Raw genomic sequence first — 119,163 nt, 5'->3', positions numbered from 1 at the left:
CAAGAGAGAGTAATTGTCATGGCTGAAACTTACCTGTTACCTCGTCAATCTCATTGTCAATAGTCTTCATCATTCTCTTATGTATCTTTATGTCCTAACAAAGTCCACAAAATTAACAACAATTTCATAGTTTTATGCGATGTATACATATATACAAGCATATATTCAAAGATGTGAGTTGTCAAACTTTTTCCTGGAAAAAAGGCTCACCAGTATAATTTCAAGATATTTTCTGTGATGGTGGTGGATTGACCGGAACCATACCAAGATCGTAGATCTAAAATCTTAGATCTTGTCAAAAACTCTAACGTACAACTAGTCCCAAGATCCTAGATTTTGTTTGAAAAACCAGATCTACGATTTGTTTGGGGAAAAAGAGAGGATGAAAACGGAAAAACTCTCTGTTCTACCGGTAAATGTCCAACAGCGGAGGAAGATGCGGTGGTGGTGAGAGTTGATTTGTAAACACTTTAATTTTTAGGGATCCAAATTTTAGATAGAAAATGATATCTTGTTTTTACTTTATACAATAGTAATTGTATAGAAACTATTTGTATATAAAATAACTGGTCTCTAAATTTTTGTGTTTTCAAGACCAGTTAACCAGTTGTATAAGTTTAAAGACCATATTTTTAAAAAACCACCGGTCTCTATACATTTAACCGGTCTCTATTTTCGAAAATTTGTAGTAGTGATTATTATTTCTACTAATTATTATTAATTACACTTTATGGCGCAATGGTTTTTCTAACTTGTGTCTTCATGCATGAAGCTAAAGGTTTTGTATATAAACCATAAAATTAGGAAAAAAAAACATAGAGCCCAATCATTTATTCATTATACAAAAAATATTTAAAAAATTAGTATGTGTTTTATATTTAAGTTTAGGTACATGACAATCATATATTCACTTTTCTCATATATTATCTAAGAAAAAAAATAGCATAACAGTTTGTTGCTTATCGCTTTTCTAAGATTTTTAATTTTATATTATTTTGAACATATTGAAATTTTATTTATATTTTAGATTTTATTTATTTAAGCATAATCTTAAATTGTTAATTTTAAAATTCAAATTTAATTATTAAATTATTAAACGTCTCACAGATTAATTTTTGATTGTTAATTTATTTAATATCATTTGTTACAGTTAGCTTAGAAGTCTTTTTTTTGTTCGGACTAGGTACATAAATCCTCAAAAACGACACTGTCAACTAATATAACTATTGAAGTTATAAATCAAAATGACACATAATAATAGTAAGAAGAAATCACAACGGGCTCGCCCGCCCGGTGTTCCACCGTTTACCGAAAGTATGGGGTTGTATGAAGGGTCGGCCGACCGCCCAACCCCTACTCTAATTAAAAGACTAGAGTTCCCCACCGAAGGTTTAAAGTGGGAGACATTGAAATTAGAAAGGCTTGTAGACTCAAATTAAAGATTGATGATATGAGGTATAAATCATATATATAAAAGGAAGGAAAGTAATAAGATCTGTGAATATTTGTTAAAGGAAAAAGTGATGCGGCTGTGGAAAGAAAAGGGAAAAGGTTTTGTATGGTTTTGTAAAATACAATCCCAGCCGAATCGGAGCCGATCTCCAACCAGGATCCGAGCCGATCCCGCAGCCGATTCCTAGCCAAATGCAGCCGAGTTTGCCAAGCCAAACTAAGCCGATTCCCAGCCAACATTCCTAGCTAAACTGAGCCGATACCCAGCCAAAGGATGGAGCTACTTCTCACGTGAATTCCTATCTGAAGTGATTGGGATGGGAACTATGGCTTCTTTCCTTATTGCTTAGGAATTAGCTACATGGATGAAAGAACTTAACAAAGTTACTTTCCATTTTTTATGCTTGGCAACACAAATATATATATTCATGTAATATATATATATATATATATATAATATGAACATAAAGTAGATAAAAAAGCAAGGATTGGAAAACATTAACCTAACCTTCCTAGACAGGGAGATAAGACGTCCATTATTCTCGATTCTCGAAAGTTCCATTCTTTGTACTGACATTTTGGATTCCATACTTGAGAAGGCCCAAAATGAAAGGTGCCTAATTGTCAGCCTATAAATACCTCAATCATTATCTGTGGCAGAGGCAGACAACATTCATTCCATTCAATATTCATTCATCATATACACACACACACATTTATATCACACACTCTCTCAATTAATTATCATCATCATCGAAATCATCAGAATCATTACATATTCAATATCCTCCAAAGATCGATACATCTCTTTGGGAAAACCATTATTTACCTTAGATTCGTGAAGAATTTAGTAGGTTTGTACTACGTAGTAGGAGATTATAATGGTTTTCGTGGTTAAATCTCATTTGTGATTGAGTTTTATATTTCATGTTCAAACATTGGCGCCATCCGTAATTTACTGATTATTGGACGGTCTTTTGTTGTTTCAAAGCAAAAATCATTTTTGTTCTTGTGTATTTGTTGTTTGTTCCTTAATAGGTGACGAATTTACTCCTATTTCTCAAATGATACCTTCTGGGTTGGGGAAGGGTGTTGATGGAGATGGTTCTCCAGTAATAAATCTGGAAATTTCTGATGATGACACTAAAAGAAATTCAAGTGAAAAGTTTTCAGAATCCGATCCTAGATCTGATGAAATCTTAAAAAGTTCAACAAATGTTGTTTTAGGATGTGGATCTGGATTGCCACCCAGGGTGAACTCGGGGTCTGGACTAAGTTCTGGTAGTGTTGGTTCACTTTTTTCCATACCTTCATCTTCTGCTCCACCTCTTATCTCATTGTTCTCAACACCCCCAACTTACTCATCTCCCATCAATACACTCTCTTCACTCTCTTTCGGACGGAGTATGATGGACTCACTGAAGGGCATAATAACTTCCACCATGGCTAGCATGGCTAGTTCTTCCTTGGTGGGAGGTCAAGCAAGTTCATCTCAATCTGTAACCATCCCAGTAAGTCATTTATTAGAATTCATAAAGCTAGTTTCCAAGGGTACTCAGCAAGTTCAAACACCACCCCCTCTTTCAACGGATTGGTTTTCTCAACTCTCTGCTGCATTAAGGCCAGCTCCACCCCAGCCAGCCCCGCAACCCGCTCCACAGCCTACAGGCATGGAATCCATAATGAAGCTGTTGGTGGACGAGATGAAAAAGCAAAAACCAGTCGAGCCTACTCCTGAGCCGGTCAAACCAACAAAAGAGTTATTAAAAATGCTAAAGATTACTGCAGGTAAGTGTACCCATTGTTGTCAAACTCGTACGAGACACGAGTCGAGTCAAAATCAAGTAAAAACGAGGCGAATTAGTGGATGACTCGGTTTTACTTCAGACTCGTAGCATGACTCGTACTTTGTTGTGCTAGTCGGTTAGAGTCATGTTCCGAGTCACAAAATATTTTTTTTTACTTATATTTTTTTAACATAACTCTATATGTTTTGAAATCTGATTTTATTTTAATAATTTTTGTTATATTTATTAATATATCAATACAGTATTATATTTCTACGATAAAACGTTAGAGTTTGATGTATAGCTTAACAAAAGTAGTAACATGAAGAAACCATCTTGTTGTAGTTAAATAATAGATATCGGTTAATCGATCAATCTGTGTTATCATTTTATAAGAGTGATTTTTGTGGCAATTTTCTGAATTACATATATTATTTCAATTTGAACTCATATTGACCCGTCACCCTCCAGTACGTGCCCAAGCTCCCTTGTTAAAAATATTGCTGAATCCAGCATTGCTAGCAGTCAACTAATAAGATTTATACCAGTCAATTGGATTAAAGACTGGTCCAATGCGTTTGCTAGCTGGAATATTAGAATTCCACCTAAACAAATATTTACTTCGCTGCCAGTTCAGGTTCATGTTGGCCACAAGTCCCACATATATATTGTTCAAGTTATTATTCCTTTTCAGTTTATTCAAAGTATTATATATTCACTTGTATCATTACTAGCAAAAAATTATGGATCACACAGCGGGTATAACATGCAACAGTACAATTTACTACTGTTAGACAAAACGCGTGAATAACACAATACCTTAAGCTGATTTATCCCAGCCTAAGCCTAAGACTACCCACTGGAACCTTACAAGTATTCCAATAGAATAAAAACAGAGTAGCAATATTATTTGAATAAGAAACAGAACAGCAGCAACAATTGACTATAATGAAAAACTAACACACTTATTGTAATAAAAGACGGAGAGAAATCGAAAAGAAACGGAAGAGATATATGGCCGAATAAAACTCTTTTATTGAACAAGTATTATTCGGTTTGGGATAGCTAATACATGGCATCACATCCTCTATTTATACTAATGGAAAATCCCTAACAATTGTTTTCGCCGACTTAACAACCGACCCATGTGATGACATTTAGGAAACTAAAAAACCTTGACTAACAAGTAATTCCTAAGTTATAATTATTTAATATAATATTACTAATTATTAAATTTACTAATATAGTCAATAATCTCCACCATATTAGTAAATTCCCAAACTTAGTATATTCCATGTTGGACTCACGTAGTTGTGACCTTCACCGATCATATATCAGTCCGATATGATAATTGACGAACAGTTGAAATCCTTATGTCGGTAAATATACGATGGGCGTATTTACCATTAATGACATAATATAGGGTTTCCCATTAGGTGATTAGAATTAAAAGAGACTTATAATACACATTACACAAAACACCAAGGGGGCTAAGTATAAATGTTATATATATAAATATAACATAATCAAGTCATTAGTGACTAATCCTCACTAATAATTTCGGCCCCCTCTCTAATTGTGTGTGTATTTTCTCTCTAATCTTCTTCCCCATCTAACCTATAATCACCTTAATTTGGGAACCAATCTCAATGGCAAGAATGCTGAATCAACTAACAGGTTCCTCAGGATCTTCAGGTTAGTAATCTTAATCATGTTCTCATTATATTTATAATACGAATCATTATTTTTCCAACATCTGGCATCAGAGCCAAGGTTTATGTTTTCTTCATTCGTATTATTATTAAAACCGAAAATGATTTATAAAATTAAAAACGTGATTTTAATAAATGATAATAAGGTTTTGGTTATAATTTTGATCATAAAAAGCCTTGTTTTCTTAGAAAAATTGAAGAATCTTAATTATGTTCTTCGTGTTCTTGATAAAACTCATCTAATTTTCTTGAGTTTGATCCTAATTTCACTTAATTCGATGTCTAATTCATGTTTTGGCTCGGCCTTGACCTAAGTCAAGTCGATCTCGACCTAAATCAAGTCGACCTCGACCTAAGCCAAGTCGACCTCGACCTAGGCATCAAGTCAATCTCGACCTAAATCAAGTCGACCTCGACCTAAGCCAGCTCGACCTCGACCTGTTGCTTGTCTAAGCTCGACCTCCTTAGCTCGACCTCCTAAGCTCGACCTCGAGCTCGACCTCCTAAGCTCGACCTCGAGCTCGACCTCGACCTCGACCTCCTTAGCTCGACCTCGAGCTCGACCTCAAAGCTTAGCTCGACCTTGACCTCAACTTGTCAAGCTCGACCTCAACTTGTCAAGCTCGACCTCAACTTGTCTAGCTCGACTTCAACTTGTCTAGCTCGACTTCGACCTAAGCTTACTACTCGAGCTCGACCTAAGCTTCGCTTGGTGCTAATCTCAACCTTAATTAATTTGCTCGAAAGAAGAGGAAAGAAATGAGGTAATTTTGAAAATTAATATGTCAAATTGAGAATAAACAATTGATGAGCCTCAACCTAAACAAAATTGGTAACTTCGACCTCATTACATTGTTAAATTCGACCGTATATTAATTTTTTGATTTAGACTTTATTCAATTCGACGTTAACTTAAGTCGTCTTTTTGATTTAGTCTCTATTAAAATCGACATTAATTTTAGTCGATTTTGATTTAGTCTTTATTGAATTTGAGCTTGAGTTAACTTAAGTCGTTTTTTGATTTAGTCTTTATCGAAATCTGAAATTATACGGCCTTAAAATAACCCCATAATTTTTTGGTCAAATTTATCTCTAATTTTTCAAAAATAATTTTTTCTGAGACGTTTTTGCCATAACAAGTTAATGGGAATAAAAAATTTCAGCTCGACCCCAGCCAGGGACTCTGCCCCTTGGACCCCGCTTCCAAGGGCGCTGCCCCGGACCCCCGTAATGCTTGGGGGCTTCTCACTAACACATGGTTTCATTGTTTGTGCCCAAAGGTCAAATATGATTCTCGTGTTGCGTTTTTTCTTTTCCCTTTTGCATAATAAACACTTGACATTTTAATTCTGCCCAAAGGTGATTTAATATGTTATGTGTAGCAAAAGGAACTACTTTTCATGCATAATATACACGATGCTTAATTTTGTGTCCAAAGGTCAAAAGATAAGTTTTGTGTTGCATGAACCTAAAGCTCATGTTTTTCGCTTAGATATTAGTTACTTCTGCCCAAAGGTGATGTAACATCTAAGTGGAGCCTAATTTTAGCTTATGGTTTTGGTGTTTACTATAAGCATACTTATCACTTGCTTCATTAATATAATGGTCACAGTCTCATAACTTTAGGAACATTAGGCATACTTAATTTAGTTCCATTACTCTAAGAGACCTCACTTAGTCCGCTTTACACAGCTAATCACGTCACTATAAATAACCTTCTTTAACTCGTATCGTAAATTCATATCCTCTTTATCTCCACTGTTAGTACCTAACTTTGGCATTGAGCCACTCACTGGCGTGAACTATGCTTCTTGGAAGGATCAACTAATGCTGACTCTAGGCATGTTAGATTATGACCTTGCCATTCGTCAGGATGAACCTGCTGCCATTACCGAGCAATCCACTAGGGAGCAGAAGGCGGCTTATGATAGATGGGAAAAGGCGAATCGCTTATCACTTATGCTGGTCAAGAATACAATCCACCTCAGCATCCGAGGAGAAATTCCTGATTCTGACAAGGTGAAGGAATACCTCAAATCTGTAGAGGATCATTTCAAGGGATCATCGAAGGCGCTGGCAAGTAATTTGATGCTGCAAATGCTTACTCTGAAATATGATGGTAGCAGTGGTGTTTGTGAACACATCATGAAGATGACTGACATGGCTAATAAGCTTAAGAGCCTTGAAATGGAAGTGTCGGATAACTTTCTTGTGCACTTCATCATGACATCCTTACCTGCTCGTTTTGACACCTTCAAAGTGAATTACAATGCTATGAAGGATAAGTGGTCAACGAGTGATCTAATTTCGATGTGTGTGCAAGAGGAGGAACGCCTCAAACTGGCACAGCCTGAGTCTGTTCATCTTACCACCACTGCTAATTCTAAGAAAAGGAAGGGTAGATCTGGTAATTCTGGTAATAAGAATGCAAATAAAGTCCCTAAGACCAATCCTGGTGCAGTTGCTTCTAGCTCTAATCCCTTGAGTGGCAAACTTCATTGTAAATTCTGTCGTGCAAATGGGCACACTCAGAAAAATTGCCCTAAATTCAAGGAATGGCTAGCTAAGAAAGGTAACGTACTTTATGCAATATTTGATTCTTTTATGACTGATGTACCTATTAATGCATGGTGGGGTGACTCTGGTTCTATGGTTCATGTGACCAACTCAATGCAGGGATTCCTTACAATCCGGAAGCTACCAAAGGGCCAAAGAAAGCTTAGAGTTGGAAGTGGTGATCTCTTAGATGTCGAAGCCATGGGAACTTTAATTTTACATATGAGTACCGGAAAGACTATTAGACTAGTAGATACCTTATATGTACCGAGAATTACTCGGAATCTTGTATCTATTGGTAAACTTGATCTTGAAGGTTATGTAATGATTCATGGTAGCGGCAAGATTGCTATTACTTTAAATAATGAATTGCTTGGTCGTGGTTTTTTGGATGGATTACTGTATAAATTAGAACTAGATCATAAATTTTCCCAGTCTTTGTTGTCTCTTAATGTTGATGATGTAACTAAAACAAAGACAAAATCACCCAAGAAATTGGAGAATTCCTCTATGTTGTGGCATAAACGTCTTGGCCACATCTCACAAGATCGCATGAAACGACTCGTGAAAGATGGAATCTTACCTTCTCTTGATTTCAGTGATTAAGTGCGTATTAAGTGCCTTAAAGGCAAAATGGCTAAAGGTAACAAGAAAGGAGCCACTAGGAGTTCCAACTTGTTGGAAATAATTCATACTGACATTAGTGGCCCTTATTCCACATCAATTACTGGTCATACATCATTTATTACATTCATTGATGATTATTCGCGTTACATGCACCTGTATTTAATTAAGGAAAAATCTGAGTCCTTGCAAACTTTTATTGATTATAAAACTATGGTTGAAAACCAACTTGATTGTAAGATAAAAGTTGTAAGATCAGATAGGGGAGGTGAATATTATGGCAGACATACTGACATTGGTCAAGCTCCTGGTCCTTTCCATAATTATTGCAAAGACCATGGCATTATTAACCAATACACCATGTCTGGTTCTCCTCAACAAAATGGTGTTGCTGAAAGGAGAAACCGAACCTTAATGGACATGGTAAGAAGTATGCTTGCCAACACCAACTTACCTAATTTCCTTTGGACTGAGGCCTTAAAAACAGCCGTTCATATACTCAATAGGGTTCCATCCAAATCTGTCCCTAAAACTCCTCATGAGATTTGGACAGGTAAGAAACCAAGTCTAGCATATATGAAAGTATGGGGCTGTCCTGCCGAAGCTAAAATCTATAACCCAAACCTAAAGAAACTGGATCCTAAAACCATTACATGTTTCTTTGTTGGTTATCCAGATAATTCAAAAGGTTATCGGTTTTACTGTCCTACCCATACTACTTCCATCACTGACACGCAGCATGCCACTTTTCTAGAGAACTCAGAGATCAGTGGGAGCACGACAAATCATAACTTGGATTTGCATGATGTACAAGATGCGGGGGGAAACCACTCGTCGGTTATTAGTCCTCCTATAATTCCTCTTGTACCCAACGCTGCTCAAACCACTGATCAACCTTCTCCTAATCACAACGCTGCTAATATCAATGATCATCCTTCTCCTAATCAGAATCCTCCTCCTAATCATAATGCTGATGCTGCGAATGATGAAGGACCTTCCGTTACAGAACCCGAAATTCAGCTTAGAAGATCATCCAGGCAACGAAGGGCCACAAATTTTGATGATTATGTCACCTTCTTAGCTGAAGATGAGGACATTGGAAAGCTTACTGATCCTACCTCTTATCAAGAAGCCATTAATAGTAACCAAGCCTCTAAATGGAATGACGCCATGATTGAGGAGCTTAATTCCATGAAACATAACGACGTTTGGGATTTGGTTGAACTTCCTGAAGGATCCAAACCAACAGGTTGTAAATGGGTTTTCAAAACCAAACTAGACCCGAATGGAAATGTTGAACGCTATAAGGCTAGACTGGTTGCAAAAGGCTATACTCAAAAGGCTGGAATTGATTATCAAGAGACCTTTTCTCCTGTGTCTCGTAAAGATTCCCTAAGGATCGTCATGGCACTAGTAGCTCATTTTGATCTTGAGTTACATCAAATGGATGTCAAGACCGCTTTTCTTAATGGAGACTTGGAAGAAGACGTATACATGTGGCAGCCTGAAGGATTTATTCCAAAAGGTAAAGAGCACATGGTCTGCAAGTTGAAGAAGTCCATATATGGGTTGAAACAAGCGTTACGTCAATGGTACCTTAAGTTCGATGAAGTCATGAAAGGACAAGATTTCTTAAAGAATCCAGTGGATCAATGCACCTATCTCAAGATCAGTGGGAGTAACTTCATAATCCTCGTTTTGTACGTAGATGACATCCTACTTGCAAGTAACAACTTGGATATGCTGCATGAAACGAAGCGCATGCTTTCACAGAATTTTGACATGAAAGATCTCGGTGAGGCCTCTTATGTCATAGGTATCGAAATACACCGGGATAGGCGTAATGGTGTTCTGGGTCTTTCTCAAAGGGCCTATATTGACCGTATTCTGGAACGCTATAAAATGCAGGACTGCTCGCCCACTGTAGCTCCAGTAGTTAAAGGAGACGTATTCAGTTCTTTCCAAACCCCGAGTACTGAGATTGAAAAGGAGCAGATGAGGGTGATACCTTATGCATCAGTAGTTGGGAGCATTATGTATGCTCAAGTCTGTACTCGACCAGATATCGCTTACATCACCGGTATGCTAGGACGTTATCTGTCTAATCCTGGATTGGCACACTGGAAAGCGGCTAAAAAGGTTCTACGATATCTGCAAGGGACCAAAGACTACAAACTAACTTTTAGAAGGAGTGATGACTTAGAAGTAGTAGGATATTCTGATTTCGATTTTGCTAAAAGCAAGGAAGATAAGAAATCTACTTCTGGATATATTTTCATGTTAGCTGACGGACCTATCTCTTGGCGGAGTCATAAACAGAAACTGACTGCAACATCCACCATGATGGCTGAATATATTGTCGTTTACAATGCCACTTGTCATGGAATGTTGTTAAGGAACCTTGTCAGTGGACTTAAAATCGTCAATTCTATTTCTAGACCATTGAAGCTTTACTGTGATAACTCAGCTGCCGTAACTTTCTCGAACAGTAATAGTTCGACTGGCGCTGGACTATACCTCGATACAAAGTATCTGTTTGTACGCGAACGGGTTGAGGAAAATGTTCTTTGTATTGAGTACATAAGTACAAATGATATGCTAGCGGATCCGATGACCAAAGGTCTTCCTCCTAATATCTTCGTAGGATACGTGTCGAAGATGGGGCTTACAATAGATTTAATTTGATAGCATATTGTACTTGTTAGGTCATTATTATTAAATGTAATAAAGTTTTCCTCTGTATTCAGATTTTGTTTGTGTATTATTTACATTTAGCATGCATAATGATGTATAGACATTATTGTAACAAAATTTGTCTTAGTCAATTGATCATTGCTAATTTAGTTTTAAATTTGAGTCATAGTTTGACTAGTGGGGGTCCTGAGTTGATGTTCTTCTCTACGACTGTACTTATTGGCTATGATTTCGGTTTAAAACAAAATGAGTATTATCCCGGTAGGATTAACTGTGATACTCATAGATAAATGATCGCTTGGTCAAGTGGGAGAATGTTGGACTCACGTAGTTGTGACCTTCACCGATCATATATCAGTCCGATATGATAATTGACGAATAATTGAAATCCTTATGTCGGTAAATATACGATGGGCGTATTTACCATTAATGACATAATATAGGGTTTCCCATTAGGTGATTAGAATTAAAAGAGACTTATAATACACATTACACAAAACACCAAGGGGGCTAAGTATAAATGTTATATATATAAATATAACATAATCAAGTCATTAGTGACTAATCCTCACTAATAATTTCGGCCCCCTCTCTAATTGTGTGTGTATTTTCTCTCTTATCTTCTTCCCCATCTAACCTATAATCACCTTAATTTGGGAACCAATCTCAATGGCAAGAATGCTGAATCAACTAACAGGTTCCTCAGGATCTTCAGGTTAGTAATCTTAATCATGTTCTCATTATATTTATAATACGAATCATTATTTTTCCAACATTCCAATGCCAAGCATCTTCAAACAATGCAAAAACTTGGACCCTGGCACAACTTTAGTCAAGTAATCAGCAGCGTTATCTTCTGTAGCAACTTTCACCACCTCCACTTCTTTAGACTCTATGATCTCTCTAATGAAATGTAGTCTTACATTGATATGCTTTGTCCTCTCATGAAACACTTGATTTTTCAAGAGTTGAATTGCACCTTGGTTATCACAATTCACTGCTACTAATCTCAGCTCCACCCCAAATTCCAACAAAAAACCTTTCAACCATAAACTCTCCTTTAGTAAGTGCCATGTACTCAGCTTCCGTTGTTGACAACGCCACTATGTGCTGTAGTGTGGCTCTCGAACTAACCACACACCCTTGAATCATGAACACGTACCCGGTTATTGACTTCCCTTTATCAAGATCTTTTGCATAATCCGCATCCACATAACCGATCACATCTACGTGTTTCCCTTGATCTCCACCATACACTAGACCCACTTCAGTAGTCCCTTTCAAGTATCTCAAAATCCACTTCACCGCCTCCCAGTGACGTTTACCTGGATTTGCCAAATACCTGCTGACCATACTAACCGCATATGCTATATCCGGTCTAGTGCATACCATCAAATACATCAAGCTTCCTACAGCATTCGCGTAAGGTACCTTACTCATTTTCTCCACTTCAACATCATTATTTGGGCAGTCTCTGGCTGATAACTTGAAGTGTGGACCTAAAGGTGTCATAACCGACTTTCCATTAGCAATTTCAAAATTATTCAGTATGTTAGTAACATACCCGCTTTGTGACAACTTTAGTATTCTTTTGCCTCTATCTCTGATGATTTCCATACCCAAGATTTTCTTAGCAGCCCCGAGTTCTTTCATATCAAACTCTGCCTTCAGCAAACTCTTGGTTCCATCAATTTCAGCCTTGTCCCGACATGCAATTAACATATCGTCTACATACAACAATAGATATATGTGCTCCCCTGGCTTGTACTCCCTGTAGTATACACAATTATCATAATTGCTCCTACAAAACCCATTACTAACCATGTACTCATCAAATCGTTTGTACCACTGCCTCGGAGACTGCTTTAGACCATATAAGGATCTTTTTAACAAGCACACCTTGTTGATGTCTTCTTCAAACCCAGGAGGTTGCTTCATGTATATAGCCTCATCAAGACTTCCATGAAGAAATGCTGTCTTAACATCCAACTGCTCCAACTCATAATCTCTACAAGCCGTTAATGAGAGTATAACCCTAATAGAACAATGTCGAACAACAGGAGAAAATACCTCATTATAGTCGATCCCGGCACGTTGAGTGAATCCTTGAGCTACCAACCTTGCTTTATACCTTGGTTTTTCAACACCTTCAATCCCCTCTTTGATCTTGTACAGCCACTTGCAACCCACCAACCTTTGACCACATGGTGGTGTAACTAATTTCCAAGTGTGATTCTCGCGTAGAGAATTCATCTCCTCTTCCATAGCTTTAATCCATTTGTCTTTTTCAACTGAAGTGACCGCATCATGGAATCTTAGAGGCTCATGAGTATCAAGTTCTTCTGCAGCAGCGAAAGCATAAGCAGCAATGTTACTTTGAGTTCTAAATCTGATTGGTTTAACTTGCTGCCTTCTTTCTCTATCTCTAGCAATACTGTAACCCGGAACTGGTGGATTATCTGGAATCTCATTGTCAACAGCATCATCATCATCATCATTATCATTGCCCCCGTGAACTTCAACCTCACTCTCAGCAACTCTATGATTGTCTCTGCCCAGCTCCACCTCAATTTGAACACCATCTGGAGTACCCTCTACTGCCTTTTCTTTCAAGGTATCCTTGTACATCATACCTTCATTAAAGACCACGTTTCGTCTGTTTATTACCTTGGGCTTAACATCTGCACACCTCCATAGACGATAACACTTGATACCTTCAGTATAACCCAGAAAAATACACTTTTCTGCCCGGGGTTCAAGCTTCCCTTCATCAATGTGTGAATAAGCAACACAACCGAACACCTTCAACACATTATAGTCTGGTGCACTCCCAGACCAAATATCCATAGGCGTAAGTAGATCAATGGCTGAAGATGGCGACATATTAATCAAATATGCTGCCGTTGTAACTGCCTCTGCCCAAAACATCTTCGGTAATCCAGACTCAATCAACATACATCTCACCTTGTTCATAAGAGTGCGGTTCATCCGCTCAGCTAACCCATTCTGTTGTGGAGTACCTACAACAGTCAAATGCCGAGCAATCCCACTCTTTTTGCACAAGTCATTTAATTCTCTATTACAAAATTCAAGACCATTATCCGTCTTGAGCTTTTTTATCTTCCGGCTTGTTTGATTCTCCACCAATGTCTTCCAATCGCAGAATTTTTCAAAGGCCTCATGCTTATGTTTCAGAATTGTGATCCAAACCCTCCTGTTATAATCATCAACAATGGACAGAAAATACCTTGCACCACCTTTTGATTCAACTTTAGCAGGCCCCCATAGATCTGCATGAAGATAATCTAAACTCCCTTCTGTAGTGTGTTGGCCTCGACCAAATCTTACCCTAGTCGACTTTCCCAATACACAATTTTCGTAGAAATCCAGCTTCCCTAGACTCTTCTTGCCCAACAGTTCTCTTTTGCTCAGCTCTATCAACCCTGCTTCACTAATATGTCCTAGTCGTTTATGCCATAAAACTGCAGAATTGTTGATCTCCTGAACTCCAACATTAGCATCATTAATAACCACCTTCCCATCCAGCGTGTACACATTATTATCTTGCCTTGTTCCCGTAAGAACAACCAAGGAACCTTGAATCAACTTCAACTTGTCGTTTTGTAATTTAATAGAGTAACCACTCTTTTCAAGAGTGCCAAGAGAAATCAAATTACGTTTCAGTTTCGGAATATACCTGACCTTATCCAGAATACAGGTTTTGCCATCCTCCATCTCCACTCGAACCTTACAAAACCCTAAGATAGGGCATGGTCGATCATCACCTAGCATAACTGAGCCGCTATTAGAAGCCTCCTCGAAGTCAAATAGATAATCTCTCTGAGGCGTCATATGATACGAACACCCTGAATCCAAAATCCAGTCAACTCTCGCACCATTATCGATAACCATCAAGACATCAGCACTGTCATAATCCCCTGAACCGGAACTAGAACTTTGTCCGTGTTCAGTCTTCTTTCCAGCACCATCTGACTTCTTCTTCCTCTGTGGACAGTCTCGCTTTAGGTGACCTTCTGAGTGGCATATGAAACACTTCAACACAAACTTCTTTTTTGACCTTGATCTTGAGTTGCTTCTAGATTGATTCCTATCACGTTGCTCTGACCTGCCTCGAACAAATAGTCCTTCACCACTATCCTCCTTGGAATCGGCTCTCTTTTTCAGCTCCCTTGAATTTAAAGCCGCAAGAACATCCTCCATAGATAGCTCCTCCCGCCCATATAAGAGCGTGTCAACAAAGTGGTCGTAGGATTGAGGCAAAGAGGTGAGTAGGATAAGAGCTTGGTCCTTCTCCTCAATCTTACTCTCAATATTTTCCAAGTCAAGAATCAGCTTGTTGAACTCGTCTATATGATCACTCAACTTTTTACTCGAGCTCATATAGAACGTGTACAACCTTTTCTTCAGATAAAGACGGTTTGCCAAGGACTTCGTCATATACAAGCTTTCCAACTTCGCCCATATACCTGCAGCCGTCGTCTCCTTTGTGACCTCGCGACCAAGACAAAGAATAATTGTACTGTGAGCTTTCACCATCATGTCTGACTTCTCCTTGGCTGACAAACCCTCTGGTAATTTATTCTCTCCTTCCAGGGCATCTGCGACACCTTGTTGAACAAGCATAGCTCGCATCTTCACCCTCCATAGCCCAAAATCATTCTTCCCATCAAACTTTTCAACCTCGAACCGTGTGTTTCCCATTGACGATAACCTGGCTCTGATGCCACTTGTTAGACAAAACGCGTGAATAACACAATACCTTAAGCTGATTTATCCCAGCCTAAGGCTAAGACTACCCACTGGAACCTTACTAATATTCGAATAGAATAAAAACAGAGCAGCAATATTATTTGAATAAGAAACAGAACAGCAACAACAATTGACTATAATGAAAAATTAACACACTTATTGTAATAAAAGACGGAGAGAAATCGAAAAGAAACGGAAGAGATATATGGTCGAATAAAACTCTTTTATTGAACAAGTATTATTCGTTTTGAGATAGCTATACATGGCATCACATCCTCTATTTATACTAATGGAAAATCCCTAACAATTGTTTTCGTCGACTTAACAACCGACCCATGTGATGACATTTAGGAAACTAAAAAACCTTGACTAACAAGTAATTCCTAAGTTATAATTATTTAATATAATATTACTAATTATTAAATTTACTAATATAGTCAATAACTACTTTTCACTCGATAAAAAGTAACATATTGCATTTAATATATCGATTGTTTATTAACAGGTCAATCCGACCCTTTTTAACCACGATCACATTTTTGACACCTCTGTTTTTGTGAGTCCCTCGATAGCTACAGATCGCTCTCGAGATCGTCTATTGTTATGTCGTGAGTGCGGAATCCTCACGAGATAACTAGTTTGATTAGTTATCGTGTATATCGCTAATTATCAAGTAAATAATCAGCCGTATGATGCTATATTCGTTTCTATAAGCTATAGAACGAACTTAGCCACCTGGTGTATGTGTATGTCGAATGTGATACTCATTTTAGGGTATTCATTCGTATATATATGTTTCAGATCGAAACTGGGCTTGCTGGGCTTTGTTCTTACGAACTTAGCAATCCAGCCCATGTAACGAAGTTAATCTTCGTTTGTACCAAACGAGGTTTATCTTCGTTTGCCTCTAACGAAGATATTCCTTATCTTCGTTAGATGTAAGACTTGGTTATATTCCTAAATGTTTCATCAACAAGGAATCCTAACACATATTATGTTTGTACTTGTATAACACACAACAAACATCATACATAACACACATATATATAACACCAAAACATGTAATCGATCATTACCAAAACATAAAGTCCATAATCTATCAATTACATATATATAGATACGACATAAAGTAACATAATGTCTTAATCTAAAAGACAGATCAAATCTAAGTTGCTGTTGTCACATCAACGTGCATCAACAAACTCCCCCTTGACAGCAGCACCTTCGATTTCTTCAGTCTTCAAAATCTGGTCATCCATCAAATAACAATCTTCTGCTATTTGCATGGATATCTTCATGTAAGCAAAGTTGAAGAATCTTACGATAACGGCTTTCTTCATGCTTCCAAAATGGCAAGAATGAACATTCTGTATCGTATAACTTCCTTAAATCATTTCTTGAGAAGTTCACCAACTGCATCGGATCATATACTCTTCTCAACAAAATCTTCTTCTTCGAGTCTGCATACATCTTTGCTTCACCAGAGTTTCGATCAATTTCCCAATTATCCATCTTTTCCAAGACGTCTTGTGCCCATTTCTTGGCAGGGACTTTGATCATACACTTGACGTCATGTTGAACATACTCAACAGTTTTATCTGGCTTGACCACTCTTTTCTTCGGTCTTGGTTCAATCTTAAACTGTGGTTTGTCTGAATCTTTCATGTTCTTTCTCAACCAAAAATCATTACGAAGATACTTACCGACAACATCAGCTAAACCATCATCACTTGGATTGATAATCCAATTATTTCCAAGTTCATGTAAGTCTTCTTTACATAAACTCCTGAAATGTCTCTTACACCAAGCTAAGTACTGACAACCTTCTAGTCTTTTAAGAACAAACAGCTTCAGTTCATCATCATAAAACCAACTCCAGATGATTGTCTTGTACTTTGCAGCATCTTTGTCTGAGATATGAGTCCAATACAAATTTGGTTTCCAAGTTTCCCTATCGACTATCCATTCATTAATTCTTCTTTCGGGCACATGTCAATCAACCACATGTAATGGATCATCATCTCTGAGAGGAACTGGAAAATCATTTTGACTGAATGGTCTTGTCAAGTTAATCTCATAATCAGAAGGAATCAATGCATCACCATTCTTAGCATATACAACAAAGTGTAAAACTTGAGTTTGGCTACTGAATGGAACTTGAACCATTCTTTCCCGAACATCTGATCTCTTCAGATCTAACACCCTACTTTCTTCAATCGATGGATCTTCAGGAATTGAGTCCCAAACTTCATCAAACCCATAAGGCTTCTTGAATATGTTTAGGTTTGGTTCAGGAACAAATTCACCTTCCTCGAGCTCATCACCATCAAAGAATAAATCTGTATAATCTGGATCATCTATTAAGATTTACACAAAATGAACACCAGAATACAAAGAATAAACATGATAATTATAATAAAGATGAAATGTAATTGTATTGAAATAAGATAGATTACATTTACATGTCATAACTTATTACATACAATCGAATATACATTCTATCTAAATAATCTTTATCATAATCAAAATCAGAAACCTAAATCACGAGGAACACCAGAAGAACCAGCACCAACACCAGAAGGACCAGCATGAGAAGTATCACCTCCTGTCTCCCCCTCAATCTCTACACCTTTTCCTTTGTCTTCAACTGGGCGAGAATCATTCCTATCACCAGCATTATCAGCATCATCATCGTCATTCTGACGTCTTGGTTGAACCGCTGACAATCTACAAATCTCTTCAGGAACTTCTCCCCCTTGATTCTTGACCCAGTTGATCAAAAAAATCAAGGCTGCTCGGGTATCGGTGAGATCAGACTCCAAAGTACGAACCTGAGTCTCCAGAAGATCAACACGACGAACAAGCGAAGAACCTTTATTCATGTTGGAAAACGTGTTTAAGCACGTTCCCGGATCAATTAACACGAGATCTATACAATCATAGATGTGCGGAATCCGTCTATGATCGTCTTTAGGGTTAATTAATGATTATCATGATAAACACACACAAAGATAATAAAAACAGGAGATAAACACGAAAATACTATCATTAATCATATGATTACAAGGTGAATCCGTATGAAAAACATCTACAATGATTACGGATTACAATCATTGAGACGAATCGTGATAGTTTGGGCGGTATCTCGAGGTATAGATCTCTACCTCCAGAACCTAGTGAATGACTCTATGTTGCAACTAAAATCATCAACCTAAATTCGTGACCTAAGACTTATATTTATAGGCTGAACAAACGGACTGGGCTGTCAAATTCGTACAAACGGGCTGGGCCTTACTAATTTAATAGTTCTTACGAACTTAATCTTCGTAAGGCATATATGTACGAAGTTAATAGTTCTTACGAACTTAAACTTCGTAAGCATAATTGTACAAATTTCTCAGCCTTTTAGAATTATTGCATCGGACAACAAATTGTGCACTTTATGTGCTCTAACAGTTTTGACACAAACCCGTTTTGGACTTATTACCGAATCTAACTGCTTATTTTAGATAGCCGGTCAAGTGACACTAATGTGATCTTTAAGCCATTTGACACCTGAAGTTTTTTTCTCATTTCAGAACAGGTTATTATTAATGGTCTTATTTACCTTTTCTTTCATGTGGATGTTTGGGTATCATATTTAAGCATTCTCGGTCAGTCACCTGATACATGACATCAATTAATGCAAATAGGAAGGGTATGTTGGTTTAGCTGTTGGATTGATTGATACCATAGCACTCTTACTCTCTTAGTCAGATGTTCTTTATGTTAGAATATGAACACATAAACATACAAGATCACGAATAAGCGCAACGGAAGAAATCGAAACATATATGCAATCACATTAATTAACAAAGAGAGAATTGAGACGTGTACCTTATATGCAAAGATCCAATTGAAATAATAATAATAAGATTATTATTAATGCTTAGGGTTTAAAGCAAAACCCCTCCATGATCGCACACTAGACACCCCGAATAATGTATGCTAGTACCCGGATCACGAACCTAAACAACCATTTGTTTAAAACCCTAAACTTAAAGTCAAAAACCGAAAACCCTTTTGGGGAGGGGGTTTCGGCCGAAACAAGAGAAGAGGGAGAGAGGAGAATTTGTTTGTGAATGAATGAATAAACCTTGAATTAACCCTTGTATTTATAGGGTAATTTTAGGTTATCAATAACTTGGAAACTAAGCAACCATCAAGGCTTTGGAAAGCCTTGAAGTAGCCGTCCCCCATATATGGACTTAGGTCCAAGCCCACTTTCCAATTTTCACATTTTAATCCTCCTTTTTAATTAATTAAATATAATTAATCCTTTAACTATGTTTAATTAATTATTTCGTGATCAAACTAATTAATATATTACTTTAATATATCAATTGTTATTATCGAGTTACCGTGTCATTTCGTGTGACCCCGTAGGCTTAAATTATTCCCGGACATGCGACTTATAATAATATGATCATATGCCAACAGCTCCCACTTGAGCATGTTATTATAAACGCAATAACATTGGTTGGCGTCTAGCAACACTCCAATGCTCCCGGAAATATTTAAGAATAGATTCTTAAATTGCCAAGTTGAAATGATTTAGTCTTTAATATCCCTTTGTTTTGATACCCTTGTTAATTATAAATATGGATCAATGTCATTTCATAATTTAACGATTATGTTTCTCATTTCTATAATTAATCAAGATTACCAAATTAGTCAAGACTCCTCTTGAGTTCATTTGGGTACGGCCATACAAACATCTTAATTAATTAATGAGGGGCCCAAATGGTATCATACTTCAGTTGCAAATTGAAGGAACAAATCCTGTATTGACTACAAGTGTCTGGCCATGTCGTTTCTTAACATTTCTGAAAATAGCCTTTTATTACTGCCTTGTTCAGGACAGTTAGGAACTATATCAAGAAATGCAATCCACACATGCATAACTCACTTGTATCTCAAGTCAAAGGATAAATAAAGTAACCATTTCACGAATTTAATTTAAGGACGCCGATCCATAAAATGATAATTCGTTCTGTGGGGTAAGTCCAATATTCACCTTTTGAATATCATGTGAGTTTGGTATGATCCATCATCTTCAAAATATTCCCTTAAATATTTTCACCAATCTCTCACAATTGTCTTACTTTAATCATATTTCCATATAATTAATCGACAATAGACATTTTAGAATATCGAACTAATATTCATGGATTTAAACATGCAAATATATGACACAATTATTATAAAAATGAAACCACTTATACCGCGTATAAAAATTCATTTATTGAAAATAACAATTCTTTAACATCCCATTATCCAAATACTAATCACAGATTTACATGAAATAACTTAGCAATATCTAAGACCAAGCCTTTTGCATGCTTGTTGAGCTTTCCCTTCGACAATGCCTTTGTAAAAGGATCCGCCAAGTTATTATCTGTGTGAACTTTGAGTAAATTGATTTCACGTGATTCGATTTGTCTCGAACATAGTGATATCTTCTTTGGTAATGTCTAGCACCCTTTTGAACCCCAGGTTCATTGGCAATGACAATTGCTCCAGAATTATCACAGTACAGATCCATAGGTGTATTATTTGATGGCATCACATCAAGCCCAGAAATAAACTTTCTGATCCAGACAGCTTCCATTGCTGCATCCGAAGCAGCTATATACTCAGACTCTGTAGCAGACATAGCAACGGTAGATTGCTTCTTGCTCTTCCAATCTAATGCTCCTCCATTTAAAATGAAGACATACCCTGACTGAGACTTGGTATCATCCTTATCAGTCTGAAATCCAGCATCACAGTATCCAGTGACTTTAAGCTCTTGATCCGGATTTCCTCCATACACCAAAAACAATTCTTTAGTAGCACGCATGTACTTAAGAATGTTTTTCACAGCAGGCCAATGATCCTCTCCAGGATTTTGCTGATATCGGCTTACAATATTTTGCGCGAACGCAATGTCAGGTCTAGTGCATCTAACCGCATACATGATAGAACCCACCGCCGAAGCATAAGGAACTCTCTTCATACGCTTCACCTCTTCAGGTGTAGAAGCACCATTCTTGTTGGATAAATTAAGTCCTTCTTGCATAGGCAAGTTCCCGCGCTTAGAATTTTCCATCTTGAATCTCTTCAAGATCTTGTCTATATACGCACTTTGACTTAATCCGATCAACCGTTTACTTCTATCTCTATAGATTTTGATTCCATGTATGAATGCTGCTTCACCCAAGTCTTTCATAGCAAAACACTTTCCAAGATAAGATTTAACGTCTTTCAACATTGGAATGTGATTTCCTATTATCAATATGTCATCGACATACAAGACAAGGAAAGTAACATTACTCCCACTAGCTCTGTGATATACACATGGCTCATCAGGATTCTGAATAAAATCAAACTTTTTGATCTCTTCATCAAACCTTTTATTCCAACTCCTTGATGCTTGCATACTTTGTTTGGATGTTTTGGATCGACAAAACCTTCAGGTTGGTCCATATAGACTTCCTCGTCTAGAAAACCATTCAAGAAAGCGGTTTTGACATCCATTTGTCATATCTCAAAGTCATAGTACGCCGCTATGGCTAAGATGATCCTAATAGCTCTAATGTCTGCAACCGAAGAAAAGGTTTCCTCATAATCAACTCCAAAGAGTTGAGTATAACCTTTCGCCACAAGACGAGCTTTATAGGTGTGTATATTTCCATCCATGTCGGTCTTCTTCTTAAAGATCCATTTACACCCAACGGTTCTACCATTTGGTGGAAGATCAACCAAGCTCCAAACTTGATTGTCTTTCATGGATTTCATTTCCACATTTGCAGCTTCAAGCCATTTTTCAGATTCCGGATCTGATAATGCAGCATTGAAATTAGGAGGTTCATTCAAATATCCTACCACGTGTTGTTCAGACTCAATCATAAGATTTAATCTTTCACGAGCACGTATAGTCCTTGAGGACTTACGAAGTCGAATCGCTTCATCTTCAACTTGAAGTTCATCTTGAGATTCATCTCTTTGAACATTTCCCCCCCCCCCCCCAAGTTGAAGATTGCTAGTATCTTTAGAAGTTGACACATCTTCTTGGTGCTCATCAAGTTCAACAATCCTCCCACTGTCTTCTTGAGATATGAGTTTCTTTTCAAAGAACTCAGCATATCGATGAACCTTGACAGTGTTTTTCGTAGGATAGTAGAAGTAGTAACCCATCGTTTCCTTTGGGTATCCTACAAAGATGCACTTGACAGATCTAGGAGCAAGCTTGTCAGGCGTATCTCGTTTCACGAGAGCCTCACATCCCCAGACCTTTAAGTAAGACAATTGAGGAACACTCCCATGCCACAATTCATGCGGTGTCTTGTCAACTTTCTTAGTTGGAACCATATTGAGAATGCGAACAGCAGTCTCAAGGGCATAATCCCAAAACGAAAAAGGAAGAGTCGTATGAATCATCATTGATCGAACCATTTCCAACAAGGTTCGATTCCTCCTCTCCAAAACACCATTGTGTTGAGGAGTATATGGAGGAGTAAGCTGTTGAACTATTCCACAAGCTTTAAGATAATCCTTAAACTCTTGACTCAAGTATTCACCACCTCGATCTGAACGGAGGATCTTGATGGTTTTACCGAGTTGATTCTCCACTTCACTTTTAAATTCCTTGAATGTTTCAAAGACTTCATGTTTATGCTTAATCAAGTAAACATAACCATAACGACTGAAATCATCCGTAAAAGTGACGAAATAGCTAGCACCTTTCCTTGACACATGTCTAAATGGGCCACATACATCCGAATGTATTAGTCCAAGTAGATCTTTAGCCCTTTCCGGTTTATTTGGAAAAGGTTTCCTTGTCATTTTGCCAGAAACACAAGACACGCATTTTTCAAATGATTCATCATTTGATTGCAAGACACCGTCCCTTTGAAGTCTTTCAATGCGTTTCTTGCCAACATGAGCAAGCCGACAATGCCAAAGATAAGTCGAGTCCAAGGTGGACTTGACTCGTTTGCTAACTTGATACATTGAATTATCCTTTGAATCACAACCACGCATATCAATTTCATAAACACCATCACAAGCAATAGCATCAAAGTAATGAACATTATTTCGAGAAACTGAAATTCCAATATCATTAAAGACATTAACGTAACCGTTGTTTTTCAACAAAGAAACTGAAATAACACCTCTAGTAATAGAAGGTGCATAATGACAATCGTTCAAGACAATTATTAAACCACTAGGTAAAACTAAATGATAATCGCCGACCTCTTCCACAGCTGCAAGTAGGCCATTTCCCACGAACAGTTGTAAAGATCCCGGCTTCAGTTTCTTTCCTCTTCTAAGCCCCTGTAAAGAATTACAGATATGAGTACCACACCCAGTGTCATAAACCCATGAATTCCGCTTAGAAAATGAATATAATTCAATGGTGAAGAATATACCTGAAGTCCCGGACGTACCGGGCTGCTTCTTCTTCAACTCAGCAAGATACTTGGGACAATTCCGCTTCCAATGACCCACTTCATTACAATGGTAACAAGGTAGGTTCTTAGCGGGATGTTCCTTCTTTGTCGGAGGGGTCTTCTTAGGTTTAGGAGCAGCAACTTGCTTTCCTTTACCGTCAGCCTTGCCCTTTTCCCTTCGGTTGTTTGCCTTTTTGGACCTTACCCCCCTTTATCATGAGACAATTGGGAGTAGCAGTTTTCTTTGGTAACTTCTTTTCAAATTCAACAGCCATTGCAAGAAGTTCCGGAACGGTTTTATCCATGCTATGCATAGTATAATTGCGTCCAAATTCTTCAAAATCCTTAGACAAGGACTTGAGAATCAAACCAATTTGTACTTGCTTTGCATAATGAAATTTCAACCTTTCCAACTGCTCAAAGTATCCTTTCATCTTAAGGATATGAGCGCTCACCGGTGTTCCTTGTTCATGTCGCAAGTCATGGAGTACATCGATAAGATCGTATAACTCCACGCCAGCTTGCTTCTCGAACATAGACTTGAGTTCAGTAAGCATATCACACGGAAATGAATGCTCAAATTGCCTTTGTAGGTCAGCATTCATGTTTCCCAACATCAGACAAGCGACCTCATTATGTCTATCATATGCGGCCACATATTCCGCTAATACTTCAGTAGAAGCATTAGCAGCAGGAGCAACGGGTCTTGGCTCTTCAAGGACTTGGTATTTCCTCTTAGCTCTCAAAACAATCCGGAGCTAACGATACCAATCATTGAAATTCGGTGCAGAAAGCTTTTCCCTTTCCAACATCAGCCTGAACGCCGATTGATATATGTTTTGAGTGGTATTGGTTGTTGCCATCTACAAAACAGACAAAAAAGTTCAATTATCAGTATTCCGATAATTATCCTTAAGAAATGTAATTTTACCCTTGTTAAATTCATCTAACAAATTACTTTCACTAAGGCTAGGATCCAACTTGACATACAATCATTTCATCAGTTGATCTGCTAGAAATGACGGCATTTAAAAGGTAATCAAGAATCGATAATTGCATTCATGCAACTCCTAGGTTTATGGGACTTACAATAACACTGTAAAGGGGTATTAAGTGTTTTGTAAACATGTTTTGTCCCATCTTATGCCACGGGTTAAGGTCTCACCTCTTAACTCGTTTTAAGTCGCCCAATTAAGAACATGTAGATAGTCCACCGCTGTCTCACAACGAGTGGTAATCCACCTTGAAGAGATACAATTTACCTACGTCTCACGTAGAGCAAAAAGCACTAGCAAGTGTTCTTAGCAAAGTGGGTGGCATTTACGTAACTTTAAATGGGTAATGCATTTTATGTGAATCAAAAGTTTATGTTTTGAAGACTCATGCATAATCTTCGAAACATAATATTTAATAAAATCATTTATATAGTCTTACAACACAAGAGAGCTCGGTAGCTCCATTTGAAAGCACAAAGAAGCGCAAGGGCAAAGGTATGCGATAAACGCGATTTAAAAACCCGCCCTTTTAGAAGGCTAGCGCACTCCGACTTATACCTCTCTTAGAGTTTGTTCAAATGGGTGAGCCGGTGTATCTCAAGGTTGCAAGACTCCAATTTTATTAATGAAATCTCTATTTCGATGGTTCTTAGTCAAGTTTATTTTCAAAACCAATTTTTGCATCACCTTTATACAACTTATAAACAAAATACAAAAATTAATAAACTTACTAATTACCGAACTATTTAATCAAATAACAAGTTAATGTGGGCCACCTAAACATGGTCACTATGGTTCATGAAAAAGTTCAATCACGGCTCCCCCTTCCGAAGAAGAGGACCACATGCATCAAGTTACCTTGATTGCGTAAGCCTTTAAACAAATCAAGTTGCAAATAAAACACATATACTTGCTGTCTGGAAATTTCCAGCAGCTTGATGACCAGTTTACACCTGTTTCTGGTCCGATTCAGCTTTCGACCAAAACTACAAAGTTGTAGCCCTATGTGTTGGGCTTTTACAGTCCAAAGCACAACTCCTAACTCATTACAGATTATTTTATATGATTTTTCTAGTAAACTGTCGCACATCAGAAAATTTACACGCAAAAATCACATTGTCACATAATTATCTAATAATTAACCCTAATTATTGGATCAACATGATTTGCATAATATAACTCTTTATATATCCAGTAAAATCACAATAAAATTTTGCATGAATTTCATGTGATTTTACTATTTATTTAACAATAAATAAAACGATACACATAATCATGCAATTCATCACATAATTTATATCAATTTACAATTCAAAACTTGTTTGAGGGTTTCAATCTCCATTGAACAAGGTTAAAACTTTAATTAAACAAAACCCTCATTTTTATTTAATTAAAATAAGAAAACCACTTTAATTAATTAATAAAAATTCAACCAACCCTTAAACCCCCCTTCAAGTTTTGATCTTTGTAATTAATAGATCACATATGTGGCTCGTGATACCACTGTTAGAATATGAACACATAAACATACAAGATCACGAATAAGCGCAACGGAAGAAATCGAAACATATATGCAATCACATTAATTAACAAAGAGAGAATTGAGACGTGTACCTTATATGCAAAGATCCAATTGAAATAATAATAATAAGATTATTATTAATGCTTAGGGTTTAAAGCAAAACTCCTCCACGATCGCACACTAGACACCCCGAATAATGTATGCTAGTACCCGGATCACGAACCTAAACAACCATTTGTTTAAAACCCTAAACTTAAAGTCGAAAACCGAAAACCCTTTTGGGGAGGGGGTTTCGGCCGAAACAAGAGAAGAGGGAGAGAGGAGAATTTGTTTGTGAATGAATGAATAAACCTTGAATTAACCCTTGTATTTATAGGGTAATTTTAGGTTATCAATAACTTGGAAACTAAGCAACCATCAAGGCTTTGGAAAGCCTTGAAGTAGCCGTCCCCCATATATGGACTTAGGTCCAAGCCCACTTTCCAATTTTCACATTTTAATCCTCCTTTTTAATTAATTAAATATAATTAATCCTTTAACTATGTTTAATTAATTATTTCGTGATCAAACTAATTAATATATTACTTTAATATATCAATTGTTATTATCGAGTTACCGTGTCATTTCGTGTGACCCCGTAGGCTTAAATTATTCCCGGACATGCGACTTATAATAATATGATCATATGCCAACACTTTATTTAGAATTTCTTGGCCTGAACCAATGTTTTACTTACAGTACTAATGTGTTATAGATCAAAAGGAATTGCTCAACGGAAGTCAAGCCATCAACAAGATATAAGCATAGTCAAATTAGTTAAAGCTCTAGTCTACTTACTCTTATGACATTCGTCTGCGCAAGTATGTCACAAGAAGTCAGGACTCAGGACAGAATATTAGGTGCCAAGAAGTCTATGACCAAAATCATTCACACAATTCTTAATCAGTTATATCATATATAGTTAGTTAGTTGGTCTCAAGTTGTTATTGAGAAAACAGTTGAGGTTGTTACTCGACTGATTGAGAAGGTGATACATGCAGCTGTTCTGTATGTATACATCATATAACTGCCATAGCTGATAGATCGATCGCTAGCTAATAATCACAAGTAATGGATCGAGTAAAAACTACAAGGTGCAGTAGTTACTTTTCAGTTTAACCCTTTAGGGATTTTGAATTATAACAAAGTACTAAAAATCTTACACACCAGTAGACATTAATTAGGACTAATTACAGGCTATATATAGTCTGAAAATATATTGAAAAAAGATTTGATCGCTTCATAAATTTTCACTAGATTTTGAAGTATTGGAGAAAATTCAGTAAGTAGCCTATGATGAAGATTGATGAGAACAACCCAATCGGAAAACCAGTCCATGTTGCCTCCCAACAAATCCATGATTCTTTCTCGTCATCCTTGTCCGTTGGCGTTGATGGCGGGATATCCTCAGGACATGTGACCCTAATCTGCATCCCGCATAAACCGCTGTTGTTTTGAAAAGAAGTCATAGTGTCCATTTGCCCACCATCAGGAATCTTACCAGTTAGCCTGTTGTTGCTCAAATCTAAAGTTCCAAGTTGGTGAAGCTTCACTAGCGATTGAGGTATAACACCCGCGATTTCGTTATGTGACAAGTCCAAGCTTTCTATGGCTTCCAGATCACCAAAAGACGCGGGAATGTGGCCAGAAATCCTGTTGTGTGATACGTTGAGCAACTTTAGACCTTTGAGATTGCCCAAGGATGGTGGGATTTCACCGGATATTTTGTTGTCTGACAAATCTAACAAAGTGTATATTTCGAGGATGCGATACGGTAGACCTTGAAAGGACTTCTTCCAACTCACAATCAAGTCCTCATTGTTGTAAGGAATGAAAGAGATGGAAATATCATGACCTATAGTTCTAGTGGATGTTGAAAGCTTTTCGATCATTCTTGGAAGGTTTCCAATCTCTCGCGGAATACTTCCATTTATGTTGTTGTGGGAGAGATCGAGAATTCGAAGGGAGGTGAGGTTGGAGATATTGTTGGGGATCATTCCTTCAAAGGAATTGTTTCTTAGAACTAGAACTTGAAGAGTTGGGATTTGAGGCAGAATATACTGTAAATTACCGATAAGATCATTGTCATGGAGATCGAGATATACGAGGTTGACCAATTTACTCAAATTCCAAGGAAGCTGACCAGAGAATTTATTTCCAGCCAAAAATATAGTTTCAGTTGCTTCTGGAAAATTGGTTGGGACATTACCAGAAAAATTGTTGTAGGACAAGTCTATCCTAAAATAACTAGAATTGTGTCCAAAATCAGGCAATTTATCACCGGAAAACCTATTTTTGGACAAGTCCAATATGCATAGCTTGTCAATCTTGGAGATGGATGTTGGTACGTGTCCACAAAAATTATTTTCCGCCAACTTGAGGAATGCAATCCTTTGGGCATTCCCTATATTTTCTGGCAAGCCCCCAGAAAAATTGTTCCTGGACAAATCAAGTCGTAATAGCATCGTAGATTCAAACAACCTAGACGGTATTGATCCGCTGAAGTTGTTATCTGAAAGAACCAATACTTCCATATATTTCATCTCGGCTAGCCAATATGGGAATCTTCCCTCCAATTGATTCGCTCTCAAAATAAGAAGATGCAGCTTTTTCTGAGATGATATCCATTCAGGGACGGGGTCTGAAATTTGACTAAAAGAAATAGAAAGGAAGATAAGACTAAATCTTGGAACAATTTTGGCTTTGTCATTCCAAACTAAGTTGTCTCTTCCTCCGCCGATGAACAATACCTCTAGAGTTCTCATATTGAATAACCAAGTTGGGATTTCCCCAGAGAACATGTTGTCATGGAGCCGAAGGGTATGCAACTTGCTCAAGTTTTGTATTGCTGATGGGATTGGGCCCGTAAGTTGGTTGCCGCTCAGGTCAAGTGCGGTCATGTTGGGTAGTCTTCCTATATCTGCTGGAATTTGCATTGATAAAGCATTTCCAGACAAATCCAATGTTTCCAGCTTCTTCAGGTTTACAATCGAAGACGGGATTCTACCATAAAATTGGTTTTTTTGCAAGGAAAATTCCCTTAGATTTGTTAAATTCCCAATCTCTTCTGGGATGTTTCCCAAAAGAGAATTTGCATACAACATCATTTCTTCAAGATTTTGAAGCTTTTCAATTTCAGGGCTTAAAACCCCCTCGAGCAAATTGCCGCGGAGATAAAGAAACCGGAGAGATTTGAGTTCAAAAAGTTGAGTAGGAAGCGGCCCTTCGAAATAGTTTGCACTCAACCTTAGGTAAGTCAAATTTCGAAAAGCCCCTAGTTCAGGCCTTAGTTTCCCAACGAGAAAATTGTTGCCCAAATCCAAGTAACGTAAGTTCGTTAACTTGAAAATTTGGGTGGGAACAGAGCCGTTGAATCTGTTAGACGCCATGTCAAGATGGACGAGTTTGGTTAGATTACCAATCTCTTCTGGGATGTTTCCTGAAAGAGAATTTGCATACAACAACAATTCTTCAAGATTTTGAAGCTTCCCAATTTCAGGGCTTAAAACCCCTTCGAGAAAATTGTCTTGGAGATAAAGAAATCGAAGCGATTTGAGTTTGAAAAGTTGAGTAGGAAGCGGACCTTCAAAATAGTTTGCACTTAACCCTAGGTAAGTCAACTTTTGAAAAGACCCTAGTTCATGCCTTAGTTTCCCAACGAGTGAATTGTTGCCCAAATCCAAGTAACGTAAGTTCGTTAACTTGAAAATTTGGGTGGGAACAGAGCCGTTGAATCTGTTAGACGCCATGTCAAGGTGGACGAGTTTGGTTAGATTACCAAACCCGTCTCCCGGGATCTCTCCTAACAAGGAATTCCACGAGATATTAAGTGTCTCCAACGAACAGATATGAAAAAGAGGAGTTAGGATGCTGGAAAATACCGGAACCGGATTGACATCGGGAGGAGGGACAAGGTTATACAGGTGGAGCTCTGTAACGTCTCTGGTTGTAGTGCTGCAATTGACATAGTCCCAGGAACAACAGTCGGAATGGGGATTCCATGAGTTTAGCTTAACGTTCAGACCGAACTTGGAGTCGATGATGGTTCTGTTGGTGAGAGTGGATTTGAAGTGGAGAAGTGCTTGTTTTTGATAAAGAGGACAAGAGAAGGATGGGTTTGGAATGACATTGATGATGAGTATTATGAAGAACATTGTTAACAATAACTTCAACACGGGTGTGTTTGCCATTATTATTGCTATTATCAGTTTTAGCTTAACTTTAATTCATTTGTGCGGGCATTTGTGGGCACTATATAAAGAGAAACAAATGTGGAATTAATTTCGTTGGAAAAAGATTTGTGGTGGAGTAGCATTTGAAGGCAAGTCTACGCTAGCTTTTGCAAAAATCATAATTCATCACTATAACTATAGTCAACTAGTCATATATGTCTCAACTGCATGCATGTTACTCAATCTGGATTGATATATATATTAATCTAGAATATAAATTATATATTCATGTTAATTTTTACTACACATGTCTATATACATAATGCCAAATTCTAGTGTAAATGTTAACTAGATAGACAAGAAAATAAACTATCAATTAACCATAACATAAAAATACCTTATTTAATTTTATTGCTAGATTTTTGCTTAAACAGCTTTATGAAATTGCATAAGTTTTTAGTAATTTTTATTCGCCTAATCACCTCTTTCATCATATACATAAAAATGTGAACGACTATTTAAGCTCATAGCAGATTTTAAAAAACTGTTATATGTACACAAAAATTATACAAGTACTTCATATCTTTATATATATTTGAAAAATTATAATAAAATTATAAAAAATAATAATATGAAATTTAGTAATTATTTTCCATATTATTATATCATTAAAGTTAGTAGAAATTACTTTTCATTATTAATTACCATATTTGAATTTATTAGATCAAAATTAAATCCAATAAAGTTTTAAAAAAAGTATATGATATTATTATTTTAATCTTAGTCTTTAACTAAAACTTGAAACTAATATAAGGGTCTAAACTTCTCCAAACTAATATAAGGGTCTAAACTTCTCCAAAGTTAAGGTTTCACTTTCATTATACATTATTATATTATTGTTATAAATATAAATAATTGCATAGATCCACAATTATCATGTATTGCGTGAATAATTAAACTTATCTTTTCGCACCTTAAATACGAAAATTGGGTATTTGTTTGTATTTCTTAATGTAAACATTTGTACACACATTTAAAAGTTAAAACTATTACATATTCTTAAAAAGTTAATTAATATTGTTATTATCAAAATTCGTAACTATAATGGAAAGAAAAAATATTGTTTTATCGTCATACATATGTATACTAGTACTAATACACGTGTGTGTTGCACAGCTGACTTATAATTATATACATTTATATTTTATTTTATTTATAAAAAACTTTATATATCTATTTAATGCATAGATAATTGAATGCTAATTTAAACATAATTATATTATTGATCGACTTATAATTCTATATGATCTAAAAATAAATAATAAGATTTTAGCATTTATTATATGTTAATGTGAAAGTGTAAAAAGTTATATAGTTGTAAACGGTTTACATATATGATTGCTGATAGGGGCTATAATTTTGTTTTAGTTTATTGGTAGGTAGTTAGTTACATTGTGGATTTGTAATTGGGTATTTGTATAAAAATGTAATTGTATTAAAAGAATAAAAGGTTTGAATGACTACTTAATGTCGTATTAGGATTCTCTAACTTCTTTTAAGAAGAAAAACCATTCATTGCAACTCTATTTTATATTAACGTTCAACATTTGTATTTGCATCGGATTTAGAGGTCGTGCAAATATGGTATCATATAATTAGAGAATACTAACGAAACATTGTCTTATTCAAAGACTTAAAGGTTGACCTAATTTTTTAATTTATAATTTAATTTATTTGATCAAAAAGACACTTGTCGCTTCAAGACAATGCCACATGTCATTAAATAAGGGTCACAATCCTGTTTTAGTTTATTAGTAGATGTTTAATAAAGAACTTATTTTTCGTACTAATTATTTAAGATGCATGAAAGAACCGTCCAAAACGATAATATGAAGGGAAAAAAAAGATAAAAATAAAATAGTACAGTATCATATATATATATATATATATATCATACTAGTATTAATACCCGTTCGTGTTGCACGGTTGACTTATAGTTATATACATTTATATTTCATTTTATTTATAATAAACTTTATATATGTATGTAATCCATAAGCAATTAAATAAAAGTTAAAACGTTTTCAAATGCTAATTATATTAAAAGCATTCACAATGGTAAGTTTTTTAAATAATTATGTTAAAAAAAAGTGTAAAAGTGTATAAGAGTGTTTTTTGAAAAAAGTTTTATACTTTAATTAATGGTAAAAAGTTTTCAAAAGCTCAAAGTTGGATGTAAAATAATTTTTTAAATGAGAGCAAAAATGAAACTTATTCTTGATCATACTTTCTTAATTTTATTTAATTTTAAGCTTATAAAAGATTCCACGTTATAGTAATTCCTCAATCGATATTCGTATCCAGAAGTTCATGTATTGCTTAGTTATTTAATCAGGTGTATAAACACATAGATAACCTGAAGACAATATAACAACTTCAGAAATTTTATGCGAATTGATACTTTAGAGCTATTTTAATATGGGATAAAGGCATGGAAATGTACCCAACTATAACAAAAATGCTATGTAATGTACCTTACTACTCGACTTGCTATTTAGTGTAACCAACTACGTTTTTTGGGTTATTCAACGCAAGCAACCTGCTACAATAGGTTTCCATCCGGTTATATGAATGTACTCGTATCTACATCATCATCATCCTTACTAAAATCGTCGGAAAAATTAAAATCGTGATAACTTTGTTGTTTCTTCGAATTAAGATTTGAAACTACCACCAATGAACTCAAAATTTGATCCCGCACAAACTCTGACCAAAATTTTTCGAATCCAACACTCGCCGGAAAAATTAAAATCGCGATAACTTTGTTGTTTCTTCGAACTAAGACTTGAAACTACCACCAATCGACTCAAAATTTGATCCCGCACAAACCCTAACCAAAAGTTTTCGAAACTCGCCGGAAAAAATGGTGATTCGCCGGAAAGTTGCTGGGTTACCGTTTTAGGAGCTGATGATATCATTTTTGGATGAATACATCTATTTGATTAAGCAAATACTCATATCTATTACTGAATCTAAACATCTATATTTCATCTTAAAAGTAAAAGCGTGAATCTTTTTGTTTCTTAGATAAATGAATACTGACTATTTAAGGAGGCTCTGAGTGTTCCATTTGGGACAAATTCAAAAACGAGAAATACACCATGGATGATTGATGACTCGTTTGGCTGGCGGTCAAAGCAGTGACCAATGGGGTTGACCAAGTTGGGGTGCTTGAGTTTAGAAATGAGCTCAATGTAGCGGGTACAGCTCAATGTTAGTCTAAAAGTCAGGTGACAATTCTCAAGTCAAACTGTGTTTATGGTTTCTTTTTTTTTTATTATTTTAGCAGATTCATGGGTAAATAAAAAACCACAGTTAACATTGATTTGAAATATAATCATAATAGATAGAATTGTAAATTTGATAAGAACTTAGTTTAAAGTAGAATCAAAACTAAGCTTTGTTATGATAAAATCTAGATTGGATACTAATACCAATACTAATACTATTCAAAATAGTTAAAAGAGTCTTCAGCCTCTTCGTTTTAGCGATTAATTCTTCTCAATCTTTACTTTAACATGCATAGGAGTGAACGATGCCAAATTCACATCTTCTGGTGCCTCAACATCAAAACGTACGGTACGTTTGCATCCCAATTTGCTACTTTTAGTCAACAAATTCTTTATGAGTATATCATCATGTTCATCCGGAGTAACTAAGTCCTTGACAAATTAAATAATGAAAACCTGATGATCAACAAAGATAATTTCAAGTGTTTAGGGCAACAACGGATTTTAAAAAAAAGGTGTTGCCCGCGTTGAAATTATGCTTAAACAAATAGAAGGATCAATTGCTTCGGAAGAGATACGAATATGTCGGTAATAACCATGATGTTTTCGGTAATAGCCATTATGTTTGGTGGTAACAAATATTATAACATGTAATCAACAAAACTCTAAAAACAACAATTCCAATCATAATCATATGAATGAATAAATACTGTACGCATATCGACATATACAACAATTTTTTCGAAAGCATAGAAGTGGTAATGATCAACAATTATTAACTTTGGTTCAATATAGTATACTTATACGCATATGCATCAACTTTTTCAAAAGAACATAAAAGTGGTAATGATCATCAGTAACTTTGGTTCAATTTAATATACTAAAAATAAATCTCCTTGTAATCATATGCATATATACTATACTACACACATATAATTTAACATCAAACATATACATATATTGAACAATAGTATCAAAAACAATGAAACAACATAATTCAATTAGTTTACCTTCTAAAGCAGCGATGATTATTTTACCCCTTTAAAACCCTAGAAAGCAGTGATTCGAAATTGATCGTAAATCAATCCTCTTGAAAGTATATATTGTCATTGGAAGAATCCGTATATATGTTATTAATATAATTATTATTCATTAATCAAAATAAGGGAAGTGTTGGAGAATAATAAGGAAAATAACTTAAGAATTGGAGAATGGCACATATAAGGAAACGTGATTGTTTATTTACGGATATGTATATTTTTAATTTTTATTTATGGATAGAATAATTTATTTTTAATAATCACGGTTATATACTAATTTGTATATCTTTAATTATTATTTAAAAGGTGTTTTAAATCTATATGACTAAAAGGACACTTGTCGTTTTGATACAGTGCCCACGTGTCGTTAAATGGAGGCTACAATCATGTTTTAGTTTATTGGTAAATTTTATCTTTGACGATTTTATTACAGTACTGTGTTTTAAATATTTGTAGATTAAGCACAAAATTACGAGGCCCAAATCAAACGAGCGTAAATAACTCTTACGTATTTTCAGTACAGCTGGTTTCTTTTTTATGTGATGGGCGTTATGTTGGCCCCGATACACACGTACGTTGTTGCGTTCTGAGAAACAGGAAATATCAACATTCGACAATTTAAGGTAGCTATTTGTTTGATTGACTATTTGACTTACAAGTTAGAATAGGGTACTTTCGTTGTTGTATATTTGATTTGATTGATTGACTACATATATGACTTAGACATGTATGGCTTATAGACGTAGAAGATTGTATGCACTAACTTCCGAATGAATGAATGGTTGTTGTGAACTAATAAAGATAAGTGTTTTCCTGCAAAGAGAATATGGTTTTATCCCAATTAAATATCCTGTATACGGATAGTTTTGTATACAGATGGTTAAATCATTAAATTTTGTTTTAGTTTATTGGTAGTTAGGTAGTTACATTGTGGATTTGTAATTGGGTATTTGTATAAAAATGTAATTGTATTAAAAGAATAAAAGGTTTGAATGACTACTTAATGTCTTATTAGACTTCTTTTAGAAAGAAAGACCATTCATTGTAACTCTATTTTATATTAACTTTTAGCATTTGTATTTGCATCGGATTTAGAGGTCGTGCAAATATTGTATCATATAATTAGATAATACCAAGGAAACATTGTCTCATTCAAAGACTTAAAGGTCAACCTAATTTTTTAATTTATAATTTAATTTATTTGATCAAAAAGACACTTGTCGCTACAAGACAATGCCACATGTCGTTAAATAAGGGTCACAATCTTGTTTTAGTTTATTAGTAGATGTTTAATAAAGAACTTATTTTTTTCGTACTAATTATTTAAGATGCATGAAAGAACCGTCCAAAACGATAATATGAAAGGAAAAAAAAAGATAAAGATAAAATAGTACAGTATCATATATATATATATATATATATCATATATTATCTTTGACGATTCCATTACAGTACTGGGTCTTAAATATTTGTAGATTAAGCACAAAATTATGAGGCCCAAATCAAACGAGCGTAAATAACTCTTACGTATTTTCAGTACAGCTGGTTTCCTTTTGATGTGATGGGCGTTATGTTGGCCCCGATACACACGTACGTCGTTGCTGAGAAACAGGAAATATCAACATTCGACAATTTAAGGTAAATATTTGTTTGATTGACTATTTGACTTACAAGTTAGAATAGGGTACTATCGTTGTTGTTGTATATTTGATTGATTGACTACATATATGACTTAGACATGTATGGCTTATAGACGTAGAAGATTGCATGCACTAACTTCCGAATGAATGAATGGTTGTTGTGAACTAATAAGATAAGTGTTTTCCTGAAAAGAGAATATGGTTTTATGATTTTTATCCCAATTAAATGTCCTGTATACGGGTGGTTTTGTATACGGATGGTTTAGTTGGAGTTTTTCCTTTTACAAGGTATTGGAGGTGAGAGCCCTCCGCTGCGAGTAATCTTTAAAAAATAAAAAATTATCATAATATTTCTTTATTAACACTTTATGGCGCAATTTGTAGTTAAGGTTTTCTGACTTGTGTCTTCATGAAAAAAGGAAAATTCTTAGTTTGTTCTCAAGTAAATCACAATCACACTAGCCAATAACACTAAAATCCCCAACAGGCGGCTAACAGTAGTAGTATCAAAGTTCGAAAAGACCTGAGTGCATGTCCTAGATCGCCCTTAATTAAGCAAATTGGTTCTTAATCGCCCTCAATTAAGCTAATTGCCATGGTGGATTTTGGTTAGATGTTCAAACCAGCTAAAACCATCCATTTACATATATGTGTTAACGAGTAAAATATGGAACCAAATTAAATGGACTTCCTTCAAAATATTTTTGAAGAAAAAAAAAAAACTCTCTATTTTGCACTTTCACCCCTCAAGCAAGCTCCTTCCCAAAACATGCTTTTAAAGAAACTAATAATCTTGATGTTGGTAGTGGCGACGAAGACATCCTTGGCACTACGTCCCGGGTCGGATGATGCAGAAAAGATTACTAAACAAGAAGAGGAGAGAATGGCTAGGATGTTAGACTTATCGAAAACTGCATCGCCACCCTCGGATACCATGGCTCCATCACCAGGAGGTCCAATCACATGCACCGCCGCATGTATGGATATCTGCATGGTGTTAAAACCTCCAACGGAACGTTCTTGTGAAATAGGATGTCAATTTGGGTGCACACAAATACGAGGAAGAGGAAAAATTAAATTCCGCCGCCACCACAAAGACGAACACCACCACGCTGACCATCACCACCGTGATCATTAAATTTTTTGTTAGTTAGGATAAGTATTTGTAGATAATATAGTTTTTGGTTGTAATCATTAGATAATTAGTATTTTTATATAACTAAAATATATAGAATATATGGTAATTACAAGAATAAAACCTTGCATATATTTGATTCCGATATACGAGTAATTATTACTATTTTTTTAGGTTAAATTAAGTATATAGGGAACAAAATTATAAAAGAATATCACAAAATTTTCATAAACATCAGGCCGACAATTAAACAAAGAACACGAAGCGGAAAGAAAACCATTGCAATTTCATAGATGGTATTCAACAGCGTGTTAGTCGTATCAACGGCGATTGTGTCCACGGATGTATGGCAATCAATTGCAGGTTTCTCGGACCGAATTACCATCCAAGAATTATTGAATTTTGTGATTTGTTTTCCGCTTGAAGAATTAGGTCAATTTGCGCATTCTGTTTGGAATTTCTTTTGCCTACCTACATTGCCTGCTAATTCGTATTTTTACTCCCATTATTATAATGATAGTGAAGATGGTGAAGATTCCGATTCGTTTATGAGTTCAACAGATTTTTGTTTTTCTGGTTATGATCCGTATTCCGATAATCATTCTGACTGATTCTGGTAACTGATCATATACCCTCCCTTTTTCACTCTTTATACTTAGGTTGCTAATTGCACATTTTTTTGGTTTTGGTTCATGTACGTTAATATTGGATGTCTATATGAAAACCGTGTTAGTTATTGGATCAAGTTCTCAGGAATTCACATTAATTACTGTTTCATTGGATATCTAATAATTATTAGTTTTGCGGTATAATACTTGTAGTTTGGTCGCAATTTGACCCTGGCTAATTTTCGCTTTGCTTGTATTGTCTTTGTTATGGTATCTACAACACTCCCTACGTTATACACTGACCAAGGATGATAATTATCTGAAGCGGACAACCACCTCATCCAATCCAGATTTCAAACATACAGATTAACTAAGTCAAATATAGGTATGGATGAGCCTAGGATATAGGCGTACTTTTCTAATATCAAGCATATCTAAGTATATACAAACACATAGCACATTAACATATAATCTTGAAAAACTTAGTACCATTAATCATCTTGTTTAGTTTGTAGTTTGTACTGCATTGTTATTCATAGCAAACTTTGAATATTTGTTGGATACCCGATTTGCATGTTTGTGACCGCAAGGTGGCTAGTTTACACAACACAAATTTCAACTAAAACCAACCACAATGGAGATTCAACACAAGCAATTCTACAAACACAACTGGCAAATCAAATCCACCAACTGATTTTAATATTAACAGAACAAACCTGCCATAGAAAATAACATTCACCAGATTTTGATTATGAATAGAAGTATGTAAGCCTCAGGAGATTCAAAAGGCTGATTCTAATTGCTTTGATTAATGTAACTATCTGTATCATGATTTTAACGAATTGTAGTAGTCAAACAAGCCAAACTTGATTAATTAAATGACTTACATGAAAAGAGACGTAAGCTAATATCTGATTTCATTGATTGATAACCACTGATTTCCACATACACATCATCTAAATTAAAAAAACTACTCGTTAAACACATATATAGAAATACTAAAACTTAAACCACCACAGATCTACCACTAATTTCATAAGACCATTACTAACCAATAAACCAAATATCTAAGCCCTTTCGCCACGGATACGACGAGCAAGTTGCATGTCCTTGGGCATGATAGTGACTCGCTTAGCATGAATCGCACACAAATTAGTATCTTCAAACAAACCAACAAGGTACGCCTCTGAAGCTTCCTGAAGAGCGGCAACGGCAGAGCTCTGGAATCGAAGATCGGTTTTGAAATCCTGAGCGATTTCCCTCACGAGCCTCTGGAATGGGAGTTTCCTGATCAAAAGCTCAGTGCTCTTCTGGTACTTCCTGATCTCTCTCAACGCAACTGTTCCTGGCCTGAATCTGTGCGGCTTCTTCACTCCTCCAGTTGCCGGTGCCGACTTCCTTGCCGCCTTGGTGGCCAGTTGCTTACGTGGAGCCTTTCCTCCGGTGGATTTCCTGGCGGTTTGTTTGGTTCGTGCCATATGGAATTTTGAAATGGATTTGATAATTTGAGAGAGAATTTGATTTGAATTAATTTGATGATTTGTGAATTGTGGTGTGAATTGGTGGGGTTTTTATAAGGGAAAATGAGGTTTGAATTTGGGGGGCGCGAAATAATGAAATTTTTTGGAGGTTCAAATTTGAGTGTTTAGAAATGAGATCAGCCGTTGGATTAAAGTCTCATCCGATGGTCAGAGAAACTAATGACGCGGATCGGTATCCGGATGCGATGCTTCCCACTACCAATGTGTTTTTTCAGCTTTTTACTTTTTTTTTTATATACTGTATAATTATATTTTTTCAAATTCTGTTTTTATTTTTATGCTCATTATATCATTAAATTTTATAATCATTTTCATAGTTTTTCACTCATCACTTTGATTCGATTCGAAGACCTATATTTTTTTAAAAAACTTAAAATGTAACTCGACTCGTAAGAGTAAACGTATCTTATATGTAACATAATATCAGATAATATATTAGGATTATACATATCTAAAGCATTTACGAATAAAATATAAGTTAATTATATTAATACATTTATTAAAGTGTTACATGTTCGATACTTTTGACTAAAAAATTTATAATTTATCTCTAAATTAACACTAATACAATCAAAGATAAATAAATATATATATATATATTATACAAGTTGATATAACCATAAATACAAATGTATATCATATTAAAAGTTAAAGTTAAAATTTAAACTGTTAAAGTCAAAAAGTTATATAGCTTTTTGGTGATTGAACAAATTAGGAAATATCTTGGTGAGTATTTAAACAAACATAAAAAAAATTGGTTTGATTTGCATTTGAGTGTAAACACAAATCAAATTATGGGTAAGGTTACAAGAATTTATTTTAAAGGATACTGGATAAGTGGATGTCTGAAAGATGTTTTATTTTGCTAGAGACATAATATCATTTCACCATAATGGGGGGAGGAGTCATTTGGCTCAAGTTTTCATGTTTCACAAATTCTATCAATCAAAATATCTTTAACTCAATTTTCTTTTTTAACTCTCTCAACCAACCCTCGCAACCAATTTCAATGGCATTCATGACCTTTCAACCCTCCCAATTTTTTTTCTTTTTCATTTAATTTAACCAAACAATGTTTAAACAAAACAATATAAATTAAACATAAACCATACATATTAAAATTAAACAAGGTTCATTACACAGGGGTGTTTGGTTCATGGATTTTCCAGGAATTCCTTGGAATTGGAATTTACATTCCATTCCTTTCCTATGTTTGGTTGGCAATAAGGTTGAAATTGGAATTAAAAAAATTCCTCCAAATTTTCCAAAACACCGAATGTTAAATTCCTTCCATTTTAAGATGGAATCTCAAACTTTCTATTGGAATTTATATTTATGACATAAAAACTCCACCCATAAATAAAACCTACCATTTTCTTCTCTAACCTAACATGCCATCTTTTTCTTTGCTATGGCTGCTCATGTTCCTCTACCAGATATTCATCCCAAAAATCATTCTTCCCCATAATTATTCTTCAAGATCTTTAACTAAAAATACATCGACAGATTTTCGATTTCTCTCGAATAGGGATCTCCTCTGTTTCTTTTATCTTCAAAAATCTTTGATTAACTCTAATTTTTTATTTTCTCTTGTCGTGCAAAAATTCAATCTATGTTCTTGTTTTGCGTTTTTTTTTACATATTTTATTATAATAGAGTTTCTAAGTTACGGTTTATATTTATTATGTGTTACGTTGGTACCATCAGTATATATATAACATATATATAACTAATAAAGTGGTATATGAAATAAGTACTTGGTTTTCAAGTGTAATATATGAAAATTTTATGGACAGGATATGGCTCGACTTAGTTTAACAGTCCGAAAACATAAGCAGAGAAGACGAACATTGATTTTAGCTTGGTGGAACAAAGTGAATATTATTATTTATTGGTTTATTGTATGTCTTTACATGTTGGTTAACTCATACCAAATTGATAAACCACGTATTCGATATACTTTGTCAAAAATAAGTCGACGTTCAATATTGAATAGATATGTTTATGAGAGCGATACTATGGTAATAACAAATATTAGGATGACCCGAAGGTGTTTTGACAAGTTGTGTGTCATGCTTGTAGCGTTTGGTGGTTTAAAAGAGAGTAGAAATATGGATATAAAAGAGCAGGTTACCATTTTTCTTAATATGATAGCTCATAATATTAAGAATCGTACCATGATAACCAATTTTCATCGTTCGGGAGAAACAATAAGTAGAACTTTTTCTCGAGTTTGCAATGCGGTTATCAGATTGCATTCACGTTTGCTCAAGAAACCCGAACCTGTTCCCGAGAACTCTACCGACAATAGATGGAAATGGTTCAAGGTATATGTATTCACCATATGAACTGTTTTTATGTTAGTAACTTCAATTGTATAATAAGTTGTTTATTTTTTGCTTATAGAATTGTCTAGGAGCTTTAGATGGAACATACATACAATGTCTAGTACCACTTGGGGAGAGGCCTAGATATAGAACAAGAAAGGGAGATATCGTCACAAACGTGTTAGGCGTGTGTTCACAAGATATGCACTTTATCTTTGTATTATCGGGTTGGGAAGGTTCCGCAACCGATGGTAGAGTGTTACGAGATGCTCTTGATCGACCTCATGGATTAAAAGTTGCAAGATCGGGTTACTATTTGGTAGATGCTGGGTATACGAATGGTGAGGGGTTTTTGGCCCCTTATACAGGGCAAAGATATCATTTAAATGATTGGCGTGATGGACACCAGCCGACTACACCAAAAGAATTCTATAACATGAAACATTCATCTGCTAGAAATGTAATAGAAAGATGTTTTGGTCTTTTGAAGGGAAGGTGGAAAATTTTGAAGGACAACTCATTTTATCCTATTGATACAAATATTAGGATCATAATGGCATGTTGTTTCCTCCACAATTATATTAGACAAGAAATAGAAGATGATCCGCAAGAAATGGAAGATGATGTGGATGAAGGAACCGGAGATGGAGATGGAGATGGAGTTGGATATGGAGAAGAGGATAACATAAGCTCTGTTGAAACTTCAAATAAGTGGACAACATTTAGAAATAATTTAGCAAATACTATGTTTGAGTCTTGGAATGCTAGCCGTATTTGAACCATTTATGTAGGCAACCATTTGCGATGTTTTAATATTGTTGCTTGTCATTAATTCTGCTTGAACCTTGGGTCTATGCTATTATTATGTATTTTAAACACAATTTACAATGTTTTGTTGTTGTTCTTGTCTTTTGTGATGTTATATTATTGTTCTCGGGGCTGCAGTTTAGTGCAGGCTTTAACTAATGTTTGTACAATAGTTTAGCGTAGTTTTTAGGACTGTTTTTAGTGTAGTTTAAGTGATCTTTCAAGGCTGTTTTATTGCAGTTTTAGGACTATATTGCCCAGATTATGTCGAAGTTTTTAGGACTGTTTTAAGGTTGTTTTTAGTGCATTATAAGGGTTGTTTTTGCTGCAGATTTTGCTGATTTTGTTCCAGTTTATCTGTTTTTTTATAGTGCAGTTTTAGGACTGTGTTGCCCAGATTTTGTTGCAGTTTGTAGGAGTGTTTTAAGGCTGTTTTTAGTGCAGTATAAGGGCTGTTTTTATTGCTGTTTTAGTGCAGTTTTTGCTGATTTATTGCAGTTTATCCGTCTGTTTTTAGTGCAATTTTAGGATTGTGTTGCCCTGATTTTGTTGCAGTTTTTAGGACTGTTTTAAGACTGTTTTTAATGCAGTTGAAGGGCTATTTTTGCTGCTGCTTAGGGCTGTTTCAGGCTGCTATTGATGCAGTTAATTGTTGCTCTGCTATTTTTAGTTTACTTCTGTTTCTAATTCAGTTTTCTATGACCTGGTTTTGTTATTTTTTGGGACTATTTTGTCGTTTATTACAGAAATGACAAGTCAAAGTAGAAACTATCGGGGGTGGACAATTGAAGAAGATGCAAAGCTGGTGGAAGCTTTATTAAACATGGTAAACACAGGAGGATATAAAGCTGATAATGGATTTAGATCCGGGTATCTAACTCATCTTGAAGCAGCCTTGAAAGTTTCGCTTCCTGAATCGGGTCTTTTGGGTAAACCTCACATTGAATCAAGAATAAAAACAATGAAAAAGGATTGGCAAGCCGTCTTTGATATGTTGAATAGTACAAGTGGATTTGGTTATGATAAGGAAAATAATTGTGTGACCACAACGTCTCCAGGAGTATGGGATGCTTACCTTGAGGTATAACTATTTTTTATTGTTGTTTACCATATGTTAGTTCCTGTTTTCATGTATATAACTTTATTGTTACAATGTCATACAGAGTCATAAATCAGCAGCAAAGTGGAAAAATAAAAAGCTTCCACACTATGAAGATTTGTGTGTAGTTTTTGGAAAAGATCGAGCTCAAGGAAATAGAGCCAAGGTTGCTACCGAGATGGAAGAGCAAGTGAATATTGAGGAACAACAAGAAGACTCACATGATAGTTTTGATGAATCAATGGAAGGCAGCCACACGGCACGTACCACTACTAGTTTTCAAGTTGGAGAAGTCTCAAGTGTTCCTAGTAAGAAAAGAAAGAGCACAAGTCAAACAAGTTCTTTGGTTGAAAGTTTCAACGATGCGGTAATGTTTTTTGGTGAACGTCTCAAGGAATCATCAGCTGAACTGAGTGAAGGTATAAAACTTGAAGTTGATCTAAGCAAGAAAACCGCTATGCTACCTTTGGCACTTGAAAAAATGACCTCTTTGTCTCAACGTGAAAGGTTCAAGGCAATTCGAAAAATAAGAAGTGATTCCGATAGCGTGCTTACTTTTTGGGATTTGAAAGAAGAAGAAAGGGAAAGTTGGGTGTTGTTTATGATGTCGGAAAACTAACATGAAAAAGATAGTTGTTTATGTTGAAGTCGTTTACGTATTTTGAAGCTTTTGTTGTAAGTTAAATGGTTAGTGACAATGACTTGGTAAGTTGTAATATGTCGTTTGTTTTGAACAATTTCTATGGATGGTTAAAAAGACTTGGTAAGTTGTAATATGTTGTTTAATTATATATGAATGGTATATTATTCGTAAAAAAACTAGTTAATGTGTATCGCTAAAATATAATATAAGTTATATCGCTAAAAGATAATATAAGTTATATACTTTATTTATAAAGTAACAATAAAAAATCTTATAAACCATGCTAAAAAAATAAATATAAAAAATTGATTAAAAGGGTAATTTTGTCATTAAACATAAATTACATTACAATTCCTTTAACAAAATTAAAAACCAAACACTGGAATGGAATCTGAATTCCATTGAATTCTACCAACCAAACACAATACAGATTTTAAAACTTTCAGATTCCAATTCCTTTAAATTCCAATTCCATTGACAGATTCCAATTTCTTCAAAAACATTCTGTGAACCAAACTGATCCTTAGACAATTAAAAATTAAAATGCTCGTGAACCTCTAACATGTTTCCCCCTCCTTGGATCCATGGATGATTGTGAAAAATATGTTTGGTGTATGAAAAGATATAGTTTTTTTTGTTGTGTTTGTTTGAGAAAAGGATGATGTATTTATAGATAAAATGAAGGTTTTTTGTTTGTTTTTAGCTCCAACGGTCAAAAAGTCAAAGAGGGGATTGAATTTTTTCATTTTTTTAAACTCAACAACAGTCAAAAAGGGTGAGGCTCCACCTCCCAACGTCTACATTTTTTCCAATCCGCGCAGGGCTTTTAGCCCGCTCACCTTTATGTCGTTGGCATGCCACTGGGATGGCGGCGGTGTTCCCTCGACGGCATGGCCAACCCGCCTGCAAACCGTTTGCCACTCCTCTCCTCCTAAACATTTAAATTTTCAAGACTAACATGCTTTTGTAGTGAATCACATGTAATGACAACAATATCTCCTCTTCCATTCATATTAAAAACCAACAACGGTTTACAAACCATAACTGAATGCAAAAGAGAAAGCCTGAAATGTTTGCGTAGATGTACAAATGATAATTCAAACTTTTATATTCAGAAAAGAATACAAGATAATACGAGTAATTGAAAATGTACCCCCACTCCCGAAGTGGCTAAATATATGTTAACACACAAAAGCTTTTGGGTAACCTATGACCCGTTATGACGTCCATGGCTCATTTGGCCCAATATATAGCTAAATTGTATGCCGTAATCAAGACCGATGAGTCCGTTATGACTTATCACTTATACGACCCAATGCTGGAATGGACTAACATTAACCCAATATGACCCCATTATACATGTTCCCATGAAGTAGAAACCATTAGTTGGTTCCGAGTTCATTTAGTCGTCCGGGTCGTGATTTGTATATCTTTCTAGTGTTGTTTGGTCTTCTCCGTCCCAGCCTTCATTTTCAGGTTTTCATTCTTCATTTACCTTTAGTATGTTTATATATTTATTCCATTCAACTTATTGTTTATATATTACAGAAATCTTTTTTATTTGTTAGACCTACGCAAAGTATCCAAATTTCGTTGTTTTACTCCAAAAAAAAAAGCATGCACATTAAAAAAAAAAAATAAACAAATAAAATTGTAGAACAGTTGACTTTGCGATAATGCTTATGGATAAAATCAGGGATTCAAATTCAAATATATAGTTTGAGATAGAATTTACAATAACTTGCCCTAGAATAATTATCTTGTTAGTACATCCTCACATATACCCACTCTTTTGTGTTTTACTTTATTCTTCAGATAATAAATAAGATAAACGTCTTGGTATTTAAGGTAGTATGGATGGCTACTTCAATATATAATTTGTCAATTAAATGATATATATATATATATATATTAATAATCTTAATGTTAATATATACTAAAATGAAACTAACTCAATTAGTCAATTACATCGCTCAATTTTTCAAAATTAATTAAATCAACACATGTCTAAATTAATTTAGAGTTTTTGGTTATCCATCACCAATTTACACTTTTAACCCAATAAAAAAATAATTGATAATTTATTGTACAATGTCTATCTAATAACAGAATATACTTAAAATTTAGAGAGTTACAAAATTTGGATTAATACGAATAAATATTTATATAAATATCTTATTATATATTATTAATTAATTACAATCAAACTAATTATAATATGGTTGTTATTAGTAATTGTAATCAGACTATAATAAGAATAATCATTATTGTTATCACTAATTAGAATCAGACAATATTTAGGATAGAAAGTCTTCTTATATAAACTGTACCCTGTAAATGAAATTACAACACACAAAATTATTGAAAATCCCACGAACCAGCTGCTATTTTTATTATTTTTATCAACCACGGCTAATGAAAATAAATATTTTTTGTTTTTGCATACATCAATGAAAACTCGGTATATTGTGTAATCAAAGTTGAGATATTGCTTGTTTAGAAGAGTTTATCTAGCCTTAATATAATTTAGCATTCAATACTTACATTTGAATATCTCAACTTTTTCTTAATTATATTTTTACATTTAATGTATAATTATTTTTTTTCATATACTAATTCTTACATTGATAATTGTAAAACCCGGGTATTTGACACGGGTCTAAAATCTAGTATATGTTTACTTTTCTCACTTGAACAATTGTGATATGATGGTATCTATATTTTTGCTTACTAAAAATATGCGAAAACTTAAATAAGACTTTTGGGTTATGTGAAATGAAACTAGTTACGTCGCTACTACAAGGTAAATTGGTTCATGATCTAAATTGTGTGAATCGTATAAAAGTGCAGGAATATAAATCCAATCCTGCATCACGAGAGGGCTTGTGGGTCCGTTGTCATTGTGTGATTCTAGAATAATTGAAAGAGACAGGATTTGGATCATAATGCATGTGTTTGTTGTTGGGTAAGAATGGCGTCCATGGCACTCACTCACTGCCCTTATTTCACCTACCCATGGGATGTTTGTATGTATACACTGATGCACACGTCTTATGATTTAAATTTCCCTTTAATTAATTATTACTAATATAGTAATGAGCTTTATATTACGACTATTTTGTATGATTAATATAGATAGTCTCAGACTCAAAGTCACCTTATAAACCTTTTCCTTAGCATTTTTCACGCCAAATCTATCACCGAGAAGTTCTTTTCGGTAAATAAGTTTATAAGAAAATTTCTTAGTATATCTGAATATCTGATCATAAGCATTCCTAAACTTTCGATCATCAAACAAAAAAAATTAATTTTAATTTAGTGAGAAACTGTGAATATACCCCATCTTTGGTATATATAATTAGTTCTTCTTGTTGTAGTAGTATGATTAATTAACAGCAATTATTAATATTAACATCAATTATTAATATAACCCATCTTTGGTATATATAATTAGTTCATCTTATTTCAATTTTGAAGACCAACATGCTCTGCTGGAAACTCGAGAGGAATCGTCTTCCCACAAAAGACCAACTGCTTAAGAGAAACATACCTTTACAATGCTCTGATTGCCCGTTATGCCATTTCAGATAGGAGACAACTTTTCATCTATTCCTTGAATGTCCCTTTTCGGATGAACTATGGAAATTCATACTGTCCTGGTGCAAAACTCCCTTGATGAAGCCCTCCCAAATAAGATCGTTGTTCGAGATACATAAAGACTCTTTATTAAGCCCCCAGCAATCCAAGATTTTTAACATCATCATCCAAGCTTTCGTCTAGACTATTTGGTGAATCCGCAATGATGCGATCTTCAACAACAAGCCTCCATCAATCCACTTAGCTACAAGAGAAGTGAAGTCCCTCGGTTTTCAATGGCTTGCTCACAGAACTACCTCAATCCGAATTGAATGGTCAAAGTGGTTTAGTTTTAATTTTTAACTCTGTCTCTATTTTTTGATGTAACCCGGACTTATTTGTACTTCAAATAGCACCTTGCTAATATCTTGATTATTAATAACACATCGAATGTTCCAAAAAAAAAATTTTCAATTTTGACTGTTTGTATTACATAACATTTCATATAAAATATATGGACATAATATAATATTATGTATACAAACTAAGTATAAACAAATGTTTACAAAATGATTTGGCAAATTAGGTGGACCAATTATATATTAAGTTATTTTTCTCTTTATCCATTCTTTCTTGTGATTTTCTCTTTCTCCATCCGTTTAACGGATCTTTTCTTTCATAATAAACACTGGTTATTTAATCCAATTTAGCAAAATAATCTTTTTCTAAACTTAAAAAATATCTTCAAAAATTGTAATAATTGCTTATTATAAAAAGATTAACATTATTTCCTTCTTCAATAATATTGAAACAAATTTCTCTTCCGTTCTAAGAGATCTCTAGCATTACTAATGTTATCTCCAAATTATTAATAACCAATTATTATCTATATTCTCTTATAAAGCAAACTAGCTTTAAGTCATTAAGAACCTGATAAGTCTAAAATGCCCCTCACCTTAATACATCTTTCTATACCCGCCTCTACAGTTGGACTAAACTACCCTCGAATCTACCTCATTTTTAAAACAAAATTCCGCCACAACGTGCGGGTATTATGCTCGTTTCTCAAAAGACTGAAGTCTCTTTTTTTTAACGGTTCATTTCTATATATTCTCTTATAAAGCAAACTAGCTTCAAGTCATTAAGAACCTGATAAGTCTAAAATGCCCCTCACCTTAATACATCTTTCTATACCCGCCTCTACAGTTGGACTAAACTACCCTCGAATCTACCTCATTTTTAAAACAAAATTCCGCCGCAACGTGCGGGTATTATGCTCGTTTCTCAAAAGACTGAAGTCTCTTTTTTTTTAACGGTTCATTTCTACGAGTACTAAATAATCATTTAAATATTCATAAATTGTCAATATTCACTGTCTATGTTGACTATTTATCTATAATAATGCAATGCAATGAAGAATACAGTTTATAGATCGATGGATCAACACAATATCAACATTAGTTATAAAATACCAATCGTGTACCAACTTCAAAACATAAATATTTGGGAATATTGAAGCAGTTTTCAATGCCAAAGTTGCACAAGTATATAAGCGGTTGTGTTACTATATATGCGAATAATAACTTCAAGTTCGATAATATTTGTTAACAGTCTTTTTATTTGTCAGGAATTCGCTGCCCAAAATCTACATAGCTTTGTTTATGCGGACCAATATGAAACCAAATAAAATATGTAGAGGTTTATTGTACAACTTATTGAAAGCTGTGTTTGACCAACCAAGCCTTGAGAGTGTCTCTCTAATGACAAATCAGTAATCACACCACTACAAAACATGTTTAGGTGAAGTTATATTGTTTTTTAATATACTTGTAACACATTTTTAAATTGTACTAAATTACATTGCAAAATTATATCATTAAAAAGTATAGGGGGGCTGATATATAAGAAATAAAAGTTAGAGGGCTAAAAAGATAGAATCTTTGTCATATGAAAGAACATTATCTTGGATGAGACTCCACGTTCTGTTTCTGTGGTATTTGTCAGTGTTTATCACACAAAATTTTTCCATTGGATTCCCTTTGAAAAGCAAGTAACTCCATGCAATTTTGACTTTTTTAAAATTTTTTCTTTGACCAAATAATCATTATACTCTATTTCTCGAACTACGTAAACTGTCGACTTATAAACCAATAAACCCATACTTGATGAGTTCATGGCCCATAAGCATCAACCATTACTAATTTCGTATCCATGTAATTTTAATGGTATCCTAAGTAATTCATTAACGATGGTAAAACTAGCTCTGAACTACCTTTTACCTCTCTTTTTCATCTCATCATCGTGTTTATAGGTAAAGCTAATACATGGAGACGAACCGCGAAAGGTATTGTCCCTTTCGTTATATAATAAAAATATGAGAGATTGCACTCTATTTCCATCATGGTTAGGAATTGCCGATGTTCATTAGGCTATGTGGTATGAGACATTCTAATGTAAGGGGTTTATGGCTATGTGGCCTCATGTCATAATGTGGGGGGTATGAGGCGTTCCAAGATGTCTTATATGGTCAGATGAAAGAGTTAAATAAGATGATGACTGATGAGAATGAAATGCGTTGAAGAAAGTCAAATGGTAGTCCATGGTTTTGCCTATCCGCCCAACCCATTTTTTAAGCTCGAAAAGCCTACCGGGTTAGCATTTCATACCTATTCAAATAATTGGAAATAAACATATTATTATGTAATGTAATATATAAAGGTCGAGTAAATGAGATGAGTTTCGGTATATGAGTCAAATATGTGGGGTTTTATCTAAAATTATATCTGGACCTGAACCCGCAATAAAAAATATCTTTATGCTCGACCTAGATCCATATATCTGGATCCAACCCCGACTTAAAATTCTCGGGTAGGAGTGAGCAAAAACAAAACATAAACCACAAAAAACATAAAAAACTGAAAAAATCAAACCACAAAACCCGCCTTATAATAAAAAACCGTTTTTATGGTTCTTGTATTTAGAAAATCCAAATTAATGATTTGGATCTTTGATGCATATAAAAAAACAAACCAAAAAAACCAAACCGCATTATATATTATCAATTAAATTAAATTTTAATATTAGTTTAATTATTATATATCTTTATTGTAGATGTTAATGATTTAATAGAAAAAACTCGAAGTTAGTAAGAGTTTCACTTTTACTTAACAAAAGTGTGTTATATGTAATTATGTATAAAGATAAATTTAGATATAAATATTGTTTTTTATGTTTTTCTTTGTAGATAATTTCCATCAACAGAAAACATACTAAATGAAAATGATTCACCCATGGATGAAGATTGCAACTAAAAAAAAGTTTAATCAAGAAACCACCGGTTTTGAATTTGATAGTTTTTTTTATTATTATTTAAGCATTTGAATCTTGTTATGAATCATTGAAATAAACTTTAAGTTTTTTGTTATTAATATTTACATGAATAAACTATGTAGTTTAATATCTCGCTTTTAGTTTTTAGTTGATCTGGTATTTAAAAAATAAATAAAACACCACCCATTTGAAACAAAAATAAAACCGAAGCCAATCCAAAAACTGAAAAACCAAACCGATGTAAACCATTTATAAATGGTTTGAAATTATGAAAACCCAACATAATGGTTTGATGTTTAAAAACCACATCAAACCACAGCATACTCATCATAATCTCAGAGTTTTCAAATTTTCACATCATCGCGTAAGGGTTATTTTGCGTTTTAGTATTTACACCCCACTCATATTTATATGGGAGTTGATAATCGTATCAAAATTTTTAATACATTTATCATAATATACAAGTGTTACAACATACTTATAAGTATTCACTGCAAAGATGTGGTGAAATAATTAAAAATATGGGTACGAATATCAATACCGTATTTATATAGTGTATTTTCACTTATTTACATTTTACCTGACCTTACTTTTTGTTTGTTTTCTAGTTTTTACACTTCCCACCTTCTATACTTGGTACTTAAAACACAAACACAAAAAAACACCTCATAAATACAATTTAGAGAGAGATTATTGAAAGGGAAAGCAGAGAGAGAGAGAGAGAGAAAGAAACAGTGGTCACTACCAAGGTAATTGTCTAGAAGCATGGTGTGTGCGTAGGATAAGCAGACCAGACCACCTACTGTGTGTGTGACTACTGTGTGTAGTCTTTTCTTCTGGGTTCTGTTCTCACTACTCATGCTTGGAGGTTTAACCCAAATTGGATAGTGTAACGGCAAGAAAAAAAAAAGAGCTTTCCTTTTTGTGCTTTTTTAGACTTCATCTTTCTTGAAAAATGGCCACTGCGCACAGTAGCAGAAGCAGGATACGGATAGGGGTTAAGGGTGTTTTCTTCTTGTTTTTCTTCTTGGATCTGGCCTTGCTATCTTGCACCGCTAGACTACCATCAGCTTCAAGGCAAAAACTTCAAGTTCATAAACATTTAAAACGCCTCAATAAAAAACCCGTCAAAACCATTCAGGTATTCAAATATATATCTTCTCTATATGTATTTGTGCATACATATAATATATAAATAATCATTTAATTCTGTACTGCAAAATGTGAATAAAAATGCAATCTTGTGCTAACCCTTTTATGTGAATGGCGTTTTTCGAGATAAAAATTAGGGTTTTATATAAATATAAATCTATGATGTGAAATATATAATGTGAAATTAGTACTAATGAAGATTTAAATTTATTGTGTATGATTTAAACAGAGCCCAGATGGGGATATGATTGACTGTGTACACATCTCTCACCAGCCAGCTTTTGACCATCCATTCCTTAAAGACCATAAAATCCAGGTTTCCCTTTTTTATTATTTCTTATTCATAATAAAGTTATGATTATGATTTTTTCAAGATTTTCTTTGACAAATTTTCATTTTTGATTTTTAATGAAAAAGATTTGAACTTTTTTGTGGGTTGATTTAGATGAGGCCAAACTATCATCCAGAAGGGCTATATGATGATAACAAGATGAACACAGAGTCAAGCCAAAAAGAAAACACACTTCACCAGTTATGGCATGTGAATGGCATGTGCCCTGAAGATACAATACCTATAAGGAGAACAAAAGAAGATGATGTTTTGAGAGCAAGTTCTGTTAAAAGATATGGCAAGAAGAAGCATAGAAGCTTTCCTGCTCCTAGAAACATCCCTGAATCTGCAGATCCTGATATTGACAATGAAAGTGGTCATCAGGTAAACAAGTACAAATTTGGTGTTATAATTTATTGGAAAAAAAGGGGAGAAAGTTCAATGTTTTTTTTTTTTTACTTATTTTTGACAAATTTAAAGGTTAATTGAATTTTTCATTAAAGACCCATGTGAAAATTCCCTTACTTTTAAGTTAAATCTTAATGGCCAGTAACCTAAATGGTGAAATAAAAAAAGCGCTTTGCTTTTCTTATTTTGACAAATTAAAAGGTTATATAAGTTTTTGTTCGAAGACCCATGTGGAAAATGTACTTACTTTTGAGTTTAATATTTGAAATTTGATGTCTTAAGATTAGAAATTAAAACCATTAGATTCAGCATGTAAAAACCAAAATGGTGAACAACAAAAAAAGCCATTGCTTTTACTTATTGATTATCGCATTATGCCTCTGAGAAAAATGTGGTAATGGTAATTAGATAATTATTTTTAGGTGCTGTTATTTACAAGTATACGCTTTTTCTGCACATCAACCATTCAGGCTTGTGATTTGCAAATCCTTCTCTTTATCTCTGACAAAAAGAAAAGGCTTAACGAGTTTTGCTCTATACAGTAAAAACCAATATGTCTAAATGCACTTTCTTTAGAGTTAATCTATGCAATCTTAAAGATTAGATTACCCTTCTTTAGTTTCATAATTACCTATGATTTTAGGCATAAATAGATAAAGATTCATGTCATAATATGCCATCATTATACAAAACAAGAGTAAGTACCCGCGCGTTGTGGCGGTGAGATGGTGGGGTGATAGGTCATAAAGTGGATTTAAAAATTCGTCGAAAGTATATCGAATGACATCTCTAATGAAAGAACATGAAATTTTAAGAACACCCATATAATTTTTATAATTTATTGATGTACGGTTTGTGAGATAAAAGATTTTGAATGAATTGGAGCAATAAATGATTTATAGAGGAGAGAGAGAAAAGATGATTGGTTGAGATTTGAGGAGAAAGAAAGGATGTTTGGTAATATAGAATTGAAAGAAGGGGCATTTTAGGGAAGTAAATGTTGAAACTTAAAATGTTAGACACGAGAATCTGCTTTATAATATAGTATAGATATATATAGATATAGAAGTATAGATATAGATATAGATAAAGAGGTAATGAAAGCGGAAGTGAAACTGTAGAAGAAACAAAAGGAAAAAGAAACACAATTCTAATAATTATGAGTTTATCACAAAATAAAGTAGTAATTGTAACTTTTCTGTAAACCCCATGTCTAAATGCACCATCTTTAAAGTTTTAATTGTTATTATTCAAGAATTATACATACGGTTATGAGTGTACATGGATAAAAAAGCATTCATTCCATAATGTGTCATCATTGTAACTAGATAAGAAGGTAATGAAACTGTTTCATGTAAATAATGCACCTTTTTGATGGTTTTTGTAGTCTTAAGTAATTGTTTGTTTTTCTCTAATTTTTTTCGTATCCATTTTATTTATGTCTATGGTAAGAAATTAAGAATATAGTTTTGTCAATATTAGGTGATGAAAAAGATGCATGTTAATGGCTCTATTGCTATATCATTCCTTTTTTACAATTTGTAATGTTAAATGGTTTTGTATGTGTTTTGCAACATACAGCATGCCATAGCTTATGTGGAGGGAGACAAATATTATGGAGCAAAAGCAACGATGAACGTATGGGAACCGAAAATACAACAATCGAATGAGTTTAGCTTGTCACAAATATGGATTTTAGGTGGCTCTTTCGGCCAAGATCTTAACAGCATTGAAGCAGGATGGCAGGTATACTAGTAGCATATACGTTTCATGTTCGTTGTTCCCAAAGATTTGTGATTTTGCATGTTTAAAGTATTAATGGCTAGAAATCAATAATGTAGAGCTTTTCCAAAGAGTTTGAAAAAGGCAGAAAAAGAAGTCAATCATGTAGAGCTGTATATTTAATTGAGATGAGATGAATATATGCTTCCATAATTGAATTATGTATAATAAATATATCTGATGATATTTCAGGTCAGTCCAGATCTTTATGGTGATAACAACACAAGACTGTTCACTTACTGGACTGTAAGTACAACAACAATAACAATGCTTATGTGAATTTATTTCATTGAAACATGATCAATATTGATGGGGTCTTCTCTTTGAATAATTTTTGTGGGTACAGAGTGATGCATATCAAGCTACTGGTTGCTACAATCTATTGTGCTCTGGTTTTATACAAATCAATAGTAACATTGCAATGGGTGCAAGCATATCACCTGTTTCAGCATTAAGGAATTCACAGTATGATATCAGTATCCTTGTCTGGAAGGTAACTTCCAAATCCAACCTAATTATCTTGTTTATGTTTATGGGCATTATTAATAATCTAATTTGCTCAAGATAAGCACTAAACGGGAATAACTCAGTTGGGCTGATTTTATGCATTATTTAAAGATGTAGTGCACCTTTTTGGTCATCCTTCGAAAAAAGTGGCAATCTTTATTTTATCTTTTTCTTTATTAAATAAAGTTGATGCTAAATAGATACAATTATTCGGTAGGTGATGAGGTTCTTAAACATTGGTGAAGATATAAATTATAAAAAAAATTAACATGAGAATCTTGGCATTTTTTTAGTTGCCACCAACCTGGGTAGTCCCATGTTTGCAAAAGGGAATCAATCTACTGCCTCAATCATAGATATAACTTATGTAGCGTGGTAACTTTGGTTAGTCTTTGCTTAAGGGCTTTTATCACATGCATAAGTGGCAATTTCATCCCCTTTTTTTGTTGTAACGGGTCAACTCTGGGTTATAGTCAAGTTGGTCAAATGTAACTAAAAAGGGCATACTGTCAAAAGTTCTTACTAGTTTATTTATAAGAAATTATCTTAATCATTACTGTAAATATATATTTTTTGTTATTAAAATTTTTTAACCTTGCGGATGAAAGTTACATGTTTTGACCCAACAATATTGCCTCCTCAAATAAAGATTAATGTAGGATGGTATATTTGATCAACATGATTTATTTTGGAATAAAGATGATTGTTTTGATGATTAACATATTAATTGGTGTGTGATTCTTTATCTAGGACCAAAAAGAAGGAAATTGGTGGATGCAATTTGGGAATGGGTATGTGTTGGGATACTGGCCATCGTTCTTGTTCTCATACTTGGCTGACAGTGCTTCGATGATTGAATGGGGTGGTGAGGTCGTCAATTCCGAGCCCGATGGACACCACACGTCGACCCAAATGGGCAGTGGTCGTTTCCCAGAAGAAGGGTTTGGTAAAGCAAGTTATTTTAGAAACATTCAAGTTGTTGATAAAGAGAATAACCTCAAAACCCCCAAAGATCTTGGCACATTCACCGAACAATCCAATTGTTACGATGTCCAAACCGGAAGCAATAGTGATTGGGGTCACTACTTTTACTATGGAGGCCCTGGGAAAAACCCAAATTGCCCTTGACCCTTCTCGAATATGATCTTCTTTTGTTATATAATTTTTTTTTTCTTTTTCTCTTTTGTTGTATCCATCTTTTAGGGGGTCTCTAGTGAGAAGTTTTTTGGGGTTTTTTTTCTTTGTTTTTTTTTTGCTGGGTGGGGTGTGATGTGAAAGTGGCAAAGTTTCTCAAAAGTGTGAAAGAAACAGCCTCTTGTAAGTTCTCAGTAAATCTGTATTTGTTGGATTTGCTCTTCGGCAGTTTGTAAGTCAAATGAATGAATTGGTGTTAGCTGTTAGTTATATTAACAGATTTTTAGTCTGGCAGTCTAGCAGTCGGTGTATAAACATAGAAACAAGGGTCAATAACAAGGGTCAATGGTTCTAATTTTGTGTGGAACTGGTAGGTTATCCATTTTATAAACAGATCTTTAGGTATAGAAACTACAATAAGTAAAAGGTGAGGGTGTATTTTGATATTAACCCTAAAGATTGTAGCTTTATGAATGCAATGGGGACAAGAGAGTAAAAGGTGTTTTGGACTGGAGCTGCACGTGAGTGGATGACACGTCACAACCTTTATCATTCATGGGTCATGGGCTCATGGCCTTTTGGTGCAAATCAATCAACTTTTTATAAAGGGATTTTGATTTGTACAAATTGTACACTGACTAAAAGTATCACCTCTCTTTTTAGACGGAGTACTATATGTATTTGCATTTGTCAAGTGTAGAAGTCATCATCAAAATGTTGGCCCAAGTTCAAGTAACGGAGTAGACAAACATGTAAATTGTTACGTTAGGCCGGTTCTAATAATAAATAAAGTTCTTGAGAGTCATGACTATCACGTCGGTAGTACCCCCAAGATTCTCTCTGCCTATAAAATAGTCTTCTTCAAGACTTATTCGTCACATCATCAATTCTTTTATCTTTAATTTAATTAACAAACACCATTCAAATATAATAAAAAAACACATTTTATGAATAACACACAAATTACAGTATTTAAAAATAAAAGACAACACAAAATTAAAAAAAACATAGTACTTGATAAAAAAAACACGAAATACATAATCATTAAAATTACTCTTCATCTTCATCATCTTTGATTGGCATTTTCCCTAAGCCATGGTAAGCGCTTTCGTTTGCCCACCACTTGTCGTGTTGCGGGCATTTGACTTCCCAAATACTTTTGTCTTCCCCGCAGTTGTCATGATACGATTCGGCTCAAGTGCACTAGTCACTCAACGTGTGACCAACGTTAAAAACGTCATCGACCACCCTCTTTATCTTATTGATCTCATCCTGCAGAAACATAGAATATGTCTCTTCGTGCTTTGAGACCTTGCGACCTGGTGCTTTTATTGCCTCAAGCTGATGCTCGCATTATCGCCTTTTCTCCCGTAGGTAACCCGTTTGGTTAGAGACTTCAGTTTGAAGGAGGGTATCCTCTTTGATATCAGCCATGATTCGTGTTTTCATCTCTTGTTCGGTTAGACGAGGTCGATGAACATTCTTATTTAATGATTAGGACGCCATTTGGTTAGAAAGAGTGAGTGAGTTTGTAAAATAATGAAAATGGGTATGAGGATACAACTGAATTGTGCTATGGGTTGGTATTTATAGCCTGGCAATCCAACTAGCCGTTCAGGGACTGAAAGTGTAAGTATTTTTGAATTTTTGGCCGTTTGAGGGACTAAAATTGTAAATATTTGAATTCGAATGTTAGAGGGACTAATTGTGTAAATATATTAAATTTTGAACGTTATAGGAGCGTCTTTTAGTTTAGCTATAAATATTGGCTCCTTATCAGATATTTCTTACCAAGACTCAAACTTTTATACATCTTAAATGGCTTCCTCATCAAATATCTGTCGATCATGTAACCATAAACCACCAATGACTGTCGATCAAATGAATGACAGTATCATGGCTGATATCCTCGACCACCAAAAGTCCAAAGAGGAACTTGTTGAAATTGGTCTAAAACTGGCAACGAAAAAGAAATGGTATCTTGAACAAATCCATTATATACAAACCGGGCATTGTACTGATCTTGAGTGTCAATTAAAGGTGTTCATATTGCGGTTCAAACCGAGAAAACCGAAAAACCGAACCAACATTGGACCGAAACCGAATAGAACCGAAAAAATCGGTCCGGTTCTCAGTCCTATAAAATTATCCGATTCGGTTCTCGGTCCGGTCCATGTATAAACCGAGAAAATACATGTTCGGAACCAAACCGAGAAATCAACACAAGTTTAACTTCAAACGGGATTCTAAGTTCCTTCTAGTTTACTTTTCAAAGATAATAGTGAGCTTATAATAATCTCATTATCATAGATTCTTAATATCCTATTACATATTGCATATAAATCCTTGGATACGGATATTATAGTGCTTACTGCCACGTACACGCTCATTCATACATTGGTTAATATATAAGTATACATATTTGATTACATCTCTAATAGAATTAATTTACTCGTACACATGATATATAACATATCTATTTTTTTTTTATTTTGGACCGTGAATACCTTCTTAATAGAATTGACTTTGCTTTAAAATAATGAATGTGATCAAAAGTCATTACATGTTAGAAGTAGTTACTTGATGAAGCTTGTATAAACTTTAGTATATATATAAGTCTAGTTATTTGATTAAAAACACATGTAATGATCTTATATGAAAAAGACATAAAGTATGTAAATAATATTTTCGAAATTTACACTCATTATCACTGGGTCTCGGTTCAACAATATAAACCCGAGGACCTAGCACGACCCGAGCATGAACCGAACCGAGTTAGTTGGTCCGGTTTTCGGTCCTATGTTTTCTTATAATCGGTTTTCGGTTCGATCCCGAGTTGGTCCGGTTCGGCCCGGTTCTTGGACCGTGAACACCCCTAGTGTCAATACTTCACTTATTTGCAGGAGAAGTACGAAAAAATTCAACTTGCTATTGACCAACTTGTTAGTGCGGTATACACATTCAACGAGTTCATCATGAATGTCAGAGCAGTCTATGAGATGAGGAAATAAGTTCTATGAACTTTATGTTGTATGTTTCTCGTTAATAAGTTTGTAATGTTTTTAAATTATAAATAAAAGTCTGTTTTTTATTAAATTACAAAATAGGCGTTACAATACAGAGAACACACCTAATTAAAAAACTAAAACACACATAATTAAAATACGAAAACACACATAATTAAAATACGAAAACAGGCTTAATTAAAATATTAAAACACACTTAATTAAAAGCGGGCAACCGTGATAAGCTCCCTTAAACAATGCTCATATCTGAAGCCCCTTCCATAATTCTCGCGGTACTTTCGAAGTGCCGTTGCATACAACAACTCATCAGAATGAATCTGTGCATTCAACCTCGTTTGAATGGCCTAAAACTGCTTACACTTATTGCGAATTTTATTGAAATGACCTAGTAGTTGCGATACGGTCTGTGGACCTTCAGTGGTGCACGTGTTAAAACTTTCAGTTACGTTGGTCCAAGCTCTTTCTTGGGTTGGTGGGTTAACCATTTCCATTTCACATTCTTGTATCCAACACTTGCATAACAAAAGATCTTCAGATGTAGTCTACATTTGTCTTGCCATTTTGAAATTGAATAGTTTGAGAAGGATAAAAATGAGTTTGAAATTGAATGGTGTGGAGAAATGAGTTGAAATGTTGTTTTGTTGTTGATTGATTGTTGTAAAATGATAAGGTTTAAATAGATATAGAAAATTTAAAATTCTAAAACTAGCTGTTTAAAACAACAAAAAAAAAGTTTTTTTTACTTCCTCTGCTCCCCCTCGTGGCCCACCTCTGTGTCCTTCAGTGTCCTCGTGAGGACTCCCCTTCGAAGACGACCGGTTTAGACGCTCCGTGCCACTGGTGTCTTGCAGCGTCCCACTCGTTGAAGACTCCCTTATAAGAACCGGCCTTATGGTATTTGATATTTATCTATCAAAATCTTCTTTTTTCCAAAAGTTCCTTATTTTTTTTATAGGTTGTGCCCCACCAAGTCAGGAATTGTAAAGATGTTATACACCCTGCATCTTCAATTACTGACCATTTTCATACCCCTTTCTTTGCTCATTATTTCTCATGTAGACCATGGTATTATAAGACATCTTCATTTTATCTTCACAGCAACAAGTTTACATGGACCGTGAAATGTCGCTCAGATAAACTTTCAAGTCTTTCGATACATGAAATGATGAATGGAGCTTTACGAAATCATATCATTGGATCTCTTAAGAGCATCCCTAACTGTGCCTACGTGGGCACTGTGATTCTTCTATCATATCGTGATCTTTGGGCGACCAATATGATAACTGCATATATACCGGGTATTCAACCCGTTGCATGAAGCTGTTTATTTGTTGCCTGTATTATATTTTCCATCATCCGCATCCATGACGTACAATGTCAACAACAAATTGCTTATTCTTGGCAAACCTTGGATACATACATACATATATATATATATATAGGTAAAAGTTGTATTGAGAACCTTTAAAATAGCAAAAACCTTTGAAAACCTTTTATTATTAACTGAATGCAAGGGTATTATTGTATTTTAGTTATTACCAATTAAATTAATTAGACTATTATAAAAACAAATCCCATATTTCCTCCATGTATTTATGCTAGCAGTTACAAAACTTTTTATTACATTTTTTTTTCTCTACGTGTGATAAACATTGTTATTATCATCTCCTTCATATTGTTCTATCTATTATCTATTGTTTGAGTTTTATTATAAACAGATTTTAATATACAATCTTCATTCTTGATTACTATTTTTTTTAAAATAGATACAAATTCTTTATCTTGCACTTATAAATATTATATTAACAGCTTGATAATATATACACTATTACTTCCAAAGAAAGTGAAAAAGGTGTGATGTTTGACCCGTCGGTAATCTAAGTTGAATAATAGCATATTTTAGTTTTAGAAACATTTTCCCATATATTTCCGGTAGATGCTTTATATGACATGTGTTTTGATACAGATTGTTCGTCTATTCAACTTTATAAACGAATGTATTAATTATAAGTTTAATTACTTGGTGATTATATATGGATGAACAACATTATGAGCACATGTATGCGAATGCTTTATAAATAACTAGTGCTTAGACCCCGTGCGATGCACGGACAACCCTAAATAATTTTTGTTAAACTTTATTTTAAGATTGTATCAATGAATAAATATAACTGAGTTGGACATAATAAAAATATTATTATGAGTTGATTAATTTAAAGAAGAAAAAATGCTAGATATACCTTGGGATTTATTAATGATACACGAGGGCTTAAAACGCGTACATTACACGCCAGAGAGAAATTATAAAATGGATTGCCCATAGTAGGCGCATATAAGAAGGATTATGTTGGTTACCTGGATGTGATAGTATTATGAATTTTCTCCCACTTTGATATATAGACCCACGTGGATGCGCTATAACCTTAAATAATTTCTTTAACACCAGTTCAAGCATGCATGTAGCGAAGTAAATGTACTCCTATTACAACTAATGACCATTTTTAAAAAAATTAATGACTTAAAATGCATAGAAAAGTCTTATTTAGCACTAAAATAAACCAAATATACCTCATAATTTTCATCACAAATTTGATAGGCTGTTCTTTGTATAAGATTTGAAATTTGTTGATCATTCATTTTAACTCCAATAACACCAGTGGCATCTACAATCCTAATTTGCACATTAAACCTACCCAAAAAAAACAAAGATACAATTTTACCACACAACTTAATGATTATAGAGTTTAATATGAAATATAAATATATACCTAGGATTGATGAGAACTCCTTCCTTTTTACATGAACAACAAATCCACATTTTGTTGTCCCTTAAAGCATCAATAATGTCGACTGCATCCATGTAGAGATCGGTCAACTTAACTTCTTGAGAATAGTTCACACATTCCATTGAATACCATAACTGGTCGGTTGGAATAAAACCGATTGTTGAAACAACAACCACACTATCAAATTGTCAAAATGAAAATGTTTATACATTAGAATGTTAAAAAGCTAGTTATAAATTCGAAAGAAAGTTATGTTAAAAAGTAATCTAATCAAGAAAGAAAAATTCACAAACAATGAATATTTACATGTTCGTCCATCAGGATCATCTCAATACTACCTATGTTATTAACATCTCCATATAGAGGTTGCTTTCATAGCCGCAAATTCTAACTGTTATCGTACATGGCTTATTATTTGGACGCAAATTTCTAATTGAAACATGGTTTAGTGAAGCCATGCTAAAATTGATCTGTTATGTGTTTACGTTTTGAAATGCCTTAAAACTGAATGGAAGTGGCCTTATATAGACATAGACATGCAAAGAAGTAACCGCCACAAGCAATACACGAACGGTTACATATTCAAATTTTCAAAAACTTGAACTTCTTGAAAGCATAACTAATCCGTTTTCGAAAATTTGAACTTCTTATAAAAGTAACTAATCCGTAGACCTTCCAAAGAGCAATATTGTAGTGATTTTTGGGCTTTCTTGCATTTTTAAGCATGCCACATAGGCAATAACTAACAAATTTTGAAGTGAGATTTATATAATGTAGGAATGTTCTATGTGATTTTTGGTGCATATATACTACCAATTACGTGTGTAAACATATTGTTTCTCCTAATGTCAATGCATTAATCTATATGTGCATAAATAGTACTGTTATGAGCATATACACTTAGCAATTATATAAATGAATGTTTCATGAGATTAGTTGATGATCATATATGAACATAATGTTTCATGAGATTAGTTGATACATGCGAACATAATGTTTTTCCCTATGAAGATCCGTTTTTATGGATACAAAGTCAAAGTCAATTCCAAATTTGCCCTTTTAGCAGGAAAGTACACGTTTTCTTTAATTATGTTGTTAATTTAATTACAAATATGCCATTATAACTATTAGCCTTTGATTAGTTCTATCTAATGGTTACAATTGATTGAAAAGGTTCTTAAAAGTTCTTACCTTTTTAAAGGTTTTTAAAATAACCTTTCCATATATATATATATATATATATATATATATATATATATAGTAGTGGGGTGAGATAATTTGAGACCACCTCTTATTTTAGGACCAACTAGGACCATTGATTTTTATACACCATCATGATCTACTACGATATACAAGACTTTTTTTGTAAAAACACTAAGACTTTCCGGCGATGGATCCATAGAAAAATCATGTGTAAGTTACTTACACATGTGTAACTTACACATGTGTAAGTGTGTAAGTTAACTTACACATGATTTTTCTGTGGGCCCGTCGCTTGAAAGTCTTAGTGTTTTTACAAAAAGTCTTGTATATCATAGTAGATCATGATGGTGGTGTGTAACTTACGAAAATCACTGGTCCTTTTTTGGACTTTTTTTAGTTGGTCTCAAATTATCTTTCCCCTATATAGTAGTATAGTAAAATTATATTACATATATATCAACCGAGTCAACTTCAATGGAAACCTAAAATTATCTCACAACACAAATGGCATTAGATGCATGTTTAAAACTCTAGCTAGGTTTACATCTCTAATAAGAATATAGTAACACAATTGGTTGAACGCTAAGCAAGTAATTTACCTAATTGGTTAAATAATCATTAATAACTTAAAAATACACACGGGATTTTCTGCTAAACATAACAGCTAGCATACGGCATATATACGTTCACTCTAGGCGCTTGCCTATTTTGCCTAGCATGCCTCGATATTTACTTTGTGTTGACTAATAGTAATATCAATCTTTTATCTATATAACTTAATAAAAAGACATACCCATATTGAAAGTTACGCAAGGCCGGGGATTGTATAAAATACCCTCCCCACAAAATGCATATGTATAATTATATATGTTTCTTGTGCTAGATAACAGTTGCCGAGTAATGTCACACTATATATCATTTATCACCGTTGCAACGTGCGGGTCTAATTTTTCAATAAATAATTACTACTCTTGGAATGTAGAATTCAATTTATACAAGGTCCCCTCCAACACGTACTGTAACTCATACATCAAATTTGTTAGTTATTATGTTAGATAGTTATTTTAGATCAATACTTGACATAATCCAAGTTTATGTACTTAATTTAGATAACAGGTCAAGTTATAATTTGTTAGTTTCATCTATATATACTTAATTTAGATAGAAAGAGTAGTGGATTTTTCTCATTATGTACATGTGTGAATTAACCTCATCATAATTATGTCGATCTGGTATCACCTTAATTGCGGGATGTGTTGGTTCATGCATCCTGAAACATATCCTTAAAGCATCTAGTTTGTATTCATCTGAACAGTTTAATAAGATGAAGACGTACGTACTGCTGCAAAAGTGATTTAATTATATGAAGACTTGATTTAATTAAGAAGTTGACATGATATTCATTAAAGAAAACACAAGATCGAAAATACAGTTCAAGAGTTCTTGTAATTGTGGATGCGCGTACAAAGATAAATAAACAACATTGAATAGCCAAAAAAAAAAATATATATATTTTGTGAAGGGAATGCGCTTTAAGACTTAGATCATCAACTATGGTATGACTGCACTTTGTTACTTTAACTTGCAAAACGGCATCATAATTAACGAATAATAGAATCTGAGTACTCATTAAGCAAAAGTAGTGACAAGCTTATCGTAAGCAAGCCAATACATGATCCCATCCACAACTACTTAATTGGTTACCCCTAACTAGTAAAACAGATGTACGAGGTAAATCGTTAGTAGTACTACATGATGGACTTTTCCAAACCCGTGAGCTTAATGTGAAAACCTCAACTTGCCAGGGGATGGAAGTCACTTTGTCATCGGGCCACGGGCGATACCTAAAACAATCTTTTCTTGGGCTTTTTAATTCACATATGTTTTTTTTTTTTTTTAAAAAGTATGGATTAGTTTAACTCAAAAGCCTACAGAACCATCCCATTATCTATCTGTATCTATGTTATATTGTAATGTCACTGCTGGAAAACCATATATATTCAGTTATTCACAAAACTATAAGGAAAAAGGATTTTTAGCCAGACATGAACCCTATATCCAGAATTAAAACATCCAACCACTTGGTGCAATTTGAAAAGTAAAAATTATATAAATCTCATAATAACCAATTGATCGAAGGTATACACTAGACACTCTAACATTTTTATTTTTTTTTCCCGAAACACATTTACAAAGTTGTACCACCACTTGAAAATCTCAGCCCACTATACTATCGAAACTAACACACGGGATTTTGTTCTAATCAAAAATGCATACGACATATAATTAAATTCACAAAAATAAGATCTTTAACTCTATATTCATACTACTACCAAGTCCACTTTAAAGAACATTGGTCCATGATAACATACACCAATACAAAAAATGTCCCTTAAATTTCTCATCGTGTGCAGAGTTATTAAACAGTGATTAAGCACGTACTCTTTAGAAAAGAAGTTCATCGATCAGACCTTTCTGTTGTTGGGTCTTATATAGAACTTCTCAGGACTCTGTCGAATTGGTTTGGAATTGAAAGGTTTGATGATTTTTAACTTAATTTGTGTGCTTTATAAAGATTCAGCAAGTAGCTAGCTAGGTGAAAACGTACCGTTTCAGTGAGTAATTTGTGAAGAAAGCAAAAAGGCTGAATATAATTTGTTGTATGCATAACTTAACTTTTGTGGCTACTAGCTAGTCAGACAGGGGCTACTACGTAGTATATTCGCTTAGAAACTTCAAGTTGTATGCATCAAGTTCACAAATCAAAAAAAGGAGCTCGGTACGTACAAAGATAAATAAACATTCAATAGCTTAAAAGTATAGACTAGTCAATCTTGAATGGTATGACTGCACTTTATCACTTTAATCTTTACCTTGCAAAATGGAATAATTAAAAACGAATAATGGATTTTGACTTATTAAGCAAAAGTAGTAATGTTTCCGTGTAGGTGTTCACAAATATTGAACCACAAACTCCATCAATCCCAAGATCATTGATGTGTTCAGTAGAGAGTTTATAATCACCTTTTTCTATTATAGGTTCACCATTCTGCCTAACACACTCACAGACGCAGGAAAATGCGGTGCATTTATAGTGTAAAGTTTTGTAAATGATTTTGTCACGTGATCCTTCATCATCATCATCCATACATCGCAAACTCGCATCCGATGGTCTTTATTGATCATCTTAAGCACAAGAAGAGACTCATTTAGCTTGGAGACGGACAAAGCATGGTAATCGTCGGTTGCTAAACTATCTGGGAGGTATACTTCTCCAAATTCTTCACTCGTCAAATCAAACGGAATAATCAAACGATATGTTTTCTGCATAGCAGTCTTATCGTAAGCAAGCCAATACATGATCCCATCCACAACTACTTGTTTATCCGTAAATAAGATTGATGTACGAGGTAAATTGTTAGCACCACATAATGGACTTCTCCAAACCCGTGAGCTTAATGTGAAAATCTCAACTTGCCACGGGATGCATGGTTGCCTTGATCTGTGCCCACAGGCTATAGCGACACGCAATCTTGACAAGCTTAGGGTCAAAAGTGCGAGGGCAAACCCAAAAACCCACAAAAGTAGTCAAACACATACCTTTGCGATAAGGCACAACAATAGGATCAACCGATCTTCTAATAGAAGGATTCCAAATCACAACCGTCTCTTTGTTAATTGTACGATGATGATCATTATGATAACCGTAGCAGCAAATCAAGCCATGAGAGCTACCGAATATACTTGGTTTACCAATTGTGCATCGTGGTCTTCTAAGCTGATAAGGGAATGGGCAGGGAAGACTTGTGTTGGGGGAAAGTCTCGTCATCAACAATCGATACATACTTCTCACTAGAAATTTTTCTATCATAATAACTTACAAGTAAATTGTGCGGCTGAATGAGGCTGTGATCAGCAATAAACTTGGAGCTATGAATGAGAGACTTCCATGTTTTTGAAACCGATGTGAATCGGATCAACGATCTGACAGGCATCCTTTTGATGATTTCCTCTTGGATTTCAAAAGGTATATGACTCCCAGACATGATAATTTGGGGTTTGAGTTTTCTTTTTTTAGTCGACATCTCTTCTCAGGTAAATTGGTTAGAAAAACGAGAGGGTTTAGGTATAGATTGTATATATAATATTAATTAATGAAATTTGGTTTCCTATGTTGTTATTCATGGGCCACTTCATCGATTGATTTGGGTTCGGTCGTTTTGGTTTTTTTATTCTAATTCTAATAGACTAATACTAGTCTATAAACCCCTGCAAGGCTGCAAACCTACCAACAATTTATAGATTTCGTGCATGTATAACATTAGGTATCTTTAACTTTGCAATACATTAAATTTATATATATTCTTTGCATATTTCTTAGTTTTAAACTAACTATGAAAGTTTCACGTGTTTTGCTTGCTTATATCTCGATCATCAATCTCGGCAGACCCAGTAATGTTACTAAGATGGATGACAAAACCATCGATCGTTCAACTTTGCAAGTTTTTAAGGATCAGAAAGCATAATAGAAGTTGTGCTCTCGAGAATCATACCAACATCAATACCAGCATCAGGACGTTCCACGAATTCAGGGCCCGTGTAAAAGCTAGGCTATTTTATCGCGTACACTTTTGTGGTCTTTAGTTGAACCATGTGAGCTTAAAACTATCGGTTGTTGTAGCCACTGGCATAATTTTTTTTTTTTTTTTGAGAACATTCAAAAAAGTATTATTAATATGAAATCTAGCGAGAAGTTAGGAAATACAGACGAGTGTTTGACAGAGTGCATTACAGAGAATTAGAATTGAAAACTATTCCATTGCGGGCCATTTTGATGTCGAGATTAGAAACACTATTTGATATCCAGAGATAGGTATGATAAGGTTTCCCAGGAGCAGTGGTGAGAGTCTTCTGTATCTCGAAGAGGTCTTTTAGTGTAGAGGGTAGAGTCCGTTTGGGGGCAATGGAGGAAAAGATGTTCTGCTGTTTTGACATCTGAGTTGCACAGTGGGCATGGGTAAAGGGATGTTTCTAAGCAGCAACTGTTTAGAGTACGGCAGGCGATTCATCTCAAGCCTCCAACCTAGAATATTGACTTTTAGTGGCGCAAGCCCGAGGGGCACTGCCATGTAGAAATTATAACATGTTCCAAACCCGGGAGCCTCATCACTGTATTCATAAAAATTGAATTGATTATGTTAGTTATTTCAGATCAATTTTCCTTATACAATTGTACTTAAACATAATCCAAGTTTGATCTACTCTTTTCAAAAAGTTTAAACTAAATATATAGGTGGCAGGAAAGTTGTAATTGGTACATGCTGGGATTAACTTAAATGTTGGCATCATGTGCAGAGTTATTAAACACTTATTAAGTAGAAAAGAAATTCATTATTCGGTTTGAACTCAAATAGGAGACTGGTTTTGGGTTTAGTGGTTGTTTTCTTGCTGTTGATCTCAATGGGTCTTCCATTCTACTGCATAAGGGTTTAGCCTTGATCGAGCTGAATTTTGGCTAATCTGCAGTTCCATGTTTAATAGAATCTGGCGGACTTGGTTTCAGGCCAGTGGATATTGACGGGAAAAACTAGTCAAGTTCTAATGTATTTGTTTCATCTATACTTAATTTAGAAAGAGTAGTGAAGTTTTCTAATTTGTGAATTAATCTCATCATAATTAAGTCGATCTGGTGTCACCTTAATTGGGGATGTTGATTCATCCGTAAAATTACGGCCCAAAGAATCTTTTCTGTATTCATCGGAACAGGTTAATAAGAATGAAGACTGCTACAAAAGTGATTTACATGAAGACTTGATTAAAAAAATTGACATTGAATAGCTAAAAAGAAATTAACATTGAATAGCTAAAAAAAAACAGAATGATCTGTGTGTATGGAATGCTATAAGACTTAGATCTTCAATGGCAGGCATCACTGCACTTTATTACTACTTTAATCTTTACCTTGCAAAATGGCGCTGCCGCCATCATAATTAACGAATAATAGAATCTGACTCATCAAGCAAAAGTAGTGTTTCCGTGTAGGTGTTCACAAAGATTGGTCCAATATTTCCATTACTGATGTATTCAGTATCCGCATTTATTATAGGTTCCCCATTCTTCCTAAATCCTAAAACTCTTGTAGACGCAGAAAGATGCGGTGCCTTTATAGTGTATAGTTTTGTAAATGATTTTGGAACACCATGTTTCATCATCATCCATACGTCGCAAACTCGTTTCTCATCCTCTTTATAGGGTTTAAGCACAACGAAAACTCGTTTCTCATACTCTTTATAGGTTTTAAGCACAACGAGAGACTCATTCAGTTTAGAGATGAACAAACCACTGAAAACGGTTGCTAAACCATCTGGGAAGTATACATCTCCAAATTCCTCACTCGTCAAATCAAACGAAATAATCAGAGCATATGTTTTCTGCATAGCAGTCTTATCGTAATCAAGCCAATACATAATCCCATCCACAACTACATGGTTATCCATAAATTTAATTGATGTACGAGGTAAATTGTTAGTACCACATAATGGACTTCTCCAAGCCCATGAGCGTAATGAGAAAACCTCAACTTGCCACGGGATGAAAGTCACTCTGTCATCTGCCCACAGGCGATACCTAATATTGACAAGCTTAGGCTCAAAAGTGTGAGGACAAACCCCAAACCCCACCACAGATTTAAACGTAGGTTCGAGGTCAGGCACAACAATAGAAACCGATTTTCTAATATAAGGATTCCACATAACAACTGTCTTTTTCCTTGTATCATCATGATAACCGTAGCAGCAAATCAACCCATGAGAGCTACCGACTATACATCGTTTACCATATGTGCTTTGTGGTTTGATAAGTGGAACAACTGATGAGGGAATGGGCAGGGAAGACTTGTGTTGGGGGTAAGACCGAGTGGTGTGAGGCTTCCCCCACGCGTCCCACCCCCCCCCCCCCCCCCCCCCAAAAAAAAAAAAAAAAAAAAACGCGGTCAGAACGCCGCCTACATGGTCCCGAGGTCGCGTTCCAGCTAGTCAAATGGTGGTGACTGGACCAAAACAAACGCCCACTATTTGCACTTGTTTTTTGAGCCTTCCTCTTCTTCATGCATCCAACGGCTCCTTTGACTAAGTTTTTCCTTCTTTTTTTTTTACTTAAACCATTAATCTCCTTTTTTTCGTATATAAACCCACCATTTTCACCAATTACTTCCATATTCTAACTCATATCTTATTCAAAAGCACCACATTTTATTCTTTAGATTTTCATGGATCTCAACAATCCATTGTCTTCAAGCGAGAGTTCGACCGATAGCTCATCCGATAGTTCGAGCGTTCATCCGAGCTAGACGCGGCCATCTCGAAGGCGGCCATGTTGGCCGTAAATGCTATGTTGGACGTCGTTCGCGACAATGATGATGATGATGATGAAGATGAAGTTCTAAGACCGCGGTTTAAGAGAAGAGTTACTATTGTGCGTAGGCGTTAAGAAGACGAAGCTCGACTCATGCGTAACTATTTTGTTGACGAACCGATTTACAATGCAAAGATGTTTAGGTAGCGTTATCGTATGAGTAAGCGGTTATTTCTTCAAATATGTGATGATTTGGCAACCGAGTATCCATTTTTCCAACAAAGATATGATGGGCCAGGGAAGCTTGGTTTCTCAACCAAGTTAAAGTGTACATCGGCGCTCCGTCAATTGGCTTATGGCACTAGTATTGACGCATTTGACGAGAACTTTGGCATATCAAAAAGGACCTCACGTGACACACTAGGACACTTTTGTACCGGTACAAATTTTTTACTCATAACGTTTTATAATTTTAGCTAGTTTAATTTTATATATAGTTTATATATAGTTTATAATGTAGTTATACTTTTATTATAGTTTAGATAGTTTAATTTTATATGTAGCTTATATATATATATATATATTTTTTATAACGTAGTTATACTTTTATTATAGTTTAGATAGTTAAATTTTATAAGTAGTTTATATATATTTTATTATAGTTTAAATTTATATGTAGTTTATATATATTTTATTATACTTTTATTTTATATGTAGTTTAATTTTATATATAGTTTATACATTATAACGTAGTTGTAATTATATATAAATAGGCATAAGGGAACTATATGGTAGTACTTACTTACGTAGACCGACTTGGAGTGATCTCCAATGGATGTACGAGGTCCATGAACAACGCCATGGTTTCCCGGGAATGATTGGGAGCATTGATTGCATGCATTGGACATGGATATGTGTCCTAACGCGTGGTGTGTCATTCATACTCGAGGTGATATTGGGAAACCGTCGTTGATGCTTCAGGCAGTTGCGTCTTATGATTTGTGGATTTGGAATGCATACTTTGGGATGCAGGGGTCCAACAACGACATTAATGGTTTTGAAGCCTCGCCTGTTCTTGAGGAGCTTATATCCGGTTTGGCTCCTACAGGTTAGTTTTAAAGTACATTATTTAAATTCGTTCTTTTGTTTATATTAAGTGTACTATCTATAATTGGTTCATTTATTATTATTTTGTAACTTCTTTTTATGCAAATGACAACTTTTACGAGACCGGATACTATTTGGGAGATGACATCTACCCGAAGTATGCAATTTTCGTCAAGACTTTTACCAACCTAATTGACAACAAAAGAAAGTTTTTAAGAAGAATCAAGAATCGGCAAGAAATGATATTGAAAGAGCGTTTGGTGTACTGAAGAAGAGGTGGAAGGTTATTAGTAATCCTGCACGGTATTGGGACAAAGAAAAGATGCAATCCGTGATCTACACTTGTATCATCCTACATAACATTATTTTATAGGACGAGGACAAAGCTTTCTGTCAAGACTACGACCCGGAAGACCCTTCTTTAGACCCGGAGTACTGGACACAAGAAACTCCCATGGAGCAACGGATCGAGAACTTGCATGCGATCAAAAGTAGAGAAACCAACAACATGCTCATGGCGGATCTAGTGGATCAAGTATGGATGACCCCGTTCGCGACAAGATGAACTTGTGCCCGACCTTAATGAATTCGTTAGCGATGATGAGGATTAGTCTTTTATATTTATGTAATGGAACTTAATTTGTATTTTATATGTATGAACTTTTTTTTAAATGTTTTTTGTAATATGTAGTTTATAAAATGATAATAATAATAATAATAATAATAATAATAATAATAATAATAATAATAATAATAATAATAATAATAATAATAATAATAATAATAATTAACTAATCATTACTTCATGACGCATGACAAAAGACCTCACTAACTCAAATGTCTCACACCCCTATTTTTTAAGAATGCCCACCATGATGACATGGAGCCATGTGGCCAAAGACCCCTCTCCATGAGAAGGCCTCATACCATGTAGTCTAAGTCTCGTCATCAACAATCGACACATACTTCTCCTTGAAAATTTTTACATCATAATAACTTACGAGTAGATTTTGCGGCTGAATTAGGCTGTGACCAATAATGAACTTGGAGCTATGAATGAAAGACTTCCATGTTTTTGAAACTGATGTGAATCGGATCAACAATTTGACAGGGAGTTTTTTGATGATTTCCTCTTGGATTTCAAAAGGTATGTGTGATTATACAAGTTGATCTCGGGTTTGAGTTTTTATGTTTTTGTTAACATTTTTTTTCCAGCAGGTATTGGTTGAAAAACTAGAGGGTTTAGGTATGATTGTATTATGAAATTTGGTTTTCTTATGTCATTCATTCATGGGCCGCTTCGAGTGCGTGAATCATGAATTGATAGGAATATAAAACATATGGTTTTGGGCTTCTTAATTTATTTTTTTAAAATACATATGGTTTTGTTTTTATATAAGTTTCGATTAGTTTAAACTCAAAAGACTACCAATAAACCATTCCGTTAGACAATTTTTCTTTTACGCTATAAATTACTCGCAAATATCGAGAGGTATAACTGACGTTGTTTTAGTGGGCTCACGCTAGAAAGCACATTGCCAAATACATTCTCCGTTTAAACCTTTAGATTAAAAATCCTATTGCCCAAGTTTCTGGAGAGAAAAACTCACCCAGACCCTATCCCATTAGACATATATCTATCTATATCTATGGTTTTTTTTTTATTTAAACAAACATCCCTTTTATATCTCAAATGATGATTTAAACTACCAAACTGACCCCGTAGGCCCGTACCCTCTCATTTCCATATTGATGTACCACAAATACTCTTGATGAAATATTTATATCTATCACTCAACTCTTAAAATCACTACAGTATCCCTTTTATAGCAATCACATACACTACTTATTGCCGCCACCGTCACCAACAGTTGCCGACCCCATTATCATACAACCGACACCACCTGTTGCCACCACCATCTCCATCTGTTCCCCCAACCATTACTATATTGTTGCCACCACCAACATGTTTTTTGAAGAGTTGTTTACGACATTGGAGTTAACTAAATATAAGGAGTAAGTTCTAGTGTTGGAGACATTTATAGTTATGTGACTACAAGATAAGTTTGTTTTAATACTTATTCAAAAAAAAGTAAAATGATTATTTAGCTAAGTAGTTAAAGATTAAAGCATTAATTTATAATCATATTAGTTGAAAGCAAATAACTACATTTATGTAGTATGAAAAGTTGTTGTTGGCTTATACCTTTCTTCTAAGAGTTTTCGCCGTGATTATATTAAGATAACAATATAATACGTAGATACATAATTCTTTTATAAATTTTTATTGGTGTTATATTGTCATTCACCTTTATCTCTCAATGTTCTCAACTTAGCTTAGTCTGACACATACAACAAATAGAACAAAGTTGTTTTCAATTTGACATTTAGAGAAAGCAAGAAGCATACTTGTCAAAAGTGTAACCTTTTTTATTAGCTTTGAGCTAAATAAGTGACTACATAGACTTGTTTGTCTTGAAGATGCGTGTATATATAATATATATGAAATTCAATACCCACAAAAAACTTAGAAAAACAATCTATACTACTAGATAATATTTAGCTGCATAACTTGAAAATGTGCTCAAAGTTATCAAAAGTAAAATCAATGTCTGGACAAACCATAAAAGCTTCATGCCTTCATGGCTTCATCTGTCTCATGATTTCTTGATCATAAAATGATAAAAATCATTAAAGGAAAATATCACAACATAGTAATTGGGCATCCTCTCACCATGTATAGTCCAGCCCAACAGGCTTCAAACCCTAAATTCCAATTTAAACCCAATAATACAAACACAAAATTTTCAATCACTAACCATCAAGTTTGACAAAATTTTCGTATGGGACCCTTTACTTTTTCAACTTTTTATAGAATTATAATCAACACTTTTCCACTTGACCTCCTGAAAACCGGATTTTTTTCCAAGTAATTAATTAGTAAAAATAAGACCAAATGTGTCTCCATTATCCAACATCTCCACGCGCATCTCCATTACAAAATCAACGCGCACCAATTAAATCCCCAGTCAAAACCCATCCCTCACTTCTTATTGGCGCGTGTTCTCACCTTCCATTTCATCATCTCAACAATACATCTCTCAAGGACAAGCATATACAGCTGCTGTTATTTTATCATTATTTACAAAACCACTATCCACAGACTCTCTCTCTTCCCAATCTTTTTACCAAAAAAAAAAGCTATCATTTTTTTCACTGTGTGTTTGAGTGCGAACTGTGTGTAAATAGAGGGTTCTAACCAAATCCAAAAGGGTCTCTGAATCTATAAGAAAAATTTAAACTTGATGTGTTTAAAGTCATCTTTTCATACATTCTTGAAAACCCTAATTTCTTGAGTTTGTGCTTGATTATTGCATTTTGGTGCTAAATATCTATATAGTAAACCCTAGTTTTCTAATAGCTGAATTTTGCCCCCTTTGAAGTTATCATGATGTTTGTGGCACTTAAAATCAGTTCGTTCAAGTAAAGGTATGAGCTTTTTACTGGTTTGTTTCAAGTATACATATACGTATAGAAATATATATATATGTGTATGTATGTATGCATATCTTTAGGTTAATTGTGTGTTGAAATATGTTTTTGTATCTTTATTTGGATATTGTGTTGTTTAGTTGAAGGTTAATAGAGAAAGGGGGAAAAGAAGCCATGGATGGGGATGATAAGGATGTAATGTTGGCGTGCATAATTTCAGGAACCCTTTTCGCTGTTTTGGGGGTGGCTTCTTTTTCGATACTTTGGGCAGTTAATTGGCGGCCGTGGCGGATATATAGGTACCTCATTCTCCATTTACAATTTAGAATATGCTACTTTAATGGATAGTTTTTGCTAGCATATTAGTTGCAGCTTAGGCTCAATCGACTTTAAGTACTGTATACTGCAAGTATAGTTTTTTCTTGCATTATGAACTCAACATGACCGCAATGAATACGTTCTTGAATAGTTCCTGTAGTTCTTTGGAAACCAAGTATTAAAGTTATCGATGCTATTCTTTTACAGTTGGATATATGCTAGAAAATGGCCAAGTTTCTTACAAGGGCCTCAGTTGGGAATAGTATGTGGTTTTCTTTCACTATGTGCATGGCTGGCTGTAATTTCACCTATTGTAGTTTTAATCACATGGGGATGTTGGTTGATTTTAATTCTTGGTCGAGATATCATCGGGTTGGCAGTCATAATGGCTGGAACAGCTCTTCTTTTGGCGTTTTATTCGATCATGCTTTGGTGGAGAACACAATGGCAAAGCTCGAGTACGTAGTTCTCGACTATCTCTATTTTGCTTTCAGCTAAGAAAGTTATGAAAGGGTAGAAATGATATAGTATATTCTTGAAATAGGGGCTGTTGCTGCTCTTTTACTTCTAGCTGTTGCACTGCTATGTGCGTACGAACTGTGTGCAGTTTATGTCACAGCTGGTTCTACTGCTCCACAGCGGTACTCACCTTCAGGATTCTTCTTTGGAGTGTCGGCAATTGCTTTAGCAATCAATATGCTCTTCATTTGCAGAATGGTCTTTAATGGTAGGCTGTTTTGAGATGATTTTAGTAAGTATTTGCTTTTGTGATTTGCTATATTTATTGTATTTTTTGGGTTTGCATTTTTACAGGCAACGGTTTGGATGTTGATGAATATGTCCGAAGTGCATACAAATTTGCTTATTCCGACTGTATTGAAGTTGGTCCAGTTGCATGTTTACACGAACCACCAGATCCGAATGACTTATACCCTAGACAGTCTAGAAGGCAAGTACCCTAGTTAAACCTTGAAAAAAGTGGGATGCTCATCAAAGTATCCGTATTTGGTTTGGGAGGGTAATGGGTCATTTTGGTACGAATCAGTTTGACCAGGAAAACTTTGTCTAAAACTTCTGAACCTTTCTATGAATAGTTACTGTGTTAGATAGGATAACTAATAATGCGAATTATCAGAAGTTTCATCTTATCTTTTCTGTAAGATATGTCCAGTTATAGATTTGCATAGACTTTGAATAATAAAGATTGCATATTTACTAATCTCTTAAGCATTATTTTCTTAATAGTTTTATGATTCTTGCAGGGTGTCACACCTTGGGCTTCTTTACTTCTGCTCACTTCTTGTACTTCTAGTATATTCTATATTGTATGGTTTAACTGCTAAGGAGTCCAATTGGCTTGGGGCTATTACATCAGCTGCTGTTATAATCCTTGGTATATATTAAAATAGTAATTCGAAATATTTCAGGCGGCTTTATGTTTTGTTTCAAATCCATTGAATTTAATCTTTTTTAGACTGGAACATGGGCGCCTGTTTATACGGGTTCGAGCTTCTTCAAAGTCGTGTTATAGCCCTCTTTGTTGCTGGCACATCTCGTGTATTCTTGATCTGCTTTGGTGTTCATTACTGGTCTGTCTGTCTGTCTCTCCTTCTCTCTCCCCCTGTTAGAATTAGTTGCACTTATCAATGAGTTTAATTATATTTGTTAATGATGTCGTTTTCTGGTTATGGATAGGTATCTTGGCCACTGTATCAGTTATGCAATTGTAGGGTCTGTTTTACTCGGTGCAGCTGTGACACGTCACTTATCTGTTACTAACCCACTGGCTGCAAGACGAGATGCCTTGCAAAGTACGGTGATTCGTTTACGAGAGGGTTTCCGTAGAAAAGAACAGATCAGTTCGTCTAGCTCATCAGAGGTTTGCCGTAGTAGTAGTGCCGAAACAGGACACCTTGGTAATAGTGCACATTGCATGGGTGACCCGAACAGTTGGAATCATGTGGAGGGAGTCAACAGTGAGAGAAGCTTAGATAGCGGAAGACCTAGTTTAGCCTTGCGTAGTAGCTCTTGCCGATCGGTTGTTCAAGAGGCTGGAGTTGGCCCGTCATCATACATGGAAAGAAATAGTGAACAGCCTTGCTCGTTGATGGTTTGTTCTAGTAGCGGGCTTGAAAGCCAAGGGTGCGAGTCTAACGAATCGATCTCGGCTAATCAACAAGTCTTGGATTCGAATTTAGCTTTGGCGTTTCAAGAAAAGTTGAATGACCCGAGGATCACATCTCTATTGAAGAGGAGAGCCAGGGCTGGAGATATTGAGTTGACTAATTTATTGCAAGATAAAGGTTTAGACCCAAATTTTGCTGTTATGCTGAAGGAAAACGGGTTGGATCCAACGATTCTTGCACTGTTGCAGAGGAGTAGTTTAGATGCAGATAGAGATCATCGTGACAATAACGAGGTTATGATTAATGAGTCGAGTGATGTCAACAATGATTTGCCTAATCAAATATCGTTGTCTGAGGAACTTAGGGTTCGTGGACTGGAAAAATGGCTTAGAATATTCAGACTTCTTTTTCATCATGTTGCTTGTACCCCTGAGCGGGCGTGGGTCCTATTCAGTTTTGTCTTTATTGTCGAAACCGTAATTGTGGGCCAATTTCGACCGAAAACTGTTGAAGTCATCGGTGCAACACACCAACAGGTATGTAGGGTCAAATGTTTGCAATCCAAAATCTTTAGTGTTAATTGTTATATCATCTTTGTAATCAAATCGGCAAAATGCATGCAGTTTGAATTTGGTTGTGCTGTGTTTCTATTATCCCTCGTTATTTGTTCCATTATGGCTTTTCTTCGCTCACTACAAGCTGAAGACATGGTTATGACGTCAAAACCCAGAAAGGTATACTGTTATCATGTAGCTGTACTCTTATAATAATGCGTTACTTTTTTATATTTTTGTTTATGTTCATTGTTTTTAGCTCTGTGGTTGAATTTTTTTTTAAAAACGGTAATGGATTTTCAGTATGGTATTATTGCATGGCTACTGAGCACTTGTGTCGGCCTTCTGCTGTCTTTCTTGAGGTATTTTCAATGGTTTTTTTTTTTCTATTAAATTTTCTGCATTTAATGTTATCTAACGTAGTACGAATTTGATTACTAATAATGCATGATAATTTGCAGCAAGTCATCTGTTCTCCTCGGTTTGTCTTTGACCATTCCACTCATGGTTGCATGCCTTTCTGTCGCTATTCCTATATGGATCCGTAATGGATATCGGTTTTGGGTATCAAGAGATGACTATGGAGGTCAAGTAGGAAATTATCGTTCTTTCTGGATGAAAGAGGTAAGTTACCTTTCTCTTCTTCTCTCTTTATAATAGTTTTACAAGTTTTTGGTTATGCAATAATCATGGCATATGAACAATTTAATTTTATCAGGGTGTTGTTCTATCGATCTGCATATCAATATTTGTTGGATCAGTGTTATCTCTCGGTGCAATAGTCTCTGCAAAACCATTGGAGGATCTAGGCTACAAGGGTTGGGCAGGTGGTCAGAACAGTATAAAATCACCATATGCATCATCAGTTTACCTTGGGTGGGCCATGGCATCTGTGATTGCTTTGTTAGTTACCGGCCTGTTACCAATTGCATCATGGTTTGCCACATACCGTTTCTCTCCGTCTTCAGCTATATGTGTTGCTATATTTTCAGGTGAGAATAATAACAATGTACGAGTTATAAAATCAAACCGCTATTTATTAATTTTCGGTTTCACATTCCTGTTTTCTACAGTTGTCCTTGTTGCATTTTGTGGTGCATCGTATCTGGAGGTTGTGAATTCTAGAAAAGACAGTGTTCCAGAGAAGGCCGATTTTCTAGCTGCATTACTTCCATTGGTGTGCATTCCGGCTTTACTGTCTCTTTGTTCTGGTTTGCTTAAATGGTAAAAGATCCACATATTCCCCTTATAAATATATAGTCTTACATGCATAATGAATTATAAGTGCTTTATGTGACGTGTGAATTAATTTGCAGGAAGGATGACAACTGGAGACTTTCGCGAGGTGTTTATGTGTTTGTAATAATTGGTCTTCTTCTGCTTCTTAGTGCAATATCAGCAGTTATAGTCATAATCGATCCATGGACGGTAATTTTAACACTTACATGTGTACCACTTGGTGGAATATAAGCTTTGTATTAACTCGAATATTTGTTTTAATTGACTACAGATAGGGGCATCTTTTCTCCTACTTCTTCTCCTGATTGTTTTAGCCATCGGTATTATCCATTTCTGGGCTTCAAATAACTTCTACTTAACCAGAATGCAAATGGTCTTCGTTTCTTTTCTCGCATTTCTATTGGCCCTGGCTGCACTTGTTGTTGGTTGGCGTCAAGGTAAATATAGTTTTTGTAGTTATTACTTTTAATATTTTATTGCTTTTTAATGACGCATCTTTTTATACAATTACAGGCAGATTTTTTGTTGGAGCCTCTGTTGGGTACTTTTCATTTTTGTTTCTTCTGGCTGGCAGGGCATTAACTGTAAGTATTATTTACAATCATATTAAAACTTCCAGTATTATACATTTTCTTTAATACTTCAATGAAAAAATTATTTCCTCAGGTTCTTCTCTCACCTCCTATTGTTGTATATTCTCCACGAGTGCTGCCTGTATATGTATATGATGCTCATGCAGATTGTGGGAAAAACGTCAGGTTTGTTGGAATCTCCAATTTGCATATCTTAAATACTTTTCTTTGTCAATATGGTCCATCCACACTCGTTATTGTTGAACCTCATTTTATATTTATTCATCAACAGTGTTGCTTTCATTGTCCTTTACGGGATTGCGCTGGCAATCGAAGGATGGGGTGTTGTTGCAAGCTTAGTAATATATCCACCGTTTGCTGGAGCAGCTGTGTCAGCAATTACACTTGTTGTATCATTTGGTTTTGCTGTTTCTCGACCATGTTTGACTCTCGAGGTTTGACCATTCATAACCAATTACACATACTGAAAAATCTACACTGATCTTTTTTGTTGTTAAAAGCGTTTCTTTCTATTTGTAGATGATGGAGGATGCTGTACACTTTCTCAGTAAGGACACTGTCATCCAAGCAATCTCTCGATCTGCTACCAAGGTATATTTCGATCTACAATTATATTTCAAAGTTGTGAATATCAATTACCTAGGACTTGTGTAATCCGAGTTTGTTTGATCCCCAATGCAGACCAGAAATGCACTGTCAGGAACTTATTCAGCTCCACAGAGGTCTGCTAGTTCGGCGGCTCTTTTAGTTGGGGACCCTGCTGTCACACGTGACAGGGCAGGAAATTTTGTGCTCCCAAGAGCGGATGTCATGAAATTAAGAGATCGTTTGAAAAACGAAGAACTAGCTGCAGGATCCATTATCCGCAAGATAAAGCACGGGATATTGTTTCAACATGATTCAACCAATGATATAGGTTATAGAAGAGAAATGTGTGCACATGCACGGATATTAGCCTTAGAAGAAGCAATTGATACTGAATGGGTATACATGTGGGATAAATTTGGTGGTTATTTGCTTCTTTTGCTCGGTTTGACCGCCAAGGCTGAACGTGTGCAGGTAAACACGATTCGTACTATTCTCGTGTGGTAAATCTGAGAGTTGTGTGCACATGCACGGATATTCTGTATTTGAATGTTTCTTGTTTTTGTTACAGGATGAGGTTCGTCTAAGACTCTTTCTTGATAGTATCGGGTTTTCAGATTTAAGTGCTAAAAAGATCAAGAAATGGATGCCAGAAGACCGTAGGCAGTTTGAAATTATACAAGAGAGGTAAGGATCCGTCCTTTCATATTGATTAAAAAAAAGATATTTTGGCTGACAATCTGACATCATTATTATTTTTTGAGTGTTTAGTTATCTAAGAGAGAAAGAGATGGAAGAAGAAATCTTGATGCAGAGGCGTGAAGAGGAAGGCAGGGGTAAAGAGAGGAGAAAAGCGCTTCTAGAAAAGGAAGAACGGAAATGGAAGGAGTTAGAAGCTACCCTTATATCATCTATTCCAAATGCTGGAAGCAGGGAGGCAGCCGCAATGTCCGCTGCAGTGCGAGCAGTAGGCGGTGATTCAGTTCTTGATGATTCTTTTGCACGTGAGCGAGTTTCAAGCATTGCACGCAGAATTCGTTCCACTCAGTTAGCTCGTCGAGCCCTCCAGGTAGCCCCCTTTTGTCCACACTTTTTAGCTTCTTATAAATATTTAGTCCCTCAAATAGGATTGTGGAAAAGATTATTATCTATATAATATTAAATAGTAATGTAGATTTTTGAATAAAATGATTTAGGAGGCTATATATAAATCTAAAATGTACTTTGGGCGATGTTTGAGCCGTTTTCTGTTTAGCTACTTTTGTTGTATCTACTGTTTTGACTCATCACATATTAAAACCTAACACAAGTTGATACCCATTCAGAAATCAAGTAGGTCAAAATCGTAACCACTAGTCAATATCCTCATGTACTTATATTAATATTCGAATTACAGACGGGAATTTCCGGTGCTGTGTGTGTTCTTGACGATGAACCAGTAACGAGTGGTAGATACTGTGGCCATCTGGATCCCACTATATGTCTTACCCAAAAGGTCAGTTTTTCAATGGCGGTTATGATCCAACCCGAGTCTGGTCCTGTTTGTCTCTTGGGTACCGAATTTCAGAAACAAGTGTGTTGGGAAATTCTTGTTGCTGGATCTGAGCAAGGAATGGAGGCAGGCCAAGTCGGACTTAGACTGATAACTAAAGGTGACAAGCAGACCACTGTTTCAAAGGAGTGGAATATTGGTGCAGCATGTATTGCGGATGGAAGGTAAGCCCTTAGTCCCATATGTGATGTTAATCTTTACTAACTTTTCAGAAAATCGTTTTACATCAAGTGTTTAACTATTAGATTTGTCATCACCAAATTCATACGATACATTAGGGCTCAAAAGTAACTTATAATCTTATTATTCAAAATATTTCAACTGTCAGGTGGCATACTGTTACGGTGACGATTGATGCTGATTTAGGAGAAGCAACTTGCTATTTGGATGGTGGTTTTGATGGGTACCAAACAGAGTTACCATTGCGTGTGGAAAATGGAATTTGGGATAATGGAACAGAAGCGTGGGTCGGTGTTAGACCACCGACAGATGTGGATGCATTTGGAAGGTCCGATAGTGAAGGAGCTGAATCCAAAATGCACATAATGGATCTTTTCCTTTGGGGAAGATGCCTATCAGAAGACGAAGTTTCCGCTCTACCTGCCGCGATGGGTTCCACTGAGTACAATATGCTTGATCTTCCTGAAGACAATTGGCAATGGACAGATTCTCCCCCTCGGGTTCGTGTTTTCGTTACTTTCTACCCCTAGACCCTTCTTTTATGTGAATATGAACCAATAAACATGAACCAATATTTATGTAGGTTGATGAGTGGGATAGTGATCCAGCTGAAGTGGATTTATACGACCGAGACGATGTAGATTGGGACGGTCAGTATTCTAGTGGGAGGAAAAGAAGATCGGAACGTGAGGGGGTGGTTGTTGATATGGATTCTTTTGCAAGAAGGTTGAGAAAACCAAGAATAGAAACTCATGAAGAAATCATTCAGCGCATGCTATCGGTTGAACTCGCTGTGAAGGAAAACCTTTTGGCTAAAGGAGAAGCACACTTCACAGATCAAGAGTTCCCTCCAAATGATCGCTCGTTGTTTGTTGACCCAGATAACCCCCCTTCTAAATTGCAGGTTGTATCTAAATGGATGAAACCAACAGAAATAGTGACAGAAAATCAGTTGGGCTCTTCTCCGTGCTTGTTTTCTGGTGATGCAAATCCTTCTGATGTTTGTCAGGTATGAATGGAAAGCAGTTCGATTACTTTTCCCTGATTATATCACTTTTGCTTGTTGTTTGATACTCTGATTGATTTTGAATAGGGCCGGTTGGGTGACTGCTGGTTTTTGAGTGCTGTTGCTGTCCTGACAGAGGTTTCACGAATATCAGAAGTTATAATTACACAAGAATATAACGAGGAAGGAATATACACCGTCCGTTTCTGTATTCAGGTATGTAGCAAATCTTGATCCCGGTCTTTTTTTTTTATAAAGAGTATATTATATAACGTGATGATCTCTTTGTATAAAGGGTGAATGGGTTCCTGTTGTTGTTGACGACTGGATACCTTGCGAGTCGCCGGGAAAACCTGCTTTTGCTACAAGTAAAAAGGGAAACGAACTATGGGTTTCATTATTAGAAAAAGCCTATGCTAAGCTCCACGGTTCCTACGAGGCACTAGAAGGGGGGCTAGTCCAAGATGCACTTGTTGACCTTACAGGTGGTGCGGGTGAGGAGATTGATATGAGAAGTGCCCAAGCCCAAATTGATCTTGCTAGCGGGAGATTATGGTCTCAGTTATTACGGTTTAAACAAGAAGGATTCTTACTTGGTGCTGGAAGCCCATCTGGTTCAGATGTGCATATATCTTCAAGTGGAATCGTTCAAGGTCATGCTTACTCATTGTTACAAGTACGAGAAGTGGATGGACATAAACTCGTTCAAATTCGAAACCCGTGGGCTAATGAGGTGGAATGGAACGGGCCATGGTCTGATTCATCACCGGAATGGACGGACAGGATGAAGCATAAACTTAAGCACATCCCTCGGGTACGTTTATGGTCTATGGCAATATCTTAATGTATAGGAAGTTTACTGGATCCTATGATAATTGTGGCTTTTACACGAACTGGACTCTATAGTAAATGTCACTTACCCTTTTGATACTAATACAATGCTCTTCAAAACAGGCAAAAGATGGTATATTTTGGATGTCGTGGCAAGATTTCCAGATTCACTTTCGTTCAATATATGTGTGTCGTGTGTATCCCCCCGAGATGCGATACTCTGTCCATGGCCAATGGCGAGGTTACAGTGCTGGTGGCTGTCAGGATTATGACACATGGCATCAGAATCCACAATTCAGAATACGAGCCACAGGCTCAGATGCTTCGTGTCCTATACATGTGTTTATAACATTGACTCAGGTTAGTATTCGCTAAATGACATTTTTGTAAATTACCATAAATATTGATCAGTTGCATAATTTATTAACTTTCTCTGTTACATGCTTTTAGGGAGTGAGTTTCTCAAGAACAACACCCGGGTTCAGAAATTATCAATCTAGCCATGACTCGATGATGTTCTACATTGGGATGAGGATCATTAAAACTCGGGGACGCCGTGCTGCTTACAATATATATCTACATGAATCGGTTGGTGGGACAGACTATGTAAATTCTCGAGAAATATCGTGTGAGATGGTATTAGACCCTGACCCAAAAGGTTACACAATAGTACCAACAACGATACACCCAGGAGAAGAAGCACCCTTTGTTCTTTCTGTATTCACTAAAGCATCGATCACCCTAGAAGCTCTATAGACTGCAACGTTTTGCTTTTGAATGGTTTATCGTCATGATTCAATGTGGGTCGGTACGTTGCTGCTCGGTTTTTTGCAGACTCGTGGACCAAGTCCAAATTGGTTAACAGCAAGCAGGGGAATACGTTTGCTTGAATGCTGGCTAGAGTTCCAGATTTTGGGTTCAAGTGCTGTGATTGTTGACGAAGCTTTGAGCTTGTGAAATATCGAAGCCATGTTTTTACAAAAGTAGGGATTTCTAAGGGCAGGTGTAAGAATATAGGGTGTAATGTAATGTAATGTAATCAATGTAAGGGTAATTGATGTAAATGAATAGGAAAAGAGATAGGAGAATTTGAGTTAGATAAAAGGGGGCGGCAGCTGCAGTTTTGAAGTAAGGTTTAGTTAGTTAGTGCTTGCCTTTCCTTTTTAATTTTTAACATCATGTAAATGTTGACTATCTTTCATTGAGTTGAAATGAGAAATATATTTGCATCTCATCTGACCACACCATCATTTATGTTATTTTTTAAACCACTTTTCCGTAGTCAAAATGAGAACTAGATAAACTTGGTCACTCGAAAATCCGAGTTGAAAGATGCCGAGATTGCGTGGCTTAAGTGCACAACTATCCTAAACAATAACATTGTACTTTGGGGCATAAAAGGTCCAATTCCTCACTTGATATCATGTTTGTATCATTGTATGGGACATAAGCCGTATAGGGGCTAAGTTTCATATGGATATAACCTCAGGAAGAATAGTAAGCTGTACAGTTAATTTAGGACGGTGAAGTATTTACATATTATTTGACCCAATCATAAAAGAAGGGTCTCGTCATCTTAGTGTTCATTCTGAGCGTACAACCTGTACCCTGTATCAATAAGGTGAACGACCTCCTGAAACTATATAACGATCGACTAGTACTTGATTAGTGGTGTTGAGCCATGTTAATCTATGAGCACCCTCATCGGTGACTTGTATCGATCAAGAACTTATCTATACCTAAACTACATTATAATATGTACTTGAAATACCTATAATACTTTAATGAAAACGCGTACATATAACTATTAAATAACTATACTATCTATTTTATATCAAATATTTTTACATTAATAATCACACTTCTACCACTACCGCCACTGACACCACTGCCCGTTACCGCCACCACTGTCGCATCGTGCGGAGATATGACTAGTACGTGATGTTTATTATATAAGGCGGCTGGTATCCCGACCAGACTTTTGGTAATTCAATCAGACTATTTGCAGCGATTACTGACAGGGGGTCCGCTATTATTTTGCCAGATTTACCATTACAGACAGGGGGCCCGCATTATTTGGAGCGACTATCACTGCAGATAGTAGTTGTGGTCGAGATACCAAAAATGTTTGGTTGGGATATGGTGCGTTATATAACTGTGTGGACTTTCTAGAAAATCTTGAAATACCTATAATACTTTAATGAAAACACCTACATATAACCATTAAATAACTATGCTTTCTATTTTATATCAAATACTTTTACATTAATAACTACACTTCTACCACTACCGCCACTGACACCGCTGCCCGTTACCGCCACCACTGTCGCATCGTGTGGGGATATGACTAGTATGTGATGTTTATTATATACGGCGGCAGGTATCTCGACCAGACTTTTGGTAATTCAACCAGACTATTTGCAGCGATTACTGACAGGGGGTCCACTATTATTTTGCCAGATTTACCATTACAGACAGGAGACCCGCATTATTTGCAGCGACTATCACTGCAGATAGTAGTTGTGGTCGAGATACCAAAAATGTTTGGTTGGGATACGGTGCGTTATATAACCATGTGGACTTTCTAGAAAATCTTGAGTGGGTAGTTTTAAACGATGTTTAATGGTCCTCGACTGTTTGTGATCCATAAAAGATGATTATTGAATCCATCCAATAGCTTAACAATTTTGTGTAATCATTGGACATACCCTTTAGACTAGGAAGGAACCATTGAGCTTCAATACCGCGGGCGTGTTCATTTAATGAATCTATTTAAAATAAATAAATACAATATCAGTAAAAAGTTGCTATCAATAACGGTTATCACGCATTTAGATTGATTTGATAAAGTTTGATGTATATATCTTGGATCATAATATTGTCTCAAATGTCTTACCAATTCTAGAAAGATAACATAAATTAGTATTGAATCAATGTGAGATGTAAAGTAACCCACATGTGTATGCATTATTATTAATCATAACATATATCATCATTTTATAAGAATATATAGATGTGACAAAGTTGGGTGTCAAAACCTAACATCGTAGACTCTTAACTAATAAGAAAGAGAAGTGATTCCACATGAAGTTATCAACATAAAGTGAAACAACAGGGACGTCAAAAAAGAAGCTTCTTTAAGACATCCATAATTTCTTGATAAAAGTCTCACTTTTAAAAGTAACAAACTTTAGCCCGCAATTTATCAAATCACTTTTTACCATATTCCCACATTACATAGTCCAAGCAAAAGGGAATTAATGTTACAAGCTATTTATGTGTTGAATTTATGTCTAAAAATATGAATTAGTTAATGGGGAAAAAAAAAGTTAGGTTGTTGAACCAAAGAAGATTTAGCAGGAAGTGATTGAAGTGTTTGCTTCAAGCTTTCGCCTTTGATAGAAATGGCTTGGCTACATGTGGTTATTTTATTTTATTATAGTGTTGAAGGATGAATAAAAGAAATGGTTGTATTACACGAATACAAGTTCTTAAAACAAACATTTTGGGTAAAACCTTGTTATGTAAACATAAGATATTAATTATAACCACTAGAATTAAAAAAAAAAAACAAAAAAAACTGACTAGTCGAGCATATATAATACGAACAATGCACATTCCCATGTTTGATTTCATAAATAAATTAACATAACAAACTCTATTCTCATATTTAAAAATATAATATAATGAGGAAACTTTACATGCATATATATGTTATGTTTGAGAAAAAATGATTGAATATAAAGATGATGAGTTGGAGCTGATGGTTTGAAGTTGGAGTTGAGCTTGAGGCTAAGACCAAAAATTGAACAATTTTTTCAAGTTTCTTTACAAAAGGTTTTATTTTAAAGACGGGTTTTAAGAGATTTTTAGAACTTGGGCTTTTTTTTTTCTTTTTAGTTATCAAATCCAAACAAGTTATATTTTTACAGTAAACTTATTTTCAACCCCTACAAAACCCAAGCCCCTTGCCAAATATAAACATAATCAACCAGAAATCTTGCACAATCGTGCTCAATCTCTCTTATAAAAGCAACAAATAAGTTTCTATAGTCTAGTATAATAAGAATATAAAAATAATATATGTACTAGTTTAATAGTAAAAAAAATTCTCTGTTTATAATACAAATTTTTTTCGAAATCATCATCCACCAAAATAAACTACGAGTTTAGTTCCTTAGAAAATAAATAATTAAATTACAAATTACAAAAATTGATTTTTTAACAAAAAATAAACTTAAAGAAGGACAGATGTATCTTTGCCACATTGGAGGACCACCTTCTATATATGTTTTAAGAAGAAGCCATTCGCCCAATTTCTTCTCTATAAAACCGCAATTCTCATACACATATTTTATTCCAACTCAATATTTTCAATATCTTTTCTCTCTTACTTACATACACACATTTTCTCCAAATGGCCCCAATGAAGTTGATCAACCTTTTTGCCGCAATGCTGGTGACGCTGATGGCCGGCTCAGCCGTCTCGGCCCAAGACGCTCCTGCTCCAGCCCCGATGTCGGATGCTACCACTGTCTTTGTCCCGGCAGCTATTGCATCTCTGTCTGCATTTGTGTTCGCTTTTCTTTTTTAAATAAATAAACTATGTTCTAGCTAATAAGTTATGATGATATTATATATCGTGTTATATATACACTTGTGTGTTCTATATATCTAGTTATCTACGTTTTGAATGTAATTCTATTGGAGTTTGTTAGATCTATTAAATACATTTTTTGTTATGTTAATAATTTTATCTATGTGCTTTTGCTTATGAATATTAAAATATAGACCATTATTTTTAATAATGCTAAGATATACACAGAACTAATGTTAAATTGTTAATGGCGGGTATCTATGTTTACATTTAATAATTCTCATCTATGTGCTTTTGCTTTGGGGTGTGTTAGTGTTGGCGTTTACGGGTATAGGATGAATTTGGGGGGTTACTTGTTAATTAGTGTATCAAGCAGCATAGTTGGATTAGTGGTAAACACCCTTGCCTCTGGAGATATAGGTCATGGGTTCGATCCTCATCCCATGTAAAGGTTGGAGGGCCTTTTCTACCATTTAGGTAGAAACTGAAAGCAGCCTCTCTACTTTGGTAGAGGTAAGGTCTGCCTACATCTTAACCTCCCCCATACACCGTCGAGGTATTGGAGCTCAAAACCCGCAAAAGACGGCACTGAGCAGTTACTTACTTACTTACTTGTTAATTAGTGTGTATTGTCATTGATAATTAGTTTGTAACTTTGTACTATTAATATTTTGTTTAATCAAATAAAGATATATAAGTGATGGAATATATTCCACAAGTCTTTTTGTCTTTTAGAATTAGAAGTGTGACCATATATATATATATATATATATATATATATATAGCTCATAGATCTTTAATGTCTTTAAAATTAAAAAAAAAAAAAAAAACACTAATGGGTGAAACCTCAGTGCTCTGAGCACCAGTGTTTTAAATACCGGTATATACCGCCTGATATTACCGGTATTGGAAGGTCCTCCGCTATTTTAAACCCGGTATTTTTCCGGTATTTTTACTATTCAATACCGGCCGGTATTTCCGGTATTCCCAGTATTTTTCGGTATTATCCTTACGGTATTTTCAAATATTTTCTTTTGAATTTTTTGGAAAATTATTTTTATGATATTTTAATGTTATTTTTTGTAATTTGTGAACTTTAAAACTTATATTTTGTTATCTTGGTATTCTTTTTGAGTGGATTATAATTGTATTTTAATTATTTTTGTTAAATGGTAACAAGTTTTGTAGGATTTTTATAAAAAAATTTAAAATATTCATACCGGCCGGTATTTTCGGTAATACCGATAATACTGGTAATACCGGAAATTTTTTTCATACCGGTATGACTAAAATACCGGTTTTTAAAACATTGTTGAGTACCAAAATTAATTGATCAATCCCGGAGATAAAATCAAATAACTCTTATAATTGGTTTATTCACGTGTTAAGCGAAAATAAGAAAGATGAGCTCTATTTACTTGTTCGAACTGGACATGAATGAAAACCGTTTATTCACTAGTGCACACTAAGAAAATATAAAAGATGATCGAGGATGGACACATGGAATTCCCAACCTAGAAATATAATTAAGGAAAAAATATATCTTAGAATATACCGATGGTTTATGTGGGTTGTCCAATATTAACCGTTTTTTCCTTACTTTTTAAATTTTAAACGATGTGATATACCGATATGTTTTTTCCATCCGACACGATTCAACAATATAACACTTAAAATAAGATGAAATCCATATAAAATAATGTGACAAATAATAAATGTACAACCAGTGTTGTAAAACTAATTATAAGCCGATACAACTGATTTCATCGAGTCAGATCGTGTATCGGCCGACTGGAGATACGAGTTTGTTATACTCGGTATGAAAATTGGTCAGGGATCTAGACTCGGGTCAACTTGGTCAAGAATCGGCTGTATCGGTCAAGACTTGGCTGTATCGGATCGGGTCAACCAAAGTTAAAACTTTTTTTTTTGTTAAAGCTTTTATGAATTATGTTATTGTTTCTAGAAAATTGTGTTTAAGTTGAAAAATCATGTTATGTTTAAGTTTGAAGTTTTACATATATTTTTAATTTTTTCTTACATATAATTTGAAAACCTATTATTTTATACATAAAAAACTCACTTTTCACCGATCCGATTTCGATCTAATTTTTTAAAAATCCTGACTCCCCCCTTCTCCAATATGATCCCAATTCCCGAATTTCGCAACCTTGTGTACAACTAATCAATTACGAACCGCTTGGCCCCAAGACCTTCTCATATCACCACACTTAAGACATCCCTCTTGATCTCCTCTTGTAAACTGTTTTTCTGGCCCTTCCATGTTAGCCTACGACAATTAGGCCTCAAAATTGCATTCAAGTCTAGGTTGTCTCACCGAATCTTCCTAGAATTTAGGAAGCAGTTTTTCTATCCGCTAGTAGGGGTAAAGCTGTATACATTATATCTTCCCCAAACCCTGCTTATGTAGGATTGGTTACCATTATTGTTGTTATTGTATCATAAATTATGACTAGATTTTAAATCCATGTCTAACACTGGACACGAGATTTACGACATTATTAATGTTAAATGCTTTAATAACAATTAAGTGTGGAGATTATTAATACAAAAAGTTAATACATAAAAAGTGAGAAAATTGTATCATTTTTATTAAGAGATAACATTAATCTTGAATGGAGTTTATATAAGTTTGAATGTAGGACTTTGTATTCTTTTTATAAAATATTATTATAAATAATTTAATAACTTAATATTTATCTTTAGGATATGTAATCTACCAATATATATATATATATATAAAACAAGGTCATAAATTTATTCACAAACAAATAAGAACCCTTGGATGAATTGCATCTTTAATTTAGAACCATTAGATAAAGTTTAGTTATTTCATCTTTATTAAATGACAATATTAATACTTATACTTTATATGATTAGAGAAAATCTCCCCTTTTTAATCATATGGTAAGATATACATTTAAGTGATTTAACCCCCATAAGTTCTTCTTAGTTCTTAAAAAAAATAATTTTAATATTTTTTTCTTCTAAAAAACATCACATACATACTTTTAATAATTAATATAAACATCTAATGTCGATCCGTCCATATACTTATGTTTCCAAATCAAATACAACATAAAAACTCCAATACATACATATAGATATAACTAGTGCTCAGACCCATCCTATTGACATGTAGTCTCGAAATATATTAATCAAAACTAATATAATTCGAGCAACCATCAATATGACTAATATCATAACCTAATTAATACGAAAGCTAAAGAAGAAACATATGAAAATTAACTCCATATAAATATTGTTTCCAGTTTACCTTTTTTTCAAATTTATCTAATATAATTTTTTTTTTCAATTTAGTTAAATAAAAAATTTGCAACAAAGTATAAAATTTGAAAAATACATACCAATTCATCAACAAAGACCATCTCGAACGTTTTGATTTTCTTCAGGTTGTTCCATTCCAAAACAGTTCATACATGCATAACACGGAGTCGTAGATGATGGTTAACATGTGTTGGCTTAAGATTTTCAAGATGAATTAATGTGGCCTTATTTTTTGTTGTTGAAGAATAAGTTATAACGAACATATAATGGAAAACAAACTAAATTAAAAGAGATAATTATAACAATAACATAAGAATTAAATGTTAAATAATACATAATATTAGATTATGCGTTTTCAAAACTACATTTTGAAAAAGCGTGCAGGTACATGCTTCTCCAAAACTGCGTTTTCATTGCCGATAATCACTTTTTCATACAAACATTTTTTTTGGATTATTTGCGTTTTACAAACGTAATAATCAAATAATCACTTTATAACCCAATGCCAAACACACTCTAAGTTAACTTTCAAATGGGCAATAATACTAATCTTTGTTATTATAATTTAGTTTCCAATATATGCAACTAATTAGTATTATTATTTATATTTATAATAGAGTATATTTTTAATGATGCATGTATCTCTAAATGCCGGTTCTCTAATTTAACATTAAACTAGCTAATCAACCCGGGTGTATACCCGGACATGATTAGGAAAGTATAAATTTAATAGATTTGTATATGATATGATGTATTTAACACAACTATTATTGTAAAAAGAAATAGAAGGCAAACCATGATTAAATAACCTGTATGGCTGTTGTTACAAACTGAAACAAATAGTTGATATTCAAAAACAAAAGCACATAATAAACGAAAGTCAATTGCATAGTTTGGTATCCAAAAGATAAACCACTTAATGATAACTTAAAGTAACGATATGTTTTTCATATCCACGGAGAGAAGACAACTACAATCCTTTTTAGAAAATGTACAAAATATTATTAGGTTATCATTGATTTGTGTGCTTGCACTAAATCAGCTCAACTTTCATAAGTACCACTGATTGGTGGGGCGATTGTGTTTCATGCAAGCGTCGACATTAAATTTGAGACGCGTACGAAAAAGTCGGTGGATATAATGCAACAGTCAGGGTAAAATTTGAGACGCATATGAAAAAGCCTATCTACCATTAAGCAACATAAAGTAAGTAAATGTGTGTAGCTAGTATGCCCAATATAATAGATTTGAAATGTCTGGTATGAAGCTAGATATGTAAGATATTATAAGACCATGAACGAGTTTAACGAATTTAAATATATTTTATTAGTAGAGTTGACGTATAAATTAATGTTGAACTACCAAGTAATCTGTTTAAGTAACATTATGAGGGCTTCTTGTGCATTGGTTAAACACTACCATAAAGAGTGTTAGCTTTTTCATGTAATTTCTACATAGTATCATCTGTGAATCAATGGAAGATCACATATTAGGTGTTATTGGAATAATAGAGTAAGTCACAAGTCGATTCAAACAACATAAGAAGGCCAACTACCTTAACGCCTTAGGTTACCTTGTAAAGTAATACGCTATTAGTTTGTGGTTACCTTTTATGACTTCTGACATGGTTTAAAAGTACATCTTAGATTTCCATGTAAGACCTTGGATTAATTGAAGGAACCTGAAAATTCAGAAACATTACCATCATTAAAAAATTTATTGAATGCCAAAAGAAGGGAGGAACTTAAATCAAGAATATGATGCAGTTAATGAAGAACGAATACTATCCAACTTTGCTAAATTGGTTGTATTAACAGAAGTGATGAATTGATTTTTCTCTATCAATATTGTAGTAAGTACAAAAATAGTATGATACATATCCAATAAGACATAGCAGAATCCTAAGGTATATACTTTGGAAATTTAAGCGTTTAATCCTTTGATATAAGCCATAAAGAAACAACAACAATTTCCACATGACAAAGTAGGGAACAATGTAAGTTGCAAGAAACACACAAATGAAAGTGTGCAACTGCAGAAGTTCGTTGTAAGCTGATTTCATTCCCCAAACAACTAAATATACCAGGTACTTTGAAATTACTCTAAATATGGGAATATCATGAGCTAGTGTATAACGCCCCAAACTCTTTTAATGATCATTTAATAAAATATTGCATAAGTTGGAAAATTTTTGTACTTAGAAAAATAATGCAAATTTTCGTCGAAAATCGAAATGACAAATTGAATATTCTTATAATGGTATAATAAGACTAATTTACAAGTTTCATGACTCGGGAAGTTCAAACGAAGGCTCGGTAAAAATGATGTCGAGGACAGCAGATGGAGGATGGTATGGCGGATGATCTGCGTTCTCCTACGGATGCTCTGAAGGATGATAAGCAGCATCCGCAGTTTCCTGCAGTTCTACCACAATTGACAACCTTTCTTGACAACATTTTTATGACCAAAAAGACATATCTCATACTTAAACACACAAAGAAGTTATAATTACACAATCCAACATTTCAACAATGACCATTTCTCAAAAACACAATTCTTCACAATGACGGGTCGTCTTACCCAAGTTGGTACTTTTCATGTCAACCACCATTCATACTTTACAATTCCAAAAGACACACTTATGACCATTTTTGCAGAAATGTACCAAACAAAGCTTACCAAAAGAGACATTGCATCAAGAGCCATGGGGATGAGGGATTTCTAAGTCTCTACCAAAAGATCGTCATTCTTCCACGAATGACCTAATTACCTTAAATCTTGCAAAAACTTCACTTCAAACACTTCAAGCTCTAGATCACACTAGTTCCTTCTTCCGGAACTACCTATAAGAGAGTAAACATCTAAAAATATAAGCAAAGGCTTAGTGAATATACTTGCATACATTTACGAATACGAAGGAGGGCATGTACAAGGACTATTACATGTAACCTATGGCATCGTCATGACACATTTACATGCTCACCTTGCACTCTAACAACACATATATGGATCCATATAAGCTAAACAATCATAACAATCATGTCAATCGGGATTCTTAGGCCCCGGAGGTTCTTAGGCCTCAAATCACATCAACTATCGGGATTCTTAGGCCCCGGAGGTTCTTAGGCCTCATAAACAATGCCTCACATGGGCTTAACACCGAACCAATTACCATGCTTGGAACATTCACATCTCATGGTAATTGGCCCAACGTATACATAAAGGTATGTAAATATACTCACCTCCTCCGCAACAAGGACAATAAAGCTATAACAATAATGCTCAACAAGCTCAACCTATAATCATATCATAAAAATGCATTAAGCTTACATTCACAACTTGACTAGCTCCACCTAGTCTTACTCAATCACTAGCCTTTCTAAACCCAAAACTCAACTCATTTGTCATTGAGTTACTTTCATATTTAACAACAACATTAGGTAGTTCATCCTATCATTTTCATCCACATTTCAATAACTAGCAATAATTCATCTTTTCTCACAAACTCAACTTATCACATTTGAACTTATCAATTCATAATTAAACACATCATTTAACTCAATGGCAAATAGGTTAACTAAGGAGTTGGGGAAAATTAACCATAAATCATTTTCTAGTAAAAAACCCCAATTTGGTTCATCCATGAACCCTAATTTTACAAGAAAAGATTAAGTTAAATTGGGGAAATTCCTTACCTCAACAATGAAGACAATTACTTAGGGTTTCAAATTCACAATTCCTTCCTCTTTCTCTCCCAATTTTCGGTCACCACCACAAAACCCACAAACCCTAACTTTTGAATTCTTAAAAGAAAATAAATTGATGGTGATGATTGTTAGGGTGATTTCTAGTCTTGCAATTGAAGGTATTTTGACTTTGATTTTGAAGTAAATGGAGTGGATTACATGAGAAAGTGAGGAAGAAGAATAGTGGAAATATGAATTAGATGAGTGTGTGGCTGGCACATCCTATGGGTGCCACGACCCATTTCCAATTTTTAGGGTGTTTTACCCGCTATCCGTTAAAGTTCCAACTAAATTAACCCCATATCCAAAAATAAAATACTAGGAAATTAATTTAATGTCAAAACTAATAAAAAGGGTTAATTTCTTTTATCTTAAAATCTTTGGAGTGTTACATAGTGTACATACAAAAATGAGATTTACGCTCTGCAATGGACTGGTACTGATAGACCCATCTTTCAAATATAGAAAATATATATTATAATGAGATCTATCCATAATACGCAAACAAATAAAAAAAGTTACCGAGTTTAATGTTGCGGGAATGAAGATGAACATTTACCCATAATTAAATACATGATATTCAAGAAAACCGAACATAACAACAAACTCGTTTGCAAGCTTTAAATCCCTAACCAAAATAGAATGGAGAATTTACTATGCTATTAGAAATATGGGTGAAGACTATATATCTCAATTATGATATAACAATAATTTCCTGCAAAGGCACCCATGAATACCTACCAATTTGATAACCCATCTTTATTCTGTAATCAAAATATACAGTAGAAAGGATAGCTATATTAACAAACCAAAGTACCCTTACCAATCTTCATGTTCCTGTCAAAGCAAAAAAACCCACTCAACAAAAGTAATCTCCCCTTTATAAAAAATTCAAAAAACAAAACCGAAAATATAATAAACATATATGTTAAAAACATTTTATGACATTCAACAATAGAATCATTAAAGATCAAGTTTCACTATATCGTTGAATCATCAAAATCACTCGTAAGTAATAGATAAAAAGAAAGAAGCGGCAAAGGAAAAATACTCAAATCGAAGGTCGAGTACACTAAAACCAACTCATGCATTGTAAATAAATTTTAAAACACACCTTAATTTAAATAAGGAAATTCGAGAAAATATTAAAATTTATAAAAACCCTAAAATTTGAAATCTCAAAAACCTGTTAATTGAAATAGGAAAATTGATACCTTAAATGCTTGATAATCTTGGAAGGTAGGTCGGATATTGTTGTTCACTGGATAGAGGGTTTGAGACATTATTAAAAAAAAAAAAAAAGTCATGGATCTATTAGATTTTTTCATTAATCTTATCATATGAATCGAAGTAGAGGAATCAATCTGAAAACTAAACTGGAGATTTTTCTTATAAGTTTTTTTGATGAGATATGATAAGCTTGTTTGGGATATTGAAGACAGATAGCGATGATGTGATTTATGTGTTGTTCAACAAAAAAAGAATATAAAGATTTTGAAAGTAAAATGATTTCAATTCGTTGTTTTTCTTGTTATAGTTTTGCTTTTTGTTTTGGTTATTAAATCGACAGGAATTGGGTGAAACAAAAGGTGAGGCTGCCACGTGGGAGTTTTTTAAACGTAATTAGCTTAAGGACCTTGCTTTATTAGGGAGAGAGATTTTTATTGCAAATATAAAGATTTATCGTAAACAAATAAATGATTATATTAATTTTTCACAATTGACAACTAACATTATCTTTTACGAGAGAAAGTACCTACGCGTCGCGGCGGTGAGATGGTGGGGGTGATAGGTCATAGGAGGTGATAAGTCATAGAGTGTGATAGCCAAATGTCTTGGCTGTACGGGCTCCACCCTTGGATTTAAAAATTCGTCGAAACTATATCGAATGACCTCTCTATGAAAAAGCATGAAATTTTAAGGGCACTCATACATTTTTTTTATAATTTATCGATATACAGTTTTTGAGATAAAAGATTTTGAATTAATTAGAGGAATAAAATGATTTATGGAGGAGAGAAAAAAAATGAGTGGTTAAGATTTGAGGAAAGAAAGAAAAATGAGTAGTTTAAATTTAAGGGTATATTAGGTATATTGGGTAGAGATGTTTAAATTAGTAAATAAAAAAGAATGGTAATTTAGGTATTTCAAATCATCTTATTCTTAAAAAAAAGCCTCTTTTATAAGATAATATAGATATAGATATGAACATAGTCCTAAATTTCTTTATGCAGAAGCAAGGATCGTTAGACAAGTTTAAACTTTTAGTTGTAACCTTTAGATTAAAATAATGTACTTATTACCAAATTTATTATCAAGTAAACAAAACATTAGTCCTACCTAATATATTTATACAAAATATAACCTTATTTATTTAAATTATACACAATTATCTTATGTCGTTCGAATACATTGTAATTTGATAACAATCTTGCTATTCTATTTTGTAGCATCATCTCAATAAATATGAATGATAATAAAACTTTATTTTTAAACTCTAAAATAACTTTTTCCCGCATAATACGCGGTATAAATATAAGTTTTTATTATAACATAATTAATTGTTATTTTAGTTGGTGTTTAGGGTTATGTTTGTAAATACATTTTGTGAATGTAAATTGCGTTTTAAAAAACCATGTCTTAACCTGTTTTTTTAAAACTACGTTTTGTCTATATGAAAATCAGATAATCAACTTTTTAACTAAACGGTTTTTTTCATTATTTTAAGTTTTGCAAACACAATAATCAAATAACGTGTTCAAAATGCGATCCTAAACACTTTTCTGTTTACCAAATGTAACTTTTATATTAATATTATTAATTGTGTTTTCTCTATATGGAAAACAGATAATATTTTTTTTTTGTCAAACACCTTTTTTTATTATTAATATTATGCAAACATAATATTCAAATAATATTTTTTGGAATCCCAAACACTTTTTAGATAGCATCTTGATAGATATAAAAATCATATAGTCTAAGAAAAATTCAAAGGTTTAATTATTGATATTTACGCACCTAAAAGTTTATTAATATAATTTAAAATAAATTTTTTAATAATAATTTGAGATGTAAAAATAAAATTACCACACAATTGCTTATACCATTCAAATTTCAAAATACAAAAATTCTATAAAGTTTAACTATATTTACATAATCCAGAAATCTCAATATATTGATGTAAAAACTTTTAATAATTCTAAAAAAATTAACTATAAACACAAAAAATAGATTTTTTGTGGCTAAAAACTTCTAAGAGAGAAATTTTAAATATCAATAATTTTAAGTTTTATTAATTGTTTATAGAAACCTAAAACCATGAAATTCAATATTTTTCCTTTTTTTATAAGACATATTTTAACTTTAATTGTAAATGCGATAATCTTTAATTAAACTTTAGTTATATATAAATTAAATCATTTTTAGTAAGATACTAATTTATACTTTTTCAATCATGATATTAATTAATCCATTTTAAACATCTTTTATTTATATTTGACAACTTTACAATATTATGAAACACTAACATATCATTAATAAATTATGTTTTTCTTGCGTATTTCGCGGGATAATAATCTAGTTATTATATTATAATTATCTAATTTTAATCTAATATTTCAATAGTTGTAGTCAACATTGCTATAGAATTTTAATAGTTTTTTATAAATCTAACATATTTATCCTTAGATATAGAATTAATTGTGTAAATATATTTTATTTGTACAATAAAATAAAAGTAAAGAAAGTCAAAATTCAAAATTGAATAAAATCGAAAGTTGTGATTATCTATATAAATATTAAAACAATAGTTATTCTAACATTTTAAAGCCTTCTATAATTTAAAGCTATTTTTAAAAATTGCCACATAAATTTTTATCCTATGTGGTATCTCTATATTTTTTTACAATATATAAATCTACAAAATTATATTATCTAAAACTATTAAATTAAATAAAAATAAAATCTATATATAAACAAAATCTTACAAAAATAAAACTAAAAAATCACATTCTATATCATAATAGAAACCGTATGAATTTAAAATCTATTTTTAAAATTGGAAAATATTTGGTTTTTAAATTATTTAATTCTTAATTTTACTATCCAATATAACCAATATTATATATCACATTATAATATAGTTTTTTATTCTTTTCTTGGTGGTGATTTTACGTTTTATAAAAAAAAAACTATTATCAATTACTAGGTGAATTCAACGTAATTTGAATCATAGGTTTGTTCTTTGTAATCTAATTATAATTTAAATTTGGTTTTTAACTATATCTAATTAAAGCTTTTCAACTTTTACGAATTTTATTATTTGATGAAGTAAGTTTTATGAAACTATTTTCTTTGAAAAAGTGTGATGAAATTCTAATAAGTCACATATCATTTTGCAAAAAATAAAAGATCGTTATGATTTTACATTATATTTACATTTTAACTTCATTTTATGTTCATTAGTATTGCATGAAGTATATTATGTGATAGTTAATATGAATATTTGATAACGTATGTTTTTATATAAATGCAAAGATTTTCATAAGTAATAAGACTTATATTTTGAATTTATCTATTTCAATAAATGTAAAAATTTCCATTTAATGATAATATAGATTTATATGTACATGCTTAAATAATGTATAGTAGTTAAAAGTTATTATAAATATTCATATAACTAAAACAACATTTTTAAATAATCGCACATCATGCAGGTAAAAGATCTAGTTAGTCAATAAGCTATTAAAGCAATTATGATTTTAAATAATAAACGATATATGTAAATTTTTATTATTGAAAGATTATTCCTAGATCTACAAGTAAAAATTTTGGTTAGGTTTCCTTATTTTGTTAGGTTTTTTTTCTTCATATAAAATAAAAATATATAGACCTCTATATATACTCAAATACAGCAACAATACGGTATTGAAAATTTTTGTTCGCTTTGCATCCGATCGCAACCCAAACGATCCCAAAAACTTTGTTCTTGTTTAATTTCCTCTCCAAGTCGGTCACCAAAACCAATTTTTTTTTTCTGCATTCGGTTGACGCTCAGCAGTACCAATTAGGGCATTTAAGAAGGCTCATCAACTTTGAAGGTAATTCTGTTCGTTTTATTTTTCTAGTCGAAGTTTACATATACAATCACTACAAATAATATTGCATTTGTCCACACTTTTAATTGAGTATGAACAAATTAAAAATTTTGTTACGTTTTTTTGTGTGTAAAACTATATAGAAATAAAAGTGTGTATAAATTTATCCACACTAAAAAGTGTGTAAAACTAAAAGTTTTTTTAGTGTGAACTTTTATAATTATTTTGTAAAGTGTGAACTTTTAATTCTACACACTTTTTAGTGTAGAGAAATTTCTACACACTTTTAGTTCTATATATTTTTACACATATAAAAGCGTGACAAAATTTTAAATTTGTTCACACTAACTAAAAGTGTGGACAAATGCAACATAATTTGTAGTGAATTGTTTATTGATTCCTTTTATTTAAATTGTGACTTCTCTGACGAAAATTTGATTATTGCTGTAATTTCAGAAAATAATATAAGATTTCTATATATGAAAAATAAACTTAACGACTTTAAGAATTATGAACATGGAGAAATAGTATGGACCATATATATATTGTTATTAAAGTTGGACATATAATATTAAAATTTTATTTATTTATATAGATATAGATATGCCAATAACATACTCTATTAAAATAAGACAATCTCCAAAGCAATGCCTTTATGTGTTTTTAATTGTCCATAGATATCCTTTATCCCTTTGTCATTGAAGTTTGCCCAATACTAAATTTTCTTTTGTGTACGTTCTTATTTAAGAGCATGCCTAAAATTTTGATGTATGTGACTTAATTTTTGGTGTATGTAAGAATATGTAAGGATGTTTGTATGGTTAGCGGTAAAATTAAAGGATTTGAAGGATTTATAAGAATTTATAAAGATTTTTGAGTCATTGAGTGTATGAATAATTAATGACGTTTTATTAGCTAGTGTCCAAGAATGTAGGTGGATTGGTTTAAATTCGGACAAATTCGGTAGTCTGACTTTATAGGATGATAACATGGTCATAATGTATGGTTTGGTCACGTTTCCAAAGTCTAAATCGAAGATTAACGAGTTTAAATCAGTTAAACGGACGTTTTAATTCAAGTGGACAAAGCTGCATTTTTCTGACAGATTAAAGGTTGATTGTTTTTCTACAATGATGAAATTTAAGGTGTTACCCTTTTTATAATAAAAGATGAGAATTTTTAAGATGAAATTTAAGGTGTTAACTTTATCAAACTTTCAAGTGCATGAATAGAGCGATGCGTACGTAAAGTAAAACTAAGGGTGATGGCGTTTGGTTCTACCAATTACCGGTGACCTATAATGATGTAAAAGAAATTTTTGAACTTGATATTTGACTATCGAAAATATAGTTAATTTAGAAGCTTAATTCATCTCAAATTTTATATAGATATAGATAAATTATAGAAAAGTTTCTATAAACACGTGCTTAGCACTCCAAAGTTAGTGTGATTAAAAACGTATTAAAAGTTAAAAACTTGTACATTATATATTAAAAATCGCCCCCTAATTTTTCTAACAACAAGATACAAATTTTAATGCACCAAATTAGTTTTTATTGACAACCCTAAGGGCCGTCACTAACAAAACCCAATTTTTAAAGCTTTAATAATTCGTTTCAATTTATTTTAAAATACTCAACATTTGTTTTTCTTATTATGGGTTACAATGGGAATTAAGATCTTTGGCCTTGTTCATATTGTACGTAACTTGCGTGTTTATTTTATTTTAGCTATCTAGTTCACGTTTGGGCGTCTACTACTTAATTACCTGTTGTCGGAGACAATCTAGTCATGAATCCCACGTTTTCTTCTCCATTTTCATCTAAGTAATCCTTCAACTATATATATTCAAAGGACAACGATATATACTCTAAAAATATTCTTCTAAAAATCGTTCTAACAATATGACAATGACATTTTTGGTAAAAAAAAATATGATGAGATTAGAGCAAAGAATTAATGGATTATACTTGGCATAATATTGGCATTAGAAGGATAATTTAAGATCATCAATCATTTTCCTCGTTTAAATGTATTTTGTTAGTATAAGTGTATCATTCATATGTTTCTTTACCACTTTTATATATATATATATATATATATATATATATATTTTCTTGATGGTATGCTCATATATGTATATATATTTTGTATGTCATATATGTATATATATTTTGTATGTTTTATATGCTTAATTATAGGTTTAAATACCGTTGAATGCTCATATACAGGTATGTTCTCTCTTCCTTATGACTATCTTTCCTTGAGTTGCCACATCATATCCTTACACATCCTTATAAATCCTTAAAATCCTATAATTTTATCTCCAACCATACAAACATCCTTACATATCCTTTAACTCCACTAAAAACAAAAAAAATATAAGTAAGGGCACCTAAGGGCATGCATCAAAAAATCTTTAGTTTTGGACAAGCTTCAACCGCAAAGGATATCCAAGGGCACCTAAGGACACCCAAGAGCGTCCAAAAACATACCCATTGGAGATAGTCTTATATATAATCACACATGTGCTAAGGCCCTCATTTATAAAAACACATTTTGGTCGGAGGTCTTTATGGAAATAGGTAGAGGTACAACAATATCAATATCTTACCGAGCTTTTGACGGGATTGGGTATTATTGTTGTCGCTAAAAAAAAAAAAAATTAACAGCTTTTTTTCTAAAATCATTACCTATTGCTATATGTGTTGTTGACATTTACCGCCATATATATAATTATCAACATCAAGTTGTTTTTCTAAAGATGTCCATGAATATAACAAATAACAATAAAGTGACTTGAAACAGATGATGATAAGGGTCAGATGATGATGATTGGTGACAAGATACAGTCTGCATTTTCTAGTGTTTCTGCCCTTAGTATAAATTAGTGATGAAACAAAACAATTAGGGATGATACCTCATGTGGTGAAATATTGCGGTTAGCGTTCTACTGATAGTAATAATGATGTTGCTTCTTATATTGACATAAAGGCTTATTATGATACATGTGACGTGCTTACTTTGGAACCGGGGGAGGGGTTTCCTGGGAGGACCCTTGAAACTCATAAAGCATACTTTTGCAAAAATGTCTACTCTCGGGGGATGAGCAACAACGATGGGCTGTTGGGGGCAGTCCGTAACAAGACCGGAGCTAGCTGTTTTAGCATTTGCTTGAGGAGGAGGAGTAGTTCTTCATCAGCTGTTGATTACGCCTTTGAATTTTTATGGTCTTCAAGACGTAGAAACCAATCCGTCTTGTTGGAGGGTCTGTTACAAACTCTCAAGATGTGTTTGCCGCCCAGCTTCAAGTTTGCTTCTGTTGCACAACTTGGTGATGAAGTAAGTGTGGTTGATGTCACAGACCACCAGTTTGACAGTACGGAAATCCCATCTTTTCAGCTTCTCCTGGGAAACAGGTTATCACAAACAACACTTGAAGAAGAAGAATCCAAGTTTACCCAAGTTATAATTTCTAGCTACATATATACTAAAATTATTATTTTTACAAAATTACTACTACTACTACTTATGTTAATATATAATTTCCACAAATATATATATGGATCCCTCATGACTGTCCAGAGAAGAAGAATAGGTACGCACCATCATGTGTTCTTAAAAGAATCAAAAACTTAATGCTACTACAAACAATGGTTATCAAGCATATGTAGAAAGTAGGTTTGATGTATATCTCCGATATATATCTTGCGAACTCTCGAAGCTAACATATATTAGTGGGTTGTGAATCAATGTCAAGTAGCTAGGCATGTGTGTGCATTATTATTTATCAATAAAATTAATGCGACGAAGTTGGGTGTCAAAACTAAACAATAATGTGAGTTGGCACTGAATAACAAAGACTCCGTAAAAGTGATTCCACATGAAGTTTTCTACATAAAGTGAAACAACAAGGTCGACAAAAAAAAGAAAAGCTTTTAAGCCGCTGTTTCATAATAAAAGTTTCACTAATTACTTTACCCCACAATTGATCAAACCACTTTGTTACCACATTCTCGAATGTTGAATTGATCAAAACCGGGCACTTTATATATTTTTGTACTTAGCTGTTATATTTCTACATGCATAAGTTAGTCCAAGAAAAAGGAATGCTACAACTCATACGCAATTGTTGGTTTATGTTGTATGATTGATCAACAAATATAGAGAAGTTGTATACTCCCGTGCATAGTTGTCGACTCGACTCGAAAACCTGATTTTTGACTCGAAACGTGAATCGACTCGTAAGAGTCCGGATATTTATATATAATTTTATATATGTGCAGTGGCAGATGCAGAAAATTGTGATGATGGGGGCAAAAAAAAATTTTCCTCAGCGAAAAGCTTCACCTAAATAGCCTCAAATTAACAATAAAAACAATACCAAAATCATCATTCAAACAGCAACAAAATCAGTGTACAAACGAAACCAAAACCTCGCATAAAAAGTCTTAAACCAATATGAAAAAAAGCCTAAAAATGATTATTAGGGGGTTTTCAAGAGTCCTAAAAATTCAGCATGACCTATCAAACATCGATTAATAAAAGTGAAGGGTCCATTAGATATGGCCCAGCCCAATAGCATGTCATGGACTCAAGGGTTCATTAGATTTATAAGATTCTAAAAATGGTTTTTTTTTCCTTGCAGTCGGCGTACATATGACCAATAATGGAAATGTGATTCGTAATAGATGTTAAAATAGTCGATAAATTCGAATCGCCGTATAAAAATAAAAAATCTTTTCCAAAGTTTACATTCATACAAATCCAAATAATAGGTGTCAACAGCACAAAAGATTTCACAATAATAATACGAGTAATAACGGGCAGAGGGTAGCGGGCAGCCTTTTTCTTATTGGATGACCACCTATATTTTTGGAACCAAGTTTTTTTTCCCCTCTATAAAACCCCAATTGTTTGTCGACACAAAATTGTATTCCCAAAACTCAAATTCTCTATTTTCTCTACTTTTGCAATCTTTATTCTTTCTTACACACATTCTTTTCAAATAAAAAATGGCCCCAACGAAGTTGATCAACCTTTTCGCAGCAATGCTGGTGATGCTGATGATTGTCTCAGCCGTCACGGCCCAAGACGCTCCTGCTCCAGCCCCGATGTCTGACGCTACCACCATCTCTGTCCCGGCAGCTATTGCATCTGTATCCGCATTTGTGCTGGCTTTTCTTTTTTAAATAAGTACTTTATGATCATCTAGTATTTGATTTGTTTAGAGGGATCCCTTATGTTTATTATACATACATCGTTTTCTATATGTAACTCTATTCGAGTTTGATATATTTATGACATTTTGTTGGTGATTTAATTATTTTTATATGGTTTTGGTGATTATTTATTTTAGTGTTATGTGCTTCAATGTGATGTTGTTTTCTTGTCATTAAGAATGTGTAGTACAGTGACCATATATATATAACATTAGTTGATAGATCTTAACTTTAATAGTGTCTATAGAATTTATTAAAAAAAATTTATGTTAATTCATCCTGAAAGGACGAGTCTTGTAACGCTAACATCACAAAAACATCCTATGAAATTCATGAGATGAACCTTAAAGAGTTTTTTTTTTTTTTTTGTTATTATAAGGCAGTTTTCTTTTAATTGATATTCTTGGTTTTTCTTTTTCTTTCTAAACAAAAAAATAATTGAAAAAAACACACCGAGAATTTAATATTCATGTTCTGTGGTTCAGGTTAGGTTTCTTGTTCTATTCTATTATTAGTTGGCATCAATTTTTGTGTGGTTCTTGTTTGTTAGATTTTTAAATTTACATATAAAACTTTTATTTTTATTTTAGCTTTTTTATCACTATCTACAACAAGGATGTCCATAAGAAATTTGTGATGACATGGAAGGTGTTTGTAGGGAGACTATTGATCTGGGTGATGACATGGAGGATATTCATCCATGGTTGTTTGTAGAGAAGGATGAGGAGAGATAAAGATAAAAGACAAAAGTTATTTAGGAGTTTATTGATTAGGATAGATGAAAAGCTAACATAGCATATTGATTAGGATTTTTGTTAAAAATATATCCTGAACTGATACAGATAGTCTAAATACAGGTGTGTGGTCTGTTACAAGTCTTTTTGCTCGTGAAAAAGCATATAAAGGAATGGTACATTGTATAGCTTTATTCGCATTCCCATTGCGTGAACATTATTCCTTTTGATGAGAGTTTGACAAACATCAAATTCTTTTTAGTGGAATATTGACAAGGCAGACCAACACACAAAATAATTACACTTTTAGAGATTATATTTAATTACATTTCTTGACCATCAACCCACTTATATTAAAAGGAAAATGGATTCTCTTCAATTAAGTTAAATTGGAGAAATTTTGAGGGTCTTTGAATCTTTAGTGGTACGTTGAAAGTTAAAAAACTGTGGTACAAGTCACAATCAAATATAGTTTATATGTCCTCATCAATCACATGGAAGTTGTAACCTTTCATATATGTCCTCGATCGTTAGGCCTATATACATGTGTATGGACCCAGTAATAAATTTTGCTTATGCGTCAAGATTTCAAAGGTCATGCATTTTACATGACTCGTTATCAAAAAGAAAACCAACAAAGTTTTTTGCGTAATTGCAACTCCAACCTAAAAATTAGATAAGTACTAATTAAACCCTCCGTAAATAGCAAAATTGTTGGTTTTTGGTTTTGGCTAATGCTTATTATGGCAATGCCTCTATGAGAGAATATACTAGAGGATGAAAAAACCATTAATTACTAGTTACTCGTAATTGTTTGTTAAGAATGCTCGTTAATTATGGCATTACTTCTCTACATATAGAGAAAGCCAATGGAAGAATTTTGGAATTTATTGAATGTTTTGGGTAGATCATTATGTTAGTTATAAACTAGATTTTAGACCCGTGTCCAACACTGGACACAGGGTTTACGATATTATCAATATTAGATTCTTATACATTTAAGTCATAAAAGCTAACAAATTTGAAGATATATAGTTTTAAGTGTTAAAATTTTGCAAGTTGTAGTACAACAATCACAGGTTCGTCACTGTGATTATTAACTGAGACACATGTTATATTAATTTCTCTATTATAGAACTTTTTGAAACCAATTTTACTCATAATATGATATTATTATGAATTATAATTAAGAATAAAAATATAAACATACTTGTGATCGTGTACTTGACATTCAAGTATAGGTATTTGATCATGAAACATACGCATAACACGAATAGGTTTATTTTCAATCACCTGTCCTATGATAATTTGATAACAATTAGGATTGTTTTTCATATTTTTTTAACAGCAATTAGGACTCTTTATTTGATTGACAATTGTAACTTTAAATATTAATACGCAAAACTAATACATAAAAAAGGAGAAAGTCATGTACCTTTTTTTATTGAGAGATAGAATGAATATTGAATTAAGTTCATATCGATTTAGATTTAGTATTTAAGTAACCCTTTGTTGTAAATCGTGTTTTAATCTGTGATTACCCCATGTTGAAATTGACTCCTATTTTGAAATTGAGCGAAGCGATTTTATTAGTTAATAATTCATTAGGTTCTGAGATAATTTTTTGTAGACAATAATTCATATGTTAAAATTATTTTAATTAATTAAATAATGGTAAATTTTAAAATATTCTTCTCAAGTTGATGGCTTAAAATAAATATGACTTTAGTATTCAGGGCATAAAAGTGTACATTATTGATGGAAAACAAAAAAGTGTAAATTAAAGAGACTTTTTCTACAAATTATTATAAATATTCATATAATAATATATTTGGATAATGATTATTATTTTTTTTAATTTATAGTTAATCTAAATGATGACATAAGCGAAAGTCAATTTGATGAAATTGAGCGATTTGATTGATTAATAAGTCATTAGTTCAACTGTCTTATAGTATATATTAAGATAGTTAGTAATGTATCTTTTTGTTCAAAAGAAAAGCTTTCCTCAAAATAAACAATCCAGACAATTATGTGACTCCTTAGAATTATGATAGTTTTTGAGTTTGTAAAGAGAACATATCAATGATTAATAAACTCATGTGTAATGATAAAAATTTATGGAGACGGTATGAAGGCGTTACATGCGTTTTTTGGGGTACCAAGCCTTATAAACTCCGTTACCTATGTCTTGCATAGTCTGATGCGGAATTACCTAACGACTGTCGCCTACAGCCGCTAATTAAGGGGGTCCGTAGAAGCAAACACAATATATGAACCGCATAAGGAATATATAGCTGGACTAATATATAGTTCAATTCATCTAAAAATATTATCATATAGAAATTTCGACATAAAATGTTCTGGAAAATGTTTTATGTGAACTAAAGCTAGTGTCTGGTTGGGTTATGGAGTTAGGGGTGTTTAACACATATTTTTATATAAGTTTTTAGTATATGGGTTAAACTAACAGAAATCGTTTCTAATCGATCTTTTTTAATCAAACGATCATTTACTTAACAAGTACTAAATTCTGGCTCTGTTCTATCAAGTAGGGAGATAGAAAAATGTGAAATCTGTATTTAAAATTCAACTAAAAATGAGAAAGTTTTCTTTTCAACTAAAACTCAAAAATCGATGTAAGACATGAGGTGTATATTTTATACTTGTTAAAATTAGACACTACTATCAATCAAAACTTAATCAATCAAACCAACAGGGAACTCACTATACACCAAAAACATAGAAGAAAACTTGTGTCAAAATCCAAAAAATAGAAACTTCTTTTGCCTGTGCACCCAACTTAATGTGCAGGGAAGATTTGATTAGGATAAAGTCATAAAGACTTACCTTTGCCAACTATCTACAACCAACCGTAGTTAACAAAATCTTAGGACACTGCACACACACTACACACTAGAGAATTAAAAAGGCAAGGCATTAGAAAAACAGTAAATACAAAGTAAGGTGTAATTTCAAAATATGCATTGCTAAATCTAAAGAAACCATGACCAATCATCGTTGCACCCTTGGTCATCACATTTTGTCATTGAGTTATCATTTCTTTCTTCTTATGGAAGTCGTTATCTGATCCTCCTAATACAGTAAATTTGACATAATAAAAGACCAACTTTTGATGGTAACATATATAAAAAGCAAGAATTCCCTCCAATAGAAATTCAAGTTCAATTCATTGAAATGTGTCTAAACTATTCATTCATAAAAAAAGTAAATGTAGTTTAAAAATGACATATTAGGTTTATTTTACAAATGGAACAAATTAAATGATCAATATTAACAACAATAATAAATGACAATAACATAAGAAAAATAATCACTTCAACAGATTTATTATTTTATATTCAAAACGTATAATTTTTCAAAATGATTAACAAAACTCACGCAGATATAAACACAAGCACTTGAAAGCAAAACAAACTTAAAACATATTTGATCAAATTTTATATTAAATATCATATTATTAAAAAACGTAAGAAAATTGTGATTAGTTTAAATTAATTAATATACAATAAAATAAAAACGGTTATAATGAAACCTAATTCCAAACATGAAAATAAGTATTACAAAATAAGAAACTAAATATAAGTATTCTAATTTATTTAATTAATCGGTCAAAAAAAAATTTTAAATCTAATGTTACTTTTCTTATGAAAGGTAAAAAAATTAATATTATTTCAGTACAATCTATTCTATATTGAGAAAATAATCTAATAAAATCGAATATAAAATTTTAAATTTGTACTCGGATGTGTTAAAGCTACTATATATAATTATATGAGTTATATAATAATTCATATATATATATATATATATATATATTCTAATATGAAAATGCTACTAATGAATGGATGTGGTGTTCGAATAGACTGAAATAATAGTTATAATTAAAATAAAAATTAGTTGGAGATTGATAAAGTTTAATGGTATTAGTGTATATGTGAGAAGAAACAAAAGACATGTTTAACTAATATGGATATTCAAAACATAAACAAAAGGCATGTTGGTTTAAGTGGTAAAGGGATTTGCATGCTATGTTGGAAGTCATGGGTTTAATCCTTGCCTCTAACATTTTTATAACTATTCCAATATAAATGCAACTTACATTTAGATGCTTATATAGAAAAATGCTGACGTGGCGGACTTAGAGAACATCACGCGATCAGCGCTTTCTGATAGCCTTTTATATATAAAGAGAGATTTGTAACAAAAGTCCTAGGCAAAATGATGATTTTGGTTTTTAAAATGTGAACTTTCGTGAGAATTCATCATTTTCAATTAAGATTTTACCAATATTTTGGAAAAATACATCAAAAAATTCAATTTTTAAAAATGATAGATAGGCTCATGAGAGGTTTAATATGATGATGACAATAACATGATTAATAAATATATGTAATGATAGAAAAACAAAATATAATATACAAACATACAATTGATTAGATACATTTTTAGTCACATACTATAAATTAAGACTAGTTATCATTATTAATTCTTATAAACTAAAGGGTTTATTAAATACAGCCTTTAGGGCTGTGTTTAAGGTGCATAAATTGTTTGTACATTTACCATGAAAATCAGAGGACGGGTTTTTAATATGGAAGGTACAAGTTTTTTTATGCACGTTAAATACAACCATATTTAGCATTTTCCATCTCTATCTCTATATATATCTATAACTCTTATAAAAAAGTAGTTAACCAAGCTTTTTAAAACTCTCTTGCAATCTAAAACTATATTAAAAAAATGCCACATATGATTTTATCCTATGTATCAACTCCATATTTTTTTCAAAAATAAACTATATATTTAGAAAAAAAATGAACATATATATATATTAATTAATTAATAAATAAATAAATAGATTGTAGAAATCTAAGATCTTCTCATTAGATAAAATGATATCTTCTCTTTAACTAAAAAATCACGTCTATACCTAATGATATTTCATTATCTTTTTTATTCAACATTACATAAAGTTTTTTTCTTATGATAATTATATGGAAGTTTTCAAAACTATATGAATATACAAAAAAAACAAATAAATAAAATAAACTAAGTGCAAAAAAATAGATTTAATTAGTTAAAAGATAACACATCATATTAACTACACCTTGAATATATGTTCCAAATTTAAACCTTTTGTTTTAATAAACAATAGCCTCTTTTAAGTATAAAAACTACCTTGGTGTATACCTTCTTCTTTGCCAATAGCCGGTAAGTACAAATAAGATGGGTTTTATGGTAAACGTACAACTAATTAATACACTTTAACAAAAACCCTTAGGGTTTCGTTTAGCAAAACCCCAAAAAAATTGAGTCATATAAATTCAAGTAATTGTAAATCATCCGGAGTCCGAGACCTACCCCACCCTTAAACCAAATTTCACATCCTAATTTTCTTTTTCTTTCTCTTTTGGAACAGCACATTCTACCTCTTCTGGATTAGTCAATTAGATTAAACAAAAATTAAAACCACCATGGTGTTGATAATCCATTTCTAAAAATCGCAGCAACACCTTCAAATGAATATAACTGTTTTACTTTTTGGATATTAAGAAGAACATTCAACACATAAGGCATAGTCAAATTATCCTTTTTGAATTATATATCCAGCCAATTGTAATTTTTCATGTGACTTTTAACTTTTTTGGAGAGAAATGTAGTAGAATTGTCACTCTACATTAAGGATCAAATTGTATGTCTTTGAGTTCTGCTGTAACAAGACGACTACATGATACATGTTCTAGATGTAGATCATTTAGTGTCAATAAAAGACAAATTACTAGAATTACTAGAAGAAAAACATATTACTAAATTCTTAATGATAATTTAAAGTATAACTTAATAGCTTAAGTCCTTCTATTTCTTCAAGTTCATGTTTTGTCAAGCTTTTGGTTGAATCTATTTCTGTTCAACCATATGTTTATATGTTACTAAACTATTTATATAGTTCACATCACGTAATTCTAATGAAATATGTTCGCTATCGTTTCTTCATATATATAGTGTATTATATAGTTTTTTATACAGCTCGCGCATCGCGCGAGTCAAAAACCTAATATATATATAATTCTCTATCTCCAAATGATGATGTGGCATTATCTCAAAGCTCGCCACATCATCTTTTTTCTACATGTTATCTTTATAAACTTCATGCTTATATTTTTGACATCTCAACATCTTAAGTGGCATTGTGTCTAATCACATTTAAATAAAGTTCGTAAAAAGTAGGCAACGAGTATCGAACTCACGACCTAAAGAATCCATAGGAAAACATCCAACCACTTAAGGTAAGATTAATTTTGTTTCTTTACTTCAAACCCATAATCTATTAATTGTAGATTCCCCTGTATCCTAAACGTGCACTTCATATATTATCCCACTTGACATAATTAATTACATAAGAAATTAATAAAATAAGTAGAAAATAAAATACAAAAGTAAATGTCTAACAAAAAAAGAAACAAGATCCACCTTCCATATATAAACTTATGATGTTAACTAATGTTAATTATATAATACTAGCATGTTATCCGCGTAATACGATAGTGGTCGTGGCGGTGACGATGTGATGGGGGGTGACTCTTGGTTATAGATGAGGCGTTGAGTGGTATACATGATTGTTGTAAATGTAATTGATGCAAAAAGTTGATAGAGATATTTTAAAAGATAAAAGACTGATAATGTAATTTAATTATTAACATTAAAGGGGCAGTGTATGTGAAAATATTTTAAATGATACTAAATGAAAATATTACATATTTTTCAACACTTTTAAATTTAAAATGTTATTTTTTTAAAAAAAAATATAGCATGGACATAGATGCTATTTATTATTTATGTTAATTATATATATATATATATATAATATATATATATATATATATATATATTTGGCGCAGGGTGGTGACGGTGGTGGGGTGATGTTGATCAATGTAAAATTTTTGATTTGAAATGAGGTAGTGTAATTATTTAATGAGTTGAGAGATTTATATTAATTACTTTTATTAGGCATTAAAATCATATACAATTTTTAACTAATTCCCCTTTGTTAGCTATTATTTTCTTAAAAAAGTGTATTATCGGCTAGCTAGACATATTCAAAGAATTTATACATGAGTTCACATATCTTTTAGAAGACAGTTAACATATAAGATACTAACATGCTACGTTTTTATAATTTCTTTATGTTACTAATCAATTATCTTTCAAATTATATGATTTTTATAATTCAATATTTCTGGTCAAATGATTAACTTATTATCTCACCGGGTTGACATTGTAATGAAAAACCCTGATTAATACGGCACGCTCAATCTTAACTAGGTTTTTACACTTGAATTTATATCAATGTCTTTTTTATGATATATAATTATTCACTTCAATTTTTAATATTGTTTTCACTATATATAATTTTGTGAGGAATAAATAAAATAAATAAAATATAAACGTGAACGCACAGTTCTAATCTAGTAAATTAATAAAACCCAATTTTCATGTGTGTAAACAAAGTAGTTTGTACATTATAATAGGGACACGCACGCCTAATTCGATAGCAAATATTGCTTTGATTATCTCTGATTTGATACTTACACGTAGACATGTAGAAGCAATAGTTCACCCTAGCTAATGACTCTTATTAACTTACAGAAAAGGAGATAAAAAAAAATCATTTTTCAAAATTTTTCTCTTCTCTTTCAACGATTATAACCCATTTCATCGTTCTTTATGATACATAATTGAGAAACAAAATAAAAATTATAGAGGTTCTTCAAAAGAAAAGTTTTCTTCAAAATAAACAATCCAGACAATATCTAGCCCTCCCTGAATTTATTATAGGTTTTGAGTCGTATTGCTACTATAAATGAGAACATGTCAATGAAGTTAGGGGTGTTTAACACTTATTTTTATATAAGTTTTTAGTATATGGGTTAAACTAACAGAAATCGTTTCTAGTCGATTTTTTTAAATCAAACAATAGTTCCTTAATAAGTACTAATTAAATTCTGGCTCTATTCTATCAAGTAGGGAGATAGATCGAAAAATGTGAAATTAGAAGTTGGGAATTCTGTATTTAAAATTCAAGTAAAAATGAAAGTTTTCTTTTCATTTAAAACTTAAGTGGCTGAAAGTCGTAAACTCAAAAGTCGATGTAAGACATGAGGTGTATATTTTTATACTTAGTAAAATTAGACACTACTATCAATCAAAACTTAATCAATCAAACCAACAGGGAACTCACTATACACCAAAAACATAGAAGAAAACTTGTGTCAAAATCCAAAAAATAGAAACTTCTGTTGCCTGTGCACCCAACTTATTCTAATATTAAACTAGAACATGCAATCACGATTTCTAATCATACTTATTATTTTATTTTTCTTATTTTAATAATCTCTATTACGTAATAAAAGAAATTACACACCCCCAAAACACTAAATGTTTTCTGCCTTTAAAATTACTTATTTATTTTTTTCTTTTAATATTTATTATTAATAAAAAAAAAACTGATTTTGACAAATAAAGTGGTCACCCATGTTTCTTTAGTATTTACGGTTTAAGATTAATGTTGGTGAATCAATTATTTTTATTAAAGTTACCGTTTTCAATTTTAATAATTAAGATGTCATTTATCTTTTATTTGGTAAGATCAATAGATAAAGAAAAATTTTATTTATAAAAAATCTGGGCATAAAATATTCTAGACCGTCTTCCCCATCACTGTTGCCGCATTGTGCGGGTACCATGCTTGTAATAATTATACAACTCTGGGATATTTTGTACTCGTACCATTTATAAATGTTCTTATGAAGCCAAAATCAACTCAACCAGTGAGTGTCACTAGATCGACAATTTGCGATTTTAATTATGATAAAAGAAAAGAATCGTATAAGTTGGATACACATCAAAATATATAAATTCTAGCTTGTGATGAATCGGAACAAGCCAGCCATTTCAATCATTTTGTTTCATTTTCTTTGCATTATAATAAACGATACAATAATAATTTATTTATGGGATAACAACAATCTTTAGTTAATTCGTTTACACACGGGGTAATAACTATACTGCGTGTTTGGGTTAACATGGTCTTGTGATCAGGTGCCCGAATATTGGGTTTAAAAGGTAGTAACAAGATAACCTTAACCGTAAAAATCCTGTATCTATTTACCGGTTTAAAACTTTCATAAAAGCATATTGGTAAGTTAATAAATTAATAAAGCTTAGGGTGTTTGGTTTAAAAAGGGGTAAGGGTAAAGGTAAGAGAAATGTAATGGGTAAGGAATACTATCATTATAAAATATATTATATAATAATAATAATAATAATAATAATAATAATAATAATAATAATAATAATAATAATAATAATAATAATAATAATAATGGGATGTGAGAGAAGGAGTGAGATATTGATAGTCATTCCCCTCAAATTATTGTATAATGGGTCATTGCCTACTTCAGGTATTGATTACTCACTTTTTTCTTAACCAAACATCATTAATGATTATCTTACCTATTTTCCACCCTATAATACATCCAACCAAGCACCCCTTAATAACTAACGGGAGAGTGACATTATAAATCTACAAAATCTTGCAAAAAAGTTAATGATACGAGATAAAGTTGTAATACATAATTTCCCAAATTAAAATAATTCACCTTTAACCAGCTGTCATTTAAGCAATATTTACCCGTAAATAACAATAAAAACAAGGCAACGGTCAGCGGGCAGCAGCAATCCTTGTCTAAATGACAACTACACATGATGTCCGTCCTTAATTAGAATCTAGAAGAGAATTAATCATTCTTTTTTTATTTTTCATCCTATAAAACCCCAACACCACAACCTTATTGTTCCCCACTCCTTTTGATCATCGATCTGCTCTTGCAAACTTTCATTCTCTCCTACATATTTTTCTAGCTGAGAATTAAATAAGCAGAGCAGAAAACTATCATCATATATATATGGAGTCAAAGAAGATGAACCACTTTTTCGCCTTTGCAATCATGATGATGCTGATTGCCATATCAGCCGTCTCGGCCCAAGAAGCTCCAGCCCCAGCTCCAGCTTCAGACGCTATGACCGTTTGCGTCCCTACAATCGTTGCTTCTCTATCAGCATTCGTGTTTGCTTTCATCTTTTAATGAATTTGTTATAATCTAGTATGTGTTATAATTGTTTACGTATTATTTATTATATATATACATACGGATTATAATCATATCTTTCTCTTTTTTGCCTTCTGTTCCATATATTGGAATTCAGAACGATTAAAGAGAAAGAGCTATATGAATACTATATCTATCTATTTATATGATTTTGTTCTGAGTTTGTTATTAGTGTAATAAAATTCAGTTTGTTATTTTTGATATGTGGATTTGTGACTTTCGATTACTGTATAATGTTTTAGTTGTGTGACAATGTAACATTGATATATCATATCATATTAATTTCATATCATATACAGTATATTTTTGATGAATTCATTGTTTATATCAATTATGTCTTTAAATCTATAACTTTTCCTAAGTCTATTCATTATTGTATCTACTAATTACATAGATATTTTGATAATTAACAGATCATTCCGGGGTCTTTTGTACATTAGTTATTTTGCCAAATTTGTTATTTCAATTTGCAAAGTTTTAATTTTGTTATGCATATCCTTTATTTCAATAAGAAACACATCTCAATACGTTTGTACCTTACGCGACATTATTCGATACCGAATTGAATTTATGCTTTGGGAACAGGATTCCCACTTCCATATGACTTTTATACTTCTAGTCACCCCAATATTATTCCTTTAAAGAATATGAGTTTTTTTTTACTCTTTGGTTCGAAGATTAAATAATCAGACAGATAAAGATGCATAGTTTTAAACTAACACGGTACCCGCGCAATGCGGCGGTGGTCGTGGCGATGACGGTATGGTGATGGAAGTGATTGTTGGTGGTAGATGGGGCGTCAAGTGGTGTAGATAATTAATGTAAAAGTAATAATTGATGTAAAAGTAATTGATTTAAAATGTTAATGAAGATATTTTAAAAGATAAAGACTAGTAATATAATTTAATCATTAATGTTATTTTAGATAAATTTTCCCATGTAACATTTAAAAAGAGAGTTGTTATTTTTATTTAGATAGTATAAAAATATAGATTAGGTGTATAAGGGAAGAGAATTAGGATTAATAAATAAGGGTATTTTGGATATAAAAAAATGTTGAATTACCTAAAATAGATAAATTCAATATGTTTTATAAGGATTTATAGATGAGCTGAGACAAATAAATGTGTCAAGTTTATATTCGAAGAATTATTTTTTGCTTATTTAA

At 33.5% G+C, this 119,163-nt stretch overlaps 9 protein-coding genes across 9 annotated transcripts; 5 read left to right on the top strand and 4 right to left on the bottom strand.

Annotated features, from left to right (window-relative positions):
• Positions 1-24,227: 24,227 nt before the first annotated feature.
• On the bottom strand, positions 24,228-30,815 carry LOC122596224 (receptor-like protein 46). Its single transcript, XM_043768770.1, has 4 exons — positions 27,956-30,815; positions 24,880-24,932; positions 24,699-24,827; positions 24,228-24,593 (listed from the first exon to the last, which is right to left on the bottom strand). Exons 1-4 carry the CDS (start codon positions 30,813-30,815, stop codon positions 24,228-24,230), a joined length of 3,408 nt encoding a protein of 1,135 aa, XP_043624705.1.
• A 7,380-nt stretch (positions 30,816-38,195) lies between these two features.
• On the top strand, positions 38,196-38,513 carry LOC122596215. Its single transcript, XM_043768759.1, has one exon. The coding sequence runs from the start codon at positions 38,196-38,198 to the stop codon at positions 38,511-38,513; it is 318 nt and encodes a 105-aa protein (XP_043624694.1).
• Positions 38,514-39,410: 897 nt separating this feature from the next.
• Positions 39,411-40,037, bottom strand: LOC122597617 (histone H3.2). The gene has a single exon (XM_043770196.1). It carries the CDS (start codon positions 39,986-39,988, stop codon positions 39,578-39,580), a length of 411 nt encoding a protein of 136 aa, XP_043626131.1. The 5' UTR covers positions 39,989-40,037; the 3' UTR covers positions 39,411-39,577.
• A 2,032-nt stretch (positions 40,038-42,069) lies between these two features.
• LOC122596208 (protein ALP1-like) lies at positions 42,070-43,937 on the top strand. Its single transcript, XM_043768747.1, has 5 exons — positions 42,070-42,378; positions 42,458-43,148; positions 43,517-43,597; positions 43,684-43,829; positions 43,932-43,937. The coding sequence occupies exons 1-5, from the start codon at positions 42,070-42,072 to the stop codon at positions 43,935-43,937; spliced, it is 1,233 nt and encodes a 410-aa protein (XP_043624682.1).
• Positions 43,938-44,008: 71 nt separating this feature from the next.
• Positions 44,009-44,903, top strand: LOC122596197 (uncharacterized protein At2g29880-like). The gene is made up of 2 exons (XM_043768736.1): positions 44,009-44,266; positions 44,349-44,903. The coding sequence occupies exons 1-2, from the start codon at positions 44,009-44,011 to the stop codon at positions 44,901-44,903; spliced, it is 813 nt and encodes a 270-aa protein (XP_043624671.1).
• Positions 44,904-52,516: 7,613 nt separating this feature from the next.
• On the top strand, positions 52,517-57,419 carry LOC122582822. Its single transcript, XM_043755260.1, has 7 exons — positions 52,517-52,974; positions 53,215-53,301; positions 53,431-53,700; positions 55,306-55,470; positions 55,699-55,752; positions 55,853-55,999; positions 56,764-57,419. Exons 1-7 carry the CDS (start codon positions 52,789-52,791, stop codon positions 57,139-57,141), a joined length of 1,287 nt encoding a protein of 428 aa, XP_043611195.1. The 5' UTR covers positions 52,517-52,788; the 3' UTR covers positions 57,142-57,419.
• A 9,633-nt stretch (positions 57,420-67,052) lies between these two features.
• Positions 67,053-68,208, bottom strand: LOC122596189 (putative F-box protein At5g50220). The gene is made up of 4 exons (XM_043768724.1): positions 67,942-68,208; positions 67,763-67,829; positions 67,313-67,677; positions 67,053-67,211 (listed from the first exon to the last, which is right to left on the bottom strand). The coding sequence occupies exons 1-4, from the start codon at positions 68,206-68,208 to the stop codon at positions 67,053-67,055; spliced, it is 858 nt and encodes a 285-aa protein (XP_043624659.1).
• Positions 68,209-70,152: 1,944 nt separating this feature from the next.
• On the bottom strand, positions 70,153-73,779 carry LOC122596178 (F-box protein At1g30790-like; the record flags this gene model as incomplete). Its single annotated transcript, XM_043768712.1, has 2 exons — positions 70,153-70,930; positions 73,589-73,779. Coding segments are annotated over 2 exons (969 nt in total), but the record flags the coding sequence as incomplete, so codon positions are not given.
• A 2,077-nt stretch (positions 73,780-75,856) lies between these two features.
• LOC122585829 (calpain-type cysteine protease DEK1) lies at positions 75,857-86,332 on the top strand. The gene is made up of 29 exons (XM_043757951.1): positions 75,857-76,111; positions 76,255-76,413; positions 76,640-76,890; positions 76,977-77,159; positions 77,246-77,381; positions 77,695-77,825; positions 77,907-78,021; positions 78,128-79,094; positions 79,182-79,292; positions 79,416-79,474; positions 79,574-79,736; positions 79,831-80,104; positions 80,186-80,336; positions 80,429-80,540; positions 80,623-80,788; positions 80,865-80,935; positions 81,018-81,109; positions 81,216-81,378; positions 81,464-81,535; positions 81,626-82,003; positions 82,101-82,216; positions 82,301-82,598; positions 82,926-83,245; positions 83,410-83,761; positions 83,845-84,270; positions 84,355-84,483; positions 84,563-85,081; positions 85,222-85,458; positions 85,549-86,332. Exons 2-29 carry the CDS (start codon positions 76,289-76,291, stop codon positions 85,852-85,854), a joined length of 6,423 nt encoding a protein of 2,140 aa, XP_043613886.1. The 5' UTR covers positions 75,857-76,111; positions 76,255-76,288; the 3' UTR covers positions 85,855-86,332.
• Positions 86,333-119,163: the final 32,831 nt, after the last annotated feature.

Source organism: Erigeron canadensis, chromosome 1, assembly GCF_010389155.1.
Source record: "Erigeron canadensis isolate Cc75 chromosome 1, C_canadensis_v1, whole genome shotgun sequence".
NCBI classification, from domain to species: domain Eukaryota; kingdom Viridiplantae; phylum Streptophyta; class Magnoliopsida; order Asterales; family Asteraceae; genus Erigeron; species Erigeron canadensis.
This window is presented reverse-complemented; position numbering and strand designations above follow the sequence as displayed.

What these genes read in the sequence shown, in the direction of transcription:
- LOC122596224 (XM_043768770.1), bottom strand. Translation starts at nt 30,815, where the DNA reads ATGGCAAACACACCCGTGTTGAAGTTATTGTTAACAATGTTCTTCATA. An exon ending in TTGGGAGGCAACATGGACTG is followed by an intron (nt 24,933 to 27,955) that starts GTTTTCCGATTG and finishes TCTGTTTTGTAG; the next exon opens with ATGGCAACAACCAATACCAC. An exon ending in CAATCGGCGTTCAGGCTGAT is followed by an intron (nt 24,828 to 24,879) that starts GTTGGAAAGGGA and finishes TGGTATCGTTAG; the next exon opens with CTCCGGATTGTTTTGAGAGC.
- LOC122596215 (XM_043768759.1), top strand. Translation starts at nt 38,196, where the DNA reads ATGGTATTCAACAGCGTGTTAGTCGTATCAACGGCGATTGTGTCCACG.
- LOC122597617 (XM_043770196.1), bottom strand. Translation starts at nt 39,988, where the DNA reads ATGGCACGAACCAAACAAACCGCCAGGAAATCCACCGGAGGAAAGGCT.
- LOC122596208 (XM_043768747.1), top strand. Translation starts at nt 42,070, where the DNA reads ATGGTAATAACAAATATTAGGATGACCCGAAGGTGTTTTGACAAGTTG. An exon ending in TGAGTCTTGGAATGCTAGCC is followed by an intron (nt 43,149 to 43,516) that starts GTATTTGAACCA and finishes TTTTTGCTGCAG; the next exon opens with ATTTTGCTGATTTTGTTCCA. An exon ending in CCCAGATTTTGTTGCAGTTT is followed by an intron (nt 43,598 to 43,683) that starts GTAGGAGTGTTT and finishes GATTTATTGCAG; the next exon opens with TTTATCCGTCTGTTTTTAGT.
- LOC122596197 (XM_043768736.1), top strand. Translation starts at nt 44,009, where the DNA reads ATGGTAAACACAGGAGGATATAAAGCTGATAATGGATTTAGATCCGGG. An exon ending in TATGGGATGCTTACCTTGAG is followed by an intron (nt 44,267 to 44,348) that starts GTATAACTATTT and finishes AATGTCATACAG; the next exon opens with AGTCATAAATCAGCAGCAAA.
- LOC122582822 (XM_043755260.1), top strand. Translation starts at nt 52,789, where the DNA reads ATGGCCACTGCGCACAGTAGCAGAAGCAGGATACGGATAGGGGTTAAG. An exon ending in TTAAAGACCATAAAATCCAG is followed by an intron (nt 53,302 to 53,430) that starts GTTTCCCTTTTT and finishes GGGTTGATTTAG; the next exon opens with ATGAGGCCAAACTATCATCC. An exon ending in GACTGTTCACTTACTGGACT is followed by an intron (nt 55,753 to 55,852) that starts GTAAGTACAACA and finishes TTGTGGGTACAG; the next exon opens with AGTGATGCATATCAAGCTAC.
- LOC122596189 (XM_043768724.1), bottom strand. Translation starts at nt 68,208, where the DNA reads ATGTCTGGGAGTCATATACCTTTTGAAATCCAAGAGGAAATCATCAAA. An exon ending in CCCTGCCCATTCCCTTATCA is followed by an intron (nt 67,830 to 67,941) that starts GCTTAGAAGACC and finishes ATTAACAAAGAG; the next exon opens with ACGGTTGTGATTTGGAATCC. An exon ending in ATCGGATGCGAGTTTGCGAT is followed by an intron (nt 67,212 to 67,312) that starts GTATGGATGATG and finishes TGTGTTAGGCAG; the next exon opens with AATGGTGAACCTATAATAGA.
- LOC122585829 (XM_043757951.1), top strand. Translation starts at nt 76,289, where the DNA reads ATGGATGGGGATGATAAGGATGTAATGTTGGCGTGCATAATTTCAGGA. An exon ending in AACACAATGGCAAAGCTCGA is followed by an intron (nt 76,891 to 76,976) that starts GTACGTAGTTCT and finishes TTCTTGAAATAG; the next exon opens with GGGCTGTTGCTGCTCTTTTA. An exon ending in TCATAATCGATCCATGGACG is followed by an intron (nt 80,541 to 80,622) that starts GTAATTTTAACA and finishes AATTGACTACAG; the next exon opens with ATAGGGGCATCTTTTCTCCT.